The 144179-nt window shown below is 36.1% G+C and overlaps 1 protein-coding gene across 1 annotated transcript; it reads left to right on the top strand.

Moving 5' to 3' along the window:
* The first annotated feature begins 23229 nt into the window (after positions 1-23229).
* Positions 23230-99257, top strand: LOC131075639 (M phase phosphoprotein 10). Its single transcript, XM_058012478.2, has 13 exons — positions 23230-24035; positions 28181-28236; positions 28357-28471; positions 48066-48176; positions 48327-48464; positions 58440-58508; positions 58703-58744; positions 58982-59050; positions 98035-98106; positions 98219-98272; positions 98367-98508; positions 98604-98737; positions 98843-99257. Exons 1-13 carry the CDS (start codon positions 23382-23384, stop codon positions 98936-98938), a joined length of 1752 nt encoding a protein of 583 aa, XP_057868461.2. The 5' UTR covers positions 23230-23381; the 3' UTR covers positions 98939-99257.
* Positions 99258-144179: the final 44922 nt, after the last annotated feature.

Genomic DNA, 144179 nt, shown 5'->3' on the forward strand with positions numbered 1-144179 from the left:
CTAGGATGGTGAATCTGTTGTGTTGTAATCAGAACAACAGGATCAGTAAGTGGAATAGGCCTATGTCTAGGAAGCCATGCATCATACTCTGGCATAGTCCCTAGATCCGCTGCACCTCTACCCCAACCCCAGAGTAATGGCTGAAGAGCATCAAACTTAGCATAAGAAACATGTGGCTGTATGCACACCCCCCAATCAGACACCTCCTGAGATACACGAGCAAAGTAAGCAGTAACAACTGGTGTCACCTATACCTCTCCAAACTGTCTCAATACCCAACCTGGGAGATACATCTCTATGATCCGTTGCATCTTAAAAGTCCTACCGATCAGATACCTCTGTTGTCCGCAGAAAGGCAAGTGTACTACATCATCCGCCCAACCGGGGCAATCTAAGTAAGTTCTCCAAATAAAATGCTGAAGTATGTCCACCTGATGCCTCCAATACAAGGTGTTACCTGAACCCCTGTGTCTAATACCTATTGTGTACCTAAAAGCATAAGGCTCACCAGGCTGCAAATCAACATTAGTAATAGGTCTCGAAATATAAATATGCTCCCATGCCCAAGTCTGGAGCGGTGTCACACCACAATTGATAGACCGATACCCAAGATATACAATCTCATGCATCTGATAATACAACATGGCAAGAAGACATGGACCCCAAGCATATACTCATCAATGAACAATCATATCATGGAGCACTCTGCCCCATCCCACAGGAAATCTGTGACCTCATCTGTCGGGTTTCAACAAACTGCCGATGATACTGCATAGTATAATAGTAATGTCGTCATAATCTAGACGAGCCCAAGGAATGTCATATCGACCACTGATATGTAAGTCCTGAATCTCACGCTCGAAAAGGGAACACAACCCCACAATGCCATCATCATGGTCATATACAACTCTCTCACCATGAATGGGAATACACAGAATACGCCATAAATCCTCTAAGGTAATGGATGCCTCACCAGTAGGTAGATGGAATGAACAAGTCTCAGAATGCCACCGCTCTATCAAAGTTGTAATCATGGCCCTATTGGTCGTAACCTCTAGTAAGTGTAACACATAGTACAAACCAAGCTGTCGAATATGCTCAATCTCCTCATCAAGTAAATCAGCACGAAGATCAAGTCCATTGGGTCTGCTCTGTCGGTAGTATAGCACTCTAATGATCTCCTGCAAAGAGAAAAAGTTCAAAATATCAGATATCGGATTACGAGAACATAAAAAACAAAAAAAATATCAGACACGTGACAAAAAAACATTCACATACAACGAATGCATGACATTTACTACTAATGTGGTACAATTATGGCTTATGTGTGACGTTTACAACAAATGTGTAATGAAATGAGCGCATGCGTATAATTAAACACTGTTACGTAAAGAAATTAACGAATGCGGTATGATTAGAACTAATGCATAACATTATGAGCGTTTGCATAACATTAAGCACGAATGTGTAAAAACCTACAGGCTATTGCATAACAGAAAGGAAAAATTGAACACTGGAATTTTTTTTTGAAAAATAGCAAAAAATAAGCAAAGAATTAGGAAAAAATTAGAAAATTACCATGCCGCCAGTCCTAGGAGGTCTCTGATATGAACGTACTCGGTCAGACAAGTGCAATCGAGCTCTATAACCAACCATGAAGATCAAATACTCGCAAGAAAGCACAAGATTTGCAGAGAAAACAAAGAACCTACCAAATACCAAATGAGCAAATGAAAACCTAAATTCTCTATTTATAGCTCAAAATTAGGGTTTTTTGACACCTCGACGCCCACGGTCCCCGCTAGCTTCAAACAACTTGTAGCCTACTAAAACGATCTTGAAATTGCACGAAACTTCACACGATTGCTTATTATACTGATATCGAAAACATGGTCTCAATTTTTGAATTTTTCGACCACCTTTTACGAGGGGGCATATTTACACTATACAGTGGTACCAAGGCAGACTAGGACAAAAAAAAAATTTCTTTGAAACAATATCGTTTCGACATTGTCTCAAAGAGGGGCAAATGTAGACACCTAAAAATGTCTCATTGATCATGTACTAATTATTCCTCTAATTGATTAAATAATTCTTTAATTAAGTTAATTAATCTTATTCTTCTAATTTCATATTTCCTCATAATCTTACTAATCATTCTATTTCCTATTCTATCATCATTTAATCATTTTAACCATTTTCTAAATATTAACTAAATATTTATTATTTAATTAATTCTGATTAATTCCCCAGTTTAAATAATCTTTATTATTTAAATAAATTCATTTTCAATTTTTATCTCCAATCATCTAATCATTACCCCTTTTCTAAATATTAATTAAATATTTATTATTTAATTAATTATGATTTTATCCTTTAATTTAAATAATCTTTATTATTTAATTAAATTCTATTTCCAAAATAATTAAATAGTTTCTTTAAATTATTTAATTAGCTAATTAATTCTTCTAATTTCATTCTTCTACTAATTCTTCTAAATTCTTCTAATTTCAACTACATGTGCATGATTTCAAAAACCAAATTGAAAATCAAAGTCAAGTTCTAAATATATTCAAATACTAAATTCAATTATTTGAATTAAAATCTCATGCAAAGATTAAATTGAAAATCTAAGTCAAAGTGCAAACACATGCTAAATTAATTAATTAAATCATTTATCTCTCCAATCTCTATTTCCATCTTCTAGTTAGCTTTGTCATCAATTAATTTTCCTCCAATCATTATTTTTCTTTCTTCAGTCAACTTTTTCTCAATCAGTTAACTCAATTAATCTATTCAATCTATTTTGTTTCACCTCCAAGTCAGCAGTTCAACTATCAATCAGCATGTGAGCTCACCTGAGTTCCACCTCTAGAGCCTTTTTGGTGTTCTTAGAGACTAGACAGAAGATGCAGAATAGTTTGTTTCTTTTGTGTTGTTTTTTGGTGATGGGGTTTGCAACATATGACAAGAAACAACATAAAAATGAAATGTAATCAAGAGATCAACTTCTGATTTTTATATGACAACAGATTACAATCATCTAGAAGTGAAATAACATTCACATGTACAGGCAAAAAACATACCAAGGATTTAGTGCTAGGGTTTGAGGTTGGTTTGCTATCCAGAAAATGGATACAAGCTAAGAAGGATGGTGTAGGAGTAGATCAGTGGATCCAATCTACTTATTTAGCCATAAGATGAATTACCAATAACAAATTGGGCAAGAACCCAATTACCAGCTAGAAATCTAACCTTTCCCAGGCAAAATTATACAATTTTGACCTTCTTTTCCCACTGTTTTGCTCACCCTGATCACAAATCTAGTCAGTTGACTGTGATTTCTTCCACATTACCCTTTCTAATCCCAACAATGAGATCAATCACAAGAAATGGAGTTAGAACCCTCCATTTAATTTTAAATTGATGCACAACCTTCTAGAATGGTATGACATTGGCTGGAATGGTACAACTGCAATTATGAAACCCACACTTGCTACAATTTCAAGACAAACTGCTCAGAACTGATATATCATACCTAATGGTGATTGTTGGGCTGATTTTGTTGCTAAATTGACCCCCATTGGGTCTAGACAAGGCACATCCTTGTCCCACATGGGCAAATTAGTGGGTACACCTCCACTACCAATGCAGATATGAGGGTTTATGTCCTCCAAACACCTGCAATTTCTACTCTAATGCAGAGCTAAGAAAATCAGAAAATAAAATAATAACATAATGCCAATTCCCTCCTCCAAAAAGTCTAATAACCTTTTCCAACGAGTGGCATGACCCTAAATGGAATATCCAACTAAAAAAACATCTTCCTTGGCATCTTTTGGGTCTACGTAGCTGAAAGGCTTAAAGGCTTTTAAAGTAAGACAAGGGTCCCACCATGCCATGTCATTTAAGTGATTTGAGGAAAGGGGTGGTGTTGACATTAAAGGGGCCACTTTAATAAAACATAAGCCTTTATTAAAAAAAGAAACTTAGGCTTATAAAGTAACTTCATAAAAGTTACTTTTTCCCTTATTAACTTTTGACACTCATAAAATTTTAAGTGTCTTTATTCAACAAATGCAATGTGGGAATTGCATCAAAAAGATGGGGACATGACAATGTGAGCTCACCTAAGTTCCACCTCTTGATAATTTTGTTCCACCTTTCAATCAATCTTGTCCAAAAATCTATAAATTGAGTATTCAATCTCCATTTTCATTAATCATGAACTTTGAATCTTTGTGTCAATTGCAGGTTGCCAGCACAATATCTGAGAGCTATCATACCATAGAGAAGAGAAGAACAATGGAAGCCATGATGCATAGTAGGGAGTTTCATATTGTTTAATTTAATTCCATTTTGCATCTATTTCATTGGTTTTATGTTTGAACTGCTTAGATAGTTAAGGAATTCATGATTTTCCTTATTTCCTATTCAACAATGATGAATTTGAGCATAGCACAATTATATCATCACATTATTATTTGGGCCCTTAAATCTAAGTGTGCCCTTTATCTTTTTATCTTGATTTATCTTTAATCCTACGCCTATTTCAACTTCCAAAACATATTTCATATATCTATACATCATGGTTTGAACCACCAAGTTGGAATTTGCATTAGAACCCCATTATCTTGCATGCCTAAAAATTCAATAAAAAGTAATCAAGAGTAGGATGACTATAACCCCTCAGTCCTATGCTTTTTGCCCTGAATTTCAAGAGGTTAATAAGGCAGTCCTACCCTATTCAAATCTATCTTTTTACAAAAATACACTAAATCTAAGTTAGCCTAAAGGTGATTTTAATTGTGAAATCCCTATATAGCACATCCTCCTCAATTCATTTCAATATCTAGAACATCTCATCGCATGCCAACATTATCATCTAGTTCAAAAGCAATTCTTTGTCCTATATAATAGATCAAATTTAAGGAGCCAAAAAATACATCAATACATCTTCATATTATGCATCAACACATGGAGAACTTATCCTAAGAGCATTGCATCATGTACAAAAGGTATAATAATCTACATTCAAGCATTTCAATTTTAGATCCAGCCTTGCCCTCAAAAGGAAAGTTTTCCAATTCAATTCAAGTTCAATTTCTCCAAACCCAAGGTTTTACCTAGGCAAACCCCTATCCACAACACCTTTTCTTTTCTCGTGTGCAATTATAGGTAACCAATGGACCTAGGAAGCCTAGAACAACATCAGGTAGTTTTTGGACCTGATTTCTCGAGATTAGGGCAATCGGGGAGCCCCTGTCCATGACTAGGGCGGTCGAGGTACCCCTATTCTCAATGTTTTTCACCAAATTTGGCAATTAGATTCTAGGTAGTCTTAGGGTACATATTTCCAGACAATGGATTATACTCAGAAGACCAAGGTGCTCTAGGAATCCTGGTCCCATAGTTTAGCTCCAAATTACATATACAAGTCCACAATCACATTTCCTATCTATTTTTGTGTCTAATGTAGAATATCTATTTGTTAATAAGTCAATTGAAACATTCTAAGTTCTCATTTAATTCATACTTTAGTCATAGTTTCACATTGTTTCAATATATCTGCATTGTGCATTCACTTTCCAAAGTAGCAAAGGAATACAAACCATAGAAGTGTTATTTGACTCTCTTCTACAAGAGAGAGTCAAATATGATTACTCCTTTAGGTGATTTTATATTTCAATGTTTATATGAAAGTGGATCTTGGTCTTAGTCCTACCCATTTCCATTTTCATTGATTAAACTAATAATGGTTAGTTTGAAAGTTATTCTATCGACCTATACTAAATATTTCAATTTACTATCCCACCTCTTCTTATTCAAGTCTAGATTTATACTTACAAACTTTATGAGGATCTTATTGCTAGATACATCCTTTCAAGTACTTTGAGGATGATAAGAGGATGATTGTATCAAATTGATCCTAAACTTAGAACACATATTCATCATTTCCTAGGGTCTAAGAGATATGGAATTACTATAAATAACCCTTGAGGGGACACCAATTGCAGTTATTATATTGTTTATCATTAAATCTACTACCACATTAGATGTAGCATTGCATTTTGGAATGGCCTCAATTCAATTGGTGAAGTAGCTAGTGGTATATTTCTTGAATTTATCCTATAAAATATGTCCCTCATTATTAAAAAGGAGCATCAACTATGACTATTGTAAGGGAGGAGCACCTACAAACCTTAGCTTATGAAAAAACTTTGGCAAGCATCACATCTTCTTACCATATCAACCACATCCTTAAATAGGGTGGGCTATGAATATCCTTCCATGTGGATCCTATGGGTAGTGGTATTGGCTTCAAATTGTCCTTTACAAACACCTTGATGACACCCAATAAGTACTTTTTGTTTTCCCCTTGATATAGGCACTTAAGCAACACTGCATCATGACTTCTCACAATAAATCACCATATATTAAAAAATGTCTATGTGACTATACCTTTAATGTTCTTTATTTATTCTCACTCATATTTGGTGAGCAATTCACATTTCCTAAATAAAATACTATAATCTTTTACCATAAATTATCATTTAAATGACAAGAATTGGAAGCACTATTGGGCTCTATTTCATTCATCTTTGTTGCTTCTAAATTAGCATATGTCATTAATTTGGATAGGGCTTGGCCTCTAACCAATTTAGTAAAATACAATTTCATTTCATACTCTTAGATCTTATCGATCCACATACACATTTTACTTGAAGCTTCTTGTTGAATTAATATGTACTTTACTATTGAGTGTGGTACACATGCAATTATATTTTCACTAAAAAGAGAATATATGAAGTTGTTTATAGCTTTTACAAGAGCATAGACATGTACTTCTCTATAGTTTATTATTTCAACTTAGAAAATTACAATGATTTACTAGAAAATACAATGGGATTTTTGTATCCTTCTTTGTTCTTTTGAAGAGAGATAATAAAAATTATATAAAAAAATAAAAGAAATATAACTAAAATGGCTTATAATCTAGTCTAACCAATGTAGATGAGGGAAATGAGAGTTTAAATCAAGTATTCAGATTTTGTTCCAACATCAAACAATGGAGTACCTACCAAACACACACAAATGCAAAACAAAATAACTAATTAAAACACTCATGCATGCAAATGGAATTTTGACTCCATTGCCCTCCTATCAACCAAGATCTTGCTTCAAAAATGTTTTTCTTTTAGAGCATTGGGCACAAGAAGCTATAGAGAACAAAGATTAGAAGATGAATGCAAGAATAAACAAATATGTGGGAATGATCAAGGAAACAAGAATGTGAGAAAACTAGAGAGATCTCAAAGATGCTTAAGTGAACTAATTGTTTCTTGGCTTAGAAATGAGGAGGAGCAAGGTATTTTTAGATGTTCTCAAGGGTAGATCCAATATCGGGACAAATGTGGGACAAAAGATTGATGTGAAGATGTTTGTCCCACATACATTAGGTGGATGCAATTGATAGAGGTGAAAGAGGATAAATAGAGGATGAAATGGATATGAAAGAGGTTAGAAAATGGATTAGAAATTGATGTTTAATGAAATATATGAATAAATGGATTTAATAAAATAATGAATAATAATAAAATATGGAAGATTCATGAAATGACGAAGAATGAATATTATGGAATAAGAATACAAGGTATTTAATAAATAATAATGGATCCACTTGAAAATATGGGAAGAATTAAGATTAATTAAGATAAAATTTTCATGTGTCTACAACCAAAATAGGTACCTCCTTAAGAGATTTATTTTCGCCTTTGAATGCTTTAGTTGATTAATCACTTTGTATAACTACTTGTCCTTTCTTTAGCATTTTGGATATGCCTTTAGTTTTCTCAATAAGGTTAGGAACAAATATCCTCACATAATTTATTTCGCCAAAGAAGGATTGCACTCCTTTGATAGACTTAGGCTAGGGAATGGGGTTGATCACCTGTACCTCTCTAGATCTATCCTCATCCTTTCCTTTGACACAATGTGTGCTAAATTATTTTCCCTCTTTCATGCCAAAAATACACTTCTTAGGATATAAGTAAATCCCATACTCTAGACATATTTTGAATATTACATTTAGGAGTTTGTAGTGATCACCTATTTCTTTGGAATAGGTAGTGAGATCACCTCTGTACATAATTGTGATCTCATTAGTAAGACTATAAAAGGCAGTGTTCATTCCCCTTTGAAAGGTAGAACCTACACTTTTCAACTCAAACAATATCCTCATATAAATATAAGTGCTCCAAAGAGTAGTGAATGTTGTCTTGTGTTGTTCAAAATACTTGACCACCACCTCATTATACCTTAATAATCCATCCATCAAGGACATCAATTCTTAACTTGTCACCTTCCATATTAATTGATCAATTTTTGGGAGAGGGTACTTATTAAGAGATTTAACATTTAGGTTTCAAAATATACACATGATCTAATATCCCCTTTCTTTTTACTTACTACGTAAAGGGTATTCAGAATGCATGATAGGTTTTATGATACCTCCCTCATTTAGCTTCATTAATTTCTTTTAAATTTGTAGAGAAAGGGTTAGGTTAATAGGTATTTTATTTTGTATAAAAAAATGCATTTTATTATAGGGAAATAGTATGTATAAGCTTCAAGCTCATCATAATACCATGCAAAACATTTCTTTAAATTTCTCAGCAATGCTACTAGTAAGTTATTTTCAACTAGTTTAATCTAGTTACATGTGCATCATTAAAATAGATGTCTTTGTGCCTATTTTTACACCTTAAATATTATCTTCTTCATTCAACTTGCTGCTAATTTTGTAATGGTACACACTTTCAAAGATTCATCTCTAGCGTCACAAGGCCTTTAGAGATAGAATTTTTATTCAACTATGTCATCTCATTCACAAACAATGTTTCTTTTCCATCTTCGACCTCAAGTATGTTGGAATCCAAGAATAGTGAGAGGGGGGGGGGTGAATCAGTGTTCTACCGGTAAAAGAATTTATGAACTTATTGTTGATCAACCGGATGATAGAATATAAGATTAAAGTGCATAAATAAATGAACACATAAAGCAATACCATAACACCAATATTTATACGTGGAAAACCCTATAAAAGGAAAAACCACGGTGGGGCTAATACCCACAATATATATATATATATATATATATATATATATATATACTTGATCAAGGTATACAAATATTACATAGAGGGCTATGCATATGCATACAAGCTCACTGCCTAGAGTTCACTATTCAAATACACATATATGGAAGTCTCATTGACTTACGGATCATTACATAATGATTTATAACAAAGTTGAACTTAAATAATGCATCTGACCATGGTGGATAAGTTCTGGTTGTAGCTCTGAGAACCTTTACTAAACCGGTGATACTGATACTTTGTTCTGCTACCGGTTAGGATTGTGCACGTGCAACTGCACACATATGCTAACATTCACTCATCAATTCACACACAATCAATCTTTGACTCTTTCACATCCCAAATCACATTACATTAATCATGAAATCCATCACTAAGTGATCTCCCTTAAACACCCTTATAACTTGTTCATCATGTCGACCTTCATAATGAAAATAAACCTGTCGGCTTCCTCCCGGATCATAAAGTATATTATGAATTATCCCGATGATCTTATTTGATGTCGGCCTAGCATTCTACCTTTAATTCCTCAAATTACTTAACCAGGTCCCATAATATCTTAACTGGTACCAATAATAACCGGTTAACAAGTGTAAACCACAGGGTGTATATTGGTTGGCCCTATCTAGACAAAATGATAAAGCAATGAGTCCGGATGAAGAAATACCATCTCTTGAGGATGAGTTGCCATCAATGACAACCCAAAAATGCAATTTACCTTAGAAGGTGACTACAGAATGAGTGTCAATTGCCAACAATCTCCCCCTTTGGTATTGATGGCAACACTCATGTGAAAAATGATATTATCTTTGAGTGTGCTCCCCCTTTCCTGTACATCCATGCAACTATTTACATTTGTACTCTCCCCCTGTGATATACATTCATTTTCACTATACTCCTCCCCCTTTGACATCAATGACAAAGCAGGGTGTCCACCAAAATTGTTGTACACATATATATACATACCGATCCTTATACATATTTTAGAATGTCTACATACAAAGTCTTTAAGAATGAAAAATAAGTATCCAATCCTTGCTTAAGTGAATCTAGAATGGAGTTGAATTCATTCAAGAGACTAGCATAATATTCAATAGCCTGGGATTTAGTCAGATCCTCCTGCTACATATTTTTTATACACTCTATTTTATGACAAAGCAGGATATCTAACCGGGGACCTATAAAGTTCCGAAGCTCTATGGATCTCCTTATCATACTGTCCCTTTCCTTTTCTAACTTTAATATCCGATCCATGACTACCTAAATTGGACCTTCAAGATAACTAGTTAGGTTTGATGCTGGATTGTAAGAATGTGAAATCTGAAGCAATTGGCCTTTACAATCCATAATCTGCTTGTCTAGGGAGGCTGTGAGCTTGGAAAAATCTAGACAAGTTTTATATACTTTACCTCATTCCGCTAAGGCTTCATCAATAGACTATAGACATGTGTGAAGTTTAGCCTTTTCTGATGATATCATTTGCAAAAATGTTTGCTTCCTAGCCTCAACAAATTTTTCCTTGGCCTCAAGTGCAGAGATTTTAACCAAAGAATCATACTATTTAGGAATATACTCAATTATTTGTTGAAGTTTCCCAGAAGAGCTTGAGCTCTCTTCTGCATGAAATTCCTGTACAAGTCGGTTCAAAACATCAAAGGTGGTCTGAATCAATTCCTTGTCCTTGGATTCTTCTCGGGCTAATTCCTAAGTCGCCTGATCTTGGAGTGCAACTTTAGCCAATACCCTTTTTGCTGGTGACATCAAGTGGTAAGGCTTGTCAAAATTGATTGAAAATCCTGACATTTTCCCTTTAGCATATACTAATGATGTGTCAATTGCCAATGCAAAAGGGAAATCTGACTCAATCCTTTTGCCTTGGTCTATCGGTTCCTTGCTCGCTGAAGTCTGCATCTCATGTGCATCGGTGGCTTCGCCACTTGGTGCACCACTCTCTTTAGGTGCTTTTCCTGATTTCTTTTCATCTCTACCTTTCTCTTTTTCAACCTCTTCCTCAACATCCTATACATTTGATTATGGAGGATTCTGAGTATCCTCAACTTCAAAATTTGACTCATGAGCAGGTGGAGTAGTAACCAATGGATCAATTTGCACATTATGTTCATCTTTCCTTATCGGTTCCTTGTCCTTCGGTAATTGAATGTTCTGAGACTGTACAAAACTAGGACTTAACTCATATCCTTGGCTCAAAAGAATTCTGACCCATATATCAATTTTTTTTATCCGGATCTCTTCATATTTTTCCAACATTAAGTTGTTTATCCGGTGTTTGGGTTTGAATTCTATCAAACATATCTTATATATTAAATTTTCAACCTCTTACGGAGTGATGGATGGTCAAAGATTAATCAATTCTATTTCTTTCATCTGCCTATCCAGATTCTGTGCATGTATTTTCCTTATTTCTAAACTATTATACAATTCTTTTGGCAAAATTTTCTCCAATTCTATCAATGTTCTACTAAATGAATCAATAAAACAATGGCCTCTTCTAACTATTTCTTATCATTTTCATCAAATTAATCATAAAATGCATAAATGTTTTCCAGATTGCCATCATTAATAATTTGATCAATAATTTCTTGAGCATCTAACCTCTTTTACTTACCAGTTCTCCTCTTAGTTTTTGGTTTAGACTGCTCATCTCCTTTGGGCTTCCTTTTATGTACAATGGTGATCTAGGAGTCTTCTTGGGTTGCTCCTTCTCCTGTTCCTTCTTTTGATCTTCCTTTTTATCTCTAACAACTCTTGCAAAAACACCTTTCTTCTTCGGAGCTTGTTTGATTTCTTCTTCTGATTCTATCTCTTCTAAAGATACTGCTACATATTCCCTAGCTGGTTTTTGTTTTGTTTTCATTGTTTTCTTAGGCTTAGGGCTAGCAGGCTCATCCGATGGTCCTTCCAGTTGTTTTGGTGGTTCACTGGCAACTAAGACAACATTGGGTGTGGCTCGAGTTGCTTTCTTTGCCTCTCTCTCCTCTTTTCTCTTATTTTTCTGCTCTTCCTTTCTCTAGGCTTCAAGGATTTTAACCTTTTGTTCTACTTCTTCGCTTTCATGACCTTCATTGATTAGTTGCTCAGCTGCAACTCTTGTCATTTTCCTTGTGATGTTGGGTGCAACTTGTTCCTTGTGGACTTATAGTCCCTTCTCTTGTGCAGTGCCAAAATTTTCTTCCCTTTCATCAACTAGAGCTATGAGTAGGTGTTGTGCATATGCATCAAGTGTGCCTGCATCTACCTCATAGCCCATTGGCATAATCCAAACTATCCTAGGTTGGACTGCCTCCATCATGCATTCATCCTTGTTAACCACGAAACAAATTGTGTCCTTATATTTTTCCACAATTTCTTTAGGAATCCTTACCCTATTCTTCATGATCTCTTCTTAAAATGTTTTGAAAAAGGCCCACAAGTTAGCCTTTTGCTGCTTGTCACCCTGCCAGTCTAGTATTTGTGCTATTTGAGTTGCAACCGGTCTATCAAATTCCCATTGAATTCTTCCATAATGGGGTACCATATCCAGAAAGTAAAAGGTCAAGCATATAATCAAAGAACCATACTGAAATGTATTCTTCTTATCTTGCTTGATCTTCTAGAGGTTGGTCATCAATTCCTTGAGCATCACACTGCATAAGTCATAATGTGCATCTTCTTTCATCATCTGATAAGCAATGTGAATAGCGGTTCCAGAGACTGAGTTCAATCGGTTAGATTGGTAAACCTTATAGCTAATCACCATTGCAACAAATTTCACACCAATATCTCTGATATCATCAACCTGCATTGATCTGCCATCATATGTTGCACCAGTGAGTTTGCATGGATTTGTGTTTGATATCGACCGAAGCCCTGGCATACCTCCAACCTTATAGAGGCATGTGATATTCTTGATCACTTCTTCTATTATCTTGTATGGCCAGTCCAACCATAAGAATTCCCCATGAATTCGGCTGAGGATGTACCTCACCCATTCATCTTCATTGAAGGACGAAAAATCCATGAATTGGGTAAAACCCTTCCTCCTCAATTGTGCATATTCTAGTTTGAGCTGATTGTCAGTGATAAGGTGATCTGTGAATATGAAAGACATTTCATAATTCTCGATTTCTTCGATATCACAATGAATGTAGGCCCTAATGTCTTATGTGTGAAGAACACCATGACAAACATTGGAAAATGCTCCCAAAGGATCATCTAGAAGTGATTTATAAGGATGTTTCTTGAATTCTGGGCATGTGCACCAAAGGAGTATCAACATTTGATGAGGATGCCATGATAAATTTTGAGGGTTTTAGCAAATGGTAAATACCTTGATATCTTTTCGGATGATGAAATGCTCTTCAGATTTAGATGCTTGCACAAATCACCTTAGGACTCTTGATTTCCTTGAAATCACTCTTCAGAATACTCAATCGTTGTGTGAAGAAATGATGTAACTTTTTGCCTTTTATCACCATTAACCCTAATTTTCATTGTCATAAATGCTACCAGAGAATCTGACTGGATCACATAATTTGCATGTAGGTTCTGGTAAACACTTGAATCCGCTTGAGTGTCCATATGCAATCAGAATTCCCTGTCTTTAGACCTAATTGGGGGCATTTGCATGATCTTCAATGATTTGCCTACCCCTAAGGCAAAGTGGCTTAGTTGCTAGTTGAAGTTCCTGCTTTTGGTGCAAGACCTATTTGATCTACCAGTTGATCTACCAATTGTGTTGCTGATTTCCAAACCCATCTTTTCTCATGTTGTTTTATGATATCTTCAACCTTCGTCTTTCATTTCTCATCTGAATTTCCATTAGCTATCAGTGGATTCTTATTCCTGCAATACCTATCAATATGTCCAATCTTGTTGCATGCATAACAGGCAATATTGTTCTTTTGAATTTCTTTGTTATACCCTTGATTTTCTTTTGATCTGCATTGGTTAGGCATATGTCCAAATCTACTGCAAGCATGACATTTGACATTTCCAAGACCAATGAATGATGCATTGTTCTGATTATTCCTATTTCTACACTGACTTGCTATATGTCCATATTTATTGCAAACAAAACATGTACCATTGAATTTGTGAGCATTAGGTTGTCTTATCAGTGATTTCTGGTTCTAGTTATTTGGATTTTTGGCATGATTCTGCTTTTGACTACATGATTGATCTTGTTGTGCAGTTCAGGAGCTTTCTCCTACTTCATATCCAAGACCTCTCTTGTCATTAACATCTCTCTGACTTTTCAGCAATTCATCAAGTCTTGCAGAGTTGGCTTTGAACTTGTCTTTGTACTCATTTGCAATCAACAAATCATCTCTCATGATTATGATTTGTCTTTCAAGTTCCTATTCATTATTTCTGGATTGAATCAATTCAAGTTTCAACATATCATTGTCATGTATTAGTCTGTTGCATTCTTCTGACCTATCCTTCAATGCTTGAGCTATATTTTCTTCATTCTTCTTCCTGTCTTCAATCTCCTTGCACATTCTCATAGTTAGGGCTTGCATTTCATTTTTCAAGGTAGTATTCTCCTGAGTGAGTTTCTGGCATTGATCTTTCAAAGCATCTTCTTCATCACTACTTTGATTATGTAGTTGATCATAGAGTTCTTTCCTCTTATCTTGAGCAGTTGATAGCTTTCCTTGTAATAAAATGATGTATTCTCTGGCTTGCTTTAGTTCATTCTTCAATTTATTGCTTTTCTCTTTTTCATCATCAAGATCCTCAAGAGCAAGTTGAAGTTGTTGCTACAAATCGGTTTCCATTGATTCCAAGTTCCAGATCTTCCTCAAGTTGTTAAACTTCTTCCGAGGAACTAGGCTTTGATACCAATTGTTGGAATCCAAGAACACTGAGAAAGGGGGGGGGGGGGGGTGAATCAGTGTTCTACTGGTAAAAGAATTTCTGAACTTATTGTTGATCAATCGGATGACAAAATATAAGATTAAAGTGCATAAACAAATGGACACATAAAGCAATACCATAACACCAATATTTATACGTGGAAAACCCTGTAAAGGGAAAAACCACGGTGGGGTTGATACCCACAATATCTATATACTTGATCAAGGTATACAAATATTACATAGAGGGGTATGCACATGCATACAGGCTCACCGCCTAGAGTTCACTACTCAAATACATATATATGGAAGTCTCACTGACTTACAGATCATTACATAATGATTTATAACAAAGTTGAACTTAAATAATGCATCTAACCATGTTGGATAAGTTCTAGTTGTAGCTCTAAGAACCTTCACTGAACTGGTGATACTAATACTCTGCTCTGCTATCGGTTAGGATTGCGCACATGCAACTGCGCACATATGCTAACATTCGCTCATCAATACACACAATCAATCTCTGACTCTTTCACATCTCAAATCACATCACATCAATCATGAAATTCATCGCTAAGTGATCTCCCTTAAATACCCTTATAACTTGTTCATCATGTCGGCCTTCATAATGAAAATAAACCTGTCGGCTTCCTCCCGGATCATAAAGTATATTATTAATTATCCTGATGATATTATTTGATGTTGGCCTAGCACGCTACCTTTAATTCTTCAAATGACTTAACCGGGTCCCATAATATCTTAACCAGTACCAAGAATAACCGGTTAACAAGTGTAAACCATAAGGTGTATACAGGTTGGCCCTATCTAGACAAAATGATAAAGCAACAAGTCCAGATGAATAAATACCATCTCCTGAAGATGAGTTGCCATCAATGACAACCCAAAAAGGCAATTTACCTCATAAGATGACTACCGGGTCAGTGTCATTTGCCAACAAAGTATAGGTTTCCATTCGATGAGTTGACTCTTAAATTCATCCATGTAGTCGATAAAACTATATAATTTCTAACAATCATCAAATATATACAATCTACATATGTTACAAGTCATGAATGGTATGTCTTATCAAAATTTCCACATTGCAATGATATATGGGAAAATTATCCTCCAAAATATCAACCTCCACAATTTTTTACCTATCCACTCATTCAATCCCAATTAAAATCAAAAGTTCCATGTTGTCCCAAATAACATGTTTTTTATGTCTTTAGTCTTTTTTCCTTGGGTACATAGATGTTATTTACCTATTTCAAAATAGGTGTGTAAATATCCCTAAATTCTTATGCACATAGTTTCATGATTATGAAAAAATTTCATCCTTAACAATAAAGCTTCATAATTAAGCTTCATAATTAGGAATGTTTTTGTCCACTGAAATGTCAACTTAAAAGAAAATATGCACCATTTACTTTATGGTGAAACCAAGATGACAAATATTCCTGAAGCATCCCTTTAGCAAGCATCCTAAAAAAATGGTATCCATCAATCAAATTCACATTTTTCTTACTACCAGAATGAGGGATTATATTAAATTTCTTATTCTCATGTTCATCAAAAAATTAATAAAATGGTCAATATAAACATCAAATAACTTTATGGCATTGGTGATTTTGTACCTTCCCTCCATATTTTCCAATATCTTTTGCTCTCTATGTAACTTGAAATTAACATTGTGCATAGGGATGGTAACATAAGATACTGTGTATAGGGATGGTAGCATAGACAAATCCATTTTATTGCTAGCTCTAATAGACATCACCCACTTTCTAGACAACAACATACCTCATTTGGGAGGACAATCCATAGTTATGATATTTATAAAAAAATGACTTATTCAAGTATGTCACAAGTTGAACCTCAACATTGTTCATAATTCTTATGACATTCACTTTCTATAGAGTCCATGGTAAAACACTTACCATAAGAGTTGGATACTATAATTTGAATTCATTCATAACTTAATTTCACGTGACATTGTTGGAGGTCCCTGAGTCTAACATACAATTATGTCACAACCATCCGTTAATTGTTAAGTGATGTAGACATCTAAAACTTGCACATCTAATTAAATAAATTTTATTTGTTTAATTTTTCTTATTCACCTATTAGTTAAACTAAGGTTTAATTAATATCTCATTTTCTTGTATCTAGCCATTAATTAAATACAACATTTGATTAAATCCCCTTTCTTCCTTTAATTGAATAAATTCTATTTATTTAATTAATTTTTCTTTCCACATTTTAATTGAATTTACATTTAATTAAAATTCTTTCTTGCATATAAATAAATTAAATTTATTTATAAATCCCCCTCACTTGCATCTTCCTACAAATGCAAGTTGCTTTCATTTTGGTTGAAATAAATCTTTTTATTTTAATTAAAAATCCTATTTTCTCCCACTTGCATTCTCCTACATTTCCCACTTGCCTCCTAATCATTCTTCTAGAACCTCTCAAATCTTACTTAACTAGCTTAATCCTTCTATCATGTCACATCCCTAAATTTGGGGAAGTCACTTCTCCATATTTGGAAGAAAGTCTTCTAAATGCATTAAAGACTTTATTTCTTCAACAAGTTAAGTTGTTGAGTTCTCCCAAATTTGTAAGGCTCTTACAAATTAGCCTCTAAAGTCTTCTAAACCAATAAAGGCTATTACAAAAGCCTTGAAGGTTTCTCCCTTCACACAAGGTAAACCTCCAAAGTCTTCAAAGAGTCTTTAAGGCTCTTGCAAGACATCATCCCTTCAACACATCAACCCATCATGACTTGTCCCTTTCACCATATTTCAACATTGCACAAGAGTTGAACCAATGGATAATAGCCTACATCCTTGGATAAAAGCTTTATCCAACAAACTTGCCCACATGGGGTTAACCATTAAGTCTTCCCAAGCATTTAATGTTTCCTTCCTCTCCTCTCAAGCAATCTCACGATGACACTTGTCAACATGGGATTAGGTTGAAAATCTCACATGGATTGATAACAATCAATCTTGAACCTTCTTAAGATTATTCAATCTTGTCCATCCATTTGATCAATTCCTCTATAAATAGAGCCCATTTCTTCAATCCAAGGATCCCATCTTAGTTATTTTTCATCTAAGTTATAGTTGATTTTCTTTGTGCAAGATCATCAAGGAGTTCATTTTATCATCTCTTAAGCACTTAGATCATTTTAGTTGCATTATAGCTTAGTTTTTACCATGCTTAGAGTATCATGCTAGTTTCAATTTCATGCTAGTTCCATATCATCTTCATATCACTCTCATGCTAGCTTAATCTCACATCAAATCTCTCATTTTGGTAATATATCTAGTTTTACATATCGTAGCTTTTCACTAAGATCTTAGTTGCATCCATTTAAATCTTAGATCATACAATATCTCTCATTCTTTGAGTATTCATCCCAAGATCAAGTTCTCTTCCAAGCTGAGAGCCACCTTGAATCTTAAGGATCCTTGGAGATAGAGGACAATGAGACAATTTTGAGAGTTTTTGATTAACTAACTTGTTCTGTTGATTTTAATCTCTAATGCAATGTCCCATTGGTGTGTTTGTGTCTCTCATGCAAGTACCACAATTTGAGAATATAAGTGGAGTAAGCAGGATCAACACTCAATTGAATATTAAATAGAGAGGCTCCTATATAAACTTCTATAGTTTATATAGCCTCTTTATTCTTTGCTACATCATTCATAGCAAAAGGTTGACATGGAGTAATTTTAGTTGATGCATAAAAGATAATCTCTACCATCATGGGTCCAAAGCACAAGAGAAAGGGCATGATATGCAATTTTTACCATTGTATTATTTCCCCATTTGACTTGGAGAGGAACTACCATGATAATGCATGTTAAATCTAAATCAAGTAGCCAACTATGTGTTTAACATGTCACACATTTCCATATAATATCATATGAATCTTTCATTTTACTCTTGTAGTCCACCCCATATAAAAGAGTTTTGAGCCAATACATTATCACTGAAATAGCCTCCACATGTATTCTCATAGGCCTAGGCCTCTGAGAGAGCAATACATTTCAAATGAACATTGGGGCATGCAAGTATTAAAACATCATAACCATATCAATAAAACACCATTGTACGTATCAAATATTTGACATCTAAGTTACATATAGGAAACACTTGTTAATAAAGACAAGTATAAACATCATGAATCCATTCCTCACCAAGTAATGTAGCACAAACTAGTAAAGAAGTACACCTTGAATAATTTATTAATGTAATATATGAATAAGCAATGTAAAGTGATGACTACCATCATCCATACTAATAAGTAAGGTAGTATTGACCTTGATAGTTGTATGTTTATTATCTTCATAAGAAATAACATTAATTATGAATAAGTCAAAAGAGTCAAGTAGTTAAGCTAACTCATAATATTATGTAAGCATAACACATTTTGATCTTATAACCATTCATAATTTGTCTAGCCACCAATTATGATCACCACATTTATCTCAGTAGATTCAAAATTAAAGTAAATAGATACATGTATATTATAATAAATATAAATGACAAGGGCACATTGTTAGTAGATAGAAACACCATATTGTTAGGACATGGTGTTATCGCTATTATCAACCTCTACTATCCATTAATATATTTTTTAGAAATGAAATTAAGGTCAAACATTAATAGCATGACACCTTGTGTTGCATGACACAAAATATTAGCATTATAAAGCATATGTTTGGAAGGATCTTTCTTTATTATCAAATGTCTCAATATGTAATGTATAATGCATAAAATTTAGCAAAGAAAAGACCATGACCAAGAATATTTTTTTTGTAGTAGTATACTTAGAGAATTCATAATTAAGTAAAGTGCATCCAATGTATTATATGACATGAACTTCATCATTCTCACCATTTTATGCCAACAACCCACCAAAAGTAGAATTATTAGTAGAAATATAGGAATTGAGGTTTTCCATGAATATCGAGCATAAGAATTTATGGGATAATCAAATATCATTTCATAATATCAATTTTTTAGCTCCCATCATTCCATTGAAACTTGGTATCTTTTTTTATAGGTTAGTGAAAGGTAGAGTATGTTTTACTAATTATGAGATAAAAAGATGAATAATCGATATTTTACTTTGGAGATTTTGAATTTGGATAAGATTTCAAGGTGGAGGTATATTGAAAATAGCTTCAATCTTCTTATAATCAACCTCAATGCCTCACATGTAGATACAATGAAGCCTAACAAATAATCATAGTCCACACCAACTATGCATTTCTTAGAATTTAGAAAAAACTTGTTATACCTCAAACTCTCAAAAATGGTCCTCAAATCATGGATATGATCAATTGATTTATTATATTTTTCCAAAATATCATCTAAAAATTTCCAAGATAATATATATCAAATCATGAAAATTAAAATCACGACCCTTTGATAAGTTTGACTAGCATTTTTTAATCCAAAAAGGAATAACCATATATAAAAAATATGATTTGAAGAGTAGTTAGAGTATTTGTGTGTTGATCTTGTGGGTTAATATAAAATTATTATAACGTAAAAATCTATCCTTAAATGATAACATCTCATGTATATGGTGGAATCAACGATCATTTAAACACTATGTAATGGGGAATCATATATAGGAAATACCTTATCAAGATATGTTCAAGCAATACATATGTGAATATGTGCATCAAGTTTGGTCATAGGTACTATATTTGAAATCCATTAAGAGTAGTCAATAAATGTAATTAAGTTGGCTTTTAGTAGCTTTTCAATTTCACTCTATCATCAAAGAAAATTTTGGATACATTTTTCTAATTTTATGTTTAATAAGTTTAGATCTCTGTTTAAGACAAAAATTATTCATGACAACATTACTAGAGATGTTAGGAATATCCTCACAAAACCGTGCAAATAAGTCCAAACCCTAGTAAATAAATAAAGCAATAGTGAATACTTAAGGCTAGATCCAAAGCACAATAATATTTAAAATAAATATATGATAATTAAAAAAATTAGATTTGAAATCCAAAGGGGAAGAAATGAAACTTTATGGTACAAGAAAGTGAGGTGAGGTTATAACATTTTGTATATGAGAAAAAATATTTAGTAAATAATAAAGTCTAATTAAAAATAAAAAAATTATTCTAGATAAATAAGATGAGTTTAATATCAAATACTTGAAATGAATCTATAATAAGCAAGAATATTTAATTAAATTAATTGTTAGAGTACTTAGTTCTAATTTCAATGAGAATATAATTGTATAGATGTTCAAAGTCTATTCATTGTGACGTTAAGATTTTAAAACTCATTTGATGACTGTTGTTGATCATGAATATTGATTGTGATACTCTTTAGTTCACTTCCACGAGTGAAGATTTGGATTGATGTGAAAAACTAGACCCATGGTTTGTGGATTTAATCCTGTTGATTTATACTAATTAAAACTTGTTGGACTTTGTAAAAGTTTTATGAATCTAATAAGGAACATGAGATGTTTATAGTCATCTTTTGAATTTTTTTAAATTGTGAGGGTTATGTTCTCCTTGGTTATACCTCGTGATGGATTGATTTAATAATGACAAACCATAGCCAAGAACAATATGTTACAAGCATGTGTTTTGTTGTCATTGATGTCAAACAATATGGTCCAGATATGTTCTGGTTCATACATCTGTTGTATTGGATATAGTGTTGAGAAGCTATTGGAGTATGGGTTGATATGTTTTGGACTGGAGGTTGGTATGTTTGGCTTGTGTTTTGGTTACATGTAGATTGCATTGGAAATTGATTCTATTGATATCAATTTGTTCTTAACATTGAAAATAGTTGGAAGCATGTTCCAGATGGTTCGAGTTTCGTTTGTTTTGGTTTGGACTCTTTATTTTTATTATTGGTGCAAGCTTTAGGTCATTATATTAGAATTGGATGTGATATATGTTTGGTTCGGTATTTCTGTGAGAGGTATTCTTTGATTCAATGTTGCACGTTGGATGTTGTTTTAGGACTCGTCTATGCTTCATGTTTTATATTTTTGGTCTGATTGTATATCTTGGATTAGAAAAGTGTATATATATGTTCAATAAGGAGGTTTTTATGTCTCGTTATCGCGGACCTCGTTTAAAAATAATAAATCATCTCAAAACTTTACCAGGACTAAGTAAGAAAACACCCAATAGAACGAATAATGTTGGAAAGAGGATTAATATAAACAGTACGAATATTAGAATGATTTTATATAGAGACAGAGAAACAAATTATTTTTCAATTTTGTTTCTATTGTAGAGAGAAAAAAAGATATGTTTTAATCATTCATTTTGTTTCTAGTTGAAATGGATTATGACAGGACAGACCAGGTGGATCGACGATCAGAAATGGAAGAGTCTTTTCCTTATTTCATAGATTTTAGCATTGATAATGGAAGAAATGAAAAGAATAAAAATGAGCCATATATATATAAAGAATAGAGATATATATGAGGATGTAAGAGATGCGAGCAAGTCTATTGATATTGAATATGCGTGATATGTAAGGATGTCGATGTGATTGCAGTGCAAAGGTGACAATGGATGTAAGTGTTATTATTTGGAAGGTCCGATGATCTAGATATTTCAATAAGAGCAGTGTTTGAGCTTTAATAGTGAGTGTAATCAACATATGAAGATGCTTCTATCTATACAGTTCCTTTTCTGAAATCTATAATTTTGTATCTTGGCCTGAGTGCAGTTAGCTTCAGATCTGCAAGTCCTCTTTTGTATTTTGCCCCATGAGTAGTTAGCCTTGGTATGCAAGTCCGGAGGAGTGCGCTCTACCTTTTGTAATCATTTTTTATATAGTAGATTATCTTGTGAGTTAACTCCCACCGTGGTTTTTCTTTGTTTGAGTTTTCCATGTATAAATCTTTGGTGTTCCTGTTCAAATAATTAATAAGAAAAAAATACGACAATTAATAAATTAAATTTTAAAATTTCTAAATTCAAATACTAATTATAAAAATAACCTAAAATCAATTTTACAGAAAACCAAAAAAATTCTGAATCAAGATAGTTAATAATTAAATATAAAGATTGAATCTAAGGATGAAGGAAAAAAAGAGAGAAATGAAAAGACCAAGAAAAAAATATTTACATAAAATTATTTACCACTTTAAAGTACTTCATCTTCGTATACCATTTAAGGGCACGAGCATGCAGTCCCACTCTACGAACTATAATCTTCCTCCTCCTTAGTAGTCGATAAAGTTTTATTAGGGAAAATCATTTACAGTAAATATTAGTACAAAATCTGAGAGTCTTCCAGCTCCAGAACCCCTGCAAAACCAAGATTGTTGCAGGAAAAACAATAGTATGTGGACGGAAGGGGTGAAAGCCCTAGACAACATCAAAGAATCGTCTGCACCACAATGGCTGGCTCCTTCTCCCCACTTCTCCGCGGATGCAAGAAACGCTTCCAAATTCCTGTTTTCTCAAATACTTCCCCACGCTCCAAAATGCCCTCTCAGTGATCTCTTAACAGACAATTTCGACGCAGAGCAGATATGGCAACAGATCGATTTGCAGGCACAGCCCCTTCTTTCCTCTCTCAAATCCCGCCTCAAAAACCTCCTCAAAACCTCTCAAAGCCTGCAACTTGTTAGCGGTTTAGACCACCCCAAAGAGCTCTCAGAAGAGGAGGGAAAAAATGATATGAACATGGAGGACGAAGACGAGGAGGAAGAGGGAGATGAAGAGGGGGAGGAAGAGGGAGAGGAAGATGGAGAGGAAGAGGAAGAGGAGCTCTCGCTGTCTGAGGAGGAAGAAGAGGACAAAGAGGATGGCAAAACTGAAGGTGTTGAGGATAAGTTTCTTAAAATTAATGACTTGGAAAAGTTTTTGGAGGAGGCTGAACAACTGAGCTTAGACCCTCCTGAACAAAAATCCGAGGACGAGGATGACGAAGATGATGATGAAGAAGAAGAGGAAGAAGAAGAAGAAGGCGAAGATGAAATGGATGGAGAAGAGGTAAGTGCTTGTAAAAATTTTAAGCAATGAAAGCTTCTTGATTGGTAGGCCAATCTTAGTTGATCAGGTGAAAGGCAAATGATTCATTGTTTATGCGCATGTATCTCTTGGTGAAACCAGAGATTTTAGAATTTGAAGTTTTTATATTGAAACCTGACAATATTATTTAAAAAAAGATTACCATACTTGCACCTTGCCACATCTGTATGTGATGTTTTTTAATCATTTGTGGCCACATTAATGCGGGGTGTATATTCAACTAGATTTGTATCCGGGTTGCCATAACGTAATCGCTTCAGCTCAACACCTGAGCTAGATTCAGTGCTACTGAATTCAGAATAAACACTTACGATAAGCAATGTACTTATTCTTTTGTATTTCTTAACATGAAAACCTAAAAACTTGAATTCCACATTTCTTATGCAATTGACAAGTCCACTGTTCACAAAGACTATTTAGTACATTATTTCCTAATTTTATTTTAGCTTACGACACCTGCCCACTGCAACAATATCTTTTTTCTTTGTTAATAAGGGTCCCGTCTCCTGTAGAAATATAAAGGAGACCCAACCCTCAAGGAAAAACATAAAAACAAATGTAGAAGGCATATACGAACCATGTAGTTTTCAACCAAAATCGATAACTTAGATTGTGACTGAGTGTTGAATAATATTATGCTGCCTCAAACAAAACTAAAGAACAACAGATATAATTTGCTCCAAGAAACCTAAATATTTTTGGAAGAGACTGGGTAAACTCCATTGATCCAAACCTGTATATGCTGGGGGGCAGCATATGAAAAATCGAGAATTGTGTCATAGAGGCAGCAAAAGTAAACAATAAATCAGAAATGAGAGCAACTTACGTTTGTTCACCTCATAGAGTGCAGTATTTTCATGAAAAAGTGTAGTCAAGGTTGTATCAGTCTGAAAGCACGCACATGACAAATATTTGTAATTTTGTAGAATGCAAATTGCTGTCCAGGGGGTGTGGGGGCATATGATTATTAACTTATGTGGTCTAAAATAACAGTTTTATTCTCACCTCCCAAGCTGGTCTGCCAGATGGATCATCCATAGGCCATAGCAACTATCAACATGACTAAACAAGATTGCTAGACAGTATACTCATTTGGAAGAGGAAAACAGGGCAAGTATCATGTGTTTACACATATTGTATTCAATTATAGTATAAAGTTTTAAATTTCCTTTATCAAAACCACTGACATCATCCAAACCCATAGGCAAAGAAGTAGAAACTGTGAAGAGTATGTTACAGATCATCTGCAGGATATTTATCATCATTCCGGTCTTCATCTTGAATACTCTTGTCCTTCTCTTGGAAGTTAGTAATCTGTAGTTTCTGGCTTGTTTGGCCAGTTCTTCATAGTAACAGCCTGTTCTTCATCCCCTCATCTGTTTGACCATATTCTGAGCACGGCATGCTATTTTTGATATTGTTTTAAAAAAATGATATATGTGTAATGTCCTTACTTGGGATATATTTTGCCCTAAAACAACAATTTCAACTTAAGATGAGAATTGCAATATATTTATAAATTTAATTTTATCAAAATGGAAGACATTTCATTATAATATTGAACTTATAATTTTAAGAATAATTCAGAAGATAGAACTTATCTTGATTTTCTTCTTTGGATTGTCTCGTCAAAGATCAATAATGCTCAGATCAATAAATCATGGCATCGTTAATATTAGGATCAATACATCATAGTATATTCCCCATGGCAGATCATATTGTGAATTTCTTAGAAATACTTGCAAATGACAATATTAAGGTGGTCATCCTCAATATTGCTAAGAGCATCAAAGAGGGGCCATCCTTACAACTCCCAGTCCACCTTGGAGGGGGGGCATCCTCCTTGATCAAGCCCAAGAGCACGGAAGGCTGTTCATCTATTCCTCCTCTTAGCGCACGAGCATGGAAGGTTGGTTGTCCATTCCATCTTTGGGTGGTGTACTTGATAAGAGCATGAGAGGGGGGCCATCCTCTCATCTCTCGTGGACTTGGAAAGGGGGCTATCCTTCCTATTTGCAAGCCATTTCCTCAATTCCAAGACTGATTGCTCAAGGAGTTTTCTAGAGTATTGCTGATTGCTTGATTTCTCTTAATTGTCATTTCTTGAAGGATTGATGAGTGGATGCTTAAATGATGCTTGGAGAAATTGCTGCTTGAATGATTGATGTTTGTATGTTTGATTGATTGAATGAATTGATAATTTATGGTTATGATTTGCCAATTGATTGTTTGCTTGATTTGATAATTGATAATTACTATTGATGTATTGGTGAATGATGATTGATAAGTGATCCTTGAATGCTTGGATTGATTTCTCCTTTATACTTTATTGGTGAATGAGTCACCACCTTCATAAGAATTGAGTCACCACCCTCTGTTGCTGCCATTTGTTAAGTTTATGATCAGATTAGATATCAGATAATTCAATCAATAATGCACAGCATGTACCGTGGGAAAACCCTCCAACATGAGGGAGAAAAACCCAGCAATAGATCTCTTATATGAATTGAAGTAAATGAATACAATATGGCTATCGCACAGCCAGATATGAGGCCACCAACAAGGCCGATCTGCAACTATATTAATAGTGCTAATTTAATATATATGTGTTGATCTCCTTGATGAATTCGCCTAAGTCTGAATGCTGAAGATGAGTATCTGATCTGCTGAAGGTGTATGCAAACTGCTTTTGATGAATCGATCTGCTTGATATGTAATTCGATCTGCTTGTGTTGTGTAATTCGAATATGCTAGGGAGAAGTCTATCTTCCTTTATACCCGTGCAAGATGACTCTCCATGAAGAGTTGGCTCCTTTAGGGCAACATGTCCATTCATTAAGGGTGGCGGACTTTCCCAAAAGTCGGCCCCCTTAATAAATGTATATTATATTTATTTTGCATATAGTTAAGAGATCGCACAACTTAGGTGATTATCAGGCATCATAAAATATTGTTTACATTTAATAAATTGATTCATATGAATGTCCAAAGCTGATAGGCCAATTAGACATTTATATCAGCTATGTCGGTCTGAAGGAATCCGACCATAGCTACCTAACATTAACACCATTGAGAATGATAAATTATTTTTCAAATTTATCTCTCTTGCATGTCGTCAAATGAAATCTTTTTCTCTTTATATCTTCCAATGTGAGGGAGAAGTCACACCTCTTCATCATGTCCGCCCTTTTGCAAGGGTCACAACTTTTTCAGAATTACCACCCTTTGAAAGAGTACAACCTTTCTTAATTTCTGCCCTTTGAAATAGTCACTTCCTTATTTTCTTCCCATTCCTTTCCATAAATCCTTCGTTGATTCATATGCTCAATTGTTTCTTTTCATTCCCCATTTGTGATTTATTATATTCCTTGCTTCCATCATCTCCTTCCAAGGAAATGATCTTTCTTTTGTATCTTATTCTCAAGGGAGTCACAATCTTTAATTTTATGCCTTTTGACCATTCATTGAACTTAATCAAATTTTAATTATATTATATTATATATCTATTTTTTAATGTTTTAATTTATTATTATTATTTATTATTAAATCCCATTCCAAAAAGGGGGCATTACAATCTGTTACTTCAAAACAATTCTAGCATGCAAAGCCAGTTAACCAACCTTAAATATGACTAACTATATCTGCCAAATTGACAACTTTGATCGTTCAGAATTGTCTTAAACAATCCTAATGTTGCTTTTCATTGAAATATAAGTACTTTCTTTTGATAGGAGAAACTGTGGTTCTGATTTAACAGATTCTATGTGAAAAAACAGGAAATGAAAATGCATATAAATGAGATGGAATCGTACACAAATATCTATTTGCATTGTCAACCTTCTAAAGTTAGTTTTACAATAACATTTATTAAACAGCCATATAATCTGAAGTGAAAAAATCAATGTACACTAATAAAAAACATTCCACATGAAGAAATATTGTCCTTTGCATTACAGTAAAGGGACAATCTATCACTAAATAAATAATTATTGCCCTTGTTGGAGTAATATTTTTTGGGATTTGAGTTCTTATGAGTTTCTTTGAAGTATTTAAGGGCCTTAGAGTTTAACTTGAGGGTTAATGTAAAATTTTGTGATGTGTCACAGATAGATGATGATATTCGGAAGCGTGGTCAGCATGATAAAAGTTCAAAACAAATATTGTGGGTTTATGGCCTTTAGTCTAATATCAGATCCAAAAGTACTGTTCCTTGGTACTAATTGTTTATTTCATTCATTTAATATGAAACGGTTCATGACTGATACTTCATTTTGATATCAAGGTACAAAGACTTCTTTGGTGGTAAAAAGAGAACGAAATTAGCTTCTCATGGTAATTCTGATGACACAGAGTCTAGTGATGCTGAAGACAATGGTGATGAGCTGGATGCAAAACAGGTATTTTCATGTATGTTCCTACTATTATGTAAACTTTACTTTATGATTGTAATACGTAAGTATATTTGTGTTCAACAATTATGGCTACACTATATTAATCTCAGAGAGAAACAATGCAATTAGATACAGATCTAAAGTAATTTTAGCAGAATAAGGACAATAAATACAAGATATACCATGGTCATAGAGGGGAAAAACCAAACAACAAAGTACACTCAATGTATTAGTCTTCTGCAAACAATTACAATACAACTTCAATGGAGATCGACACTTCAAATCCTGGAAAAATTAGGATAGGATACCTGAAGGCATTCTATCCCTCCTGAAAAATCACTACTGATTCCAAGGTCTATATGTGCGAACAAGCGACTTTAGTGGAATAGCTTCTTGTGTAGTGTATGCTGAAAATCTCAAGGGGGACTTACGTTTAACAAGTATCTTGAACTGCTGGACTTAGATGGATTTAGCAATTTTAAGCTCTCTTTTTTTTTGGGATTTTCTAGGATTTAGACTTTCGAAAGAAAAGGAAAAAGGATAGGGTTAAGAAGACTAATCTAATCCTACGAACTCTGGAGACGGTATCAATTGGATGTTCTCGAGAAACCAAACCTTGCTTCGCCACACTAGGGACAACTAAACAAGGCCGGTGCAATCTTCAATGGGTTGTGCTTATAATCGAGATGTTGGGATGCACAGGGGGTGGGCTCAGACTAACTTTGCACGGTAAGATGGAAATCATCCATTTACCAAAAGTATGAGTGGAGATACACCATCAATTGACGCTTATCAAATCCTTCATTCAAATTAACAACAATGAAAGCAAATCTAAGTTAATTCTAACTAAGTGTTGAGGAAATTGAAACCATGCAAATCATTCAAACAATAGGGATTACAAAGCAACGCACATGCAATTTATTATCTGGAAATGACCTTAAGCAACAATACATCAAAAACCTCACACTCTCTAAATGAGAGGAGGCAACCTTATATAGTTTTTCGAAAATCAATGAATGGCCGAGATCGAACAGTGATCAAGGGCCAAGATTGAAAGCTACAAACCCTAATTAGGGTTTCCCAAAACTAACTACCCTCGACCAATGAGAAGATTACATTTGGGACACTTGTCTTTCTTGCTAAAAATGAACCCTCAATGAAAATAGAAGGTTGTTGCATTGTGAAGTGTGCCCTTCTAGAAGTTTCTGGATAAGTCAGGTTCATTGAACCTAGACATGCTGACTTGGAGCGATTTGATTGGTTGGAAAATGACGAGGCGCCACCTCAATGTGTTGGATGTTTTCCTTGAATTCTCCAATTTGTGTCAAGAAATCTTCTAAGTATGGAAATTTGATTCCTTCTTGTCGCCATTTGATTCTGCTTGGGAGCTTGTCCTCTTCAGGACATGAAATCCTTCAAGAAGTTGGAAGTTTATCTAACTTTTCCATATTTTCACCAAGTCTGAGAACTTTTCTTTCTTGATGCCTTGAGATTCTTTCAAGTGCCTCGAATTTGGAGAAGAAATCCCCTCGTGAAGTTTTTTTTCTCATACTTAAGCCAAATTTTGGCCCTCTCTATACTCGGACGAACCTTGCTCGTGGGCCCGTCTTCAATTCTGAATTTGGCTTGAAACTCCATTTGTGTTTTCTGTGATGATCTTGCCTTTAGTTGCCAATTTATGTTGCGTGGGAGGAGGGTAAAAGCTCTGGATAACCCCTTGCAAATATGAAATGATAGGATCAAGTTGTTCAGACATTTGATGTGATCGTGCCCTCCTTCTCGATACCCTAACATTTGGAGAAGAATTTCTCCATGCCTTCATCATAATTGAGGAAATTGGAATTTTCTTTGTGAAACATTTCCCATACTTAGCCAAATTTTGGCTATCTTCACACCCAGATGAACCTTGCTTGTGAACTTGTCCTCAATCTTTCGTTTGGCTTGAAACTCCAGCTGCGATCTCTATGATGATCTCGCTTCTATTTCCTCCTACGACCTGTAAAACCAAACGAAAATAAGTTAGAAATCTATCTTGGATTAAAGAAAATCCATGCTGCGAATGGTTAAGTGTTGGAAAATTTCATTTTTTATTCTCATACGTAGCCATAAAAATCGAATTTTCACCTCAAAAACCCTTCACCAAGTTGTAAAACTTCAAAAAAATTTCACACTTAACCAAAAAAAAGATTTTCTTTCCAAAAATTTTGAAAAAATATTTCTCAAGTTCTGGAAAATATTCAGAAAAAATCCATAAATCTGCATCATGAATTTGGTTTTACCTTTGAATGGGCAGAAGCAGGGCTAAGAATTCTCTCAAGAACACTCAGAAAATTCAGTAAAGGTTAAATAATCTTTTCCCGTATTGGTTGCCTTCCAAAAATCTGCGAAACTTTGGTCAAAAGTTTATCCAACTTCCAGAAATGTCAAAAACTTTCTCCAGATGATCTTCGAACTGAAATAATTTACTAAGCTTTCCTTGGTAACTTCGAACTTGTTGGTGTAGAAATGAAGTTTGAGGTGAAGTATTTGTAAATAAAATTAACTTTTCAATTGGAAACCCTTAAAATCTTCCAACCCATACTTCTAATTTCATCTTCACTCTTTTTTGGAAAGTGTTGTCATGTTTCCAAGTTTGAAGAAAATATCTTCCAAAAGTTTCTAATTTGGTTTATAAGTTGAAATGTTTATTAATTTTCCAATATTCTTCTTTCGAAAACTTTCTATTTTGGATTCAGGTTCGAAAATATCCACTAATCCTCAAATATTCCTTTTAACAACTTTCCATTTTGGTCTTAGGCTCGAAATCCTTACCAATCTTCCAATATTTTCCCTTTCGAAAACTTTCTATTTTGGTCTTCAAATTCGAAATCTCTGTGGATTTTTGTGACATCATGTTGATTTTGTTTGACCTTCCATGTGTAGGTGGACTTTTGGAAGTTTATCTTCATCTTCTTCAAGTTTTGGCGGACTTTGCCTACCTCTACAAGGTATGGCGGAGTTTAGAGGGCCTTCCCATGTGGTATGGCGGACTTTGGAGGCTCTCTCTACCTTGGGCGGATTTGGGAGACCTCTCCTCATGGCCCTCCCAACCTTAGTGGACTTTGGTGGCACCTCCTCATGGCTCTCCTAACCTTTGGCGGACTTTGGTGGCATCTCCTCATGGCTCTCTTAACCTTGGCGGACTTTGGACTTGGCTCCTCATGGCTCTCTTAACCTTGGCGGACTTTGGAGACAAGGCCTAGGGTGGACTTTGGTGGCGCCTCCCCATATTATCCTAGGGCGGAGTTTGGATGGGCCTCCAACATGGCTATGGTGGAGTTTGAGAGGGCTCTTCCTTGATGACCACACACACATGGCGGAGTTTGAAGGCTTCCCTTCATGGCCTCCCCAACTTAACCTCTACATGGTGGACTTTGGGCTCTACCCTAAGGTATGGCGGAGTTTAGAAGATGCCATGACTATCAAGTTTTGGGCGGACTTTGGTGGGTTCTCCACCTTGGGCAGACTTTGGAGGCTTCTCCACCTTGGGCGGACTTTGGAGGTTGCTCCCAAGTACCCCACACACACATGGCGGACTTTAGAAGGTGCTCCCTCATGGGCAGACTTCTAGCAAGGCTCCTCATAGCCTAGGCGGACTTTGAAGACCACCCTCGAAGCTTCTTCAAGACAATGGCGGGCTTTTGGGGTGTTGGCCATCATGGCCTCTTCATCACATGCCATCGCTTATATAGGGCTCAAGGCAGACTTTGATGGGTCCTCAACACATGGTGGACTTCTGGAGGGTCTTCTCTTCATGGCCTCTCGCATCGTGGTGGAGTTTGAATGCATGTCTAGGATGGGCGGACTTCTAGAACACATCCCCTTGATGGCATCACACACATGGCAAACTTTTGAGACATCTCCATGGGCAGAGTTTAGAGACACCTCCTAGGGCGGACTTCAAGCATCCCTCCTCTTGGATGGACTTCAGGCACCTCTACCACCTTGGGCAGACTTTGGGGGTTTTAAGAGGCTTAGACACCATCATGAGCGGACTTTTGACATCCCTCTACATGACGAACTTTAGGCACTCTCCATCATAGGGCGGAGTTTTGGAAGGACACCAAGGCGGCGGACTTATACTTTAAGTTATATTTCATATATTGTCAGGATGTTTGAGAGTGGTTTTGGACCTCCAGGAGTTATAATGCAAAATCTAGTTTTTGGAGGATTCTTCAATTTTCCAGACTTAGTCAAATTTCAGGATCAGGATGACATTCCAGACTTAGCCCAATTTCAGGACATTTTGAGGATTAGGATGATTTTTCGAGCTGATTATCCTTTGAATGTGCCATGACCCCTTAAAATATAGAAACCTAGCTTTTTGGGTCAAAACTTGAAAATTTTGGATCACGGTCGAAGCAGGTCAGTGGTGCAAGTGTTCCCTAGGTTCGCATCCCAAAAAAGCAAAAAGCCTAAAATCTAGGGATTTAGCTTTTTTAGGTCAAAACTTGGAATTTTCGAGTTCCGGTCGAAGCTAGTTAGTGGTGCAAGTGTAAACCCTAGGTTCGCATCCCGAAAAAGCAAAAAGCCTAAAATCTACGGATTTAGCTTTTTTAGGTCAAAACTTGGAATTTTTGAGTTCCGGTCGAATTTGGTCAGTGGTGCAAGTGTAAACCCTAGGTTCGCATCTCGAAAAAGCAAAAAGCCTAAAATCTAGGGATTTAGCTTTTTAGGTCAAAACTTGGAATTTTCGAGTTTCAGTCGAAGCTAGTCAGTGGTGCAAGTGTAAACCCTAGGTTCACATCCCGAAAAAAGCAAAAAGCAGGCATCCCTAAAAAATAGGAAGAATTTTCTAAAAATAGCCATACCGGGGATCGGGCTGAAAATGCCATAAACCAAATTTCCTAAAAAATAGGAAAAGCAAAAAACAAACTTTCTAAAAATAGAAAGTTGTCCAAATTCGTCCAAATCTATTGCAATCTTCGTCCTTTGGCCTTTCCGAGCACTCTGGTGGTGTCCGTATTCTAGAATCACATGGTTTGCAAAAACTGACTTTCAATCCCTAGGACTTGAACTATTCAAAATTGGACAAGGCTTGGTGAAATTGAAGCGAAAGGTCACAGGACACTTAACAAAAACCCTAGAAAGCAGGAAAAGAGAGGGTCCCCATTTGCAATGGGGCGATGTGTGAAAAAGGTCACAACAGATATCAAGGTACAAAGACTTCTTTGGTGGTAAAAGAGAGCGAAATTAGCTTCTCATGGTAATTCTGATGACACAGAGTCTAGTGATGCTGATGACAATGGTGATGAGCTGGATGCAAAATAGGTAATTTCATGTATGTTCCTACTATTATGTAAAATTTACTTTATGATTGTAATACGTAAGTATATTTGTGTTCAACAATTATGGCTACACTATATTAATCTCAGAGAGAAACAATGCAATTAGATACAGATCTAAAGTAATTTTAGCAGAATAAGGACAATAAATACAAGATATACCATGGTCATAGAGGGGAAAAACCAAACAACAAAGTACACTTAATGTATTAGTCTTCTGCAAACAATTACAATACAACTTCAATGGAGATCGGCACTTCAAATCCTGGAAAAATTATGGCAAAAAAACTCTGCACAAAACTGACAATACAATCTCCATCCTAAACCCTCAATTTATAGGCTAAGGAGACTTATGAAACTGCCAACGGATTCCCAAAACCATGGGCTTGAAACCATCAGCCAAACCTTGGTCTAACTACTCCAAGTTGGAACTATGTGCTTATCTCCAAGAGTAACTCCTCCCATCTTAGAATGTGATTTATGGTTGACAATTTGATTCATATGACCAAAGTGTTCAAGTGTAACCCATAGGCACTCCATGTAGGTGTCATTAATCATTTTATTCATCTCTCAAGACGGCTAAAATTTGCTGGTCAAAGATTCTAGTCATAGTCGAACAGGGAGTGCCAACAAAGGAATCTCAAGATTCTGTCCAGGCATCTTTTTCCATAAGGGTCCATAATTTACAACATATTACAATTAGTAAATAATTACAATAACATTAAAAATTGCAAGGTCTGCAACATCTAGGTTTAACAATCTTCCACTTGTTGTATACATTGGAAATGATTATAAGGGGGTTGCAATAAAGTGACCTAACTACTAGGGGCTAAAATGCCCATAACCATCTTGCATCGTCTATACTTCTCTAGGTTGACAGGCTTCATCAATGCATTTGCAACATTCATTGAAATATCCACTTTCTCAATTATAATTGATTATAACCATCTATCCTTACATTACAATGTACAAAGGGGGTTTCTAACAAAGTGAACTAACTACTAGGGGCTAAAAATGCCCATAGCCATCTTGCATGATTTGTACTTCTCTATGCTCATAGGATTCATCAATGCATTCACAACTTTCATTGAAAATCCACCTTCTCAATTATGGGTCTATATCCTACATCTTGTCGTGATTAAAATGGTATTGCACATCACTGTGCTTTGTCCGTACGTGGAAAGTAGGGATCTTTGCCAAGTTGATGGCATTTTGAGTGTCACATTGAATTTGTTTTGTATCTTGACTCAACTCAATATTCAAACACAATCTCCAAAGCCAAATTGCATCTTTATAGAAATGAGTAGCTATTGTGTAGTTTGCCTTTGTAGTCAAAAGAGAAACCACAACTTGTGTCTTTCTTATCCAACTCATTGCACCAGCAAACAAGTTAAACACATAACCACTACTAGACCTCTTGCTGCCACATCTTTCACCTAATCTACATCCACAAATCTTTGAATATCTACTGAAGGATTGTTGCAAGATTTTTGAGGGACCTCCTTGGCAGCACATAGAATACACTAAAGTATCACAAAGATATTTGAAGATCCTCTTCATTGTAGTCCGATGCTACTTGTTTGGATTGGACACATACCTACTTAGCACTCCCAGTGATTGCATAAGGGATATGGCTCATGTCATTGATCTTATTGGGTGTCAAAGGACACTGCTCATATGAAAATTCTATACCTATAGAAATGAGAACACTCCTTGGTTTGCAATCTGGCATCTTGAATCTTTGCAACATAGAGTCAACATATATACTTGGACCTAACCAAATTTTTTGTTAGCTCTATCCCTTTGGATCTCCATCCCTAAGATAAACTTAGCGGTCTCTAAATTCTTTGTATCAAATTGTAATGAAAGCTGAGATTTCAAAGTGCAAAATTGCAAATCATTTCCTTACTATTACCAATCGACAACAAGACATTGACATAAAGAGAAACAAAATACATTGATCACCTATTTGCTTGTAATAAACACACTGATATGAATTAGTTCTATACAAATCCCAAATTCAAATCATATGAATCAAATTTCTTATACCAAATTCTTGGGGATTATTTAGACTATAAAAGGACTTTGTCATTCCACAAACTGTGTCCTTCTTACTCATGGCTAGAAAGTGTTTCGCTTGTGAGATGTAGATCTAATGTGAGAAAATTGTTTTAACATCCATTTGGTTAACCTCAATGTTAAACACAACAGCTGCAAATAACTTATATCTAATGGATATAAGCTTTGCAACAAGAGAGAAGATCTCATCAAAATCAATTCCCTCTACTTGAGAACATCCTTAGCCACTAACCTTGCCTTGTATTTCTAGATCTTGTCCTCAAAATTGAATTTCTTCTTAAGAACCCATTTGCAGCCAACATGTTTTCTATCTTTAGGCAACTATACCAAGTCCCATTTTATTGTTCTTCTATAGTGCAACCATCTCCTCATCTATGGCTTTTATCCAAGACTTATTGACTTATTGCCCTTTCATAGTTCTAGGCTCATCATCATTAGTAGCCAAAGCAAAAATGCAACGAAAATCAGGTGGACTATATCTTTTTGGTTGCCTCTTTTTCCAAGTCAAATTCCTTAAGAGTGGGGTACAAGGCTGTTTTACTTCCTTTGATTCATTGTGTGAGTCAACCTCTTCAATAGGTCTAGTTTGAATCTCTAGGTAAGCCTTAGGTGCAATATGAGAATCCCACCGAAAACATTGAGCTGGGGGGGGAGGGGTGAATCAGTGTTTTAGAGTTTTCAATTTCAACACATTCAAATATCCAAATAATATAAAAGGCAAACAAATATGAGACAAGAACTCAGATTTATCACGTGGAAAACCCCTTTTGGGTAAAAAACCACGGCACACAAATTTCTTCAATAACTCAAACTGGGCATCAACCCAGATTACAAAATAAAATATCAGAAGAGCACCAACCCTTCACTCAGCACCGACTGAGGGTGATCTCCATACAAATTCTTTTGAGAGCACCAACTCTCTTACAAGTAGATATTTAAGAAAATAGAACTTGCTTCAGCACTTCTTACTGGGCCAGGCTTTTGAATACAGTATCTAAACTTTGGTTCATGATTCAGAAAATAATCTTCAAACAAATAGCAAGATTATCATTACACATTTGAAGAACCGATCATCTTAAATCCAGCCCTCTGCATACAGACTTCTGCACAACACATTCAACTTATTATATCAATCACTGCACCACAGATAAGTATTTGTAATGTCTGAGAATATGAATCCCAACGCACTTCTGTGTATATAAATTTCAGCACCCAGCATGATTTCACCTTCAAAGGCCACTCTAGTGCAATTGAACTTCTCAGATCAAATCAGAAATCACGAACTACACATTTTTGACTCACTCTACCTTCCATCACCACTCAGGCCATTTCTTCAAAAACAAAAACTGACATTTCTTGCATTAAGTCGTAATATTCAAAAACAAAACAAAAAAAAGAAAGTCCCAGCTTCCCCAATACATTCTTCATGCATCCCCTACTGACATCAAAAAAAAAATTAATCGCTCCAGGTTCCGTGACAGAAGCCGTAACGTCTGCTCACAGAATTAAAAACGGCAGCCAGTATCCAGATTCCACGACTTCAAACATAGAAATATCACACAAAATTTGAACAAATACGTGCCTCCTTCAGAATAAAAACATTCAATTTTCTTCATTTGACGGCACCACACAAAGAGATATACACAGCCATCATCTGGGCATACATTTAAAAAAAAAAAACGTATGGGCTAAAATCGTGTTCTTTAAGTCTACTGACAACACAGTATTGACAGCAGGCCGCCACTCCTTCATGAAGAAAATATCGGCTGGCACACATCGTGGAGAATTTGTCATTAAGGCCATGCTGTATGCAACCAGTCTCCACGACTCTGACTCAATAAATTCGATGCCACCATATAGTATTCCCAAATTAAGTGTTATTGAGAACTTTAGCTTGCCCACAATATGCAATATAACAAGAAAATTTGACTCCACTATCAATTTGACTATTTAATGCTGATTTGGCATAAAGCTGACTAAGCTGCAATTTGACTATTCAATGCTGATTTGGCATAAAGCTGACTAGGCTGCTGACAGGCATACAGCAAGCTGAAGCAAACACACACACCGCACCAGGAGTGAAGCACACAGCTCAACCATACATCCAAGCACCTCAAGCTAGCAGACAACTAGCTCAACCAGGCAGGCAACCACCTCAAGCAGCTTAAGCTCACAGGCAGGTAGCACAAATAAACTTAGACTAAACTTGACATCAATGACACAAATATCCAACACAATATCCTTGGTCTTTGGCTTTAATTGGTCCAATGTTTTCTCCTCATTTGCAAGTTGCAGCCTTAGAAGAAAATTTGGTAGCTTTAGAGATCATGTTGTGACTTCTGACTGTAGTTTGTCTTAATTGTCTTAGGATTCGAAATCTTGTACCTCTTAACTTTATTATTTTACCCAATAAAGATACACTTTTTGGCCTTAATCCAACTTGAATCTCTTCTCCTTAGGCACATGTACATATGCTTCTTAACTGAAGACCTTGATATGCTACTATGAAGGGTTCTTACCAATCCAAACCTCACACGTTTTTCCCACTAGAAGTTGAAGTAGGAGATCTGTTAATTAGATAAAAAGCTATGCTTGTAGTTTCTACTCAAATTATTTGATCCAAACTGGCTCCACTAAATGTATTCATTCCTTTCCATCAACATCTTGTTTTTATCTCATCTGCAACTCCATTTTGTTTAGGGGTGTATGGAGTTGTTGAATGCTTTGCTATGCCATTCTACAGAAGTTGTCAAACATTGCTAAATAGAATTCTTTACCATTGTCAGTCCTCAATGCCTTGATCTTCTTCTCTATGTGGTTCTTTGCAATAGTTTTGAACTCTTTGAACTTTTTTTGGACCTTAGATTTATGCTTAAGGAAAAAAACCCATGTTTTCTTGGAGAAATCATCAACTAAATAAACACAACGTGAGGCTTTTCCAAGTGAGGTACATCAATAAGACTAAATACATCGTTATTAATTTAATGTAAAATAATTAAAAAATCTAGTAGAGCTTGAGTAAAACTTCATGATTTTGGTCTCCATATATACAATTCTCACAAAAGTCAAAATCGAGGGAATGGTCAACCAGCTCCTTTACGAGTTTCTTAGATTTAAAGGCCTTAGGGCCTTTCTCACCAATGTATTCATGCCATGACATAGTCATCTTTGTAGGAAGCATTTAGTTCTAAAAAATAGGAACCTCAGAATTATTACATTTAATGGTGCAGATCACTAGAGTTGTAAGTAATGAAAATATAATAATCGACAAGTATTACAATCAAATAATTAAAACATGCTATATTTCACACAAAACTTAGAGTAAGTGCGATGTGGAAATATGCTTGTATGGATGCGGGTGTGCATTTTGCTAGCATAATGACTGCATTATTTTGATGATAAAATTGAAAAAACATTAACACATGAAAGAGTGATGAATAAGATGTTTAACTTATAGATTTTTAGGAGAAATAATGAATGATTGAGATTCAATCTTGGGTCTAAAGTCTGATCCAAGATTGGTGGAGCTGATGAGGAGAGGTGGTAGGCATGAGGGAGTTTGAAATTATTTTAATATTTAATTAAAATAATTATTATAGTCAACATCATTGATTGGGGAGCTAACAAAGTTTATCAATAAGTAAACTGTTTGCATGAAACAATTAACTAAATGCACAGAGGAAATTAAAGAGAGTTAACTATTTGCACGAAATAGCTAATTGAGTGCATGGGTGAGTAAAGTGAAAAGATTGATGAGTGGACTGAGAGCATGTGTAGTGTCCCCAAATTGAGATTAACTTGTTTGTGTCCATAATCAACAATTCCAACGATATAATTTATTCTTAACAATATCATACTAAAGTAAATTTATTTAATCATTGGTAAACTTATAAACAATCAACAAGTACATGAGTTAGTGAACCATTTCAACATATGGAATGATCAACCATTAGTACTAGCTAACTACCCCATAGCCAATCATAGTTCAGTTTGATAGGAAAACCTCCGAAAGGGTGCTGGTAAACTGCTCAACCCAACTAAGCCCAAGAGCGTGCAGCTTCCCACTAAGACAAATCGCCCCTTGGCCCACAAGCAGCAGGAATGTCCCATTAAGACAATTTTATCCCTTGGGGTGGCCTACTCAGCTTGGGAGAACCGGTAAACTGCATCTCCCTAACTTATTTCCTCTAACTTCACATCTGATTGATTATGGAATAACTATATATATGATCTATTCATTTGAAGCAATATAATTTAAATATTAATCTTATTAGAAACAATGTCTATGTCTGTGGTTTATGATCTGTTTACTAGAAAAGATATCCATACAATATACTATACTATAACTCATACCAAAATTACTTATATACTGCCCAATCAGCTGAATGGCCTGAATATTAATAACTCAGATCAGATTTACTTAATCGATGCTTCTGAATTTCTCTTTTCTTGGTCTGGTTTCCCTGGGCTACTGGATTTGCCTTTTATACCTTTCCCTTGGATGTGGAGGGTTGTGATCCCTCCAATGGACACAAACCATTTGAAGAAGAGGCGTCCCTTTGTTTGCTGAGTGATGTCTCTTCATAATTGCACCCATCCATTGCCTCTAATTAATTGTTCAAGGATTAGAAATATTTGTCAATGTAAACATAATTTCCATCCTTCTTAATCCAATCACTATCATGCTGGTTTGTATTTGGATCACTGCATCATATCAACAGATCCCATGCCTCTTTACCCTACGTGGCCTCAGTAAGGCCATTTTCTGATTGCCAACATGCAGTAATATGTTTGTATATTGCTTTCTTTAGGTGCAATGGAGATACATTATGGTCGGGGCTTGATAGTCTGCCCTTCTTGAGATTGCTTGCCCTCAAGAAATTTTAGGTTTGGATGATCGAAGATCTCAACTCCCTCCCAATTGGAATCTTTCATAGGTAGACCCTTTCATTTAATTAGGTACTCGATAGTTTTATTTATTAATCTCTTTTCTCGCATATTAAGGATGGTCTTTGGTTCCAAAATCAACTTGCCTTCATCATCTAGTGGTGGCAACCCTGGACAAGGGGTAATATGTTGTCCCAATACCTTTTGGAGGTGAGACACACGAAACACGTGAATTCTGCTATTGTTTTTGGGCCACTTCTATCTTTTTCAAAATTTTGTATGGTCCATAAAAATGGGGTTTAAGTTTTTCGGCCCCACTTACTTTGATTGATGACTATTTATATGGTTGTAATCGTAAAAAGACCAAGTCCCTGATCTTGAATGTCCGTTCGGTAGACCCTTTCATTTAATTAGGTTCTCGATAGTTTTATTTATTAATCTCTTTTCTCGCATATTAAGGATGGTCTTTGGTTCCAAAATCAACTTGCCTTCATCATCTAGTGGTGGCAACCCTGGACAAGGGGTGATATGTTGTCCCAATACCTTTTGGAGGTGAGACACACGATACACGTGAATTCTGCTATTTTTAGGCCACTTCTATCTTTCTCAAAATTTTGTATGGTCCATAAAAATGGGGTTTAAGTTTTTTGGCCCCACTTACTTTGATTGATGACTATTTATATGGTTGTAATCGTAAAAAGACCAAGTCCCTGATCTTGAATGTCCGTTCGGTTCTCTTTTGATCCGTATACATTTTCTGCTGGTTTTGTGCTTGATGTAGATTGTCCTTTTGTATTCATGATATCCATATTCTGTTGTATAAAATCTTTAGCAACCGGCACACAACTCTCTAAGCAGATCAAGTCTCCAAAAGATGTTGCTTCATATCTATATAATGCTTGAAAGGGACTCATCCATATAGGCATATGGTGGGTGGTGTAGTAGGAATACTCTCCCAAATGTGACCATTTAATCCATGCATTCTGTTGTTCGGTGACATAGTTCCTTAAATATACCTCCAACCATTTATTGACAATCTCTATTTTCCCATCTGTTTGTAGGTGATAATTGGTGTTGGGGGTTAGTTCTGTTTCGGCTAATTTGAATAGCTTTTGCTAAAATAGCTAAGAAAATGGCTGTCTCGGTCACTTACAATATTTCAAGGTAGACTATGAAGTCTGAAGACTTCCTTAAAGAAAATATCAGCTACTTGAGGAGCTCTAAAAATTTGTTGATATGGCCATAAAGTGTGCATATTTGGTTAGATGGTCTACCACCACATAGATGCAGTCTTTGCCTTGTACCTTAGGTAGTCCTGTTGTGAAGTCCATAGAAATGCTCTCCCACTTCTAATTACACCGAATGTGTTTCTTTATATGAAATGAACAACCTGCTTTTTAAAATCAATGGTTAATAACAACAGAGAGGGCTGCAAGATGATTCAACAAATCTAAGCCATTAAATCTGCTATCACATTACTGACACCATTTCAGACAGCATGTCAGATGGAGGACTGCCTTCTTTTAACCGCTGTCTTTTTACATTTATAGGTGAGGTTGAGGCGCAGGTGATCTGACATGCTCCAACACAGGAATAAGCCTTGTTCCACCGCCCCTGCACCGATGAGATCCAATTCTCTTGGCAGAAACAAAGGGATTATATTCTCTATCTCAGTGGAGAAAAGTGAAAGTCTGCACACACTCAACAATCTAATCGCCACAAGCCTCTATTCGAACCCTACTATGGCCTTCCCACCTGCCTTCGCCTGTGGAGGGGTGATTGAAACTCCTATTCTAGCGCAGGCAAGAGAGATGTTGTAAAGAGTGACTGAATTGGGCTTTAAATTTGCCCATTGCATTTTCTTGAAAGTCTCAAAAGCCTTTTCAGCAAATTCATTGGCACATATCCTGCAATCATGGTATTTTGTGAGACCACATTTCTTCTACACATCTCGTTAGATGGTTCACATTCCTGGTCTATGCTTCCACATTTTGCATACATGTCTACTAGGGCTGTGCAATGACAACATCTGACAAATTCTTTTGCCATTTATATGTGGAAGGATCTCCCATAGGGGCAGGTGGTTTTGCGCTAGAATTGAAAAAAGGGTGTATCTCATATCAGACGAAGCAAGTAAATAACATAGCTTGAGCTCCTTGGTAGAAAATGTATCCTCTAAACGTTGCCTTGTAGTAGATAAGCATGTTCTGCAATCCTGGATGGAAATATCTCCCCAACTCTAAACTAGACCATACCTTGTTCCAAATTTCCTCATGGTGAAAGAGGTAGGCTAGATGTTGGCAAAAATGGAGGAGTTTGGCCCTGCGCATGTCAATCACATTTGCTTGAAAGTTTTGAAAGCTAACACTTTTGCAACCCTCCTCACCTTGCGTGCGTTCGATCACTTTCTTTGTAATATATAATATTATAAATATGTTCATAATTTATATATGATAACATAATAATATATTATAATAACTATATTATTAGTATATAATTGTGTCATAATTTTAAATATATTGGTCATATATATATATAAATATGTATTTAAAATACTAATAATGGTTTATATAATATATAATATAATAATTTATCCGTCTTTCTCTCTCCCTCTCTATCTTCCCCCTATTTCTCCCCTCGTCTCTCTATATTTTCTTACATCTCTATCTCTTGATCACTTTATCTCACCATCTATATCTTTATCTCTCGCTCTCCCTATTCCTATATAGCTCCCTATTTCTCCCTATTCCTATATAGCTCCCTATTTCTCCCTATGTCTCCATCTTTGTATACCCCTGTAACTCTCTGTATCCATTTGTTTCCCTCTTCCTCTCTGCCCCTCTATCTCTAGACATGTCTCCCTCTCTAAAAATTTATCTCTTTCCCTCTCCCTCTTCCTAGACCTCTCTCTCTCTCTCTCTCTATATATATATATATATATATATCTTCCAAATCTACCCATCCCTCTTTTCTCTCTCTCTTTATCTCTCCCTCTCTCTGTCCCTCTCCAGATTGCAAACATAACATGAGGTTGTTGGTAATTGATTTTAATTAAGAGGTTTTGTTTTTGTCACATGTTTGGATCCCTTAAGGGGATGCATAGTTGATTTAAACCTATCATGTCTCCATTGAGACCTTTGTTGCACAAACAGTATCATTTATCAATGGCCTACCAATTAACCTTATGTATTATACAAATATATACAAAAAATATACCAAATTTTTTCCTAATCTACCTTCCACAACTCTTTGGTGTACCCATTGCAGACCAAGGTGCAATTGTTAGTTAGGTATGGACAAGGGTTGAAGAAGACATGATGGGAATGTATGTTCTTCTTTATTTCTTTGGCACACCATGCACTCCCTAGTATGTTTTAGTACATCTCCTTTGAGACCTTTCCATGAGAATCTTTCCCTGATCTGCTTGTAAGTTTTGTAGTATCCTTGATGCCTTGACAAGGGGTTGTCATGGTAGGCTTTCAAAATTTCTTTTTTCATATTTGACCTTGGGGTGACGAATATCCTATTTTTGTAAAGGATGAGGTCATGAATGACTTGGTATCTTTCATCTTGTAGGTTCCCTTCTAATATATCACTTGAGAGTGCATCCTTAGCATATTTTGTAATTATGGATGTTTTCCAATACATTGATATTGTTGTCATGGAGCCAAGGTGGGGTCTTTGTGAAAAGGCGTCAGCTACAACATTGTTCTTTCCTTTCATGTACTCGATAGTGAAATCATATGCTTGTATCTTGCTTGCCCATTTTTGTTGCCTATCATTCAAGCCCTTTCGGTTCAGGGAAAACCTCAGATTATTGTGATCGGTTTTCACTACAAATCTCCCATAGATTAAGTATTGTTTGAATTTTTCTAAAGCATGCATGATTGGTAGCATTTCTTTGTCATAGATGGTATAGGTTCTTTCTATTTCTTTGAGTTTTCTACTTTCAAAAGCTATGGGGTGTTTGTTTTGCTTTAATACCGCCCCAATGCTTTCTCTTGAAGCATCACAATACAGTTCAAAAGGTGAAGAGAAGTTTGGTATTGCCAAGATGGGGCAAGGACTCCTTGCTTCTTTAAATCTCTCAAAGGCTGCTTGTGCTTCTTCATTCTATGAAAATGCTGGTTAGTGGGGCAGTCAATTTTGAAAATCCTTTGATAAATCTTTGATAGTAGCTGTAAAGTCCTAAAAACCCTCTGAAGTGTGTTAAAGCTTCTGGTGTTGGCCAACTTCTTATGACTTCAATTTTTTCTTCATTAACATTGACTCCTTGAGCATTGATTTTGTGCCTTGGGTACAAAATTTCTTCCGACCCAAATTCACACTTGGATAATTTGGCAAATAGTGAATGTTGCTCAAGTATTCATAGCACTTCATTTGTGTCTTAAGTGCTCTTCCAAGTTTTACTATAAATTAGAATATCATCAAAGAAAACCAAGAGGAATTTCCTTAGCTGTCCCTTGAAAATGTGGTTCATACATGACAAAAAAGTGGCAGGGGCGTTTGTTAGTCCAAAGGGTAGGACAAGAAATTCAAAGTAATCGCAATGGCATCTAAAGGCCGTTTTGGGTACATCTTTCTCCCTTAGTCTAATTTGATGGTAATCCAACTGTAGGTCAATTTTTGAGTAGTAAACTGCTCCACGAAGTTTGTTGATTAGCTCATCGACCCTTGGGATGGGGTATAGGTTTTTGATTGTCTTTTTATTAAGTGCCCTGTAATCAATGCACATTTTTATGTTTCCATCTTTCTTTTTTGCAAGTACAACAAAAGAGGTAAAGGGACTAGAGCTCGGTTAGATGTGCCCCATTTCTAACAACTTTTTAATGGCTTTTTCAATTTCTTCTTTGTATATTCAAGGATGGCGGTAGGGAGTGGTAACAATAGGTTTTGCCCCTTCCTCTAATTCAATAGAATGCTTTAAACCTCTGTTGGAAGTCTCAGAGGGATGTTACTAAAGACCTTATGTTTGTTCAATAGTGGTTGAATGTCAATGTGAATTGATTTTCCTTTGGTGGAAGATTTGTCTAGGATTAGACATTGGGTGGCCCATTCTACTTGTCCATACTTAAAACTTTCCGCCATCCTTTTGGATGAGATTACCCTCGGGGACCCATCGGATAGTCCTCATCCCATTATGTTCTTAACATATTTCTAATTTTGGAAAGTCTAGGGTGCAACGGCCCTAAGAGTGTAACCATGGGGTACCTAAAATCACTTCGGTGTTCCCCAAATTTACAATGTAAACTGTCTTTGACTGGATGTTTACCCAAAGTGATGGTTAGTTGGGGAATTTTCTTTGTACATGGTGTAGTAGATCTGTAGCCAATGCTACTTTAAAGCCTTTAAAGTCTTCTTTTTCTACATCAAGCTTTAAGTTTGAGATGCTACTACTAATTGACATAACTAGGTTGCCCCACGAATTTGACAAAGAGCATAGCATAGCGATACACCAGTCTTCCTCATCCATCTTCACACCCATAGATTCCAACTGACTCACCACAGTGTTGAGGGCATTCAAGGGCTTTATCACAGAATCAACTTTGCTCATCCTCAACAAATACTTTTTTCCAAAGAAAAAGTTTGTTGACAAGGGACTATATCCAATACAAATTCCCTAACTTTGTCTAGAGGTTAATGGTGGTGGTTTCTCCTAATGCATTTAGGAGCATTGGATTAGGAAGGCAAAGCCAAATCAAGCTTTTTGCCTTCTTATCAGTTATTGCCTAGCCTTCTATAGACATGCCAAAGAACTTTAACCAAAAACAATAGGCCATAGATCTTTATCAACAAGACCCGCCATCCTTAGCTTCCAAAGCAAGATAGTGTCACTGAACTTCTCAATTCCCATTATAGAGTTACTTGCCAATCTCTATTTTTGAAAACACAAGATCATTTGAACAATGCTCTCACTTGAACAAGGTTTAATAATAATAGCATCTCCTCCCATGGATTGAACAGACTACAATATTTGAGTTCTGATACCAAATGAAAGGAAACTAATTCTAGTTCCACATTAACCTTGGAGGGAAACAATGAACTAGGTATAGATAATAGATCTAAAGTAATTTCAACATAATGATGAGAATAAACAATAGATATTCCTTGGGAAAACTTGTACAGGGGAAAGACTCAGGAACAAAGCACACTTGATATATTAATCTTTTTCAAAATGATTACAAATACAATATAATTTCAGAGTCACGGTGCTTCAATGAAAATTGATTCTCTGAATCTTGCAGGAATTCAGGCAGCATAATCTTGGATAAAATTGACTATACAATCTCCATCCCAAGTCCTCAATGTTTAGACCAAGGAGACCCATTAAAACACTAATGGATTCCCAAAACCATAAGCCGAACTTTGGTCCAGCTAGCCCAAGTTGGACCCATGTGCTCCTCTCTCAATTTGACTTTTTGATCCCTATGCTCAAGGGGGTCAAGTTTGAAATTCCAAGCACTCAATGTGAGTGTCATTATTTCTCTTACACACTTATGACAAATTGCTAAAAATAGTGGCTTAAAGATGTAGTCATAGTCTGACTTGTATCCTCTACAAAGACTTCGTACAACCACCATAAGACCAATAAAACATGGCAGAAAGTGCAAACTAAGGACTCTCAAGATTTTCTTCATGTATGGTGCGGTTTTCCAGAAGGACCCAACGTTTACAACATATTACAATTATTAAATGATTATCATTATGGCAACTTTAAGAACTTGCAAATTGTACAGTATCTAGTCTTAATGTAGGTCTTATTTTTTGCGACAAGATAGCTACCTTAAATGTAACTTACCTTAAATGTAACTTATAAATTACCAAATCAATAACTATTTATATTTCATAGTGGGTTTTATGCTCCAAATTTATGTTAAATTTGTTTATTCCAAATTTCAAAATCACTTTTTGTAGGTTTTTTTTTTCGGTGATGAGCTAGTTATTGTAAATGTAGTTTATAGATTATTACATCAATAATCAACAATGGTTCACAGTGGGTTTTGTGATCCACATTTGTGTAAATCTGATTTAACTCCAATATCACTTTTTGATATAAATAAATGTGTGTAAACCTTACCAAATACTTGGCACAACTGTATGTTAGAGGTGGGAATAACTTTTATACAGAGTACATTATAAATTGCAAGTATGCACAAAGTGGATCAGGGACCTTCGAGATTTTATGAATTTGTTATTCCTACTATGTTGCACAATATTGGGTTTAATCTTTGCACTTATTGATATTTGTTCACACTTTGAAATTGATTGTTTATGTAATGGGCATGTGTTTTGTTTGGCACCTGCCACAGCCAAAGGAGAAATCTTCTACCCATGAAAGACATATGAAAAAGATTCAAAAGAAAATAGAAGAATTGGAGAAAGCAAATCTAGATACAAAGACCTGGACGATGCAAGGAGAGGTATATATCTGCCATTGATGGATTGAATTAGAAAATGTTGTTGTCTGGGTGTGAGGACTTTCATATTGCTTAGTTCTAATTTTGTTTCATTTCGTATCAATTTGACTTTTGTCGCCTCTGAGTGTTAGCATCTGTTATTCTTTACATTAGGTTACAGCTACCAAAAGACCTAAGAACAGTGCACTTGAAGTAGAGTTAGAGTTTGATCATAATATGAGGCCTGCACCAGTTATCACAGAAGAGGTCACTGCATCCCTTGAAGACATCATCAAGCGCCGGATTGCTGAGGTAGATCTCTCCCTTTCGAATGTGATTTAAGTTGGATTATAGAGTATCATAGTTGATATTTGCAGCTGATTGTAATTTTGTTTGTGCATACTAATAAATGGTTTTAGTCACTTCTTATTGGGGTACTGTTATTGGTAATTTGCATTTATCAGGGTATTTTTATGTTTTTGCCATATCTGGAACTAACTTTTCTTTACCCTCTTTTAGTTTTGATGTTTTGGGTTTAACTTTCAGAGCCTTCTTAAGTATTTGGATTTAATAGATTATTTGAACTTTATGTATTTTTATCTTACCTACTTCAAGTTGTATTAGAGAGATGTATTTTTGTAGACACTGATTATTCCATGCTTCTCCTTGTGATTTTTTTATCAAATGAATGTAGGACATATTATTTTGTGCATAGAACGTTTTCCATTTTTGTTGATGTTTTATTCGAGTTTACAAAGACAGGATCTTTCTAGGTTAGTCTTCCGAGTTTAGGAAGTGAACCATTTTACTGATTAGTTATCCAACATTATTGTTTTATTTATCCTTTATTTGATTGCATGATCAAACTTTTCCTTCTTTGTTAATTGATGCAAGAGGAATCAGTATGTTACAGTTAAGGTTGCCTTTTGATAAGGTATTTCATTAGGTGTCTGTTTTTCCCTTTTATAGCCCAGGTTGTTTTTGCTCCTCTCCGTGGATTGTGGGGACTTTTATTTCACACGGAAGACCTTGTTTTAATGGATCACCTTTTTGTATTGGTGATGTCTAGTAAATATATTGGATTTGCTTTGTGAACATTTTTTATGTGAAAATTTTGCTAGTACAAGTGGATTTGAAGTAAGCTGGATGAATGTGAGGGATATGCTTCACTCATAAATTGCATCTAGACATAATTGTATGTGTGTAAATACAGATGTGAATTTAATTGTCTACCTCAATTGTAGATGAAATTGTAATTGAGTTTCCTCATAAGAAGTGATTAGCTGAGGTTGTGGCTTTATTGTGTTGGGGCTTAGTGGCTATTGATGGAAGTTTTGTTTAGTAGTTACCCCACAGGCTTGCTGTGTCTTGAGGTGAGGCAGGCCAAACTACATCTGCATACTCACTGGCAAGTTTATGACAGACTCGCTGGACTCCTTTGGACTTGCAAGTCTTGCCAAGCAGACTTGACTGTCCAAGATACCCCCACAAAAAAAGGAATACAAAAATCTGGATTTTACCGAGCAAATCTGGATTTCACTGGAGTAACTAAACATCAGATGAATTATGGCACACTCAAGGATATTCATTCTCAAGCAAATGTTTGTTTCTTTCTCATTTCGTTAGGGCCCACTTGCTCCTCTATGGCCTTGATTTTCATGTTTTTGGAAGGGTTCAGAGTTTGGATTCTTGGAACTTTGTTAGAAGAGATAAAAATTATGAAAAATGGCATATACCCAAAGGTCACTGTGGCCCTTAAAGCCTTAAATTGTGCTTGGCCAGGGGTGCTGACCTTGGACAGCACAAGGGGCACTGCCTTTCAACCCCACTGGGGAATGCTGCCCCTAGACCCCACTTTAGTTTTAAAAAGTGAAAAAATAAACATTGTTTTGAGCCATGCTAGATGGGAATGCAGATTTTTTCCCCTTTATTTGGCATGAAAGAAAAAAATAATGTTTTTCCGTAAATTTTATGAATTTTTCAGTGTTTTTTATCTTCTCAAATGTTCCCAAGTAATTGAATTACAATTATCCTTCTGGTATGCCAAGTCAATCTTGATCTGGAGTAATGCTAATATGGCTGCAGCAGCATTGAGGACCTATTTGAGACATGAGTGTAGGAGCAATTGTAGAGCTAGAAATGCTGAGCTGAGTGATATTGTTTCCTCTCTACTGTAATTCATGACTCCATGTTGTAATTTATTTGATGTATACTCGTGTATGTGATCAAAGTAGCTTGTAACTGATTTTTTTTTTTGTCTGAAAGTTGTTTAAGAGAAGAGTGCATAAAAAAAGCTTTATTTCCTTAAAAATTCTCTATATTTTAATCAGCTTGCCGAGTGTGAGTCTCTTAACTATGGGTAACATGTTTACAAGTCAATAAAGTTTCTCTTGAATAGTTATTATCTTGGATGAAGATGCTCTATGTTGGATTAGATGGCTAGATAAGTCATATTTCTATGACTTTCTTGTCTACAATTTTTTAGTAGGTAATTTGGCAATGATGTTCTAGAAGAGCATATTGCTATATAGTGTCTATTGGGTTCAAAATTGTATGTGTTATCATCCCATTGATGACCTTGTAAGTCACATCATGACGCGGAGACAGTCTATAGAGTTGTGATTGTGTCGAATTAAAGTTTTCCAACATGCTGAATTGTGTCGATGACATTGATTGGCTTTTATGTGTGAAACTGATGGGTCTTAAGTTGAGTCAACTTTGTAGATATCTTCGGATACCTTTGTTGACATTTCAATGTGTTGTTATTGATGGTTCACATGCTGCCCCTTGTAGCAGGTTTTTTGTTGGTAAGTAATTTATTTTCTCAAGTTTTAAACTTGATGAGAACATTTGGAGCTAGATTTATGTCTCTTATGGATGGGAATTGGAAATATTGTTTCCTTCAGTCAAACCTGCTTTTACTTGTGCATGTGATCAAAGGAAAAGGAGCTTGTAAATTTTTTTTTTTTCTTTAAAGTTGATTTAGAAGAGTGCATAGAAAATCCTTTAATTCTTTAAAGAATCTCTATATTTCATGGTTTTTTCATTTTTCCAAGTTTGTGTTGAGTTGAAATTTGAGTTTGAGTCAAAAATCAGGTTGCCATGTCCTCTAGTAACTATAGGTAACATGTTTACTAAGTCAATAAGGTGGCTTTTGAATAGCTATCGAATCTTGGACGAAGATGCTATTTGTTGGGTTAGATGGCCAGTTTGTGGTTAGGAATGGGTGCACTCAGATCATATTTGTACAGGTTTCTTTTCTACAAAGTTCTTGTAAGTAATTTGGTATTGATGTGCTAGAAGAGCATTGCTATATGGTGTATCTATTGGGTTAGACATTGTATTTGTTATCATCCCATTGATTGCCTTGTAACTACATCATGACACTAAGAAAAAACCTACAAAGTGCTGATTTTGTTGAATTGTAAGTTTTCTAACATCAATGGTGTGTTAAGTTGGGCTGTGCATGTTAGGAAAGGTGTCTCAACCTTGCATGCTAATGTTAAGAAAAAAAAATTAAAAATACAATTTTTTAGGGCTCTAAAGGTTGATTTTGGCCCTGAAAAAGGTTGAAACAGGTCTTAATTGGAGCAAATCAGTTGTGATGACATGGCCCTCTTTGGGGTTTACAATTTTAAAAAAGGGGCTCAATCAATTTCTTGGATTACACGTTACGGTCTCCAAAAGTTGGGACTTCCACATCACAAATATAACATCCATGATGCATAAGAGAGCTCTAAGAGAGAGTCACTTATTGACCAACATATGATGCATGTTATGACATGTCATAGGGCATTTTTGAATGGAAATAATGACATCAAAATGGAGTGCCCAAGTAGGTGAGTGGATTATGGCAAGCTTATGGCAAGTGGAAGGAATATGCTATTTTTAGCTTGTGGAATCATCTTGGGATTTGGGCACCACAGTTTGGGTGGTTTTAGCTCATGGTTTCCTCATTACCATGGTTTCATATATTTCTTCTATTTATTGGGTGCTTGAGATGGATTTTTCATGGTAAGTTTTGCAGGTATTGCTGTGCTATTGGAATTGCTTCAGATCATTTATTGTTGATGCTCTTGTAATGGCTTAGACTTTTCAAGTGTATTGTGACCATTGATTATTGAATAATACATTGAATTGTTTTGGATTTTGGGTTTTTTCTCCTGAAAGGGTTTTCTCTACGTAAATCACTATGTTATGGTTTATTGCTTATGTGTTTATTTCTTTTTAATTGTATGATCAATTTAATTTTTGCATATACCTCCTCTTGTAGCTTAGTGTAGAATGTGTATTGTGCACCTTTACTTTTCTTCATTTGGTATTAGAGCTTGATTGCCTTGGGTCCTAGGTGTTAGTGACAATGTTTTTCTTACTAATATTAGATGATGTGGGAGCTAGTGCAGAATGAGATCTTGTAAGAAAATGGCAAGCACTTTGAGAATAGAGATGGAGAGAGTTACAAACACTAATTTTGAGTTGTGGAAGTTTAAAATGGAGGATATGCTCATAGATAGAGATCTATAGGTTGCTTTATTTGGATGTAAACCCTTTGCAATGTTAAAAGCCAAGCATGATTGATTGGAAAAAAGCCAAGTTACTGGTCTTGGCACTGGTTTGGGTTCATAATGGAGGGTTTAGTTTGCCGGTTTGGGCAATTTTTTTTTTTTTGTGTTGGGTTCGTTTTGGGTTTGTCTATACAAAAATATATAAAAATCAGAAATATACATATTTGGATTTGTAATTAAGTTCAAAATACCACACATAGCATCTTATATTGTATAATAAACGAAACCATTATAGAAGTAAAAAATATTGCAATGTCAATTAGTCAAACTTGAATGTCATGATATATATTATAATTAGAAAATAACAATGTCAAGCATCAACAATCAGCCATCACTGATCAAGCATCATCATATTGGTCTTCAAAAATATCATCACCATCTATATTTAATGATGTAGGTATTGGTAAATTAGAAGAGCCACAGTGCTAGTGCTAGTGACACTGGTATTGGCACTAGCACTAGCACTAGCAAATACATGGATAAATGATATTATTTAAACATAATAATAGGCATTGTATGCTAACTACATCATCTGGGCTAGATAAAATTGTCATCTTCTAGACAACAAGGAAAACAAGTAAGCTTCAAGTATTAGTAGGGAAGATTGTTCAATTTGATGATGATATTGTAGATGAGGACCTATATAGGCAAACTTGGAAGCATGGTTTGCAAAATTAGACTTGTGGAGTACTCGAAAAATCAAATAAGTTCGATGAGGGTCTAGGGGCAATGCTCCTTGGAGGGGTTGAGGAATAGTGCCTCTAGGGTGGTTGAGGGGTGGAGCCCTCACCACCAAGTTGAAATTTAGACTTTCAAAACCACACAAATCTTCATCGTGCACATCATTTTTTGTGTTCACTCACAATAAGAGAAATGAATTTGTTTTTGTCTTTAAAATGCATTGAAATCTACGTCTTAGGGTTTGGTGGGCGAATTGCACTTTTTAGAGTTAAAAGGAAAAAAGGAATAAAAAAGAAATTCGTTGGTTTCACATGAAAACGCCTTAGATTTTGCTTGGGGTCCTTCGAGATGGACCCACAGGCTTTGGGTGGGACCCTTCCCTAACCCATAGGGGACCGGACCCGAACTTCAAATCTGGGTTGAGACCCATGGTCTCTAGGAGCGAATTGTTAACATAGGAAGGGCCTCATTAAGCATTGCTTGGTGGATTTCTTTTTGTTGAATGTACGTAAAGAAGCCACCTTACAAACTCTAAAGAAAAAGTTGGGGGACTTGTACCAAGTTAAATTGTTGGTTTACAAACCATTCCCGAGAAAGAATCCATACACCTTGAGTATGGATGATGTTGGTTTTGTGGCCAACCAATTGCATGCTTTCAATATGATCATTGCCTAGTTGCAATGAAAATGGAGGAAAATCATTGCATGACCCTTTTGTGTTCTTTGTCAAACTTGTGGGATCATTTGGCAATGACAATTGGGTGCATTGCCTCAAAACTCAAAATGGATGAGGTAGTGTTTGTTACTCTTAGAGGGGATGCGGTGGAAAAAAATTAAATCTATCAAAGAGGCCCTAGCTATTCATGGAAGACCAAAGGAGAAAGTAAAGAAGAAAGAAAATTCTAGATCCAAATCCCATTGGAGATCCAAACCTCTTGGAATGTCCAAGGCTAAGTGTTGGAACTATGGTAAGATTGGGTAGTTTTGCAAAGAATGCAAAGAAGAGAAAAATAAAACTAAAGATGATTTAGATGATGAGTGACAAACATCTCGTCAAGACAATGTAGATGCCTTTGTTGTGGCCTTGGCAACTCATGCATAAATTTTGTAGCTTCCCTCCATATGTCCCCAATTAGGGGTGGTTTTCAGATATGAATAATATGATGGTGGGAAGGTGTACCTTGGTTATGATTCTCATTTAAGCATAGTTGCCCGTGGTAGAGTCTGGATTTAATTCCCTGATGGATGAGTGAAGGGGATCAATGATGTGTTGCACATCACCGGTTAGCCACAAATCTCTTTATCATTTTGCAAACTTAATGATTTAGGTGTGTAGGTTGTTTTCTCTATTGGAGGTTGTAAGATGTTGTGAGGAGCTATGGTCCTTGTTAAGCTTGTTCATGTGAGCACTCTTGTTTATTTAGATTCATGCACTATCTAATGCAATAGCTCTTTTATTCTTGTAATGAAGAGATCTGTAAAATCTACAGCTTCACCATTGGAACTAGCAACAAAGAGGAGTGTTGTGTCTATTTTTGACGGTTGTGCTTTCTAGGTACTTGAGAAATCTCTTCCTTTTGAAAGAAAGTTCCTCGCTTAGAAAACAATGCTTTGGCACTAGAGAATGTGCCATATAAATGAGAATAGTCTAAGGACCCTGAAAAATAAATATTTGGTGAGAGCTTAAATGATTGTGGCTCTTGATTTTGGTTTTTGTGAACACTATATATATGGTAAGTAGAACCACATTCAATTTCATTCTAGTTCTCACAAATCTTATGGGGTGCTATGCTTGATTCATTATGATGTATTTGGTTCCATTAACGTTCCTTTGATTTCTATGTCTTTGTATTATGTATATTTTATAGAACAATTACTAGGGCAGGGTTGTATTTTCTTAGGAGTAAATTTGAAGTCTTGATCAGTTTAAGGAGTTTGTAAAATTAGACGAGTAATAGGATTAAGGTTTTGAGGACTAACAACAGCAATAAGTTTTGTTTTACAAATTTTGATAGACTTTGTAAAGGGCACATGATTGAAAGACATAAGACAATTTCATATACCCCTTTACAAAATGGAGTTGCTAAAAGAATGAATAAGATGTTAATGGAGAGGGCAAGGAGTATTGCTTAATGTACCTAGCTTGGAACATAAGTTTTGGGTAGAAGTAGTTGCTATGGCTTGTTACTTGATTAACAGGTCTCCTACATAAACATTTGTTGATAAGATTCATATGGAGTCATGGGTGGGTAAAATTCCTAGAGTTTTTTTGGGTTGAGGCATATGCACACATGCCTAGGGACAAGTGATAAAAGTTGGAATACAAAGCAGTGAGATGTATCATCATTGGCTATGATGTTATGAAAGAGTACAAGCTTTGTGACTTTGTGGCAGAGAGAATTGAATACAACAAAAGTGTTATTTTAAAGAATAAGATTTCTTCCATAGTGTTTTGTAGCCAAAAGAGGATGGGCAGAAAGATGTGATATAACTAACCCTAAAGACGAAGAAGATTGAACCATAAGCTTATGAAGGACCTAAAGAGGAGAGCTCAAATAGATCAGATATTTTAAAGAACCTCTACCTCAGCTCTTGAGGAGGGCCACAGAGACAACAACCAGATAGGTATACTCCGCTTGATTAATTTTTGCTATTAATACACAACTACCAACATTCCAACGTTTTAAATTAGGAAATCAAGATTAAGATTATATTTTTCTCATTTTCTTATCCACTTAGCTCGATTACAACAAGGACACATTTGCTTTCTCTTAATTGTGTATGCCACATTATTTCAGTCAGTTATTGAACCGCTTGAGTGATTCAATGGATCTCAGTATCAGCTAGATGTTATCACAGCTACAATGAATCTTAGAGTTATCTATATTTTCTTGGCATAGAATGGGTAAATTATATTCATAATGGTGTTAAGTTGTTAACCATGATGAATAAATTTAGGACCAAATACTTATGCTTCAGTTATGCACACAGATGGTGACAGATGAGTGAGACTGTGTCCTCCACAGTGAGATACCTTCATCCTGTGTTTCTTGTTCTATATGTGGTTGATCACATGTTCTCAAGTCTTGAGGTTTAGCCTTCCTCGTCATCTGCATTCTTAGAGATCCAACTAGATGCACATTTCCAACTTCTTTCTGCTTCTGGGCATTCACCTTGGACTCTGGGATATATTCTTAATCATCATGCTTTTGGGCTTGCTTGTCTTGGCTGTTATTTATGCTATCTTATGCTATTTCTTGTAGTTGTACTGCCAAGTACCATTCACCTATTTTGGTTGTCTGTAGCCGTTAATATTGTTTCTTTCTATCTATATGATAGGACGTGCACCCAGAGTTGCCGGAAACTCCTTTGTCCCTCCCTGGGAATGTTTTTCTATTTCAGTGACCCATTTTTTGGGTCATCTTCCAATGCAATTCTACTATTTTTGCATATTGTAAAATGTCAAATCAACTTATCATTATTTATGTTGCTGTTGAAGTAATGAAAATCTCCCCGAATAACTTAGAAAATTGTGTTAAATATGTGTATGTGTTTTTTATGAATGATGTATCCAGCCGTATCCATATTGGGGGTCTTAAAAAATAGCCGTATCCGTATCCAATACCGTATCCATATCCATGCAACTTTGTGTGCACCCCAAATGCTCTCTTACTTAGTGTTTGTGTCAAGATTTGACCATTGTCATCGGTGAGGTGTTTCTGTCTGAGTTGATACTAAGGGCCATATATCCACTCCCTGGATGATTACATAGGTGACATTATCTTATTCAGTTAGTGTGTTGTAGTTTCAATATGATTAACAAATCCCCTTTGGAGCTCTTGCTTCAATGGTTTTGGTCTGAGATGTCACATTTTTTTTGGGGAGATGTAATTGAACACGGTACACTTATAGATGTTTCTTTAAAATGTTGCACCAGGATAGTCTTATTTCAGTAGAGAAATAACAGTTTGTACAACGACTTGTTTTGCCTTTTCTCATCTATTAGTATCATCTTGATGAAGATTAGCTGTTTGAAGCTTGTAGGAATTTCATGTAGCTCATACATGTGTATTATTGCAAGTTTTTCACATACATGTGTATTATTGCAAGTTTTTCACATACATGTGTATTATTGCAAGTTTTTCACATACATGTTTTGAATCCTATAGTAATGGCATGCACAACTCCATGAGATGCTATTGGTACATATGGATGGTAGGCCAACAGAAAGGTTTAATGTATATTTGACTTGTTTTGTGAAGTCGATTGCAAAGACTTGTGATTTTGGCATGAGTTTGTCATTTCAAATGTGCTGCCTACACTGCTTACTGATCTTTCTCTTCTTGATTCTTCTTTGTTTGTGTTTTTGCTCTCTTTTTTTTTTTTTTTCATTTCTTCAGGTGTATTATGGGTTGCCTTTTATCCTTGTAGATGGCTTGGGTACTACAGTCCTGTTGTAAAAGTATGGTCCAAGTATTCAGTATAACAATGATACAGTTTATTAGATTATAGTCATGGATAAAGTGTGGTCCAACCATGCCATACTACAACGTTAGAGTTAATTAGATTGTTATCATGGATATAGTGATGAAACTGTATTGCCCTTAACTAGGAACTTATGCCTTCCTCGGTTTTTGTCTGCATGTAAAAAAGTCCTGTGAGTGGTTTAAGATGTCCTTGAATGATGTTTTGAACTATTTCTAGCAATTAAAACCATTTTCGCTTTGTGTGCGTGAAGCCTTCAGCACTTTATTTAGCAGCTACTTATGCAGCAGAGATCACCAGCTTACTTTGGGAAATTGGTATTTCACAGTGTAAGGTTTAAAGTGGTCATTTTAGCAATTTCATCAGGACTATCTTTTGTACATTATACATTCATGCATTTATCATCCATGTTCCCACTTTACATTGTTTAAAGGTGTTCTATTTTGGTGCATCTCTTGTTTGATGCCTGATAAAGTGAATGTCTAATTTGCTAGAATTAACTTAAAATGGGATAAATAAATAATTTATTGTAATTTTGCTTGCAAATTATATTCTAGGAGCAATTTGATGATGTGCAAAGGAAACCTGCTTTACCGTCAACTGCACCAAAGGAACGAGTGGAGTTGGTATGTGGTTGCTTCTTTGATATCTTCAAGTTTATATTTTATATCAGTCCTTCATATCCTTGGAAGGCTTTGATTGGTTTTGCTTCTTATGTTTTTCATCTTTTGTTTCTAACCTTTATATATGTGGATATGAATTTTGATTACAAGTTCCTTTCATATATTTTTGGGTCACTGAAATTTTTTTAAATGTGCAGGATGAAAATAAAAGTGAAAAAGGACTTGCAGAACTATATGAGGTTTGTTCATTTGATTATTTGCATGAGGGGATAGTTTATCCGGAAATTATAGTGATCTAGCTGCCATGCTGTATATTTGACAGATATTGAATTTCTTTGTGAGGATATGTGTACTGATCTTCTATTAACATATTTCTCTTATTGTGTGTTGGATATTGGTTGAGAATGGCGTTTCTAATTTGAAAATCTACATGCTATTCTCCTAATTTCATTCCTTGTTTTTTTCTGTTTCTTCAGGCTGAGTATATGCAGAGGACAGGCTTAGCAGCTGCCCCAACATCTTCATCAGATGCATTGAAAAATGAGGTGAGTCTAATTTTGAAATTCAAGAGGAATGTCATTTTTTGTTCATGAAGAAATTTAGGAGGTAATATATTACAAAGAAAGGTAGCAAATACTCACTCAATCCGCTCTTCACATATCTTGACAATTTTATTAATGATCATTATAGCTAAATATTACAATATTAATTCAATACTCACCCTTAATGGTCATTCTACTAACTAACTACCATGCATAAGACTTGTCATAATCTGCTGGTCTTTTGGCCATGATTGCATAGAAGGTTGACTTCTCCTCTTCTGAATGTTTTGGTACATGAGCCTGCTGTTGAGACCCTCCTTGGTTGGATTTTTGATCAGCCAACCACTTTTTGCAGAACTTCATATGACCAAGTTTACCACAATAGTGGCATGTGATATTCTTCTTGAAATTCTCCTCAGATTTTCCTTGTCCTTTTTGATGAGAGGACTTGCCTTTGCCGTTGTCCTTAGCAATAAAAGCTTGTTTCACACTGGCTGTCTCATTGCTGGTCCCAAATTTATAATTCCATCTGTCTCACTACAAGAGCTTATTGCACAACTCATCAAACTTCAGGTCAACGTTAGTGGATGCAATGTTGAGAGTTTCGATGAAGTGCTCATAGGATTGTGGAAAGCTTTTCAACATGATAATCACCATATCCTCTTCTTCCATTTTGCGACCAATGGCCTCCAATTGATCGCGAATGTTATTTGATCTTCATTAAATGATCTTGCAAAGACATCTTGTCGTCTCTCGTAGCCGAGAACAACATATTTATAAGGAAGAAAGATTTGCCTTTATTTGACGTCTCATGCAGATCCTTCAAGTGAGTCCAAATTTGTGCAACAATCTTGCCGGACGACACTTCTGGAAGCATCTCATCGGTGATTGATAACTTGAGCAACATAACCACTTCACAGTTATGCTCATCAAACTTGTCTTGGTCTTTGCTTGCCACTATGGGACGAGCCCAGAACAATTTGATCTAGGCACCGGTACTCAAAAATGGTGAGCATCCTCTGTTTCTAGGTATTTCTTGCCGTTGAACTCTTGAGTGCCTTTCAACATTATGTTGGGTAACGAAGCCATCCCTCCCACTATCTAAAGACACGAAAAACGATATAAAGTGTAGCAAATAAAAAAACTTAGATTTTTATTGATAAAAAATGGCAAAAAAACCAAAACCCACGGTTTATATTTTAAAAAATTGTGCCAAAATTTTGAATACCCATGATTATTTGGAAAAGCGTTCTAAACCTCCACAATTTTGAAAAAACACGATTTTGCCAAAAAACAAAATCGTCAAAAGCAGCAACACCCATAATTTTGAAAAAAAAAATCATCAAAAACTTTTGCAGAAGAACATCGTTTGGCCTAGAAACCCTAGGTACGACTAAAGACTAACTAAATGACTTAAATGACCATTATAGCTAAATATTACAATAATACTTTAATAGGTACAGTTGAGTTCTGCTGTATACATACATAGATATACATACATTATTACGTACATATACATATAATGCATACATACATACATACATACACACAGACACCCACCCACCCACATGCACATGCATGGATGCATAGACGCATGTATGCATATGCACACACACATAATTGAAGAAAGTGGGTCCCAGTTCCTTTATATTAAAACTGAAAAAAGATGTGATATCTTGTTGAGATTCAAAATTCTTGTTGCAATTAGAGAACCATTGCCATATGGGAGGAAATTATGAATATTTAATACTTAAAATTAAGCAGAGTCATCCTGAATTCCTTTATTAGTTCTTCCCATTGGTGCACAAAAGCCGTTACCTCGATATTGAAATAAAACCCAATACTTGGATTCGACAAAAATTAGCTTCGGGATTTGACTCCCTAAAGTAGTGTTGAATATATAGGATTTCAAATGAATCCAAAACCAATTAGGTTTATTGAAGAATGTTATTAATCTTCCAATTTGGGGGTGGGTGTTTTTTGATGGCATTAATTATAATCATAGAATCTGCTTTGATGCATATCTTTCTTTGGTTGCTCCAAGAAGCCATTTGAAGGCCTAGGAATCTAGGATGAATGTCTAGGCTTTAGTTTTGTTATTTGTTCCATTTGGCAGGTTCTTATATGCTGCAAGGAATCATTCAGCCAAATCATACCTTAAAACACATCCAGCCTTGGAAGGCCCTGAGTTTACTTTATGTTAATGCATAATAGCTTCGGTAAGATAAATGATTGAATGAGAGATAAATTAAGTCTCTCATTCGATCATTTATCATATCGATAACTATAATAAAACCATCAAGCAATTAATTCATCCTTGATAGTCATTCTATATTTGCATATGAACAAACTATTGAATAATCATACTATGTATCTTCCTCATGTTCATCTATCTAATGAAACTTGTATTTAGATGAATATCGATTAAACAGGAATAATGATGACACCGATTAATATATTATTGAATTGCATATTATATTAGATCAGGTTGCATATTATATCGGAATGCATATCGGGTGGTATTGTGTTAGTCACCGATAGTTATCGGTGTGTTAGTCTACACCGATAGTTATCGGTTGTCAAGGCTAACACACCGATAACTATCAACCGATAACTATCGGCTGTTAGCATTGGCAGTCACCGATATACTATCGGGTGTTAGCGTTTGGTAACCACCGATAATCTTCGGTCATACTCCACACCGATTGGCATTTACGTAACATGCTTTTTGTTAGTATAAACAAAAAGGCACGATCAAGCAATGCCTTGATCGGTCACCGATATACTATCGGGTGTTAGCGTTTGGTAACCACCGATAATCTTCGGTCATACTCCACACCGATTGGCATTTACGTAACATGCTTTTTGTTAGTATAAACAAAAAGGCACGATTAAGTAATGTCTTGATCGGTCATGACCGATCAAGGCATTGCTTGACCGTTCCTCATTTGTCATATACTTATAGTAAGTGGCATTCTTGAGATAGGACATAGAAAATTTTAAATGTTCCTCTCATCTGTCACAAGCAAGAAGATAGTTAGATATATACAATAAGAAAGTAATAATACCAAATTAGATAATAGAATATAACTTGCATATTGAATGTAAATTGAACATCATTTACATGGTATCAGAGCTATAGTTAAATCTAACCTGAGGTTGTTCAATTTTATGTAAAATTCAAACCAAGTATATATTCAACATCACAAACCTATCAATGGCCAGCGCTATCAGATTTGAAGACAGACTTGCAGGAGGTGACGATTTCTCCGCATGGAAATTTAGAATTCAAATGATACTAAAAGATAACAAAGTTGAATCATTCGTAAAGATTGAATCCAAAGGACCTGAGATTGAACCTGATCAAGCAATTTGGAGAGAAGGAAATGATAAGGCTATCAAAATAATAGTTGATGGGGTAAGGAACAATATTATGCCCATTATAAAGAAACACGAATCAGCCTTCAACATGTTCAAAGCACTTGAAGACGCTTTTGAGATATCCAATGCCAGTAGAACCTTGGCTCTAAAAAGAGAGATAAATCATATAACCATGGTGAAAGGAGAATCAGTCAACGCCTACTTCATGCTTATATCGAACTTAAAAGATGAACTAGCAACCCTTGGATATGAGATCCAAAGCAAAGAATTAACCCTCATTTAGATGGGTTGCCTAGTATCTGGGAAACGTTTGTCCAAGGCATCAGTGCAAGGGACAACTTTCCAAAATTCGATAGACTAAAGGCTGACTGTCTCCAAGAGGAATCAAACAAAAGAATATAGATGAAGATCTTCAAGTTCTAACTACGAACTCAGATAGAAAAGGCAAGAGGAAGCAATTCAGGAAGAGAAAGAGTCGTCATGGCAAGAACTCTTTCAAAAAGGACTTCTCTCAAATTCAGTGTTACAGATGTGACAAATTTGGGCACTATGTTGCAAAATGTCCAGAAAGAGCTAAACAAGCCACATTTGCCAAATCAGGAAAATCAAAAAGGGAAGAGGACACCGAGAAGTATGTGCTCTATTCAACACTCACACATCAAACATCAAACAAAGTGAACTCCTGGGTAATCGACAATGGCTCATCCAGACACATCACAGGATTCAGAGAAGTACTAGACTTTATGAGAGAGGAAAATGATGAAGAGGAAACCATCGGAGATGACTCCACACACCCTGTCAAAGGAGTTGGAATCTGCACCATCAAACTGAAGTCAGGTGTATCACTACAACTTGAAGGAGTGCTATATGTTCCAGGCATTAAGAGTAATCTTGTCTCAATATCAGCACTGGAGGACAATGGTTACAGAGTGACATTCATGGACAACAGAGTGTTAGCTTGGGCAAAGAACTCATCTATCAAGAAGGCTAGTACAATTGGTCAAAGACAAGGCTACCTATATGATCTATGCATAGAGCCCAATTTAGCCCTAATTCATGAAACTTCAGATGCCAATGAAATCTGGCATAGAAAACTAGGCCACCTAAATTTTCGAGCTTTATCATCAATGGCAGATCTTGTCACAGGTCTACCTAAGCTAAAGAAGTTTCATTCAGGGGTATGCACAGGATGTGCCCTAGGCAAAAATACTAAAGGTGCTTTTTAGAGTAGTACTAGGAAAACTAGTAAAGTCTTCTTAGAGTTAATTCATTCTGATGTATGTGGACCCATAGTTGAAAATATCGGACTTGCCTCGGACTCGGCAAACCAAAAATTTGGACTCGGACTCGGACTCGTGAAAGACTCGTGAAAGACTCGGCAAAAAAAAAAACCGTAGTTTTACAAAAAAAACATAAAGAAATTAATGCATTTAGAGAACACAAGTGCCATAATTGAAACATTACACATGTCATATGATCTACAAACACGCAATATTTGAAATTTCATCATTCATGGCAGCATATTCAAGTTTCAAGTTTCAACTCTAAAATGTATAATGGCAGCATAAGTATATAAATGTTCACAAAATTACATATAATGATATGTCCAAGTCCAACTCCAAATGTGAAAAACAACAATGTGAATGAACAAACCAAAGAGAAGACTACATCTTCCTCTTTGTATTTTTCCTAATATAGCTCAATTTTTCAGGCCTTGAGCTAGAAGTAGTAGCAATGGGTGTTGTGGTATCTAAATGGTGAGATGATTCTTCTTCAAAGTCAAAGTCCTCATCATCGTCCTCATCTTCGTCCTCCATTTCATCCAATCTTGCTCCTTCTGCATCTTGTGCTGCTCCTCTCTCTATTTCTGCAATTTCTTCTTCGGTAAGGAGGACATCGTCACCATCATTTTGTTCATTCATGGTCCAATCACCATATGGATCAATTTCATCCAAGTCAATGGCCTCATGTGAAACACCCTCCACCTGTCTAACTCAAAGGCGAAGGTTGTACCGAACAAATACTAGATCATTGAGCCGCTTTTGTGACAATCTATTTCTCTTCTTTGTGTGAATGCTCTCAAATACACTCCAATTTCGTTCACACCTAGAAGCACTGCATGGCTGAGACAAAACACGGATAGCTATCTTTTGAAGATAAGGCGTGCCAACACCATAATTCTCCCACCATAAATCTAAAAAAAACATTTAGAAATATTAGAATTGAGAAAAAAATGTAACAATCAAGTTTGTAGGTTTTTTCTTGCACTATTGAACTAAGTTACTAAATTTTTTACCTGGTTGTTGTTTTCCTCTCCTATCAATTGCTAGTTGTGATGAGAAGAGTCTCCCCTCTGCACTGCACTTTTGTAGATCTTGAACAATGAACATTTCCAAATTCAGAAATAGATAGTCAAAGTGTCAAACTCAAATTCAATAATGAACCTTTCCGAATTCATAAATAAAGATAGAGCAATTGCAAATGTCAAATCTCACCTCCAACTCATTAAGAACCTTGTCTCTCAACTCAGGATCAGGTGTCATCTTATCAATGCATGTAATAACACCTGCCATGACCTCCTCATCAGCCCTAAATGAATTGGAGAAGTAGAATTTCGGGTTCAAAAAGTAGGCGAAGGCATGTATCAGCTGGTGGAGTTGGTTTGTCCACCTACGATCAATAATGCGCCAAAGGATTTCACATTTTCTTGTATTTCCACGATAGTAATGTGAAATGGCCTCTTTGGCCCTATCCATGGCCTCATAAATGAAACCCATTGGCATGCCCTCTCCATCCACCATAAGAAGAACCCTTACCAAAGGTTCTGTCACCCAAAAAAATGAAAACAAATTTTAAATTAGTACAAAATCAACCCCTAAAAAATAAAATCAGCAAATAGACAAGATTGTATAAACTTTACTTTTGTGTTTGTTATTTACCGCAATCAACTCCTCTCCACTTTTATTGAACCCTTCATCAAAAACAATGCTCACAATCTTCTCTGCTTCAAGTCTTTTGGAGTATGTAGACCCCAACCAAGCATCTGACACAAACATCTGCTTAAGATGAGGAATGACACTAAGAATGCTTTGCAAAGTGATGAAGTGGCTAGCAAATCGTGTCACTCCAGGTCGCACAAGGTCCTTGCCATTTGTGTGTTTTCTCATCAAAGCAAGCACCCAATTATGGTTGTAGATGAATTTGGTGACACTTCTTGCATCTTCAACCACCTTCTTCACCCATCCAATCTTCCCAATGTCTTCTAGCACCAAGTCCAAGCAATGTGCAGCACAAGGACTCCATGTAATCGAAGGATGCCTCTCCATAAGCATTCTACCTGTAGATACATATGCAGCTGCGTTGTCCGTGATAATTTGGACAACATTCTCAACTCCAACTTCCTGAACGACACCATCCAACAAATTACACAAAGTTTCTGCATTTTTAATTTCATTCGAGGCATCAACAGGCTTTATGAATACCATTGCACCATTTGAAGCCACCAAGAAGTTGAGAAGAGTCCTATTCCGTCCATCTGTCCATCCATCAGATAAAATGCTGCATCCTTTTCTCTTCCAATACCTTTTCTGATCATCAACCACACTTTGTGTATTTTGCACAACTTTCTCTAGCAATGGCCCACTGAAGTCATGACCTGTTGGGGCCTTAAACCCCTTACCCACAACTGTTACTGCATTAACAAAACTTTCCCAATACACATTGTTTGTTGCATTGAAAGATAGATTATTGTAAAACCAAAAGTTTGAAGCTGCTATCCCTGCTTGTTCATGCTTCTCTCTATTCCATCCTGTACCTTCAAGTGAAGGTTGTGCACCTGGAACATTGCGTGGTACAAAAAAATTAGGGTCTGATCTAATAGGAGTGCCACTAGCCTCACCCTCATTGTCACCAAAAGATGAAAGTGACTGACGACACCGAGTGTGACCAATGGGACCCGAAGTGGACAATGTGGGATTCATTGCAGCTGCCATGGCTTCTCTTGTTTTTTGCCTTTCTTACTTATGCATATCATTCTCAGCAAGAATGGCCTTCATCTCTCTAATAATTTCAGGAGTTGATTTGGGGGATGCCTCCACACCATATCCAGGTATTTGTGCAAGGTGGTATTTTAATCTATTGATTCCACCACTCATCCATTTTGTACATTCGGTGCAAGTGACCTCCCCCTTTTTGCTTCCTGCAATCCCATATTTCCATGCTTTATCTCTTTGTCTTCCTGACCTTGGGGTTGCCCTTGGAGTTGAACTTGCCATTGCTGATTTAACATGAAAAAAAAAAATTAGCAGGGTTTTATAGAAAATCAACAAAAAAAATGACAATGAATCATTTGGGAAAAATAGCATTCAAAAACAAGAAAAAAAAAAGAGGAAATAACTTAGGAAAGAAAATAGAAAAAAATTTGGCAGCATATCCTCTTGTTTTTCAAGATTTTTTTGAGTTTCAAAACATTGAAATGATTCAAATGAAAAAAAAACAGAGAGAAAAAATCCTTACCTAGATCTCTCTTGCTGATTTTTCCTTCTTCCCTCTACTCCTCCAAACCCTTCTAACCTGCTATAACCAAAGAGAAACCAAAATGAAGTGAGAATTTAAAAAAAACTCGGTTTTTACCCTTTACGGGCGTATTTTTCTGGGCCTGCGAGTCCCTGCGAAAGACTCGCGAGTCCGAACTCGCGAGTCCGCGAGTTTTAAAACTATGTGTGGACCTATGTCTGTAAATTCATTGGGGGGATTTTTGTATTATGTGATATTTGTCGATGACTACTCTAAGAAAACCTGGATCTACTTTCTGAAATGCAAAGAATCAGAAAAGATCCTTAATAGGTTTAAAGAATTCAAATCATTAACAAAAAACTACTCAGGAAACAAAATTAAAACCCTTAGAACTGATAATGGGGGGGAATACACATCAGAATTATTTAAAGAGTTTTGTAAAAATTCAGGGATTAAGAGGGAGTTAACAATACCTTACAACCCTCAACAAAATGGGATAGCAGAAAAGAAAAATAGGACAATCGTTGAAGCTGCCAAAGCTATGATTCTTGATCAAAATCTAAATATCAATCTTTTGGCAGAAGCAACCAGCACTGCAGTATACATTCAAAACATATGTCCTCACTCCCACCTTGAAGACAAAACCCCTGAAGAAGTCTTTACAAAATCAAAACCAGATATAAGCCACCTTAGGATTTTTGGATGTCCAGTGTATATTCATGTACCTAAGGAGAAACGATTAAAATTAGAACCCTCTGGAAAGAAAGGAATCTTTGTAGGATACAGTGAAACCTCCAAAGCCTATAGAATATATATACCTGGCCAAAAGAACATTGAACTAAGTAGGGATGTGATCTTTGAGGAAAACTTAGCCTTCAAAAGAGCCCAAAGCTCTCTGGATCCTGAAATCCATATTTCTAACCCTGGCTTAGATAGAGATCCTACTCCTGAGCTTCAGAGGGAGAATCCTGAGGAAACTATGAGTGAAACTTTAAGTCCACCTAGAGAAAACCTCAAGAAAAGACCACTATGGGCCGCCAAAACCGTAGAAGAAGCTCAGAAGTTTGCTGCTCCCTTAGGAAACTTCAGAGAAAGCAAGAGGCCTAATAAATTTACTAGCTATGTTGCCCTCATGAATGACCTCTCTAAAACTGAACCAAGTAATGTATTAGATGCACTTCAACATCAAGTATGGAAGGATGCCATGTCTGAAGAGTATCAATCCATTATAAAGAACGATGTTTGGGAGATTGTTCCTAGACCAACCAAGAAATCTGTGGTTTCATCTAAATGGTTGTTCAAAGTCAAACATGCTGCAGATGGCAGTATTGAAAAATACAAGGCTAGATTTGTAGCTAGAGGCTTCTCACGAAGGGAATGAATAGATTATGAAGAAACCTTTGCACCAGTTGCCAGGTATACCTCAGTAAGAGCTATATTAGCCATTGCAGCAGCAAAGGGATGGAAGGTACACCAAATGGACGCTAAGACAACTTTTCTAAATGGCGAGATCTCAGAAGAAGTCTACCTAGAGCAACTTGAAGGCTTTGAAATTCATGGCACAGAGTCTCATGTGTGTAGACTCAAGAAAGCTCTCTATGGACTCAAACAGGCTCCCAGGGCATGGTATGAAAGAATAGACACCTATCTCTCAGGACTAGGTTTTTCCAAAAATGATGTTGACCCTAATCTCTACTACAAAAGAAATAAAGATGATATGCTAATATTGATCTTATATGTTGATGACTTATTAATCACAGGAAGTGATCAACTTATAAAACAATGCAAGAATGATCTATCTAAAGAATTTGATATGAAGGACTTAGGATTCCTTCATTACTTCCTAGGATTAGAAGTATGGCAGAATTCTGACAACATCATTCTAAACCAAGGAAAGTATACTTTGGATATTTTGAAGAGATTCAGAATGCTAAATTGTAGACCCATGATCTCTCCTATGGAAACCAACTTACGTAAACTTAAAGAAGCAACAACAAAGTCACAATCCACTGATTATACTCAATACCGACAGATGATTGGGTCCCTGATGTATCTGGTAAATACAAGACTAGATATTTGTTATGCAGTCAATGCTCTAAGTCAGTTTATGTGTGAACCAAAGGAGATACACCTGGTTGCAGTGAAGCACATTATGAGGTACCTACAAGGTACTCTAAACCTTGGTCATAAATACAAGAAGGTTGAGATAGACTTACATGGATTTACAGATTCAGATTGGGCTGGAAGTGTAACAAACAGGAAAAGCACTTCAGGGTGTTGCTTCAGTCTAGGTTCAGCTATGATATCTTGGATCAGCAGGAAGCAATCCTCTGTAGCTCAAAGTTCCACAGAGGCGGAATACATTGCAGCTTCTATGGCTGCCCGAGAGGCAGTATGGCTCAGGAAGTTGCTTGTAGGATTGTTTGGAGAACCTATGAAACCTACTATTATACATTGTGACAATCAGAGTTGCATAAACCTTTCATCAAACCTAGTGTTTCATGACAGATCCAAACATATTGAGATTCCATACCACTATGTGCGAGATATGGTAGATAAGAATGCAATCCAACTGGAATATGTTTGTACAAGAGATCGAACTGCAGACATTCTAACAAAACCCTTTCCAGAGTGAAGGTTGATCACTTCAGAAAAGGTTTAGGTATGACAGAAAGGTAAATTGCTTTGTAATCTATACTTGCATATCCATAAGATGTTTAATGTGTAAACCTCTTTGTCATGTTAGGACAAATTTTTGGATTCTATCCCCTGGGTTCACATCTAAGAGGTGACGATCTCTCAAGATAGTGAACACTTGTATAGGGACATTATAAGGTGACGATCTTATAGTGTCCAAACCAGTTATCATGTTGGATTTCTGGTATGTCATGGATGTGCCATGATTGTGTTGTGATAAAACATTTATATAAAAGTGTTAGTGCACTTATCACAACTAGGATAAGGTGAGAAATTAAGTTTTCTCATATGATTATCCTTAAGTATTGTGTGTAGGCAATACTGATATCACATGCTTAGGTGATATCCTGTCAATTGCAAAATTGATATAATAAACTCCAGTATCACGTGCTTAGGTGATACCTCATACCAAATGATTAGGTGGTATGATTCCCATGGATGACTAAAATGATCACTATCAATTAAATTATGATGCTTGAATATATTGTCTACATTCATCTTACCTAGCTAAGAGGGAGTGTTAATGCATAATAGTTTCGGTAAGATAAATGATTGAATGAGAGATAAATGAAGTCTCTCATTCAATCATTTATCATATCGATAACTATGATAAAACCATCAAGCAATTAATTCATCCTTGATAGTCATTCTATATTTGCATATGAACAAACTATTGAATAATCATACTATGTATCTTCCTCATGTTCATCTATCTAATGAAACTTGTATTTAGATGAATATCGATTAAACAGAAATAATGATGACACCGATTAATATATTATCGAATTGCATATTATATCGGAATGCATATCGGGTGGTATTGTGTTAGTCTACACCGATAGTTATCGGTTGTCAAGGCTAACACACCGATAACTATCGGCTGTTAGCATTGACAATCACCGATATACTATCGGTGTTAGCGTTTGGTAACCACCGATAATCTTCGGTCATACTCCACACCGATTGGCATTTACGTAACATGCTTTTTGTTAGTATAAACAAAAAGGCACGATCAAGTAATGTCTTGATCGGTCATGACCGATGACCGATCAAGGCATTGCTTGACCGTGCCTCATTTGTCATATACTTATAGTAAGTGGCATTCTTGAGATAGGACATAGAAAATTTTAAATGTTCCTCTCATCTGTCACAAGCAAGAAGATAGTTAGATATATACAATAAGAAAGTAATAATACCAAATTAGATAATAGAATATAACTTGCATATTGAATGTAAATTGAACATCATTTACACTTTAGACACGCCATTGGAGTTTATTTTGATAAAACATGGTGGAGGGGGTTGCCATTTGGCATTCATTCATGAAACAAGCTTATTCCTTTGATCCCACTCCCCATTAATAGGGGAAATCTTTTGACGAGGCTAGGGTTTCAGTAAAGAGAGATCCTAGGAGGATATGTTCATACCTTTGTGTGCTTTAATATTTACCTGGGTTGGAACTATTTTAGAGATATTCACTTCAATTTTGGTGATGACTTCTTCATTTGTGAATATTTTTAAATAAAGATTATTCTACTCATAGTTTGAAAACCCAGACTTAGCAAGCCAAAATTTTGAATTGAACTTGAGGCTTGGCAAAAAAGATGCAAATACACAAAATTAAGAAACTAATGCATTTAGAGAACATGTTAGTCTATTTTGATCATCAATTTTAGATAATTGAAATATTACACATCAGATGACCCTCAAATCAATAAATGATAGTTCGACAAAGTCTTGGATGAAGGAGTTCTAGGACTTGGAGTTGGGGAGAACATGGGGACAACCACATGTGTTGGGTTTGGGGGGCACCCTAGTGGGGTCAAGGGGTAGTGCCCCCCATGGGGTCTGGGGGAGCACCCTTGAATTGTTCCACCAAGACCAAATTAAGGCATTTGAGACCACACAGACCTTCCTAGCACACATCATCTTTCATAATTTTATCACTATATTATCAACTTTTCCCCAATACCAAGTCCTCACTATTTTTAACCAAATTTTTATTCTCCCAATTTCTTCTCTTCATGTGTTTTTGTCATGTGGATTTCGAAGATGTATTCTGCCAGGCAAGATAAGTCTTAAGACCATAAATTTCAAAAAATAAAGTGAAATGGTGAAAATCACATAGCTTTTGTTTTAACCCATTGCCATACAATTTTGCATCGATAACTTGTGAGTCTCACTTGATAACTTGGTCGAGTCACAAGAAAAAATTGCTGGGTTCTCAACTTGACTTGGCATCTTGAGCTGAAAAACTTGCGAGTCGCTGTGAGTCAGCCAAGTACTCACCGACTTTTACATCTATGCCTCTATTTTTCTTCTTCCAGATATGCCAAATTATTAAAGCAATATTGTAATATTTACCTTATAATGGTCATTTAAGTCATTTAAGTAGTTTAGTTAGTAACTTTCTATTCTGTATGTCAATTATTCAGTTTTAGTAACTTTTGTTTATGTCTTTCATTTCTGTTTTAGAAACTTCGCTTGTAATCTATATAAGGTGCATTCCTCTCCTTTTCAATTCAACAATCAATTATCATTTCATGGGAACAAAGCTGTAAAAATTTCTGGTGATTTTTTTTACAGATATGCCAAATCCCCGTAGGACTAGAAGATCAAATGCTGCAAAATATTGCTTTTGATTTCAATACCAGCCCAGCCCAAAGCAATTTTAACAGAGTATGTGGAAGACCACCAGACTAGTTAAGCTTTGTGCATAGTCAAGACCAGCATTTGGCAGAAAAATGACAGTGAATAAGTAAATGAGCCACATTTTCTTCTGTATATAGGCACAAAGGGCAGCAAGAAGGTCCCTCAAATCTAAATTTGTGGAGCTGATTCTTTCTCATCAGGTGCTGCCCAACCATGCTGTCCAACCAGAGGTAGGCTTTATTCCATAGTGTAGAGGGGGGCCAAGAAGACATAGAAGAATGGTTTGTCAATAAGATGTATCTCAGGTCGGCCGAGTAGGCACCCAATTTTGAACCAGTCCAACAAATTAAATCATTTTCTAGGCTAAAATGAACAGATAGTCACTTTTTTTCATTAGGGAGGTGAACAATGGAGAAGTCTTTCCATTCAATAATGGGGAGGTCCATTAGAGTGTTACAAATCCAATAGTAACAAGCTTTGCGTTCCTAAAAAGCAGCATAACTTGCCTTGCCTTATTTAGAGAAGGGGAGTTTGCTAATGGGGGCTAACCATTTCGAGAGTCCCTCCAGAAGGCTGCGAATTATCCATTTCTAATTTCCTAAGAGAAATGATTAAGTATCACGGGGCAATATGCAAGCATTTCCATATCTGGTAGCCAAGTGGGGGGATTAGCGGCTGTGAGAATCTTGCCAGACTCCAAATTAGCGGCTGTGAGAATCTAGGTTTCCTGTTTAAGAGGCTGCCACTATCTTGCTTGAGGATGGGAAGACAGACTCCAAATTAGCGTAACTACCAGACCTAAAATTTGCTTTTTAAAGGTCTGATGCTGGCTCCATCTTTGCCTTTTGGAGACTAAGCTTTATCCCAGGCAATTAGAGGAATTTTCTTCTGACCTTCTGAACCTTTCCAGATAAAAGTTAAAATTTTAATTTTTTTTTTTCCATATTCTTAATGATGGTGGCCATAGATTTTGAGGTGGACATCAGATAGATGAGAACAGAAAGACTATTTTTAATTAATTGAACTCTCCTTACCAAAGAGAGCCATTTTCCTTTCCAAGAACTGAGTCTTGCTTTGAAGGCCTCCACCAATATTTTCCAGATAAAAGTTTTTCAAGCCCCTGTGATTAGCAGAACACCAAGATATTTACTTGGAAGGAGCCCTAGATGGAAACCCAAGAATCTGACTAATTCTTCTTTGGAAAATGAGAGGCACATTGGCAAATAAAATCTCAGATTTGTCTTATTGATTGTTTGTTTGGAAGCCACTGTATATTGGTTAAGGATGGCCTTGGAACTCTTTGGCTTTCTTAATTGTTGCCTTCCTGAATAAGAAAGTATCGTCAACAAATTGCTGATTTGTGAAGGCCCCCATACGGCTTGCATTGATTCCATTAATGATCTCATTCTGTTTTGTTGGAATAAAAGATCTGCTCAAAGCTTCAGCTATAATGATGAACAAGTAGGGGGAGAGGGGTCCCCCTTGTGAAAGACTGCTGGAAGCTTTAAAAAATTGACGTGGACTGCCATTGATAAGACATAAGTATCTGGAGCCCACAATGTATTCAAACACCTAGTCTCTCCAATACAAGTAAAAACCATTTTTTTTCAGAATGAGGAATAGAAAGTGCCAGTCTACCTGGTCATAACTCTTGCTAATGCCCAATTTGATTAGCATATTTTTCAATTTACTTCTGGTGATTGACTTCAAATTTTTATGGGAATAATAATGCCTTCTATGATGGCCTTGTTAGGATCAGACCCCCTCGGTCGGGGGAATGATGGAGGGTAGAATCAAACTCAACAATCGTGCCATTGTCTTGGATATGCCTTGTAAATGGTGTTGCAAAGAGAGATTGGCCTGAAGTCCATAAACGACTTGAAAGCATCGAACTTGGGAATAAGGTTTTATTGAATTCTTTGAGGAACTTTTTTGACTTCCTGGAACCCTTGACCACCCCTCGTATCTCTTTAACCACATTTGCCAAAAGTGCTGAAAGAAAGCTTTTGGGAAACCATTGGGACCCGGAGCCTTATTCATTTTGGTTTGAAACAAAGCTAAATTTAGTTCCTCCTCCGTGAATGGAGCAATGAGCATAGCCTTTTGATCAGGTGAGTTTAAAGGTGGAATTATTTTAAGAATCTTAATCTATATTGCTAATGAGATACCTCTCAAGGACAGATAAGCTTTTTGAAGAAGGATTTATTAATATATTTATTATTAGTCTCTCTCTCTCTCTCTCTCTCTCTATATATATATATATATATATATATATTGTTATAATATTACTATATATAAAAGTATATCATAATATAAATATAATATATTAATATATTAATATATTAAAATAAATAAATAAATATTCATATCAATATTTTTTAATAAAAATATTAATATATTAAAATAAACATATAAATATTTGTATTAATATTTTTTCAATAAAAACAAGTGATCTATTAGTATAAAGAACCAAGATTATAGCATGCATGTCTCATGATAATAGTAATTATTAAATTTAATATTTTCATTCTCATTTATGTTTTACGAGATTATTCCTGATCTTGCTTAAATTTCTCCAATGTATGTTCATCTCTCTTTGGCATAACTTACCTAACTATTTATGATGGTGCAACTTTTGCTGTACTGTGGGAGTTGACTTATGACTATGCATCTTCTAAATGCTCTTTTTGACTATGCCATGAATTGTAGAGGAAGAAAACATTATTCTAAGTCACATAGAGATTTTGGTGGAATATCTACCAGTTGCTCTTGTTGCCACCAAAGCAATCAAAAGTCCTCTCTTTCCTCATCTCTGTACTTATTGTATAAGCTCATGCTGGTTGGTACAAATTGGAAAACAACTATGAAGCAGAACAATTTCTTTTGGCTAGATTTATACCAAAGTTAGCAATTGTTTCCAATTTGTAGAGGAAAACCTCTTGTCCTCATTAAGGTTCAATGACGCTGTGATGCTGGCTCTTACTTAAAGCTTCTGCTGTGTGCATAAAGCATAGGCCATAAATTCTTCTGAATTTTGAATTTTCCAAAAAATTGATTTCTTCTTTTGTAATTTTTTGTTAGCTTGTCCTGATATGTAATTTAATACGAGTGAAATTTTAAGGCAACAGGAGACAACTTAAAAACTTATAAATTGCTGTTGAAACCTCTCAAGTGAAAAATTTAGACATTAGAAGGCAATTCAAAATTATTGTTGAAAACCTAAATTGTTTCACAGCTTTAATGTTCCTAATACTCTCTAATCTCATTATTTTATTTTATTTTCCAGCTCAAAACTAAATGTTTTGCTCTGCAGCTGTTTTTCTTTGGGGATTCTTATCAGTTAAGAGTTGAGACAGGTCGCCATATTTTGCATGGTGAGAGGATATCTTTATTCTCTTTAAGGGATGGAGATTGAGGTGCACTTTTATTTCAAGTGTTATAACTTTTGTCTACTTAGAGGTTCAAGGGAGATGTCGTTGTTTGTGTAGAGATTCAGATGGTTCTTTATGCACCTTCTGCTGCTACCTTGGTCACAGATGTTTGGCTTCTCCCTTAGGGAGGTTGTCTCTTTTAGGCATAGGGCCTTAGAGGGCACCCCTAGAGTTATTAGGCAGGATACCTACTTCCAACATATGCTCATTGGTCACAGCTGTTGAAGGCATTAGGGAGAGAGAATTGGGACAATGCCCATCCTTGCATTTCACAATTAGGGCAACCCGAATTTATTAATACCATTCTAGAGGTTGCAGATCTGCTTTGTTTTGTCACTGGGTGTTTACCGCTACAATTGGTAAATTAAATACAAGAAATAATAATGTACATGACAATGCATACCAGACACGACAGTAAAATATATCTTTATTCGCACATTCAATTATTACAGAGAAGAGACCAAAGATGGTCGACCAAGGATTACAATAGATCCGACAATACCATGCCACTTCCTTGACAGTACACGACATATTTAAAGGACCCGACGGTTTTCGAGAGGTACACAACCGTCAACCAACTGACACATAACCATCCGAGACTGACAACCCACTCAATACAATTAATTAACACCTTGTCGGATAACAAATATTATCAAACATAACAATAGGCAATTTATGCCAACAACATCATACCCCCCCCAAAAGAAAAAGTCGTCTTCCAGACGACAAGCAAACATCAAGTAATATTCGGGAAGACTAACGACAGACAGTGACTTCGATTGGACAACCCCAACTTGTAGTGTACCTGCCAAATCAAATGGGAGTTTGGGGGCAGCGTCCCTTGCGGGGTCGAGGGGCAGCGCCCTTGCCGCCAACACCAAATTGCAACCTTCAAAACCACACAGAACTCCATGGCGCACATGATTTTTCGTGATTTTTTAAGACGCCAAAAACATTGATTTCTGCCTCAAATCCACACGGCGTGCGGTCTAGACTACGTACAAACCACCTCTCATCTTCGTACAAAAATTCCTCTTCTACTTGTGCGTACGAAATTACCCCCGCACCAAGCTTCCCTCTCGATTGGTCGCTATACACGCTGCCTGCATGGCCCCCTTCAACTAAGTCCATACGAATTGTGTACGATTTCCTTCCTCCAACTGATTGTGTACAGACTATGTACGAATGTTTTCCTTCATGCGAATTTGGTACTGATTGTGTATGGATTTCTGTTGCCTTGCACAGTTTCTGCCAATTCCTTCGTCTTGATTCCGTACGGTCGCACTTCTCCAACTACACCTGGCAGTTCCGTATGGTTCTTGTATGGACAGATGGTTGTGTTGCACAATCAATTTCATCCTCCTCCTCACGGGTTGCGTTGTGCCTGCCATCGTACAGACTTACCTTCCAAGCTAATTCTGTACAAATTTTTTCCAATTCCGTACGAATCTTAGCAAATTTCCTTCGCCCACCCTCACACCTTGTAGGGATTACTATACGGATTTCTCTCTCCAATTCTGCGCACTTCGTACGGATTTCTCCTTTAGTCAATTCCGTACGAATTACTCCTTACAATTCTATATTCCCCGTACAGATTTCTCTATACGGTTTTGCACACCCCGTACGGATGGTCCGATCTGGCTCGTACGGATATGTACGACCCACTTCCTTGTTGATGTACGACCATGAACTGACTACTTCCTTTGCCTTTATTGCATTCTTTGCGTCGAGTTCCTCCTGCTTCCTGGCTGCGTAATGTGCTTAGAGTGGCCAGTTCTGCTTCGTCCCCATGCAGTGTATGGGCTAGGTTCTGTGCGCATCTTTGTGGGTAGTATGGTCTCCTTGTTGTGCGATCCCTTACTCCATAGGGTGTATAGCCGGTGTCGTACAACCGAGATGGAATTCGTTGTGGCTTGTACGGTTCCTTCTGTTTGATTTTTCCTCTCAATTCCATATTCTTTGACAGTATGCTTGCATACGATCTGACTCCGTACGGGTATGATTTCCTTCCATGCAAGCTCCTTTGTTTGTACAACCCCTGTCCTTCGCCGGTGGGCTTTTTCCGTCCACTTTCCATCTCCGTTCTACCAAATGTATCATTCATAACTTTACATGCTTCCATCAATTGCTTTTCACCAGGAGTTGTAGCTTCAAGAAAATTACATGTTGGTGAAAATACCTCATAGTCCTCCATTTGCCAATGGAATAGTCCATTCAAGGAACTCATCTCATCTTTAGAGAAATCTTCCAGTTCGAGCACCCCTTCATCGTTGGGTTTCATGCCTTTCCTTCCTCCGTCCATACCTAACTCTCCACCCTCAGACTCGGAGTTCGAGGGTGCCAGTTTTTCACTCACCGCCTGGTTCCTCAAGTCAATTACGTGCTTCCTCCCGTCACTCTCGATCGAGAGTGTGTTTCGCTTCCAGTTATGATTCGCCTTGGCAGTAACCAACCATCCCCTCCCGAGGAGTGCATCATACGCCTTCTGTAACCGGATGACTACAAAGTCCAAGAATTTTTTTTGTGTCTGTTGTGACGTTTTCACACATCGCCCCATTGCAAATGGGGACCCATGTTTTTTTGCTCGTTTTGTTCGTTTTCGCTTTGCTTTTTCTAGGGTTTTGTTAGTTTGTTAGTTGTCTGGATTTAGGGTCAAGCCTTAGGGTTCTAATTACCGTCTTTTCGGACCAAAATCCAGTTGTTTTTGAGGGCTTTTGAGTTTCCTTTTCTAGAATGCAAATTTTGAATGAAATGAATTCGCCAGAATGGTCTAATTTTCAATTGGAATGTTGATGCAGAGCTTAAATTTGTCTAAGTGTTGAAGATGAAATGTGAATTTTTGTCCAATTGAATATTTTTGACCAAATTTTGACTTTTTTGAATTTTGATCCTAGGCATTTCAAATGATTTGTTTTCGCCTTGTGAAGTGATTAAATGTGTAAAATCATGTTATTTTGGCCTGTAGGAGCAAAATCGCTCCTGTCCCTCAGTGAAGGACGGGAGCTCGTTTTCAAATATCTTACTATTCTTGCAGGGTCAAGATGAATTACGAATTGGAAGTGATGGAGAAAGGCGAGATCTTTCCATTGAATATAAATTGAAGATTTTCATGAACACAGAAATGCCTCCAGGGGAAAAATCGCTCCTGTCCCTCAGTGAAGGACCGGAGCTACAAATCCAATTTTGCTTTGTCCTTGCAAGATTTTAACGTCTTGACGATGTGGAAAGGTCCAGAGAGGTGCATTTTATCAAATGAATATAACTTGAAGCGTCGCCCAGGGGATCACATAGGATAGCAAGTCCGGCCTGAGTGAGGTCCTGATCCTGAAATTTGGCTAAGTCTGGAATGCCCTGATCCTGAATTTGACTAAGTCTGGAAACTGAAAAAACCTCCAAAAACTAGATTTTGCAATATAACTCCTGGAGGTCTGAAACCACTCTCAAACATCCTGAAAGTATATATGGAATATAACTTAAAGTATAAGTGACATTTCCTTTCTTATACTTAAATGTTATATTCCATTAAAATTGTCCTGATTGAGAGTGCGAAAAGTCAAATTTCGCTCGTGTCCTTCTCCAAGGGTCCAGAGCGAAAAGCGCTCCTGTCCCTCTCCAAGGGACCAAGGCGAATCGCTCGTGTCCCTCACCAAGGGACCAGAGCGAAAATGATTAGTTGAGCCATTCCTGACCTTGTTCGGACGAATCGAGACATCAAAGGCATGGTGAAGGACGAAATGAGCATGATAGAGCATCCAGACTTGATCAAAACAAAAAATGCTTAAGTTCGCTCCTGTCCCTCAGGAAGGGACCAGAGCGATTTTTGTTATAGATGATTTTCTCGCCAAGTTACGACCGATTCCAAGGCATGGATGAATGGAAGGACGCATTATGAACCCGTTGAATATAAATCTGGAAGCTAGCAAAGTGAAGTGAAGCATACAAAGCCAAGATCGCTCCTGTCCCTCTCCAAGGGACCAGGGCGATATGATGATTATATTGCCGTCCCTCCAAGATCAGGACACTCCAAGGCGAAGAACAAGGTACCAAGGACGTTTCGAAGCATCTCCATCAAGCACAAAGTTACAAGGATCGCCACATTGAGGGATTTGCTCTAAAATATCCTAATTCGCTCCTGTCCCTCAGGAAGGGACCAGAGCGAAATTTCCATAAAGACCAAAATTTTGAAAGTTTAACAAGTATCAAGCCACCAAGAGGAATCAAGGGACGTCATTTCACGCATTGAAGGTAATGGCAAGTTGAAGAACGCAAGGACAAGCTTAAAAACTTGAAGTTCGCTCCTGTCCCTCAGGAAGGGACCAGAGCGATATTGATTATATTGGCCAAGTCTCTCAAAATTTACGTCAAGCCAAGGTTTTGCAAGATGGTAAAAGGTCTAAGGCATCTTTTGAAGGTGATATACCAAAGTGTTGAACGTTAAAATGCTACCAATTTGCACAAAGAGCCTATATCGCTCCTGTCCTTTGGACAAGGACCAAAGCGATTTTTACTAAAACACTCATGTTCCGTCAAAACCAAGACAAGGCAAAGATAGGCATGGTCAAGGACGTCCTTTGGAAGACAATGAATGAAGAACAAAGATCAAAAGTTTGCAAATTTGAGCCAGGACACTAGGATCGCTCCTGTCCCTCAGGAAGGGACCAGGGCGATATTACATCCAAAAGCACTCATTCACACATGCAAGTCAATCTAACTCAAAGGACCCAGCTAAAATGGCGATTTGGACGTAAGGATGAAGACCTTGGACGTAAAAATTGCAAGAATCATGACCAAATTGATGGATCGCTCTTGTCCCTCAGTCAGGGACCAGGGCGATGAGGTACGTATCTTCTCACTTTTTCATTTTGGCGCTTAAAACACATTTTTTAAATTTATTTAAATGCTAGAAAAAAATCGATATTTAATTAAAAGCATTTAAATAGCGCATGGTATGTATTTATTAATTATTTTTTGCCTTTGTAAAAAATCGAAATTTATTAATTAAAAATAAAGGCATTTAATAATTAATTATTAATTTAATAAAAATCAAAAGGGAGCGCTTGGGTTTATTTTGTCAAGGTCGGCCTTTATTATTTATTTAAAAATCGTTTTAATTGCTATATTTTGCAAAAAGTCGGCCTAAGGTCAATATGAAGGTGAGCGCCTATAAAGGAAGGTGTTTATTTCATTTTCACATCATTATTTATCATCTCTCATATGCAACTTGGAGAAGGCAAAAGAGGAGCGAATTTCATACAAAGGAAGGGCGAAATTATCATTCAAGAAGAGGAGCGAATTCAATCAAAGGTGGTGCGAAACTACTATCCAAAGGAGAGGCGAACTTGAAGTTTCCATTTGAGCGAAGTTGCCTAGGACGTCAAAGACATATCAAAGATGGCGAAATTGCTAACTTGAAGAGGAAATCACGTCCAAGACTTGAAGGGTGGCGAAGTTGATAAGAGGAACGTTCTTTTGAAGATCACATCAAGACTATCGAATTTCAAATTTTGCCTAGGCGAATTCCTTTATTTTGCATTTTAGAGTTAAGCTCTCAAAGAGGTATGACGATATGGATTTATTGTTTTGATTTTGAACGTTGATCGTCATTTCCTTAATTTTGGATTTTGAAATTTTGTTTTGCCTTAGCTCAGTTGTTTTTAGGAAATGATTAATAAAGGACTTATCATTAAGTTTCCTAAAATTTGCTCTCTAATTTATGTTATGTATTGCAAAATCATGTTACTAATTTTGAAATGTTGTGTAGGCGTCAAATGGAGGTCTCTTCAAGGAAAATCAAGCCGGATCAAGGACGGTCTTCGCCAGGACGATCAAGCCAAGACAAGGGCGACCTCTTCCAATCCAGCGTTCCAAGGCGAGGTACATCATCCTGCACATCAAGGACAAAAGGAGTTAGAACAAGAGTTAATTAAAGATAGCCTCTCAACGACATCAAATTGAATATCTAGCAAGCTTCAAGTGTCAGATGAGGTGGCATCCCAGTCATCACTCCTCCAGTCAGTGAAGTCCACCTCAGCATGTCCAGATTCAATGTACTTAACTCATGGAAGGTGGCACAAACTTCGATGTACCTACCCCAGCTATCCATTGGTCGATTTTTCTAGAAGGGACATGTGTCCAAGCAATACAATTTTATCATTGGTCAAGCATTAAATGTTATGTAATGGTTGTAACAAACCCTAATTAGGGTTTTCATTGTAAAATCTTGGCCATTGATCTTGAATTGATCTAAGCCATCAAATTGTATTGTGGGCACTATATAAGCCCAGGCATTTCATTTTGTAAAGGCGAATAATTTTAGATAGAATTAGAGAGAGTTGTAAATAATTGATAGAATAGCAATTAGAGTAGAATAGGAGGACAAGGCAAGAAATTGTTGCCATTGATTGTAAACAAACTCCATTTTCATTGAAGTAATGGTGAAATATGTCGTTTTTCTTGCAATTTGCATGGTTTCTTGTTGAGTCTTCAATCTTAGATGGTAGATGATTAGATGAATGGAGGAAATGTGATTGATTGATGGTGGAATTCGTACATCCATACTACTAGCAGTTTGTTGATTGCAGACTTGCCTTGCGTAGTCAACTGGAATCATTCAGCCTAAGCTCAGTTTCAATTTGTTGCCTCTTCATTGATATGCATCAACTTGGATGGTATCTATGCCTGCGGTGATAATTTGAACATCATAAAGCTCCCCTTAGAAGATTGCACTAGTCTTGTGTAGATGTTCCATTGATGTCAAAACAAGATCTAGTTAGAGTTTCATCAAAAGGTCAAGTCATTGCTCCTACATTCTTAGTATTAGGATTAGATCCTCTTTTCGCCCTTATCCTTTTTTCCTTTTTTTTTAATCTAAGTTAGTAAGAGCCTGTGTCCAGCAAAGCAGATTGGAAGTTCAATGTAAGTCCCCTTGTGATTCCAGCAAATCACATCATACCACTGGAGCTTGTCCACACGTAGAGACCCTACATAAAAGAACCTTGGAGTCTACCTAATTGATCCTTTACGCGAATCTTCAGCAGTTAGAGACTATTTTCTCAAGAGAGGATAAGATGCCTTTAGGTATTTTATTCTGTGTATGATTGTGTACAAAATACACGTCAACAGTGTCCCAATCATTACTTTTTGTGCCATCAATGTTCCCAACGGCTGGATGCCGTGCTGGTCAGCACCTACCAAGTGGAAGCTTGGCGGCCAAAGATTCGGCTTCCCCAGACATTTCCATGTGTCTTCTGGCAGTACATTTACTCCCGAGCCTCCATCGACAATGGTGTTTGTCAACTTCTTCCCCATTATTTCCATCTCGATGACCGTCGACTTCCTCCTGATGCTCACCGTCAACAAAATTGAATCACTGGACTCATTCCCTTCGGCGCCCGTCAGTTCCTCCTCATGTGGCTTACATTGTTTCTGGATGATTGTGTCGTCACTGACTGTGTTGGCAATTGCCATTCTCAGTTGCGATATAGTTTGAAGAAGGTTTGCCACCTTGATGGGTACGGTTGTTTGTAGCACCTGTCGGACTATGTTCTTCTCTGACTCCCGCAATGACATACTTGCAGTTCCATTGGAAGTTACTTGTTCCTTCGCCAACACTTGTTCTACTTCGGCTTGTTCCTTTTCCATTCCAGAGTTTGAATACATCGCCTTCTTTGTTTGTGCTCTTGTGATTGCCAAAACTACGTCCTCTTGTTCCTCCACGTCCAACATATTAATACCCTTTTGATTCAGGCATTTGGTGTCTTCATGGTCACCTGGTCCACACCATTTGCACAATAATTGTATGTTGTCTTTCTTGTTATGGCAGTCTCTCGCAAAGTGTCCCCATTCACTACATTGCCAACACTGTATGATAGGACGTCCTCTGGAGTCGTACTGTATTTGGTTTTGCCCTCATTGATTTCCATAACCACTTGGCGATACATTCTGTGATTTCGATGGGCTGGACTCTCCATGTGTGAAGAGTACTTGTGTACTTCTCATCTTCAAATTGTACGGGCACTCCTTGATTGAATGCCCCAACACTAGGCAAATTTCACAAAACATATTTCTAGGACAATTACCTTTCGTGTGCCCCTCCCTTTTGCACTCAATACACCATAGTTCATTACCTTCATTGCTGGTTCCTTTCTCAGCCTTCATTCTTTCATCATTCTCAACATATCCTGTCGAAGGGCTCATATGGTTTTGGATTCTTCGTCACTGCTACCTTCGGTGCTCTCATCATCATCGGTCTTCCTCTTCTCTCGGGAGGAGGTTTTATTTTCACTCTCGATGTCCATCGCTCGATTGTACGCATCGGCGTATGAGGACGGAGGCACTACTTTCATCTTCTTGCGCAGTGAGGGTATCAATCCCTCCGTGAACCACCTATTCTTCAACCCGTCGGCTGGCTGGTTTTCCATCTTGTTCAATAGTTCTTTGAGCCTACGGTTGTAAGCGTACACACTCATTTTTCCCTTGCTTAGTACTATAGATTTCGGCCACGATCTCATTATCATCCCTCAAGAGTTTGAATTCCTCTTGGAATTCCCTCTTCAGATCACTCCATCTCGTCTTGTGCTGGGCGTTGAGGTTTGTGTACCAACCAATGGCGATCCCTTGAAGGGTGGCGGGAAATGCCTTCAGCAAGTAGTCCCTGTCATCTTGGCCATTTGCCTCCCAAATGGTTATGCATGTTTTGCAATGCCGTACCAGGTCCTCCAACCCGTCTGAAGTTCACGCTTCTCCTGGGTGTTCAACATTGTTTTCACTCGGAAGGTACGTGTGTATTCGCCTTGTGTGCCGGACCTGGGTGGACTGTTTCGACCGCTACGTTCCGGTGCTTTCCCTGCACTCTCGACCACACAGGCGTCCTCTACACGTCCACCTTTAGTGTCCCCAACACTTCGAGTACTTCCAGGTGTGTCGGACCTGAGTGAACTGTTCCAACCGCTACGTTCCGGTGCTTTCCTTGCACTCTCAGACATGCGCGCGTCCTCTACACGTCCACCTCCAGCGTCCCAACACTTCAAGTACTTCCAGGCTTCGACTCGTCTTTGTGCTCCCTCCGACCGAGGGTCGGCAGATCACCTAATCGCTTGGTCTTGACCACCCTGTGGCCTCTTCTCACCTTTGTTGGGATCTACGGACATGAATCACTCAAGGCTGACCCGATTTCTTTTAAGGCAACGACGCCAAAATGTTTACCGCTACAACTGGTAAATTAAATACAAGAAATAATAATGTACATGACAATGCATACCAGACACGACAGTAAAATATATCTTTATTCGCACATTCAATTATTACAGAGAAGAGACCAAAGATGGTCGGCCAAGGATTACAATAGATCTGACAATACCATGCCACTTCCTTGATAGTACACGACATATTTAAAGGACCCGATGGTTGCCGAGAGGTACACAACCGTCAACCAACCGACACATAACCACCTGAGACTGACAACCCACTCAATACAATTAATTAATACCTTGTTGGATAACAAATATTATCAAACATAACAATAAGCAATTTATGCTGACAACACTGGGGTCCTTCCAACCCATTTGTCCCAGAGTCAGGGTCCCAGGGACAGGCACTCATCATCAGTCTTCTCCGCCACTGAACATTCCTTGGCTTGTAGTGTTGGGAGAGGTTGAATAGGTACTACCCTGCATCCTTCGAGGACTGTCCAGCTTGGCCCTATCAGCCATGACCATCACTAGATCTTGCATTGGCAACCACACAGTGATTGAGGATGATGTGGATTCTAGATGGTGTTTTTCATTCTTGGTCACACGTTTTGACTGTCATCTGTTCCATGCTTTATTGTTTCTATGAGTCCTTTCTCACTGGATAATTATACTTAGATATAGTGGTTTGGGGGTTTTAATTACTTTCAGCTTAGCCTCTCTTGCTATGTATCTTTGCTTTCAGTTTTCTGTTTTTGTGTTGAGTTATTTAGTGTTACATGGGGATGTGTCCCTGCCCCGCAAACCCTTGTCCCCATACCCTTAGGCATTTCAGGGATGGTCGGAGGGCAGGTGACGCCCCCTAGCCATCCCTTCCACAAATCAAATTTAGGAAACATATTGGAAATGTGTCCCCATTTTAGGAAATGGTAGGAAATGATTAGGGGATGCTTGGCTGTCTTGAGGACGACTGAGGATGTCTCAGATGTCCCTCTGCCATCCTTGGGATGACTAGACGTCCCCTATGAAAATGACTGATTGTTTAATGTTTTTAAAAAAAAACTTGGCCAAAAAATTAATGTCTTTAAAAGGGTTGTGGGGGTCCCAGAAACCCTTCCACATACATTATTCACCTTAATGCACCAAAACAAAAAAACATTTAATGTGTTAAACTTACAAAACTTTCAACAATATATTTAAACCAAGACTGTGTTTTTTATTCAATACAAAGAAGATATCAAATTTCAACTTGTTTAGTAGCAGACATTTGGCATCAAGGTATGTCATTTTTTTTTTTTAGTTTTTAATTTTTTTCTACATGAGTTATAAAATTATAACAATTCGCTTGTTAGGGAGGGTTTATAATTAGCTTTAATATGTTTTGGTTTCAGTTTGTTGTCACACAATAACACCACAAAATGAGTACTAGTAGCAGTGATGACAATGTGAGTCAGAATGAGATGGGCAGTGAAGAAGTAAATAGAATGGTTTTTATTGTAAAAATCCAAACACAGGCTCAATTGGAATGTCACAAGACCGTGTTGCTTGCCCTTAAGCTTATCTTCAAAAACTTGCAGAAGGCTCTTTCAAATCCCCAATACCCTTGTTGCAATTCACCACCAATTTAAACCTTAGTAAGGGTAATGGAGGGGTTTATGGTGGCTGCCTGTGCTCTTAATCCTAAGTGGTACATGTTGATGGGTGTTTTGTGACCACACCAACACAAAATAAGTTACCAATGGTCACTTTATCCTCTCGATGAAAATCATGTGTATTCTAAGATTGCAGGAAGATCATACAACGACTCCAAGGTTCCAACTGTGTACTAGCGACTTTACGATGGATATAGACTCGTTTGGTTGATGTTGCTGGTAATCCAAGGGGACTTACGCGCACTAAGGAAGACTTAAACAAATTTGTAACTTCAAGGAAATTTTTTGCGAATGATTTGTCAATGAATAGCTCTTTTTTGGGACTTTTCAGTTAGATAATGCAGAAAGTATAAATGAAAGGGTTGAGAAATAACTCAACAAATAACAATGACTAGGGCAAGATTGACCACACTTTGCTTCGCCACTTTCAAACAACTACACAAAGGAGGTGCAATGTTCAAAGGTTGTGTTTGTAGGATTTTAAACCATCAACAAACACCATCAAAGAACAATGTTCATCCAATAATCTAAGTTAAGAACACACACTTAAAAGCTCAGTCCAACCTTGCATTGCAGATAGAAATCATCTATTGGCAAAAAGTATGAGCATATGATCTCACCACAAAGCAATGCAATCTATCTCATTCATCTAAATAGTTGAAGCAAATCTAAACTAAGTGAGAAAGGTGAAACCATGCAAGTTTTGAAACAACACAAGTGAACACCAAAAGCCACAGTATCACTTTTATTACTTCATAAACTTATAGAAACAATTTCATACAATTCTCCCTCTATTACAAATGAAGGGGTGACTCCTTTTTATAGGCCTCCAAGAGGAAAATGGACCACCCATATTACAATCAAATCAATGACCAAGATCTAACATGCAAAATTCTAATTAGGGTTTGACCAAAGTTTCCCAAATAGGACACCAAGTAGTGGGGGGGAGCAATTAATGAAGAATCTCCACTATGTATTAATTGATTTTGCTCTAAAAATGGCATCCATAATGCAATAAATTCCCATCACTTCTCAAATTGCCCATCATGCATTAAATGAGCCACTACTTCCTTGAATATGACAGTCCCCAAGCAAGAAATTAGCCACCACTCGGTCAAAATGTCCACCAGCAATAACGAAGACACTTGGCATATCTCTAGTTTGAATTCCAACAATGAAATGTTGTCTTCACACTTGGAGAAAAATATCTCCCATCTTAATGCTGCTTTAGTCTTGTGCTTTGTGCTGGAGAATAAGGAAACATTTTCCAAATGTTCCTTTGAGAAGGATTCCACGTAGAAGAATTCGTTCAACCTGTCCTTCAGATGGTCAACTGTTAGCTCTTCCTCAGTCAACCTTCTTGCAAACAATGCTTCAATTGCATTGAAGATTTCTTCCTGAACCTTTTTGAATGATTCCGTCAATGATGTTGATTCCTTACTGAATCTTTCAAATAACTCCTTCCTAGTATAGACTACATAAAACCACCGAGGGAAATCATATATTCAATTTTCCTAGACAACCTTCCCATCAATTAAAGTCTGCCTGGGAATTCTCATTAGTGCCTTCAGGCGTGGAATTGTGAAGTCCCCATAGATATGCACATCCTCCCATGAGCTGTCTAGAGTCTCAAGCCTGTTCAAGATAGCCATAATTCTCCAGTGGGTGTGAGCCAAGTCTTCAATGAATTTGCTAGCTGAAGTGAAGACATCTTCTATCCACTCCTTAGAGCATTGAGCCCTTCTCTTTATTTCTTCAATGCCATCAATAGATTCCTTGGGAAGAGAAGAGGGAGGAACAAAGGATGGATCTTCTTCTCTGAGTGGACGCTTCAAGCGTCGCAGATATTTGTTTTCGCTCTTTAACTTCTTATTCTTCTCTTCCATTCTTTTCATCTGCTCCTTTAGTGCTAAGGAAGATTCATCAAAATCTTCCACCACCTGAGCCTTGGAGGTGCACCTTAAGTCAACCTCTGTGATCTCATATTCATCAGGTGTAATCTCATTCTTGTCTTTGTGAACTTTGGGCACAACTAAGTGTAATGTCCTGGCTCCTGACTCATTCCTTGTGATCTTGGAGAATTTCCTAGCCACCTTCTTCTCCACTGGCTTTTCTATTTTGTTTAGAAGTTCTTCCAATTCTACGCAAGATCTAGCTCTTCTTCTTCTGGCTCCTTACTCATTTTTCCTTCAACCAATCTGAAGCGGTTGCTGGCTGATCCTGAACTTCCAATTGTGCTTGTTCCTGTGAAACTTCCTCGAAAGTTCCTAGGGCTCCAAGATTTGTTTCCATGAAACAATCTTGATCCTGTTGTTTTGGATTAGGAGGAAGTTCTTGCCATTGACTCCTCTATTGAACAGATCTATGGGAAGCACCAATGCTGAGAATATCCTGTGCTTGTACAATGTCAATGTCATCCTCTTGTGGCTGCTTTCTCGAAACTCCTTCCGAGAACATTTCGACTTCGTGCACGCTGGAAGAGCTAGCAGGTGACTATGCTTCTTCTATGCTTGGCCTATTTGCTGCAGTTCTTCCTATTGAATTTCCTTTCTCTTCTTTGTTTGTGAATTCCCAAGTATGCTTTTCTCTTTCCTACTCTCTGATCTTTCCTACAAAATTTCCTCTTCCCTGGCCTGGGCTCCTAATGACCCTTCTGTTGCCTAACTATGAGAGTCCAGGTCTCCCATCAACTGGTAAGTCAGGTGAGAATTCTTCGCCTTTAACTTTGCAATGTGCCACTCAACCCAATGCCTGGTGAATTTTAGGACTGACCTACTTAGGATATTTAATTCATCAACTTTCGGCTTTGACCAATCTGGAGCTTGAATGGCTATTCTTCTCCTTTTCATATTCTGGTTGAACCATATCTTCATCTTTTTCAACTTGGTCTTGCACTTGTATAACTTCACAAATTCTTATCATATTGAGAGGCAATTTGGAAAACATTCTTTTCTCGAGTTCAAAGTCATCTCTGGTGTTGGCCTAGTAATCTTCCAATCGAATCTTGTGTTTGTGTTTTACTCCAACAATCATCTTGATTTTGTTGTATGGATCAAAGAATGTCCTTGCAGTATGAAATGTCAAGTGATAGAATAACAATTCATCGACTAATTGCTGTCGCTAGTGTTGGACACATTTCCGCGTAATCTCCTATGACAACTTCTTCTTCTAGATTTTGTCATAGGCGGTCAATTGCTTGGTAACCTCCAGCGGTACCATCTTGATCATTGGATTTCTTGGCAGCTTATATGGCTGGTCAAATGTAAGTGAATTTCAAGAATTGGATCTACCAGGCTCCGTACTTCTTTACTAACTTTCTAGCTTCTTGCAACAACCTCTTATGAAGTCCTCCTTGCAATGATCTGGTGATGTACATTGTAATGGTGTCGCTTACCATCTTGAAAGAAGTAGTTTCATACAAGTGCAACTGTGGATAGCACTCATAAAATTTCAGCTGCCTTGGTCCACATCCCATGGGTCCTTTTCTTGGCAATCCATTGAACTTAACCATTCTTGCCAGCAGATAAATAATATACGAGCTCATATAAAAAGATTGAGATTGCTTTAAATTCTTCAACTGCTAGTCCAAGCTGTGGCTGATTGTCTTTGTCCGATTTATCAATCCTTCAGCATCCATCATTTCGCCCACGAAGTAAAACATCCAAGGTTTAAACATGAAGGCTTGCAGACATCCCATGATTTTGCTCAACATCAGCACAAGGTTGGCATACTCTTGCTTAAAATCTATGCTGGTGATTTGCTTAGGTAACTTGGAAATATGTGGTTTTGGCATTTGCATCCATACTTTGTTAATTATTTCGGCACATCTCTTGAAGCCATCATCGTACATCATCGTTGTTATCTCTTTGCTCTTGTATGTCATGGATTGGTATGCTGGAATACCAAAAGTTTCTCCAATTGCTTCAGCTGAAAGGTTGGCCAGGAGTTTGCCATCTGGTGCCAAAATTGCCCTTATTTCTGCGTTGTAATGCTTCACACCAGTGTTCCACGGGCGTTGGGGACGGGCTTCAGGGATGGAGGGACAAAGGGATTAAGTTTTGGGGACGGGTTTCATGGACGGGGGGACGTGGGCCTGGGGGCGGGGGGAATGCGTCCCTGTGGAACATTGCTTCACACACTCCATAATCAGCTCAGGGCACTGGATGACTAGAGGGAAGTCGATAGTTGCAAAAATTCCACTGCTGACAAACTTTGTAGCAATGGCTAACGGAGGACATCCAACTGTTCCATAAACTCTTCTTCTGAATTCTCCCAGGTGGGTGTCACTGACCTCTTTCCACTTCAAAATAATCTGTGATTCTGGAAGAAATCCTCTTTATTCATTCTTGATTTATGCTTGCCGGGAGCTGTTCACAACCTTATTGGATTCGGCCATTCTTGCAAAATAAAATAATAAACATTAGATTCATAATAAAGAAATTCAATAAAAATCCGTCGAGGAAGGAATTCTAGGTTGCGATTCCAGACTTGAATAAAATAAAAGCTCCAAGAATGAGAACTTCTGGACAATAATAAAACTTTTGCTTTTGACTTTTCTCCATTTCTCTCTAGCTTCCAATTTCTCCAAAAATCATTGTGAGAAATGAATTCCAAAATGTCGTTTAAATAGAAGTCTCCCACTAAGCTGTTATGTTGGTGAGGGGTTAAAATTGACAGTTGCATTGATTTTCTTTAATCATGCATCACGTTTCCTTCGACAACTTGCCATGCAAGCGGACCCCACCATCATTTTGAGTTCAAAAATGGAAACTTATATAAATTTTCGAGTTGTGTTATAAATATGGAATATTCCCTTTGCATGTTGCCAATTTATTTATTAAGAAAATATTTCCATTCCGGGCGCATGAAGATACTTTGAAAGGTTTTCCTTGCAAGAATTTTAACAATTTTGTCCACCTTTGAAGGAATCCTGTATGTTTGGAATTCTAAGAGAGAGAAAATCCTTTAGAGAGATTTTTTGTCTTGAAGGAATTTTTTTTGTGTTCTTGTTCACATCTCATCCTGAAGGTAGATTTTCTGTCAACTAACCATTTTTTCCATGTATGAATAATTTTACCTTGTTCGGAGTTCTGGAGAAAGAAAATTCTCATAGTTAGCCAATTTTCTTGTTCTGGAAATTCTTCGACTTTGACCGCATTTTGCCTTTGAGAGGAAGGAAATTCCTTCATGTCATGATTTCCACACCCAACCTATGAACTTGGGTGCCTTTTGGCTATGTAGAAGGATTTTTAGATGAAGGAGAAATTTCCTCCTTGTAACTATGTTACCTCGAGTTTTCGGGACAGAGGGAACAAGGGTACGGGTTTCCGACACGTTTTTTTTTTTTCCTGAAACAGGGGACGGCTACATATATATATATATATATATATATATATATATAAACCTGACATTTATATATCATTGTAACACAGTAAACATTCATCATAGCAACATAATAACATTTATAAATTAGAATCTAGATTCTAATTCTAAAATCATTGAATCAGACACTTCATAGTCTTCTTTTTCCTTGCTCAGACCAAATTTCAAAATGAAAATAAAAAATCCCTTTCACCTTTCACACTTCACATCTTCACGAATTTTGTATTTCTTCCCTTGCTAAGTGCTGGCGTGAAAGCTCCGCCAATGTTTTTGTTTTTCTTTAAAACTGAGTATGACTTTTATCGATATCATATGATATCAATAATATGGTATTGATAGCTAAGTAAAAATAAAAAAATTTAAGCGCTCAGTTTCTTTCAATATTAATAATTATAAAAAATAAAAAATAATCACTTTCTATCAGCGATTTTCATAAAAAAAAATTTAATTGCTTTCATTAATAATTTTTATAAAAAAAATAATGATAAGTAATTTTATAAAAAAATTGTTTTTTAATTGTGCCTATTGCTGGAAACACTCATCCATCTCCGGGATGGTTAGGGGATAGCTTGGGCGTCCCTGCCGTCCCGGGGATGGTCAACGGTCCCCGAAAAAAGGTTGATTGTTTTCGAGTTTCCGAGATGGCTTCCGAAATTTTTTCAGAGATCAAGGAGGGCTTGGAAACATTTCCGGTCATCCCCAAGTCCCCAAAACGGTTTCCGTTTCCGAAACATGTGCCTTTAAGCTGGAAACGCGTTTCCGAGTAACATTGCCTTGTAATGTTTTTGGCGCCCATCCATGACCTTGGGTGTGTTTCAAGTGGGGAGGAGGAATTTGGTTGAAGGAAGAAAATCCTTCTTAACCTCATTTTAGCGACCAACTACTCCCTTTGAGTGCATTTTCACTAGGATGGAGGAATTTTGGAAAAAGTGAATTTTCCTCCTTGACTTCATTTTGACGCTCTAACTTGACTGGGAGTGCATTTCGCTAGGAAAGTAGGAATTTTGCTTGAAGGAGAAATTTCCTTCTTGTATTGACTTTGGCGCTCAACCACCTGAGTTGGGCGCAATTTCCCTATGATGAAGGATTTCTTGGTGTGGAGGAAAATTCCTCCTTAACCCCATTTTGGCACCCTCTTCTCATCTTGGGCACATTTTGCTAGGTGGGAAGGATTTTGAGGAATTTTGAAAATTCCTTGTCAACATGAATTTGGCGCCCATTCCTCATTTGGAGTGCACTTCAACTATGGTGAAGGAATTTTGCTGAGTTTGGAAATTCTTCCTTGCCTTATGCATTCTACGTTCATCAGATTGAGGAGGATTTCTCATTGAAGGAACACTTTCTTGCCTCGTGATATATTTTTCATGCTTTTACCACTTCAGGAAAGGATTCCAAACTTTGTCATTTTTCCGATCATCTGTCTGCTTTTTCAACTTTCCGGATTTGGGACTTGGATTTTCAGGAATGCTTTGCCATTAGTGTCCTGCCAATTGCCTGAGATAGGCCTGCTAAAAATAGACTTACTAACAATAATTACTTTCAAACATCGAATTAGGGCAAATCAGGATAGGGTGACACTAAAAATAGACACTGCTAAAAATAGTAAGTTTGTTTAAATGCAGAATTAGGCCAATTCGTGATGTAGTGAAACTTACTAAAAATAGTAAGTGCTTAGAATTCGCTCAAATTTCATTGGTAGCTTCCTTGAAGGGTTTTGACTTCATTGCTTTGTTCAGATTTACCAATATCCTAAGCTATTGACCTCAAATCTAAGTCTGAAGGGCAAAAACCCTAAAATAGACAAAACAAGCTCCAGACTCGGTCAAATTCACTCAAAATACTTGTAGACTTGATCAAAATTTGTCAAAACATTTGCAGACCTGGGGAGATTGAAGAAATGACCGCTAAAAGACCCAAAAGACCACAACCAAAAGACCAAGTGGACTTAAAATATAGGGGGTCCCCATTTGGAATGAGGTGATGTGTGATTAGGTCACAACAGTACACAACTAGACGTGGACAAATTTTTCCTTCTAAAGAGATGGGGTAATGGAGGGGTTTATGAAGGCCCTTTGTAAGATGTATAGTGGTGGGAGGCAACCATATTTGAAGAGCAGCGGCTTCAGTTTTTTCGGTTTTCAGCGTCCTACATTCAACAAACCAAAGGTTAGGTGGATAGGGCCATTTTTGCACAAAAAAACCCCACTGTATGGTGGAAATTTCATGGGAAGGACACACTGGATTTAAAAGAACTTCCTATTTATCTACTCTCATGGTTTGCGAGTTCCTCTATTGTAGAGAAAAATTCCACTTGAACAAGAGGTGTGGCTCACCTCCAAACAAGCAAAAAAGCTTCTTGTAGTTTATAGTTCTTTGAGAATTCAGGATTGGCAGACTACTGAGTATTGACAAACTCTAGTAACATGTTGGGATATTGATCGTGAAGATGTTAAACAGATTGATGAGGAGGCGGCACAGTTGGGATTGGTTGGGATTCCATTGGACAAAACACAACTTTAGTGTGAGTGATATAGATAGCTCTTTTATATTGATAGCTTAGATGAGGCATAGTTGCATTTTGAAGTTTGAGACTATGAGTTAAAATTTTAAATTTAACAATGAAATTCTGTTGTTATATAATATTCTACCATTCTCATGATTAAAGTTTCAATTTTTTAAACTGCTGAAATACTGGTGTCATAATCAAATTACAATTTTACTGCTGTTAATATTTATAGCTCTCTCTCTCTCTCTCTCTCTCTCTCTCTCTCCATTTGTCTCTCTCTCTATATATATATCCAACCTCAAAAAATGGCCCTCATACTGCTGTCCCAGAACACGTCCCTTGCCCTCACATCGTCCCCATCCCTGAAATGCCATGTAACATAGGATATATTTCATATCCCAATGTCTTCTTACCTAGTTCTCTAATGTAACTGGTTATACTTTTGATTCCCATTCACCTATCTGAGTCTTAGTGGACATCAATATAATTTTTTGTGACATAATTATTTAGAATGCCACAACATGTGCTGTGATGTGGGAGTCCATGTTTGCATCTTTTAGAGGCACCTCATGACTATTTCATTAAGTGTAGAGGAAACTGGAAAAATAATTTAAACAATTGCAAAGGAAAGAAGGGAGAAAGTTATTGGGTGCTCCTGGGGAAGGTGAAAATATCAATGCGTTGCAATCATTTGTTCCCTCTGCTACCTGTGAAATTGATACCTTTTTTTATCATTTACTTGTATTTTAGCAGCTCATGCAGGCCACTAGAAAATTTGAAACAAATACAAAGACAGAAGAAGCTCTAGATAGTCTCACAGCAAATCTATGGATTCTTTCAAATTCATACCTTAGAACTTGCTAAGCCCTTTAACATGGTCCAAGCTATTGATACTAGCTCATAACTATAACTTCTGTGTGCACAAAGTATAGTTACTAATTGAATTTTCAAAAAAGGTACTTATAATGTAACTTTGCTAGCACATACAATATATAATACATTAGTCATTTTTGGGCTTTGGAAGGAAACTCAAATTATAGTTGAAGAATATAATATTTTTCCCAGCTTTTATGATCACACTATTATAGTAGTCCCCGGGTTCAATATTTACCTCGCATTTAATTTTTACGAGATTTATTCATGTCTTGCATTTAATCTGCTGAAAAGAATGTCGCTGTTCTTTCTTTGGTATACATTCCTGTAATGTCCCCACTTTGAAATACAATTTAATGATAAATGATAATAATAAAATCAAAATTAAAATATAAAAGACTATAATTAAATATAAAAGTTAATGAATGGAAAAAAACATGAAACGAAAAGTTGTGACTCCCTCAAACATGAGATATAAAAGGGAGAAGAGAACCTCATTTGAGGGGATAATATGGGGAATCAGAAGTGCAGATCTGATATAAATAAGAAGTGCAGATCTGAATGTGAAAGGTTGTGTTCCTTTCAAAAGGCAGAAATAATGAAGAGTTGCACTCTTTCAAAGGGTGCTAATGGTGGAAAGGGTGCGTCTCTTGCCAAAGGGGCATACACGATGAAGAGGTGTGACCTCTCCCTCTCATTGGAGGATATAAAAAGGAGAAAGTTTCATTTGAGGAGGACATCCAAGGGAGATCAATTTGAAGAATAATTTATTATTCTCAAAGGGCAGCAATGAAGAGTGATGACTCATTTCTTATGAAGAGGTGTGACTTCCCACAAATGAAGATATAAAGAAGAGATTAATTCAATTGAGAAGGGGGAATTGGAGGAACCATCCATAAGATCAAAGAAGACGGGAAAGGCAATGGATCAATATCTAATATCAGAATTAATAAGGGTGAAAATTAGCAGACTTCGATATTTACAAGGGCAAGATTCAAGGCAATCCTGAAAGGGGACATTACAATTCCCTAACTATTTAGAATGTTGCATTTTTTTGTTTTACTTGGAGAGTCCATCTTGAAAGGAAGCGAAGTGCGGAATAAATGCTTCCAAATGCTAATCTAACATGAGAGATGATGCAAAAAAACTCTTACAAGCCCTTAACTGCTACAAATTAGATAAGCACATTCAAAGTCAGATTTAAACAAATAAACTCAACCCCAGATATACGTGGGAAAACTTTTTTGGGAAAAAACCCACACTCCGAAAGCCAAACTCAATTGTATTATCAGCAACAACCAACAGTTACAGTACAATGCCTGGAGTCAATATTCTTTAGGAGTAAATACAACAAGAAAGAATTCTAGAGAATATCTAGCACATAAAAGCTTTTTAGAAGATATCCAACCTATCATACAAAATACACGAAGAAGCCACATATTTATAGACCTCAACACAAGCGGAAAGTGCCCATGGTTTCCAAAACTAACTCCAACGTCAAGTGTCATAAGCAACTTGTTAAACCCATGACATGTTGCACACAATAACCTCCAAAGCAACAAAGCATAACTCATCCATAACAGGCACCTTGCTATATGCAACACCTACCTCACACCACTATAAATATCAATTGCCAAATAATAACTCTCCATGACTCTTCCACCAAACTAGTAATTGTCCTAGTAAAAAAAGAGAAACCATCATAGTTCCAACATAGCAACCTATAACATTAGACCCCTAATTTTTGGACTTCCAAAGTGGGTGCAATAAAATAAATGAATAAAATAAACATGTTTGGACTCTAAGATAGAGACACCCTAATCTCAACACATCTATCTATCTTCTAGGTTTATTTTTTTAATTCTATTATGAAGGGAGTTTGTCACTATTGGAGTCCATTATTCAACGAGTTGTAGGCCAAAGAACCCTGTTGTGTGTTGACAAGAATGGAGAAAATAAATTATGTTTGAATACTCCACTTGAAAAGTTGGCCACATGATTCATTGGTTGAAATCATATTTAACTATTTTAGGCATTTTTACAAATTATCGTGTGTAAAGACATTCTCACAAATCATCAGGAGTTCAAACTTTTGCATGTTTCTTAATGTTAGGATGTTTTCTCTACACTAATAATGGTTTTGCAGGCCACTAAAATAGATACCGACTTACCTCTTGTTAAGGATTTCAATCCGTGTTAAGGTTCCAACTTCCATTTGTCTGTGATGTGTGAATATGACTCAATACTAAACCTGCACTGTCAACAATTATGAGACAAGGGAGGCTTTCGAGGCACTCAATGCACCAATAATATGCCATTCTGGAAGTTTTCTATGGGCCACAACTCCCCAGATTGAATCATTAGGAATCTTTTGCTTTCTGGTACTGACAGCAAACACTGTAATATTTGAATATGTTCTACGTGGGTTCTCTTCCCATCAAATTATTGACTTTTGTTCTATTCTTAATTTCAAGCTACTATGAAAGATCACCGTATATGCCTTTTTGTGCATTCCAATTTGTAAGTAAAAAGGAAGTCATCTTTCTTGCCGTGAAGTTGAATGCTTGCGGAAACATGCTGGTTGTTTGTTTATAGCCTGGACTCATTAGTTATTTTGTGTAAGATTCTCAATGGTTTAATCTGGGTAATTGGTGCTGTAGAAGTAAGTATTTTGCATATAAGTGTTTAAAGGTGCCGTTTTGATTTTCAGGCAGCTCTTTTGTTTAAGAAGCTATGTGTGAAGTTGGATGCGCTTTCTCATTTCCACTTTACTCCAAAACCGGTATGTGCTATCCCTGTGTGTTTGCTTCTCATTAGCAACTTCATGAAACCGTTTTAAGGATACATATGTCTGCTATATGAATTAATATGCAAATTACGTTGTTCTTGTACAGGTGATCGAAGATATGTCTATACAAGCAAATGTTCCCGCACTTGCCATGGAAGAGGTTGCTGATTGATCTTTATCTCTGCTAGCTATTAGCAGCTGAAAGAAACTAATGGTCTATGATAGTGCTAACAAATTTTTATTTCTATGGATAGGTTGCTCCTTTGGCGGTATCAGAAGCATCTATGCTTGCACCTGAGGAGTTGTTTGTTGGTGAAGGGGTTGTTAAAGAAGAAGCTGAGTTGACCCAAGAGGATAGGAAACGTTTGCGAGCAAAGAAAAAGCGGAAGCTCAAAGGTATTTGATCTGTTGTGTGGCATATGATATTTGTCACATCAGTCAGATAACAAATACGGAAAACGCTTCTGACACATTTTTCTTTTGATGTATAGCTGTGAAAGCAAACAAAGAAGTTGAAAAGAAAATGAGGATACGGTATAAGGGTAATGACGAAGAGAAAGGATATCAAAAAAGTAAACAAAAAGATCAAAAAAGTGCTAAAACACACTATGGGAAGTCATCCAAGGTAATGAACTTTTTTGAGTTCTCTGTTTTTAATATAATTTCTCTTAATATTATAGAACGGTTAGATTTTGCAGGTTCTGAGTAATTACTTGCTTCTTTTGTTTAGGTCTTTGCTGAACTTGATTTGGTAAAGGACAAAGTTGGACCAAAGTCATCACAGAAAAAAGCAGATGTGCCACATCCATCCTTCTTGAAGTTATAGAGAAACGAATTTTGACTATCGGCATCTTTAGTAAACTGTCCTCGATGATATGAAACGGATTAAACTTTAGGAAATTGCCATTTATTTGTGCAACCTGAGTGTAATCTTAATTGAAATGCTTTTTGGGAGTCTGGTTTTGCTCCATTTTGGCAGCCTCACTTGGAGTATGATATTTCCACTAATCACATTCAAGATACTATGACACTGGTCTATTGTATTGCGATTTTGTGGAGTCAACAATTTTGACTTTGCAGAGTAATGTCCCCGATCAATGTTTTAATATTTAAGAAGGAAAGTTCATGACTTTGTTTTGTAAGTATATTGTGAGTTGTAATCTACAGTGACAGTAAGGGGTGGAGCGTAATGGCATGACCACATTGACAAAAATTCAAAATCATATGAAACTATTAAAAATCACATGAAAATATAATATTTACCATACTTTTTAAAACAACAATAAAACAAAGGAATTGTCAAAAATTAAGAACTATTATTTATTTTTTTATTTTCAACAAAGTGTATTAAAATTACTGTATTTGTGTGCAAGTTTGTATTCATTGAGTGTAGTAAATATGCAGTTGAAACTTGAACCTATAGATAGGTTCAATGGGTTGATGAAGATTTTTCCATGGCTACCAGGGAGCACCTCTTCCAACCCTCAAATTTTTGTATCAACAGGTGTTGTTATTTTTATTTAAATATTTATATACACATTCTCCTAGAGTTAGATTTATTAATATTGTTTTTTTGAATATTTTTTTAACAAATAAAATTAAAAATGTTTTTAATGCGTCAACCTTGTGCTTTTAGTCTAAACTAGACTGTTATTAATGGCTAGTTAGTTAAGAAGTGTGCTTCTCTATACACGTCGAATAGTGTATTCTGTGAATGTAATGATAATGTTATTTTTTTTGCTTACCAAGAACTGAGGATTTACTTTATCTTCTTTGGATTTTAAACACCGCTTCAGACTCGTGGTTATTTTCCTCATTAGAAACTAAATCAATGAATGAGCAATTTTTTTTTCCACTGGTTGATTTAGAATACACATTTTGATAGAAGGCATCTCTTATTTAAAACAATGTTTAGATTTTCAAAATGAAGAGCCCGAAAATTTTTCCCACACCCAGATCTTCAATAAATATGAACTTGTGAGTACGACCCACTATGAAGTTGAATATGAAGAGTTTAAATAAAACACACATAACCTTCTTGATCACGAGATAAGGATCAGATGCATTACCATAGCAACATTTCATGACTAAAAATAGAGATGATTTCATGCATATTCATACAAAACAAAACTACAGTTAACAACTTCATCCAAATTCTATTTTTAGAGCTCTAATATTCCAACGAAACACAATAAAATCTTCAAATTTGCAGCACATTTCTGTTCTACATTTCTGGCCCACATTTGCGGCACAATTCGGACAACCATGAAGATGCAGAAATCAACAGTTGTTTTGCGGCACAATTCGGACAACCATGAAGATGCAGAAATCTTCAACAGTTGTTTTGCGGCTCAATAAAGTGAACTGTTTTAAACTCAATGCTCTCACAAATGAGATCTCTATTTTGGCAAGGAACAGACATCGTAAATTCACACGTTCTCTGTTTTGGCGAGGAACAGACATCGTAAAATTCACACGTTATTCCATGGTCACATTTTCACAGCCTCATAACTTACCATACTAAATACAAATCAAATCGTTTTTACAACAATGTGAACGATCCACTCTGACATTTCGTATGATAACTGGTTGTGGCTTTGAGTGTCTGATGAAAACTCGTCTGGTTATAAGTTCACGTTTTATAGCTTAGAGATGACACCCACTAAAAACAATGAAATACTAGAGAACCTCCATCTCTTGAAAACTCTGTTTGAAGATGAAATACTTGTGAACTTAGAACCAGCCCATCTGAGCTCGTTGATGGAAACTCAATATGGTTCTAATGGTTCTAAATGCACAAGTTTTATTAGACTGTTTGCCCATAATCACACGACGTTTCATAGCCCCTAGGCTTCATCATAAACTTTCACTTTCACTACCCTAATTTTAGTTCTCATGGATGAACTAAAAATGGAAATCAGTTTAAGTTGTACCTAAGCTCAATACGTTGCCAATTTATTTATTTAGTTTTTTGATTGATAAAGGCAAGAGATTTATATTAATAATAAAGTTGCTTTTATAAAATTTAAACAAAAAAGGTCCTTGCTGACTCGGATGATGGCTGAACCACAAAAAAACAAAACAGTTTAGCCACCATGAGCAAGCTGACTCGGATCTCTAACATTAGACATTTTTCAGATCAACATGATCTGAAATGTTATCCAAAATATCGTCAACTATAGGAAATTATATACAATTGCTCAACCCAGAGGGTTCCAAGCAATAAACCAGAACTTAATCATATAGCTATAGATAAAATGATATAGAAAACTCAAAACCTCAAACAATTTGAAATTTCCAAAATTGGCTTTATCTAGCTTGAAAAAATGGTAGGGGCCCAGTCGACTATCTAGCCAAAGTTGAAGCCATCCCAAAAAATTGTGGGATTTGGGCTGGAAAAAGTCTCCTTTAGGACCTTCCTTTCTTTCTTTCTTCTTTGTTCCATTCTCCCTCTTGGGAGGGAGCCTCTTGTGTTGAGAAAATCCCATGCCCAACACCCTATCCTTGATGGTGTCCTCACTCCTACTTGAAGAACTCGTCCCGGTCCTAGCCTTTGGGCTTAATACTTCTTGTTGATTGGTTTCTACTACCCTTCCAGGGTTTGGAGGTGAGGAGTCTGAAAACTGTTTATCCTTTTTGTCTTTGCCAATCTCTTGGTTTTGGTTCAAGGCATTTAAATATGATTTCTCCCGTCCATCCATAGAAGATTCATTGTTTGTGATCGCTTTTTGGATGTTCCCTACATCCTTCTCCATCGAATAGTGATGAAGGGAGACATCCCTCCACCAAGAGGCCCTCCTATTGTTATTCTGCTTTTCACGTTTGGCTGCCATATGCCCAGTTTGGAAGCATTTTCGACATCTTAAAGGAATACCTTCATAATCTATTGATTGCACCTAAGTCCCATTTACAGATTTTAAAACGAGTTCTACAGGTGGGATCTTGGATGAATCCATTTCCACTAAGATGCGTGCATAAGTGGTATGAAGATAATCCAAGGAGCCCTTGTCAACCCCGAAAAATTTCCCCAAAGAATCACCTACAACTTTAAAGTAAGATTCGAGCCAAAATTGAAGTAGTAAATTAGGAAGTCTTACCCAAATCGGAATCCGATCAAAAGATTCGGTAATTGGGTTAAATGCTGGATACTAGGGCTTGAACAACAAAGTATGTTTCTCCTCCCAGCTCTAGAGTGATGTGCAAAAGATTTTATTCCTATCTTCCACCTTGTCAAAGATAACCACAAAGAAGCCTCGAGCTCCTGGATAGATATGCACATTACCCACCATAACATGGCCCTAGGTCTCTAAGATCCACTTGTGAAGATCCCCAAGACTTGGCCAAAATCCTTGAAACCTCCCTATCAAACCATTTTTAGCAAAATATTGTTCATTTTCAAAAACCTCCTTGGCTGTATCTGCATCCAAATTTACTGTTGCCCTGTAGCAACATCCTCTTCTCCACACCCACAAGCGCCCCTATTGTGGGCACCCCCAATACCAGAGGCCAATCTATTAGCCCTCTATTCTTTTTTCCCATTTCTCAAGGGCAATGCCAACGACCTTTGATCCTTCCTCCCCATCTTCGATAAGGCCTCATTTTTTTGTTTGCAAAAAACGAAGCTCCCCTTCGTAAAGCCATCGCTCGCTTTACGCTCTGCACCACTCCAACCGCCACATTCTGCTGCTGCCCAGATAGGGGCAGCAGAGCCAAAGGGCCACCGCCATCCTTGGCATGGGAAGCATAGGGCACATTCAAATTCAGCAAGGTAGGAGAGCTGTTGGGGAGAGCCATATCGCTGCTCCTCACTAGGTTCCAATTGTGTGATAGCAACAATACATTGCCAATTTTGCTTCACCTACTTTTTCCTCAATTTTTCAACCGATAAATATATTTTCCCGATGATATTTTTTTGATTGTCTGTCACTCTCATATGTCATATTCAAATTTTGTTCAGATGTGCAAAAATAGGCAGATTTGATGTCATTTTTTGAGAAATGCTTTTTTCTCATCTAGTTTTTTAAATGCTAAATTGAATTTGAAATATGCCTTACTTGGATAAATCATATTATTTCATCCTTCCTATGAAAAAAATCGTGTGTGTACAACAAACTGCAATGTCTCTATTTTTCCTCAAGTGAATGAAGCTAGCTGGCTGACCAAGATCTGAAAGCTGAGCACAGGGATAGAGCTCTTGCGCTCCAGAAATTTCCCTTGGGGTGGCTTTGGTTTGTTAATCGCGGGCACGGAGAGGGGACCCGCAGCTACTAAATTAGGGAGGATCATTGCAGAGCGGGGGCAGTCCAAGGGTTGACTGTAAGGGCGTCCCCGCTACGGCGGCATTTGTGATTTCAAACTTTTTAACATTTATATGATGAAGAAGATGAACTGTACTGCTTACACTACAATATAAAGATTGCTGCAATGGGTTGATCTTTGGCTGAAGATGGGTGTGGGAGATTGTGGCAGGAAGATGAATCAAAATTTAAATCATTGTGTGGCTAGGAGACTTAAAAATCAAGTAAAACAAGTATAATGGACAATAGTTATAACTATATATGGCCAATGAACATTTTTGTTTGAGTGTTGTGTGTTGTCCGTAGGATTTGTCCAATATTTAATGTTTTGACACATATAGTCATTTCTTTCTATACAATTTACATTCGCAGATTCTCCCGTGCATTGCAAAAGGCAATCTTGGTCATCTGCACATTTCTCTCACGCATGTAATGCCTTGTGTCTAGTAGGAGAAGCATTCTAGTAGCTGTTATAGCTAGCTTCATGCACCTACAACATTAGATTTCAACAATTTTTTGTTGTTGTCTCTGTATGCAACTTAATTTCTTATAGCTATTGTTTTGGCCTCTGGGTAGTAATGACACATGTTGTGGAACCCATTACGTGCGCAAGGGTCAAAAATAACATATTTCAGAGTGTCATCTTATATCTACTTAAAGATGCCCCAATAACTGTGCACTTAAAATTGCCAATACTTATGCACAAAGGCCAATTATGGTCCAAAAATGGTAAAATGTGGATGGCTATTGGTACGAATGAATTTTTTTGATGAGCTTTTAGTTATCATTTTTTGGGGTTCTTTAAAGTTAGGAATTTGGGGGGTTGGGTGCACGAGTGAATGGTTATTGGAACTATAATGGTTACTAGTGCTCTTCCCCTAGACATGTATGCAAGATGTGGAAGTTCAAACAATGAATGCGAAACTATTTGAAAGAATGCCTCAATAGATGTGTCCTCAATGGTAGCGAATGCAATTGACGAATGCAAAACCAAATTCCATAACTTTTGTTAGCATCCTCTTTCCATATGGTATAATGGGTGTTACATCTAAGTTCCATAACCTTGGAAAGCATCCTCCCTATATATGTTAAAATGGTATTTAAATGTGAGGGAATGTTTATCAAAGTATAATAGTAGGGAGATTTTGTTACATATTATACTTAATATTGGCATATGACATAATTAATATTTTTCTAATATGTATGTAGTACATTGCTAAGGATTTCATTACTTAATAAGCACATTTTGGTGAATAGAAGCATTTGCAACCCCCTTTTTTATGATTTTATATTGAAGAAGAGACAAGTGGTTTGTATATTTAGGTTTATAGATAAGGTTTTCTTTAATTTTTTTTTATAAATTCCCATTAGATAAATTTCTTATTTTTTTTTATACTAGATCTAATGAATAGTGACCATAAACCTATGTGGAAGGGAAATTTTTAAAAGGAAACCCCATGCCACTCAAATCTCCTTCAATAATTCTCACAAACCTTTCATTAATCCATGGAGATCTTGTAGGTAAACTTGAGCAAAACAAAACTTGAATTGTAGAATTGGTTGAAACATTGAGGGTGATATTAAACCCCTACCATGCATTACCAAAAAATGCATCAGAAGCAATGATGAATTAATTTTATATGGTGATTGGAAAATTCTTTAATGCGAAATACATAGGGAGGCATGTTACTAATTTTATGTGATGGAGTCACAAAACAAAAGATAAAACTTGTACACTTCTATGCATCCAAAAACCAATGTACCCTTACACTAAATTGCAAGAAATTACTTACTCCATTGGTGCAATCATAATTGAATAAAATAATAATTTTGAAACAAGTATTGGATAGTATTCAACCAAATTTCTTGCAAAATAAGTATGAGGCATCCCTATATTTTCTTAGAAAAAATTATCATGAATTTGAACTACATGAGTCTATTAATATTTTTTTATATTAGGAAGTCTCAAAGTAGAGGAAAGGGTTATACATAGGATGGAGAGGAAGCTTGTTGGGTAGTCATTAAGGAAATTATTAAGGTTCAACCCCTCCATTCCATTGCTAATCTCACAAACACCCTTGTACATTATGGCATGTAGATGCCTTAGCCTTCTTGTTAAGACGATTCTCATAGAATAAAACTCTCTAATTTTGGTGGTGCTAAACTACACTTCTACTGCAACTGTTATTCTATCTACCTTAGAGGAGAATGTGATCTACATGATTCATTGTAGTGTCACAAATTTCACCCTGTGCCAATTTCACACTTACGCATTATACTTGATGCATTGTTGACAATATTCTTGATAGGGATTTTCCAATATCAACTCCATGAATAACAGAGATGAAGTGTTAGCATCATGTGGTTTGAATTTTGGATAAAATCAATTGGACCCGAGTGCGGTGCGCAAATGCATGTACAACACAAACATCCCAAACTATTTTGAGATTCAAACAAGCATATTCCACAACACGCGTCCCAACGTCATGTAAACGTGTTTGTAACAACTATTCCCGCCTATTACAAAAAACAAAACCCTCATTCTAGCTCATTTTATTATTCTAGCAACTCTAGATCTCTCTCTTTGATCTCACAACAAAGCTTTGCCAAAATCTCTTCACTCTCTTGACTCTCATAGTAGCAACCAATACTCCTCTCAACTATCTATCTCATCTATCCATCTCAAGTGGGGAGCCACAGCTGTTGGTAACACTTGTTGCTTGTTTGTTGATCTCATTTATTGATCTTGTTTATCTAATTGTCTATTGTATCTTGTCTAGTCTCTTTTATCTCTAGTAATAGGGGTTTTCCTCCATAATGGGGATTGTTTCTATTACGTGTCTTCATTTCAATCATTATTTGGTTGTCTGTGAAGGTAGAAACATCGAAATAGGGGTTTGAAGGCAAACCCCTATATGAGCCCCCAAAATTTTTCTGTCTTTGTGTGTGTAGGTGACAAATAGGCTAGGAAAAAAAATGATGCATTTTGGTGTCTTTTTGGAGTTGCTCTATGTTCTATCAATACAAATGACAACACGATGCATATACATCCTCCTGATGTGCTGACATCCAAGTTTGAGACCTCCTCTGTCTGTAACTTAATCTTTATGTGTAAGCTTCTTATTTTTGTAGTTTAAAACTTTTTAGTATTCCATATTTCTAAGATATTGAGCAGTTCCAATTTAAGTTCACAGTTTAGTGTTGTTAGAATTTCCTTTCAAGCATTGTCTTTCCCAGCTCACCAGGGCGTTGGTTTATTGAGGTAGTTGAGGGTCTTTTATTCCTTGAAACTTTATCATCTTGAGTGTAGAAAATCCCCTCCTATACATTCACATGATGTCATCCTCCACAAGTACATTTATTGTCATTATAGGTGTCTTGGGGGAGTAAAGAGTGATCTAACACCATGATATGTAGGATCAATTAATGTAAACATCATTAATGAATTAGTACATTATTTATTTGTTGGTCACATGGAGTTATTTGTATATAAATTTAAATATATATATATACTGTGTATTTTGGGTTTTATATTTCAACATATAAATTGATTTTTTAATTTTAGTATTAAGAAGTACATTGCAAGGTCTAGCATTATAGGTAGTATGTCATTGGTCATTTCACTAGTGACCAATGTAGTCCTATCTATTATATGTGTAAATTTATGATAAGAGATTATAAATTTGTAATTAGTTTGTATTCATAATACTATTAAATTTACCAAAATTAATTTGTTATTAAATAAGTGGACATTATATCATCATCCAATACACATTAGTAGCGGGAATCAACTCATATGATATATTAAGGTATATTGTATGTCATTTAAAAAAATTAAATGTAAAAATTACTATTGAAATTATGTTTAATTATATTATTAGTTAATTCCTAAGATTGTTTGTTTGGTTAATAACCTTAACTGTTATACCTCTTAGTATATATAAATATTGGATGTTGGTGTTGCTACTATAATTTGATCATCTATTTATTTGACATAGGTATGAGTATGTAAATTATACATTTAGTTATGAATATCGTGTCTCAATTAGAATCGTTTAATTATTTGCACAAGATTTATATAATTATTGTGTACTAATTCTAGTTTGATGTAGATTGATTCAAGCACTATAATTTGATGAGACACCTCTCTTGATGATGCTAGGTATCAAGCTAATTCAAGTTAGAGTACCAAATTTATATAATATATGTTTATTATTCCTATGTAATTATCAAATTTTTTAGATACAAAACATGACATAGTGTTTAATTTTAGTCCTTGTTGTATACAAGGTAATTAGGTAGAGAGAGATTGAAACTTTCAGGATTAGTCCTTGCTTGCCTTCTCATTACTTTGGTACTGTGTTGAGTTGGCAGAGTGTTTTTGTGGGTGCAGTCCAAACATGCTTTGTCAAGAGTTTGATAGAATTCAGGCTTTTATTGAGATAGATTGGTGCAATGTTTTGTACTCTCGAAGTCTCTTGATCACATGTGTGCATCTTGTGATTCAATCTCACAGGTCTTTGTATACCTATATCTGATTCATGTGTTGCTATGTGTTGACAAAGATCATTCTCATTCCGATCCTCTCCATCTTGCATTGACTACTTCTTGGTCATTCTAAGCTAGTTTCAAGCGACCAAGTTCATCAAGATCTCTCTACTTCGGCTGGATATGGCTCTTCACTTTGGAGTGAATTGTATGTGTTTGAGTGAGTCTTTACAATAGCAATACGAACGCCTCTTCCAAATAGTGGATGATGATTTCTGGGAGGCCATCACTTAGATCCTTCATTACCATTTTGGGGGTGGAGACAATCACCTTCATAATGGTCAGATCTTTGATTTCTTCTTCACTCCCTTGTTGCAAACAGTTGCACTCCCAGACTGGGTATGCATGGTGGGAAGCAAGATAGTACTAGAGTAGTTTTGGCCATCAATCGCTCAAGCCGTTGTAGGAATTGATGTGAATGCAATCTCAGGCCCTCTTGGTGAAGTTTTTGACTTGTCTTGAGAGGACAAGACAGAGAAAATGCACAAGGCATGGTCCCTCTTCAAGTCATGTGTCATTTATGATGACTTAGCTCCAATGAATATGTTCCGTGCTAGCAACGACGACCTCTTTTCTGAGGATCACATGAGTAGGATTAGAGACTTCTTCTATGGCCTATCAACAATGGTGAACAAGTTCAATACTCAACCGCCATTGAAGTTCACCGAGCAGTGATCTCTCCTCTCTCCTCCTCCATCTAGTTAATCTGCTACTTCAATAATTGAGCTTAGCTCCCATATTTTGTGGCCCCCCCTCTTATTAGTATGTTTTAAGTCTTTTTGTTGCCTGGAGGTTTGAGCCTTGCTCCCATTTTGTTTGCAGCTCTTTATCTCGACATGTTATATGCTCCTCTACTATTGTTTTTCATATTTATTATATTTCACGCTTAATGCATTTTATTGAAAAAAAAAGAAGAAGATTAGTCCTTGTTGTATACAAGGTAATTTTGTGTGCTTATTTGGTGTTCTATTGTATGCTGATATGACATATTGATGACAATTTATTTCTACATATTGTTAAAATTTAAGAGGTGTTTTAGGCCTCATAACATCATGCAGAATTTTGATGATCTTATTTAGACTTTAATGGTCTTTTTGATATATATATATATAGAGTATGTGTCCATCTTTTAAATGGTCTAAAAGGTTTGGAAAATAAGGTTTAATATCTCACACACACACACACACACACACACACACACACACACACACACACACACACACACACACACACACACACACACACACATAGAGTATGTATCCATCTTTTAAATGGTCTAAAAGGTCTGGAAAATAAGGTTTAATATTATACATCTCTGCACATGTATAATGTTGAGGGAGCCTATGTGAGTTTAGAAATGCACTAGTTCGGCACGAACAATAATAAAAAGTGAAAAAATATGACACAATAAGAGTTAAATTCAAATATATCAAAATAAATATAGTGATCCACAAATGTTTATATGGCTATTAAAATAGAAGGACAATGAGAATAAGGGCAATACAAGATCTTGCAAGGTTGTTGTTAAGAGATTTGCATAAATCTATATAAAATTTTGAAATTGATGAGAAATTTGTAGAAGGGGATAGATTGTTTTTAAGCAATATTTTTTCCATCTTAGAACATATATAAGCCTTTATGTTTGGCAAGTAATGTGCATAAGTGTATGAATAGAAATACAAGAGTATATGTGTGTGGCTATAAATGGACTAGGACATGGAGTTATAAGCCTTAGAAGGTTGTTATATTACAATGAGAATTAAATATATTCAAGTATATCAAAATACCAAATAATGAACCATAAATATCTATATGGCTATTGTAGTAGATGCATAGTAAGACAAAGGTCAATAGGGATCTTATAAGGTTTATGATAATGCTGGGCAACTTTGAAATTTGTTAGCTATATGTTGACTTATATAGCCATTTGCCCATTGAGAGACTTGATTGTAAAAATGCAGGCTAGATGAATTAGGATACATGGGTAGTGAAATGGTGATTCTAGTTTTATTAACCAATACACTTGGATGTGTTGGTGCCATCAATTCAATGACATGATATTTAAAATGTAAATAGTGCTTTTAGCACCCTTAGATTAAAAAAAATAAAAATATTTTACATCAATTTGTTTTTTCCTTGACACCAAGAGTGAGAAAATTGGATTTGATTAAATTTGTGATTTGCTTGGACTCAACATCCAATTGTAGGTTTAGGAAAAATATTTTAAAGTGTTATGGTTTGCGATAGAAATCACATACAACTTTAAATCTTTTTTTAGTTTCAATGCTCTTAATAGACTTCACTAGATTAATGAAGCCCAAAAAGATCAAGATGTATGTGTGGTAAAATTATGCCTTTAATAGTATTAATTACGCTACTAGATATGTTGTTAGTTCTATTTAAATGACATGATGTGTATAATGTAATGTAGTGTTTTCAACACCCTTACACTAAACAAAAATGAAGGATTTTTGTAGAAATATGTTCCTTGCCACTACAAGAAAATGAATTAGAGTAGAAAAATAAGGATAGAGTTTTGAAGATGGACATACTATCTAGTTGTAATTTTTTATAAAACAGTCTGAAGTGTTATGGTTTTAAAGAACCAAATCATGCGAAATTTTGATACATTTTGAACTCTCAAGTCTCTTGAGAGACTTTGTTAAATAGATGTTATCTAGGAGGATGAAAATGTGGGGGTAATGAAATTATGCCTCTATGATCATTAGTCAAGCCACCCAAATCTATTAGAATTATTAGTTTGGTAACATAACATGCATAATAAAAAATAGATCCCTCAAGATGCTTACAGTGAACAAAATTAAAAGGTTTGGAAATAATACTTGTCTCACACTACATGGAAATGAATTGAAATTGAGAAAAAAATAGGATAGGTTTTTGTAGATGTATTCGTCCTCTAGTTGTAGGTTTACACAAAGCATTCATAGTTGTCATGAAAAGAATAATATTTCTAAATTTTGGCACTTTCTCAATCTCATGGATCTTGAGAGACTTCATCAAATTGGTGCAAGCTAGAAAGATTGAGATACATGAGAAATAAAATGACACCTATAATAGAGTTAGTAGGCCAAATAAATTTGTTTACACAATAATTTTAGTGGCATGATGTATGCAATACAAAATAGTTCTCTTAACACCCTTGCGCTAATAAAATTAAAGGATTTTATAACAAGGCATTCCTTGTCACCATGAAAAAATGAATTTTAAATTTAATAAAAAATTGGAGAAATTTTTGTAGATGGAACCAACCTCCAACTATAGGTTTAGAACAACTTTTTTTAGGTGGGCCACAATTTGAGGGAATAGTCTTGTATTGGATGGAAAATTAGAGTTTCACAAGTTAAACCTTGTAAAGTAGGAAATGACCTAACTTTCCAAACAAAACATTAAAGGAAGGGAGAACTCAATTGATCCAATGTAAAAGGATTGAATCCATATGAGGTTATTTTTCATTTGTTTAGTTGAAATTGATTTGAATGTATTTGAATGCTAGATCTAGGGTGAATGATAGAGAATCGACATAAAACAATGAGAACAACAAGTTATAGACATGAAATGCATACATGGAGCTAAGTCTGAGAAGAAGAAACAAAGAAGCACCCATGACAACAAGTTTGACCAAAAAATAAGAGATTGTGTGGCATTGGGTGACCCAGTATTTGATGTCAGATGTAGACAAACATGAGTTTTTCGAAATCAAGATGTCACTTAGAATATGTTCCCAGAAGATTGTTGGAAATTCTTGGGACTGTGTGGCAGTAAGTGACATGGTCCTCCAATTTTTGCCTCTGTAAAAGTCAAAATTGATTTTCATTGTCTCCTCTGCTAGAATATCCATTTGTGGATCTTGGATCTATCGCCTACACATAGAAAGAAGGAAAATAGTGTTGTTGATAGGGGTTTTGCCATGTGAAACCTTAGGTTTGGAATTAATCCTTGAATCGAATTTGAAATTGAACTTGTAATACTAAAGTAAATGCTGAATGATATACCTCAGATTTGTTGAAATTGATAATGGATTATGATCCAATGCTCTTTAGATATGATCACAAGTGCTGATTCAATAACATGAACATAAATGACCTAATCAAACACACATGCTTGTATGAAGATTGTTGTAGATTTGTTACTCCATGATGCTTGAAGGATATGGTGGGATGAAGTGCTATCTTGAATGCTTGAGAATGCTTGATGATGAATACTTGTGATAGGAATGCTTAGAGTCTTAGATAAAAATTAATTGAAAGAATGTTCTTATATAGGGTTCCCAAGGTAATTTAGTGATTAGGCTGACCTCCAATGGTCAAATTGGGCACCAAGAACTGTAATCACTGAGAGGGGAAGTACACTGAACCATTTAAATTGGGTTCTATTTAAGGAGGACTAGGATGCCCCAGGTGCCATGATCCACAAAAAAAAAGGGTAGACAAGTAAGAGATTAGGGTGCATAGCTTGAGGCATAGGTTCAGTTCTTTGTGCAAATATGACATTAGATTCAAGGTGAAAGGGTTGAAAATGGACTTGAGAGAGAGCTAAGATAAGACACACTAAAGTAGGGGCACAAAGAAGGTGTAAATTATGTAGGGTTACAATTTATGATGCTACATCTAGCCCCCCACTTTAGCAGGAGTATGGGCCTATGCACATACTCACTATAAAGTAGTAGAAAGAGAGATAGAGAGAGATAAGAAATTGGGAACAAGATCACAAAGAGATAAGACATCACTACATTCAAGGGAACAAGCCCTCAAGATTAGGATGTTAACTCATACAATCATATGCAAGGACACACATAACAAGAAAAAAGAAAAACAAATTCAAAGCGAAAGATACAAAAGGGGTTAGTACTAAAAATAAAGGCTCCAAGTCAACTAGTTAAAGGGACCTCGATAGTCAAAATGTCTCAATTGCTAATATAATTATCAAAATGATATTGCAAGAGAACATGTGGTCACATGAAAAGAGAAAGAGCATGCATCAGATGATGAACCATGAATCAACCACTAGCAAGGTATGTTATTCTTATGGCTTCATGGGGGAGAGAAAAAGGAGAGCATGGATTCCATAGGCTAGCAAGATGTGTTATGCTAGGTGATCCATGAGAGGAAAAAGAAAGAGGGAATGTGGATACTATGGGATATAAAGCTATGTTATGCTAAGTGATCCATGGAAGCACATGTTATCACAAGACAAGTTGTGTTATGTTGTGTGATCCATGTAGGAAGGAAGAGTCAAGTATCAAGCTATGTCATTTTAGTTTCACTCATCCTTAAAATTGTAGCACAATGAGGGTTGAAAGGTCTACCAAGTTGTGTTATGTTAGTCAACCTACCTTAAAGAAGTGTGAAAAGGAAGAGTTTAAAAGTCTAGCAAGTTGTGTTATGCTATTCAACTCATCTTGCTAAAAATTCATTTGGTTTTAGGATTTGAGCATCTCATCTAAGACTTTGGTTTAGTTTTGAGCATGCAACAATTTGTATAAGACATTTAATAAGGATATCCAAGAAAAGAATGTTGTACATAACTCCAAGCTAAAGAGGCATAAATCTTATGAGCAAGGAAAAGATAGTTGTAAAAGAGATATCTTGCAACAAGTGTAAAGGGATCCTTTTTAGGGATGCACAGAGGAAGATATATCTAGATAATGATATCTACCTCCAAAAGTAGGAGATCTTTAATAATGATACCATATTTGGAAGGAGAAGGAGACTAAGAATACACACCTTCCCTATTGCTAGAACAAAGTGGATTCTTAGTGAGGGATTGAACATTTTCACTAAGGAAAAATTGTTCATAAGGAGACATACCATCTCAAACAAAGAACAAGTCCAATCAAGGAACATATATGTACTCGCATGGAGGACCACTCTAAGTAAGAAAGGACCTCAAAATATGAAAAATGCATCTCAACAAAGGAAAAGGCAATGTTTGGAAGGAAAAAGTGAGAGGATTGAAATGTTAAATTCTTGCACCCCAAGCTTGGAGACAAGGAAGAAAGACTATTAAATGTTGTTGTCCAAGTATGATTGTAATTGAATTTGTACCACTACACATGACAAAGAGATCCCAAAGAAGATAAACTATCAATGTCACATAGTGCTCGAAGAAGCATACTAGGGTAAAGGGAGTGCTAATGCACTACCTGTTACAAGCTAGGGTTGCCGTTGCACCAAAAGATCGACCTGTCAATGCCTGATACAACCAATAGACATACAATCCATAGGTTGTTAAACCATGTCGAGAATCCCCATGAGGGACGCTGGCACACTACTAAGAATCCCCTTCCCAACACACTTGCCATGACCTGTGGATTCGAACTTGTGACCAAGCTCTGATACCACTTGTTACAAGCTAGGGTTGTCGTTGCACCAAAAGATAGACCTATCAATGCTTGGTACAACCACTAGACTTATATAATCTACATGAGGCTGTTAAACCATGTCCCGAATCCCCATGAGGGACGCTGGCCCACTGCTAACACTACCTTCAAATTTGGATCCAGAAAAAACATGAGATATGGGGTAATATGGATAAGAGCTCTATCACATAAATATTGAACAAATAATTTAAAAGCTTTAAAATTAGCAACATAGTGAGAATAAATATGATGAAAGAGGCAATACACACTACCATCATTGTTCTTATATTTATTGATATATCTCACAAAAGGAATGTAACATTTTTATCATATTTTAATCTCTAAAAGATTCTTGTAGCTATTTTTTCTTGATTATCAATATGGATAGGTCTTGTACCTTGAGATTTAGGGAAAGGTATACTAGTGGAGGGAGAATGATTTTTTTCTCATGGTAAAAGGATTGTCAAGGAAGGAGGAAGGTTGTTTGATGGAGGAGGATTTTTGAAAGGACGAAAAATTTCTCTTTCTTGCAAAATCCTCATTAAGCATTTGAACCTTGAGGAGACCATCCATAAATGTTTGAGATTATGAATGTGGGTATCCTAAACCTTCTCTAGTGCATTGTGTATGAGGATTTATAGGTACCTTGATTCCTTGTTCTTTTTTTCCAAGTCCTTGTCCACTATAGCCTTGTTTTGAAATAATATCATAGCCAATCTCATAAGATGCTTTTCACTATGGAGGACTTTCATTATGAATTTATTCAAAATTTGTTGTGTAAGGACAAGTTGAAGGACCAAAAGTATGAATAGATGAAGAAGGGATATGAATAGACGAAGAAAGGATATCCGTTGTAAGGAAATTATTTTTTTCATCATTATCATTCATATCCACTTTGTTAGGTTGGGAAGGAGAATCCTCATTATCTAAGGCTTAATCTTTGCTCAAAGTTATATTAGTAGATAGGTCATTAATAAAATGCATAACATTACATTGCATAAAAGTATGCTTATAATTAAGATAAGCTCCATGAGAATAAGGAGGATCTAGAGAGATTGATGTACCAACATGTTTACCTTGCCTCCCTCACACTAAAGTATCTTTATGAGAAGTGGATGGTTTAGTGTTGCCCTTAAATGTTTCCTCTCCATTAAAGAGATCATTTCTAGGAGTATTGATTATTTCCTCATTAACACGATACCCTAGGAGAGGTACAAGTGCTAGTCTTTTCAATGTCATCTCTAGGATTTTCAAGGGTATTATCCACATATTCCATTAATTTTCTTGAAAAATTTACTATATAGTAACATGAAATATGGATAAACACCTAGAAAGATGCTTTATAAGTAGGAAGTATTGTTGAAACCCTTATTATGTAATATGTGAAAGTGCTATGAAATAATGAAAGGAACATGAAATGGATGAAGCTATCATCCAACACATGATTTTGATAAAAATAGCTAACAAATAATATAATCACACTTGAAATAGAAAACTGATTAGATTTTGTGAATTCCATTTTGAATAATCATATCTAAAAATACCAAATCGGAAATGTGCAAAATGTAAGAAGTGTCAGATTCACCAAAATGTATTGGATGGAAAATTCGGGTTTCACAAGTTAAGCCTTGTAAACTAGGAAATGACCTAACTTTCCAAACAAAACATTAAAGGAAGGGAGAACTCAATTGATCCATGCAAAATGATTGAATGTAGAGCAAGTTGTTTTTCCTTTATTTAGTTGAAATTGATTTGAATGTATTTTAATGGTAGATCTAGGGCGAATGATAGAGAATTGACATAAAACAATAGGAGCAACAAGTTACATATACAAAATGTAAACAAAGAGCTAAGTCTAAGAAAAAGAAACAGAGGAGCACCCATGACAACAAGTTCAACTCAAAAGTGCAGGACCATGTTGCACTGGGCGACCTGTTCTACCTGGTCTCTAATGTCATATGCAAATAGCCAATTTTTTTTTAGAATTAGGATGTCGCTTAGAATATGTTCCCATAATCGTTAGAATTTCTCAGGACCATGTGGCACTCGATGACCTGGTCCTCTGATTTCTGCCTCTGTGAAAGTCAAAATTTGGTTGTGTCGTATCTTGATGTAGGGACTTCCAGAGGTACATCAACTTGATCAACTTTTTGGGGCCTAATTCTTTCATCTTGGGCTTAAAAACATGTTTTTTCTATTTTTAAAAAAAGTTTTTAGAAAGTTCCCTTTTCAGTTTCTTTCGAAATCGTAATTGTTATAAGTTTATAAATTTGGCATTTTGTGTTGTAGTTATGTTTTTTAGATTCTTGGTAGTTTTGGTGATTTTTTGCATAGTCTTGAAAATTACCTAAAATGACAAATTTTGGGTTTTGTAAAATTCAACCAAATTAGGAAATCTCAGTTTGTAATTAAATAGGGGATTTTTCCCTTGTACTAGCAAAATGGCTTGGAGAATAATAGTGAACAATGTTTTAATGTCTGGTGCTCTCTGGACTCTACTTTCTTAATGTTAATAGTGATTTCTTAGTTCTATTCAATTACATCATATCCTCTATCAAAATCTTCATTTGTGACTCTTGGATCTATCCCTTACACACAAAAATAAGGGAAATAGTGTTGCCGATAAGGTTTTCCTAGGTAAAAAATGATTTGAAATTGAACTTGAAATACTAAAGTAAGTGTTGATGCAATAACATGACTTGACATAACATGAACATAAGTGACCTAATCAAACACGCATGCTTGCATGAAGATTGATGTAGATTTGTTTTTGATAAAAAAAGCAGTGTTAACAAGCGCGCTGACCCTTTAAAAGGCCAAAAGGCTATAAAAAAATTAAACAACATTAACTAGGGCGCTGACCCTTTACAAATCCAGGAGGCTATGAGAAAAATAACTGCACAAAGGTGGCAAACATAACAAATAGGAGAACAAACCCCAAACAAACAGATTTAGATAGGCCAAAAAACCTGTCGAACCTACAACAACCCAACCCAAACTCAAGAGTGGGGGGAAAGGGGGGGTTGGGAAAGGGAAGTAGATCTTCCCTTCCACCTACGACACACAACCGTCTAGGCAACACTATCATTAGGAACATTCAAAGAAAAATTAGGTGGGGAGGGCCCCACAGAAACGCTGCCAGACTGTTGCTGCAACACAACAACAGACTGTTGCTGACGAACAACAACAGGAGCAGAATCGCCAACAAAATATTGCAGACGAACAACGACAAGAGAATAATCGCCAGGAGAAGAGCGAAGTTGTGGAGCAGGAGAAATAAAAGTAGGAGCCTCCACGATAGCACAAACATCAGCAAAGGCATCATCATCAGTAAGGGGCACCATGTCACGAGAGGAGAAATTGCCCTCTAAAGAGGAGTCAACAGAAGCAGATTTAGAAGCATTAATCGTCAAGTGATCTTCAGTAGCATCCTTCCACCAAGCAGCAACACCTCTACGACGGGAGAGGGAACAATCTGAAGCTAAGTGACCCGTTGAAAAGCATCTTTGGCAGCAAAAGGGGAGGACCTCAAAATCCAACGATTGGGACCAAGGCCTATCCCCAACCATGAGAACCACATCCCTAGGGAGGGGCTGAGAAATGTCAATATCAACTAACAAACAGGCAAAGGTTGAATGGCCCATAGAAGTTGTGACATCATCAACTTTTAGAAAACTGCCAATGGAGTTACCAATGGCCTCGAAGCAAGAAGGCTCCCAGAAATGAAGGGGAAGATTAGGAAGGCGGACCCAAATCAGATGAACAGTAAGAGATTTAGTAAGGGGGTTGAAAGAAGTTGTCCAGGGCTTAAGAGAAAGAGAGTGATCTCCCCAAATCCACAATTTACTCAAAATCAAATCACAATCAAGAGTAGAAGTAAAGGAGCCAATGAAAAAGCCTTTAGCACAAGGAAAAAGTTCAATGCCATGAGCAACACGAGGTTTTTAGGAATCACTCATCTAGTGATGAAGTTCCAGAAGAGAAGGCCAAAACCTAGTAAATCTATATACCAAAGCACAACGTTGGTAGAACTCAACATTTTCCGTAACCTCCAGGCCACAGACCATAATAGGGGAAGTCTTGGCACAAAGAAGAGGATGAGAACCCTTATGAGCAACAACTCTAGCCACACGGGCAAACCTATGTCCAGGAGCAAGCTTGGGGGCGTCCACAACAACAGCAACAAAACCCCCAACACCAGTCACAAAGGAGGGGGCGTCTAAAGGCCTCATCACCCATTAGGGGAGCATTGTGCTCCAACCTAGCAGGATGAGTGGAAGAGTCCACACCCAGACCTGTAGTCAAGCCATTGCAAACAACAATCAAGTTTCAAATCTCTAGAGCGAGAGAGTTCATGGCCACAGGAGTGTTCACAATAGTAGCAACAGAACCCCCAACACCAGTAAAATTGCCAGTCACAACAAGAGGGGGTGTCCAAGGGCCTTAGCACCCATCAGGGGAGCATCGTGCTCCAAACCAACAACATGAGTGACAAAGTCCACACCTAGGCCCACAGTCAAGCCGTAGCAAACAACGGTCAAGTTTGAAATCTCTAGATGGGAGAGTTCACGATCACGGGAGCCATTTTTTTTGTAGATTTGTTGCTCCATGATGCTTGAAGAATTTGGCGGGATGAAATGTTGCCTTGAATGCTTGAGAATGCTTGATGATGAATGTTTGTGATAGGAATGCTTAGAGTCTTAGATGAAAATTAATAGTAATAATGCTTTTATATAGGGTTCCCAAGGTAATTTACCAATTATGTCAATATCTAATGGTAGAATTGAGACACCGAGAACCAAAATCACCTGGGAGGGGAAGTGCACCAACACATTTAAATGAGATCTTATTTAAGGAGGACCTAGATGCCCTAGGCACATTAGTCCACCAAAAATAGGGCAAACATGTGGGAGATCATGGTGCACATCCCGAGACACAAATTCAATTCTCCGTGCAAATAGATGACATCAGATTTGAGCTGAAAAGGCTAGAAATGAACTTGGGAGAGCTAAAATAGGAAACACTAAAGTAGGGGCACAAATTTTGGTGTAAATTATGTAGGGTTATAGTTTACAACGCTACAAATCACATCAATGGTTGGTCCCACAATAGTGTGTTCTCTTTTTGGCCTAACTAAGATTCTTGTAATCAACATTTTTAAAATATTTTTTAATTTGTTTCAATATAGGGAATAAGTGGTCAAGAATCTAACAACGATGAAGAATAATGAATTGTGAAAGTTTTATGATGATTCAATCTATATTTGAAAAAAAATATGGAATCATTTTTATTATTATTTTATAGTCATTTTTTCGTTCTCTATTGAGTGATGTCAGTCCATGTCACATAAATTCACTACAAATATATTTTTTTTCATGATTTTTTAGAAGTAGTTCATTAACTTTAATGTCTAGGGCATGGGCATTATTATTTTTTAATCAAATATTTTATTTTTTATTGATTTGTGTGTGTGTATTAACAAAAAAAAATACAATTTTATTACTTCGTAACACATTACTATTAGCATATTCATCAACATTAATATTTATTAAAGGAGATATATGTTAAGTCAAAGTGGAGTACTTTTTTGAGATTTTTTTTCCAAGAATCTTTGTTATAAATTTTAGTGTCCTAAGTAGAGATAATTAATTTTTGAATGGACTTACATTCATTATAAAATAAAAAGATAATGTGAAAGAAAATGCAATAAATATTATACTTTTTGAAGAGAAAATACTAAGGGCTACATACTTACGAGACATTTTAAAATGACTTTATTTAATCCCCATAAATATGAAGAAAAATTATTATTTTTTCAACATGTTGATAATTGTGGAAGAGAATCCATCATGGGTTTGATTTAAGTCTAGGGGTTATATTAAATGGTATTTGATCTATGGGGGGTCTTACTCCTATCAATTAAATATATTTATATGGAGCTCTTCTAGACTTAAATTGTTATTTTTCTTAAAAAATGTTACTTTCAATAACAATAAGGATGCCCCATATGTGGGACATAATATTCCATAATCATCTAAACATTTGGAACTATTTCCGTCTTAAAGGTTAATGAGAGACATTACTAGAACAATGCATCCTAAAAGGATTCAAATGTATATGTAGTGATATATCATCTCTAGTAGTATTAAGCAAGCCATACAGATGTGTTGGTACCAATAATATAGTGGTACAATGTGTGAAATATAATATAAAATTTCTAAAACATTTATAATAAATGAAATTAAAGGATCTTGTAACAATGTATTCCTTGCCACTATAAAAAAGGAATTAGAGTTGAGAAAGCATGTGATTTTTTATACATGAATTCAACATCCTCCTATGAGTTCAAAAAAATACGTTTTGGTTTTACAAGTTGAGAGAACAACCTCATAAAAAATTTGACTCCTTTTTAGTCTTAGAGATGTTGAGATACTTTACTAAACTGATATTCCTTAAAAAGATTGGTATGAATGGGTTAAAAAAAAATCCTCAATCACTACTAATTAGGCTACTTGATCCTATTGGCACTATTTGTTTAGTGATGCAATATGTAGAATAATAAACAATACTTTCAACATCTGTACTACTATATAAAATAGTAAGGATTTTATAATAATATGTTTCTTGCCACTAAATAAAAATGAACTCGAGTTGAGGAGAAATAGGACAATTTTTTTTATAGACTTAAAATCTAGTTGTGGATTAAATGAAATATTTATAAGCACAACTAATTGAGATCCAACAATCATATCAGAGTATGAGACATTTTTAGTTCTAGAGCTCTTGAGAAAGTTTACTAGACTATTATAGTTTGAATGGATCAAGACACGTGCCAATGAAATGATGCTTCTAATAGTATTAACCAAGCCACTCATACATGAGGTCATTAATTTGTTGGCACAATATAAAATATTAAAAATAATACTCTGAACCACTTTATACTTAATGAAATTAAATGATTCAACAATAATGCATTCCTCACTATCATTGAAAAATGAATTGGAGTTGATACACATTCTAAATTAGTTTTTTATAGATGGACCAGTATCTATGTATAGGTTCAAATAAAACATTCCCGGGTGTCATAATTTGAGAGAAGAATCTTGCCATTGTTTGACAGTTATTTGGTGTCATATTGTTGAGTTACTTCACTAGATCAATGTAGCTCAAAAAGATTGAGATGTGTGCTTGTGTTTGATTATTCTTATAGTATCATTAACTAGTCCACCCAATGTTTTGACATTGTTGATTGATTGGAACAATATAAAATGATAAGTATCTCTCTTGACACCCTTACACTAAATAGAATTGAAGGATTTAATAATAAAAATTAAAAATTGGTCCTTAACACAATAAAAAATAAATTAGAGTTGAGAAAAAGTAGGATATAATGTTTTATATAGGCCTAACATCTCGTTATAACTTTAGATAAAATATTTCTAGGTGCCATGGTTCGAGATTATAGTAGGTCACCAAGTTTTGTCACTTTTTCTCTCATAGCTCTTGAGAGTCACATAGTGTATCCAAACTTGAAAAATATTATTTTGTGATCTAATAGCATGAATTTATATCAATTAATAATTATTATTCTTCAACACTCTCAATATTCAATTTCTTTTCTTTTCTTCATTCACATGATTTACAAAATTTCATGAATAAATTATACAACAATAAATAAAATACCATAATAACTTGAACTTCAACAATAGCTTATAAATTTTACATTACAATTTGTTTTTTTGGCAAACATCATACAAGCACACAAGTCTAAGTAAATATGTATTCAATTGTAAGAAGTGAGATGTCTTCTTGGAACTTTACATAAGTGACAAAAACTAATAGATTTAACATTTCTCTATAAAAATTGCAAACAACAATTTTTTTCCAACTAAATGTGTATAAAAAAAGATTGTTCAGCAAATTCTATGTTGAAATGTGGCGACTGATCAGCAAAGTACTGTACACTTAGCACGTATCCTCGCTGGGGTCCTGGGCCGGGCCGGGCTTCGGGCAGGGGTTCGGGGGTGGCAGCCCCCGAGAAATTTTTTTTTGCCGTTTTTGTTGATGAAAACCGACATTGTAATAAAACCCTAAAAAAGGCCGACTTTGTTTGTTGCCCTAAAAACGCATGTTATAAGCGGCTGGGATGCTTAAGGCATTGTAAGGTTGATGTACTATTTTTGCTGGATAATAAGAAAGATTGGACGGCTGTGTATGGTGGACGTAACCCATTTTGGGTGAACCACGTTAAATCTCTGTGTTATCTGTGTCCTGTTTTTATTTCTTTATCTTTTGTATTTAAATCTGCATATAATTGTTAGTTCATATTTGCTTCGGATCTACTTGAAACCCTAACAATTGGTATCAGAGCGAGGTTTTCTGTAAATTGGCAGGACTTTCAGATTTGAGTGGGAGCAATGGAGGATTCCAAATTCAAGGTCGAAAAGTTTAACGGCCAGAATTATTAGTTATGGAAAATGCAGATGGAGGATTACCTGTATCAAAAGGATTTGTGGCGGCCATTGGAAGGAAAGGCAAAGAAACCGACCACAATATCAGATGAAGAGTGGGACATTTTAGATAGAAAGACACTAGGATCCATTCGATTGTGCCTTGCGTCATCTGTAGCATTCAATATAACATAAGCAAAAACAATTGTAGATTTGATGGCAACATTGGCTAAGCTGTATGAGAAACCCTCGGCTTCAAATAAGGTATTTCTTATGAAGCGTTTGTTTAATTTGAAAATGAGTGAGGAAGGATCTGTAGCGGAGCACTTAAATGAATTTAATACAATTACCAGTCAATTGTCTTCGGTAAAAATTACCTTTGCAGAAGAGGTTAGGGCTCTCTTGATTTTATGTTCTTTGCCAGAAAGCTAGAATAGCTTGGTTATGGTTGTAAGTAACTCTGTCTCTGGTAAAAATACTTTGGTATTTGATGATATTGTTGGTGTTATCCTAAGCGAGGAAATGCGAAGGAAAAGCACAGGTGAGACTCCAACATCATCGGGTAGTGTTTTGAATGTGGAGAACAGAGGAAGATCAAAGGAAAGAGGAAAAGGCCCTGGGAATGAGAAGTCACGAGGGAAGTCAAAGAAAGGACGCTCTCAATCTAGAGGAAAGAAAAATTGCTGGTACTGCGGAAAGCCTGGTCATCTAAAGAAAGACTATTGGTCTCGGAAAAACAAAGAAGGAGACAAAAATGAAAATGACACTAAGGAAGCTAATATTGCAAGTAATACTTTACAAGATGCTTTAATCTTATGTTTGGATAATGTTAATGATTCCTGGGTAATAGATTCTGGGGCTTCATTTCATGCTACACCCCATAGAAAATATTTTCTAGATTATGTTCAAGGTGATTTTGGACAGGTATATTTGGGTGATGATGAGCCCTGTCAAATTGTTGGAAAAGGAAAGATAAAGATCAAGTTGCAGAATGGTAATGACTGGTTTCTGCAAGAGGTAAGACATGTTCCTAATTTAAGAAGAAATTTAATTTCTGCAGGGCAACTAGGTAGTGAAGGTTGCATAGTTACCTTCTCAGACAGTATGTGGAAGGTCACTAAAGGATCATTAGTAGTAGCTAAAGGTGCGAAGGTAGGCACATTATATCTGTGTACTAGTAACACTTACTCTACCTTAGCTGCTACAGATAAAGTTACTGCAGGGACAACAACAATAAATGTTGCAATATGTTCCTAAAAACTCTAAGTTTTACAAAAGAGGGAATTTAGATAATGAAGACCCATATGCATCTTTAAAAAAAGATATCTCCCTATTCAACACTTTAGGTGAAATAATGCTAATAAGTGACTTCAATGCAAGGACAACAAATAACCAATCTCTAGAGTTGAGTAATGGTGAAAAAAGTTTAAAATAACCCTTTATGGTTAGAAGAAGGTGGGGATCAATCTTGGGAAAGAACCTCACAAGATATAGTAATGGGGATGTCTCGCACTTTGGGGTAGAATTATTGGGGATGTGTAGTTTGTTTGGCATGATTATTTGCAATGGCATGAAGGGTTGGCCAAGTTCAGGGGGTATTACTTGCAAAACCTATAATGGCTAGAGTGTGGTAGATTACATTTTTTGCTCACAAAACCTTACATCCAGAGTGCTAGAGTTTGACATTGGAGAATATCCTATAGAAATGAAATAAGATCATATGCCTCTTTTTGTTAAGTTGGAATTTGTCCCAAACAACAAGAAAAAGAAACAAGTTCCTCACATGCAAAATAAAACAACTACTAAAGGCAAAATCCTCATAAATCAAGAAAACAAGGACAACTTTAGGGCTATTCTTAGGCAACGATTTCATGAAATAAATAATATTTTGGCTGATGACAGGTTCAAAAAGGAGAGTGGCCATGCTAATAGTAGTTTGCTGATCCCTATAATTCACAAGGCTTTGAGTGCATGTAAAAGGACTTGCAGTAGGAGGAAGGTCACAAATTCTTTTCTGGCAAACCCGTGGTACGATGAAGAGTGTAAGGAAGCCAAGAGATCATTAAAGGGGAAAGATCCAAGCAAAGAAAACAAGAAGTATACAAAATTGATTCAAACAAAAAAAGAAGAATATGTAAGTACAAGAAGGAAGGAATTAAGCTATCTTGGAAAACACAATCCCAAAGATTTTTGGAGGGAACTACAACAAAGGAGAAAACAATATGAGAACAATATTATAGATACTCAATGTCTAGAATATGCAAAGCTTCTTTATGAGTGGATACACGAGAAGAACCTCCCTTCCATTGTGAACACAACGGTGAAGATATTCACAATAGATGATATCAAGTAGGGTATAAATAATTTAGCAATTGGTAAAGCTAGTGATATTGATGGGCTTCAACTTGAATTTTTAAAATGGGGAGTTGAACTCCTGGCTCCTCACATAACAAAGATCTTCAATAGGGTCATTCGAGACGGCTTCCCAGTGGATTGGACAACTAGTGTGGTTATTCCTCTCTTCAAAAGTGGGGATATCAATAACCCATCTAACTATTGCATAATTATGGTCAACCCCCTTCTAGGAAAACTTTTCGAGAGCATGGTGGAACGTATAATCAACAGTTGGGTAGAAGGATAAGGAAAAAGGAAAAAATGTCAAGCTAGTTTCAGGCCTATACATTCCACCATTGATCATTGTATCACTCTTCAACATTTGATAGAGAAAATATGGGACAATCAAGGAGAAACATATTGTTGTTTTGTGGACTTAAAGAAAGCCTTTGACATGGTGCCTAGGGACAAACTATAGAATGGAATGGAAGAATTGGGTATCCCAGACATGTATAGAGTGGGAATGCATAAACTATATGAGAACGTTAGAGTTAAAATCGAAACTAGCGAAGGAATGCCTGGGTGTTTTGGTAGTGACATTGGTGTTAAGTAGGGATGCCCTCTATCCCCCACTTTGTTTGGTTTATACATTGATAAATTAGAAACATGATTAAACAAAACGGATGGAGAAGGTTTCCACCTAGCAGGCTATGTGGCAAAATTACTTTTATATGCAGATGATCTTATCCTAATTTTAAAAACAGAGCATGGATTAAGAGATCGTTCAAGGGCCATATAACACTTTTGTCAGGAGGTAGGGATTCAGGTGAACATTACGAAAACCAAAATCATGATTTTCTCTTTAAAGAGGAAAGAAAAACAAATTACCTTCCTTTTTGAAGGAAGTCCATTGAAAATTATGAAAGAGTACAAATATCTTGGGATTGACTTCCACCATAAGCTTAGTTGGGAGACTTGTAGAGAAAAAGGCTACAGGGAGGATGAAAAGCATCATATCTACTCCAAAATAGGTGCAAAAAAGATGAATTGTGGGACTGGAAAAGCGAGAAAACTCCTTTCAGTTTGTTAGTCATGCTGGTTGTCCTTTATGGTTGTGAAGTTTGGGGAGCCAACATGTCAAAATGTGGATGGAGATAGCTAGAGAGAATTCAAAAGCACCTAATCACAAGCCACCTCAAAGTTAAAACTTCAATACCATATGAAATCCTTTTAGCAGAAGCAAGTACTTTTCTGTTGGAGGGATCAATGATAACTCGATTAATCTGTTATCTAAAGAAGGTTGAAAACATGGATAACCAATGGTGGCCCAAAATTGTGATGAAAGAAGGTATTGAACGTAGAAAGAAAACATGGATGAAACACAACAAAAAGTGGTTAGACAAGTGGAACATCAAGATGCACGAATGTCTTAATACCAATGGGAAAATAAATAAGTGTCATAGAAAAGTTTCAGACTACCATGTGGACTAACCACAATGAACGTAAAAAGGCATATTGCATCAAAGAGTTTAATCCAACTTGGGAATACAAAGAGAAAACATATTTAGGGGAAACTATTAAAGGAAAAGTAAGGCTATTAGTGACATAATCGAGGACCGGTTTGCATCATCTTAGGTGTGAAACAGGTAGATGGAAAAGGCCCAAAGAGATATGGGAAGAGAGAGCTTGCTTGTTCTGCATGTTGGGTGCAGTCAAGACATAATGATACTTTCTTTGTGAATGCACAACATATGATAATATTCGTGCTGAATACAAGATCATTTTGAAGGCTGTTAGCATGCACAATTTATTTGATGAGGATAAGATCAACCAAACTACCAGCTTTCTGGTCAAGATGCATAGCAGGACGACAGATATTGAAAGGACTATGCAGATAGTTTAAGTATGTGAAGACTTGGTCCCATAGACTGATCGGTCTCGTGGATGTCAATAAAATCTTTCATTTCACCCTTGAAAACCAAGTCTACCACTCACAGTTTAGCGTTGGGCTAAGTTGTTGTTATTTAATAAGTACATCATGTAAAGATGCCTAGTCAACCTGCAATGGATTGATACTTAAAACTGAATATGGTGTGAAGATGTGCAAATTAAAACTAACTAAATTTGATGTCTTCTTTAGGAAAGTGCCTTTTTCTAATCCAACCATTTCCACTAGTTTTTTAAATGCTAACTAAAATACAAGAAGCCTTCTTCAATACAAACCAACACCACCTCTTATGTTGTCGCGACTGTCTTCTAGATAAATATTAACACTGTAGACACTTAAAATTGTCCTATGCTTGCAAATATCAATTTTACTAATTATTCTTTTATATTAATTAAATAATTTTTAATTATTTAATTAATTTAATTTCATTCCTTTAAGTCAATGTTCATCTTTTATTACAAACTAATTATTCGATTTCTTTCTAATCATTTGATCATTCCTATTTTAAAATTAATTAAATAATTTTATTATTAAATTAATTACGATTTAATTACCTTAATTAAATGATCTCCATTATTTAATTAAGTTCAAGTTTTAATTTCCCATAATTAAATAATATTTTTAATTTATTTAATTATCTAATTTATTTCCTCCAAATCAAATTAATTGCATTTCCCTCCACTTTCTAATTAATTTCAAATTTCCCAAATTCAATTTTCCTCTAATTCCAAATTAATTTCAAGTCATTTCATATTTTTCGAAAATAAAAATTCAAACTAGATTGCATTTCATGCTAATTTCCTATATAACATATCAAAATTCTAACTAGCATTGGAGTCCAGTCAACTCCTAATTAGCTTTTTCTGACTAACCAGTTCACTCTCAGTCACCTTTTTCTAATAGATCAATCAAGTCAGTTAATTGATCAATCAAATTAGTTAACAAGTCAACAATCCTCATGACTATCAATCAAATGAGTTTTACTCTCAATCAAATTAAGTAATTCTCTCAATCTCTCTTGTCTCAAGCAATATTGATCGTTGATCAAATCAGTCTTCGAATCAATCTCGATCCTCCTCCTAGAATCTATAAATTTGACATCATTTTTTCTTTTTTATAAATCACGATCTTCGAATTCTTGTTGTCATAGTGTAAGTTAGCAATGCAACATTGAGAGCCAATAGTCTGCAAGAAAAAGAAGAGCAATGGAAGCAACACACATCATATCTATAGGGAGTTGAATTGATTATTTCCTTGTCTTGTTGACTTGCATGTGCACTTTCATTGTTTTTGATTAAGATAAAACGGGTTTTACAAGGACCCCAAACCCAAATCCAAGTTCAACAAAAACAAAATAAGAGTGAGAAAGTCTAGAACCAACAACCAAACAGTAAAGGAAACATGGACAAAACCCCACAGAGCCCAACTAAAAATACAACACTAAGGCCTCAAACAAACCAACATAAAGCTAAACAAAAGCTCCTAAGAGCTCAAAATTTTTCTCAATAAAGTTCTTATTGATGTCTTCCAACTCCTCCATGATGCTCCTTGTGGTACTTTTCTCGTGGTACATGTGCACTTTCATTGTTGTTACATAGGAATTTGTTAATTAGATTGGGTTTCATGATTTCCCTTCTTATTTTAATTAGCTTAATTTGATGATTTCAAGTGTACAACAAATGGTGAACTTGACATGAACCTATGCCTCTTTTAATATCTATATTTAGAGGCTTTTGACCTTAATTGATTGTTTTATCCAAAAATTTCAAGACTAACATTTTGTAGATCAGGTTGCAGGCAAAACCGTAGGGTTTCAAAAGATTTCATCATATCTCCCAAATGACTGCGAATTTCTTCATGAGTTTTTAGTTGAAAGTTAAGGATAATATCATGACTATATAGTCCAAGAATTAGCCTTAGATCATTTTTGAGTGAGATATGGTAGTTTCAATATTTTTCATAAATTTTTATTTTTGGAGAAAATCAATGATTTTTTTTGAGTTTTTTAACAGAAGATTAAGAATCACATAGCATGTCTACAATCCACAATTCAGACTTGTAGGATCTATTTTGCTCGAGATATGATAATTTTAATATTTTTCATAGATTCTGAATTCTCAGTGCAAATTAGAGAATATTTCTAAACAATTTAGATTTTTGGAAAGCCCTTGAAATTTCATAGGGGATATCTTATTTATACTTTTGATTTTGATGTGAAATAATTGATGTAAAGTTAGATCTTTGAAAATCAAAGTTTTTTTGTAAATCTTCTCTCTAGAGTGCAAATCAAGTTCTTTTTCTAAAATTACTAAATTTTTGGAATTCTCTCAAAAATTCATTAGGGGTATCTTCTTTGAAATTTTATTTTTGGGGTTGATAGTATTACCAAAAAAAATCAAATTTTCTTTGACTAGTTACCACAGACACAACAATTGGAGACAAATCTATCTGGTAAATTATGAAGGTACAATCCTGAGTTTTGTTTTCTTTAATTCTATTTTATGTTGGATTTTTGTGTTACTAATATTTGATTTTCAACATGTGGCATTTGTGGGACCAAGACCAATGATTTGAAACTACTAAGTCATGTTCTTGCAAGATGTGTTTGTCTTTTTTTTAGCATTAATTCATATTTTGATTTGGTGTAATAAAAAGAACATCTTAGTGCATTTACAAACTCTAGCAATTCATATTTTGATTTGGTGCACTAAAAAAAACATCTTGGTGCCTTTACAAACTCTAGCAACTTACACTTCAATTGGAGCAATAAAATTAACCATTGTTAATCATGTCTCGGGCACTTGCTTGTTTTTTGTTTAACTCCATTAGAGGGCATGCCTCCTGAAGCATTTATACAAGTGAGTGGGAATGAACTAAGAAATACTTTAATCTAGTTCGCTCATGTCATTCTTCTTAATCTAAAAGGGATTTCACATCCTAAGTATGGTTACCTTGGCGCACACAGAGTGCTAGTGACCCCAGATTCTAACTAAAAATCTTTGTTCTTAGAGGCTAAAAATCCCTACATCTGGTGGTTCAGGGAGTGTGGATTATACCCCATAGATACCCCTCATGTATCCTTTCGAATGAGACATGATTCACTTGGTTACAGGATCTTTTGATCTTCGGGGTAAGAGATTTGTTGTGCCCGTGCTGTGGAGGGGAGCTAGAGTCACCAATATCTCTATCTTTCCATTTTCTTTGAGGTTTTCTATCGTAGGACCCCCATTGGATGGTTTTCTTTGCACCTTGAGTAGGCCATGTTTTTGTCTTCAAAGTGTATGTAAAAATATTTGATGTTTTAGACTAGTAGAGTTAGTCTAGATTTGAGCCAACCTAAGCCCTTTGCTACGCAACTTAGATTTTTTTTAGTTTCAAAAAATACAAGACCATACTGTCTTTATTGTTTTTTGAATGTCTGATTATCATGAATTGATCAAAATTCTCATAAACAAATCAAACATTTTCAAACTCCACAGGGAATTCAAAACTTCACATTTGTCCACATTCTCTTTCACATTTGTCCTGAGTTTATTCTACATACGTCCAATTTCAATTTGCATTCAACCAAAATAGATTTCAAACTTGTTAGTTTCCCATTTCACATTTTCCCTAGTCCAAACTTGCATCCGACTAGTAAACTAGTGCCTTATAGGGTCAATCAAAATCTGTCAACTAGAATATGAATCATTTTAAACCCTATGATCAATTAGGCTCTTAGAGTCTATAGGTGCATATAATTCCTCCTTTTAGAATCATATTAAATTTCCCCCCCCAAAAATAATCCAAAAACATAGGGGAATTTTAGTTGCATTATCATCAAAATCCCAAAAACCAAAACAATATGTCAAAACCAACTATCAAGGTCACACCAAAGTGTCATCCTACTAATCTTAAACATCCCTAATCTTAGTCCAAATCCAATCGAACAAACATCATGGAATGGCACCATGCATTTGTAGGGAAGGCGAAGCATTTATCTCTTCCATTCCTATTTCATCATCACCCATATAAATCTTGGTGCAACGGGTTTACAACTTACAACAACAAATATGAACATTCAAAGTAGTAGAGCCAAAACCTCTTCATTTTTATTACTTCAATCCCAACCACAAGACTTACAATTCACAAATCCATTATACCAACAACCCTACGTACCAATGCCCTTCTCACAAACAAACATGACAAATCAACTTCAACCAACAAACACAAACTTCAACAAAGTCCCAAGTGAAAACACATGCAATCAAGGCCATAACAAAAACCAACTTCATTACAACCGAACCCAAAATCAAAACCCAATCATGTCGAAGATTCACATGCTCCTCCAAACATTCTCACAGAGGCTTTCCATGACACACTTTCCAAGCAAGTTCAAAATCATATACTGGTGTCTAGCAATGGCTCATCCTCTCATAAAAAAATTCTTTGAAGGAGCCCTCATATCTCCCACCATTTTTCCATCCCATGATCAATCCTTACCATCTCCATAAAACAATGCATCCAATGATGAAACCTTTCAAGGGTTATCTAAATTGGAAATCTAAGCTAATCCATTTATTCATGCTAATCCTTTGTACAATTTAAAAATCTTGGATACAATGCCACCATATGCTCCATTTCCAAGCAAACCCACTTTAGAGAGTCTTATTCAAAATCCTTTCTCCTCATCCTAGTCAAAGAGGGGCAAAATATAAACACTTGAAATTGTCCCATGCCTGCAAACACCAACTTTACTAATTATTCTTCTATATTAATTAAATAACTTTTTAATTATTTAATTAATCTAATTTCATTCTTCTAAGTCAATACTCATATTTTATCAAAAACTAATTATTCAATTTATTTCTAATCATTTGATCATTCCTATTCTAAAATTAATTAAATAATTTTATTATTTAATTAATTGTAATTTAATTAATTTAATTAAATGATCTTCATTATTTAATTAAGTTTAAGTTCTAATTTCTCATAATTAAATAATTTCTTTAAATTATGTTATTATCTAATTTATTTCTTCCACATCAAATTAATTGCATTTCCCTCCACTTTCTAATTAATTCAAATTTTCCAAATTCAAATTTCCTCTAATTTCAAATTAATTTCATGTCATTTCATATTTTCAAAAATCAAAATTCAAATTAGATTGAATTTCATGCTAATTTCCTATATCGCATATCAAAATTCTAACTAGCATTGACATCCAGTCAACCCTTGATCAACTTTTTCTGACTAACCAATTCACTTTCAATCACCTTTTTCTAATAGATCAATCAATCCAGTCTTCTTCTCAATCAAGTTAGTCAGTTGAACAATGAAATTAGTTAACAAGTCAATTAGTCCTCATGACTATCAATCAAGTGAGTTTGACTCTCAATTAAATTGGGTAATTCTCTCAATCTCCCTTGTCTCAAGCAATCTCGTTTGTTGATCAAATCAATCTTCCAATTGATCTCAACCATTTGAATCCTCCTCCCACAATCTATAAATTCAACATCATTTTTCCTTTTTCATCAATCATGATCTTCAAATTCTTATTGTCATATTGTAGGTTAGTAGCACAACTCTGAGAGCCAACACTCCACATGAAAGAGAAGAGCAATGGAAGCGATGCACATCATATCAATAGGGAGTTTGAATTGATTATTTCCTTGTCTTTTTAATTTGCATGTGTACTTTCATTGTTTTTACATAGGAATTTGTTAATTAGATTTTGTTTTGTGACTTCCCTTTTTATTCTAATTAGCTTAATTTGATGATTTCAGGCGTACAAAAAAAACCACTTAAATGACAATGACAATAGAGAAATCATGAGAAAGGGATATGTAGTCATATAAATATCAACACCACTAAAATGATACTTGGAAATAGAGTAATCACGAGGAAGGGCTATGTAGTCATATAAATATCAGCACCACCAAAATGACACTGATAATAGAGCAATCACGAGGAAGGGCTATGTGGTCATATAAATATCAACACCACCAAAATGGCACTGACAATAGAGAAATCACAAGGAAGGGCTATGTAGTCATATAAATATCAACACCACCAAAATGACACTGACAATAGAGCAATCACAAAGAAGGGCTATGTAGCCATATAAATATCAACACCACCAAAATGACACTGACAATAGAGCAAACACGAGGAAGGGATATGTAGCCATATAAATGTACCTGACTATTGAAGACTACAACTACCACTTGCTATTATAATTGTTGGAATCCATTAAAACTGAGAGGGGGGGTGAATCAGTGTTATACTGGGAAGTCCAATTTTAACCTTATTAAAACATGCATACACCAACCGATATACCGGTACATACAGAATAGAAAGAAGTAAAGCAACCAATAAGAAAATCACAAAAATGAGAACCATAACACATAGAATTATACGTGGAAAACCTCAAAAAGGAAAAACCATAGTGGGATTTGTGACCCACAATATCAATCCACTGGCCATATGAAGAAATATTACCAAATATAAGGGGCCTGCACTTGCAGGAAGGCTTACATCCTAGAGCACACTGCTCAATCACAAAAGGAGCCTCATTGACTACATATAAATCCAAACTACAATCTAGAGAAGTGTTGAACTACAAAAGATAGCATCTTCTATGCCAGAATATAGTTCCGGTTAAGCTCTGTCTGTTTCGCTTTGAAACCATAAACCCTTTACTGGAACAACCCTTACATAAATATCCTCACATACATAATCTCTCTGATATATTTTGTATCATATCACATCCACATCTCCATTGCACTTCCATTACCATATCGATCTGCATTTTTAAAATGATCTAACCTAACTGACCTAAATACCCTATACAACTTATCATACCTTATGTCAGCTTACAAAGATAATTACAATATCAATATACATGTCAGATAGATAACATGAATATAAAAAATAATTGCCGATGTCGAATCCAAGATATGTCGGCCTCCAATACTGATAACCATATTCTAAACCATGTCAGCTTGTATTGCCGGTAATCAAAGAAATCCTTCTATTCTGCCGGTGCCAGTGCCGATGCCGGTGCCAGTGTAGTGTCCGTGAAGTGTCTGTCGGTACACAACTGAACCAAAAAATGAAGCCGGAACAAGATACCATGTTTCCATCAATGAAAACATAGTGAAAACAACCAATTGAGTGTCAATTTCCAACAATCTCCCCCTTTGGCATTGATGGCAACACTCATGTGAAAAATGGTCAAGGTTTCATCTACCGGTTTCATCCTGCCTACTCCCCCTGAGCTGAATATTCATCAAGCAAAATACTTCATACTCCATGTCTCCCCCTAATGTATACAACTCCCCTTTTCTTATTTTTCACATCTATATCACTCTCCCTTTGACATCAATGCCATCAAAAATTCTAAAAAGAATGTCAAAGATCTAAAAAACTATACAATGAATATCCCAAAAATATCTTATTGGAGCTTAACAAATTTGAAAATTTCTGGATATGCCTTCTCCAATAGCTCAAGATAAGTATCCCAACCATATTTGAAAGTGTCAGAAATAGATACATGTCCATTTAGTATATGAGCAAATGATTCTTTCTCACTTATCTCTGCCTGTGTGGGCTTTCCAACCATATCCATACATTCCTTCTTATGTACATTGAGTGAATCCAACCAGGGACTCACCAAGCCTCTTAGACTTCTGGCTCTTCTTATGATTTTGTCTTTTTCCTTCTCAAGAACAAAAATTTGGGCTTCAAAAATCAAGATTTGACCATCAATGGATGTAGTCAATGAAGTCAATCCTTCAAAAGAATTATCTATACTTGCAATTTTCTCTTGAAATTCCTTTATCTTCTTATCCACATTAACTGTAAGTATATCTGTGTTACAATATACCATATGAATATTTGTACACTGCTTCAAAGAATTATCTATCAGTTTCAACTTTTCATCAATCTTCTTCTTCTCAGATTCAATCACCTAATCAAATGCAACTCTTTTAGATTGTGTGAACCTCTCTAGTTCTTTCCTGTTTGAAATTTTCTGCAAGGATTGAAAATCCTTTGAAATATGCTCAGTATTGTCTTAAGCTTTCCAGATGGGCTCGCTTCCCTATCAATCTTGCACTTCAAGACTAGTCTATGTAAAACAGTGATAGACTAATCAATAATCCCTTTATCTGTAGATCCCTCCTTCATCAATTTCTATGCAACCATCATCATGAGTTCAATAGGACTCATATCGGTTATGTTTTTCTTTACAACTTGCGAGGTGTCAATTGACAACAATGATGAACCTTCTATTGGTTCCCTGCCGGATTCCCCTTTCTCCTCCTTTGATGATTTATCCTTTATAGCTTCCTTACTTGCACTGGTGGCTTCACCACTTGGTGCAGTCTATGCAATTGTCGATTCCCCTGTAGGAACTATAATCTCAACCTGTACATTTGTATCTGGAGGACTATTATCCTCAACATTAGTATCCTATACAATATCAACCTTTTCATTCTCTGTATTAGCTGGTATCTCATTATTTGTTTGTACACTTGTATCTACTGAGGGCTTAATTTCCACTATCTTAATGTTTTTCAAAATTGAGGGTGAAGTGCCCATAATACCCTTTCCTTTTCCTTCAACTGGGGTGTCTGCCTTTGATTCCGGTGAAGTAAAGAAACCTTGGTTCTCTCCTAAGAACTTAACCCATGCCTTGTGGGTCTCCTTTATTATCTCATTTACCCTTCCTAGCATTAGACTGGTTATTCTATGTTTGTTGTTAAAGACTTTTCTATTTGTCACCTCAAGTGTCCTTTCCATTTCCTCTGGAGTAATAGAAACACAAATAGATAACAATTCTTGAATTTTTATGTGTTTGTCTTCTTGCATTACTGATAGTCTCCTAGCATCTAACATATCATACAATTTTGCCGGTATTTGATCTTCAATTTCTATTAAGGCTTTCTTATAAATATCCAAATATCACAATATTGTTTCCTCTACCTCTCTTTGTTCATCATCCTCTAAATGTTCATAATAAAACTATACATTCTTTAACATGCCATCCTTAGTTATTTCATCAACCAATTCTGCACAAGTTTTTGGTGGAATGATAGTTACATTACCAGATTGAATAGCCACATCAATGTCATTCTTCTTCTTCCTTTTTGCAGTACCAGATGGAGCTAAAGGTGTTTCTTTTTGTGCTTGTTTTTGTTCCGGTAACTTGAATGTAACTTTCCTAACCGGTTGCTTTTTAGCCTCTACTTTTGTTTCCTATTTTTTTCCTTACAACCCTTTTGAATGCCAGGGGTGTGTCATCCTCAGATTCAGACTTAGCTGTGACAGTCTCAATGAATACTTCAGGTTCTTTCCTCTTCTCGCCTTTCTCCCGGACAACATCAATCAATGCTTTGATGTCCTACGAAACCTTCTCAACAAACTTGCTTGCCTTTCCTTCCCACTTCTCTCTCTTCTTCTAGTTGAACTCTATTTCAATCTCTTGTGTTTTTCTGTTTTGCAGTACCACAGGGCTTCTCAGCCTCATCAACAGGTGCATCAATCAACATTTTTGCATAAGCCTCAAGGATCTGTGCATCAACTTCATAGCCCATTTCCTCAATCCAAATATTCTAGGGTGTAACCGCTTCCATAAGTGTTTCATCCTTCTTCAGCATGAAGCATATGTCAGTTGAGTATTTCTCAACAATATGCTTAGGAACCCTTTCCCTAGATTTCATAGACTTCTGGAATCCCTTAAAATATCCCCATACTTTATCATCCCTTTGACTGCCTAAATTAGGAATTGACTATTTCAATTGTCTCCCTACTAGGATATCAAATGCCCATTATCTCTTTCCAAAACCGGGAGTGTCATTCATGAAAAATAACATTAAGCAGACAATTAAGTTTCCATACCAGAAATTCCCTTTCTTTTCACCTTTAATCTTTCCTAGGTTTATTAATAACTCATCTAACATCCAACCACATAGATCCAATTTCTCATTTTCTCTCATCATTTTGTAAGCTGGAAAAATGCAGGAGCTAGAAACATAATTTTGTCGGTTTGACTGAGTTACCTTATAACCGATGATCATGCTACCAAATCTGATGTTTGTGTCGGTAATAGTGTTGATTCTCATAGATCTCCTATTAGATGTTGCGCCAATGATTTTTTTGACATAATCATTTGAAACTTTTTTGTCTGGATGTTGCCCAACCTATGGTAAACTAGTGATTTCCGTGATGGCTTCCTTGGTAATCTTGTAAGGTCTATCTAACCAGATAAAGTCTCCATGTACTTTGTTCAAAACATACCTAATGATTTCATCTTCAAATTCCAGAATGTCTAGAATGCCGGTAAACCCTAAGTCTTCAATGTGCTTGTATGCTGGTTTGATCTTTCCAGAATCTCCCATAAGCTCACTCATGTACATGCTCTTTATATCAGATGTCCCCAAATCCTCAATATGGCAATGTATGCATGCCCTAACATCTTCGACATAAACAACTCCCTCTGAAACACGGGAAAGTGCTCGAACTGAATCTTCCAGGGTAGCCACATGTGGATACCACTTGAAAATTGGCCTGGGATGGTCCTTGACTTCTACTACAGTTGGATTGGCAACAAAGATAAGAATAGATGATGATCTCACTTCCATTATTAAAGAAAAATACCTGTTAATCGCTTCTGGTGAAACCCTTAACAAATTCTTCCAGTCGTTAGTGAAATCGCTCAAGAAGATATTTGATCGTACTGAATAGCCTTTGATCACTCTGAATCACTCTTAATCACATTGAATCGATTTGAATGCAAGGTGATAAAAAATGAAGTGAATTCAACCTTTTATCCTCCAAGAAAAACCCTAATCTTTCATTGACATCAATGACTGCTGGTGAAAGATACCAGATCTCGAACAAAACATATCCATGCCAGATAAGCATCTCCAATGTTTGAAACATCTTCCAGAATCTCTTCTCGGGGCATATGTAGTATCTTCATGAATTTTGCCTACCCCTAAGGCATCTGCCTTAGTTACCGGATGAGCTACCTGCCGGTGTAGGAGCAACCCCCTCTGCTGGATAAGTATCCGGTGCATTTCCATCTGTTGATTGTTCTTCAGTCTTCCCAACCCATCTATGGATATGATCTTGCTGGATTTCACTAACCTTTTCTTTCCCTTTCTCATTTGATCCTCCATTATCAACTGGTGGATTTATGCTTCTACAGAATCTAGCAATATGTCCAACCTCATTACATGCATAACATGTAACATTGTTCCTTTGAATTGCTTTGCTAAAACTGATATAATTGCTTAACCGACATTGATTAGCCATATGTCCAAACTTTCCACATGCATAGCATTTAACATTCATTCTGCAATATTCTGTCTTATGACCATACTTGTTGCATTTAGAACATTGACCGGGAGCAGAATCAGGGTTCTAATTTTCTCTGTTTCTACATTGCCTAGCCATGTGACCAAATTTATTGCAAACAAAACATCTACTATTAAATTTATAAGCATTAAATTGCCTTATCGGTGCCTTATGGTTTTGATCTTCGTTAGCAGTACCAAAACTTTGTCCTTGCTCAAATCCAAGTCCATTGGAATCTCCAATCTGCCTTTATCTCTTCAATAACTCATCTAGTTGTGTTGAACTAATCTTGAATTTCTCTTTGTACTCACTTGCAGCAGTTAGATCATCTCTTATAATTATCATTTGTCTCTCAATCTCTTGTTCATCACTCTGGGATTGTACTAAATCAATTCTCAACATATCATTCTCATGAACCAGCCGACCACATTCTTCAAATTTGTTCTTCAGGGATACATCAAGATTTTCTTCCTTTTTCTTCCTGTCCTTAATCTCCTTAGACATTCTCATAGTTATAGCTTGCATTTAATTTCTCATAACCATGTTCTCCTGACTCAATTTCTGACATTGTTCCTTAAGTGCATCTTTCTCTTCATCATCCTGATTTTGCAAAAGTTCCTTCCTCCTAGCTTGAACAAATGATAGCCTCTCCTGTAGGAAAAGAATGAATTCCTTAACAGAATTCAATTCATCTTGTAGCTTTAAGTTCTTCAATCTTTCAGATCATAATTTTTAGGTGTCATCTCAAGTTGCTTCTCCAAACCCATGTCCATGGATTACAGATTCAGGATCTTCCTCAGTCTGTTAAACTTCTTCCAAGGTACAAGGCTCTGATACTAATTGTTGGAATCTAATAACACTAAGAGGCGGGGGTGAATCAGTGTTATATTGGGAAGTCCAATTTTAACCATATTAAAACATGCATATACCAACCGGTATACCAGTACATACAAAATTGAAAGAAGTAAAGCAACCAATAAGCCAATCACAAAAATGAGAAGCATAACACACATAATTATATGTGGAAAACCTCAAAGAGGAAAAACCATGGTGGGATTTGTGACCCACAATATCAATCCATTGGCCATATGAAGAGATATTATAAAATATAAAGGGCCTGCACTTGCAAGAAGGCCTATAGCCTAGAGCACACTTCTCAATCACAAAAGGAGCCTCACTGACTACATATAAATCTAGACTACAATCCGGAGAAGTGTTACACTGCAAAAGATAACATCTTCTATGCCAAAATATAGTTCCGGTTAAGCTCTGTCTATTCCGGCTTGAAACCCTAAACCCTTTACCAAAATAAACCTTACATAAATATCCTCACATACATAATCTCTCTGATATATTTCACATCATATCACATCCACATCTCCATTACATTTCTATTACCATATCGATCTGCATTTTTAAAATGATCTAATCCAAATGACCTATATACCCTTTACACCTTATCATGCCTTATGTCGGCTTACAAAGATAATTACAATATCAATATACATGTCGACTAGATGACATGAATATCAAAAACAATTGCCGATGTCGGATCCAAGAGATGTCGGCCTCAAATACCGATAACCATATTCTAAACCATGTCGGCCTGTATTGCTGGTAACCAAATAAATCCTTCTATCTTGTTGGTGCCGGTGTAGTGTCTGTGAAGTGCCTGTCGGTACACAAATAAACCAAAACATGAAGCCAGATCAAGATACCATGTTGCCATCAATGACAAAATAGTGAAACCAACCAATTGAGTGTCAATTGGCAACAATAATTAAATCACATTGATATTTAGACAAAACATTCCATATGAAGTGTTTGACAATATCATTGATAGGCCTTGGTGAATAGAAACTACCTCAAACCACCCTAACCACCAAGCACTATTTTTTTGTAACACCTTAGATTTCTATAACTACAATGCAAATAAATTCTTTATTTGATTTTTCACTTTTGATATAATAAAGAACTAAATGGCATAAAAATAATCAAAGAATACAATAATGTAGAGAGGGAAACATATAAATGGATGGTGAATGTTACATATTTGCACACGTTTGCACTACATCACTATTGATCAAAATATAAGAAATATAGATGGGAAAAATAATGACTAATGCATGTTCAATGTATAGTCATTGCATGAACTGCTTTGATGAAGAAAATCGAATGGAAAGTAAATAGAGGTCTAAGTAACTTACTCTAATACCATATTGAAAATATGACACAAAGGAGAGGCAATGGTTCAAACACACAAATTGGTTATTTCTCATCTTTGACTCTCTATCATTATTATATTCCATCAACTTTCTGAAGACTTTTCGTCCTAAATGTGATATTCAATAGTCCTTTGAAACATGGGAACATCTTCAAGCTTGTGGGTCGCTCATAGTGAAGATGATCCTCTAGAATGTGGGTTGGTTCCCCTTTTAGATCTCCTAGAAACTATTGATTTTGACTGAGAAAAGGGATAGAATGAAGTCTGCAAACTAAAACACTAAACTAGGAGGTGGTACACCAATGATAGAAAAGACTTGACTTGCTATTGAACTCACAATTTTCTCAACTATGAAACTAAAAATTCACAACTTAGATTGACATGGTTTGCAAAAATGATTCATGTGAAAGGTTTCAATATTTGATGTTTGTTTTAAAGAAAAAAATGTTGTTCTCATAACTTGCATTCATCAGAATGACAACACATTCAAAAACCTGCACTATAACATGTTGTTCTTGAACCAAACATTGAAGGAATGAGGAAAAAATGAAGGATTTTGAGACAAAATTATAAGATTCTTATCAAACTATTCACATACAACAATTAGACAAGAATATATATGCAAAAGAACTAAGCTTCTTTAATGGAAAATAGAAGTCACTTGCATTACAAATATACAAAATGCTTACAAAATCACTGATATTGCTCATAAGAAAATGAGCTACAAAGTACATATCTTGCTGCTACAACAAAAAGATAAGACACAAAACTAGAGAAGAAAAAGAGGTAGAAGCTTGACTTATACTATGAAAAGGCTCCAAAATTTGAATTTGAAATCTTGGCTTCCTTTGACTCCATGCTCTAGCTATTTGACTTGACTGAACTAAAGGCATGGGCATGCTGCCTACTTATTCTCCTCCATATCAAGTATCAAATTGAAACAAGTTCTTTAAATCAGGATCAAGTCACTTTTGAATTCAAAAGTTGGTTACTTGGGCGAATAAACTTGAAAATTTCATAAAAATAGGGCTAGAATTGAAGATTTGATGCTGATATTCATCTCTAAACTACCCTTGGTTGATGACTAACCCATGTGGGCCTTCAAATCAAGTGTTAACTACTGAATAGTCTTACAAAATAGGACCAAGTGTTGTTTCTCAATTGATTGCCTTTCATAATCTACTGTTCCTCTAAGACAAGGTTGGAAGATGAAAAACTGCTACAAAATCAAAAAGCTTGTTTATGTCTCATGACTGCTGCCACTTGGTGCCACTGTCCTTGTCATTACACCCTAATTGGAAAGGAAATTTTATGATTTGGAACACCTCTATGACTTTGGGACTACAAAGCTTATTCTATTATGTCATTGAGTTGTGATCTTCATGATATGGACTGCATCTGCATTGTCATAACAATCTCTTGACTGTCTTTTGGCCTCAATGGTGAAAATGGATAACAATAATAACAATATTGAAAGACTAAATGGATTCAACCACTAAACCCTAGCCTAACAATCAACAAAGATCCACCATAACATATGAAGATTACCTAAGACAATGCAAAATAAAACAAAATCACAAAGATTATACCATCACATGTCCAATAGGGTTTTGATCTCCATTCTTCCTATCTCCATTGATCTTGCTTGATATATTTGCTCTCAGATTTTTGTATGCACAAGAGCTCAACAAAGAACGGAATGTGGTTGCAAGTAGGATCGTAGTATAGCAAGTTGCATGAAAGACCATTAGCCTGAGTGATTAGGGTTTGACAATGAAGAAAGCATCTTCTTAAATAGAAGACACAATATGAAATGGAGGGTTAAGATTGAGAGGTGTAAAAAGAGAGGTTGGCTAGGATTAGAGGGTAGGTAGAAGAAATAGCAAAATAATGAAAGAGGTAGGTAGTGTATGAATTAAGAGATGAATGACATGTGTCATGTGTAGGAAAAGCTAATGAATTAATTAAATAAATAAAGATTTATTTAATTAATAGTAGAAGTGGGATAATTAAATAAATAAAATATTTATTTAATTTAGAAAAATGATAATTTAAATAAATAAATGTATTTATTTAAATGAGAAATAAGGCTAGAAGAGGATAAATGAATTAATTAAATAAATAAAGATTTATTTAATTAATAGAAGAATTAGGCTTAGATAATTAAATAAATAAAATATTTATTTAATTAGACTGGACAATTTTAGGTGTCTACATTTTGCCCCTCTTTGAGACAATGCGGCTTGTCGCGTTGTTTCAAAGAAGATAAGATGAACTGATATAGAGTTGCCCCAGAATGGGAATGATATGCCCCCTCGAGAGATTGGATGAAAAAGTCTGGAAAGATTGCAGACAATCTCTCGATAAGAAAGAAAGGCTAGAATTTACTGACCGAATAAAGTGACAAAGTCATAGGATGAAGAATACTGACTCGGGAAATGAAGGCAAGGGCTAGGGTAGGCTATAAGATAGACCACGGGCAAAATACATCCTCATTGTCATCGACACTCTCACAAGATCACAGTGCAGAGCGAGAAAAAGAGCACCAGCAGTCAGCAGTGATGGCTTTCATACACAGATTCGATCGCGTTCGCCGATTTCAGAGGCCAGCAGAGGCAGGAGAGCCGGTAAGTACCACCAAACCTCCTTGTACTTTGACGCATTTCAATTTTGTCATTAATGCATGGTAGTTTAGCAATAAATGCGCTTAGGAATAGGGCACAAAAAAGTGCAAAAACGTGCAACTGCGTCTGTGTCGGTGCCAGGCGTGTCTGTGTCCGGCAGGCGTGTCTGTGTCGGTGCCAGGCGCGTCTGCATCTGGAACCGCGTTTGTGCTTGATGCGGGCGCGTTTATGTCCTGTAGGGGCATTTATGTTCCAAAGTCACGTCTGTGAGTAATTCAGGCACGTTTATGTCAAACAGGCGCGTCTGTGTTGTACAGGCGCATCTATGCAGTCTTCAGGCACGTTTGTGAGTTTAAAGCGCGTTTATGTCAGAAAATGCAAGTTTTTAGTCTTCTAGGTCAAATCGGCAGTTCTGTGATGAACATACGCTGTCGATTGGATAAGCTGCTGAGAGGATACACTCAAGCAGGTCCTCTAGGAAGACTAGGATAGATCAAGGCACTTTGTGATGAATAGGGAGCACCAAGATAGAGTACTTTGTGATGAATAGGGAGTACCCAAAGTATGAGTAGCACTTTGTGATGAACAGGGAGTGCAAAATGTGAGTAACACTTTGTGATGAATAGGGAATGTCACACACGTAGTACTTTGTGATGAACAGGGAGCACTACTAGGATAGATAGCAACACTTTGTGATGAACAGTGAGTGTCACTAGAATAGATAACCATATGCATTTAGATAGCAAGTAGCATTTTGTGATGAACAGTGAATGCCACGATAACTGACATGATTGATTGTTTGACTGCAGGAGTATCTGCCTATGCTAGAGTCACGGGAGAGATTCCCGTCCACACAGAGGTTGCGACCAGAGTTGTCGTTTGAGGACAGAGCTGCCATTGAGGAGATGGGATTGAGACAC

The sequence above is a fragment of the Cryptomeria japonica genome, chromosome 8 (assembly GCF_030272615.1).
Source record: "Cryptomeria japonica chromosome 8, Sugi_1.0, whole genome shotgun sequence".
Lineage (NCBI taxonomy): Eukaryota > Viridiplantae > Streptophyta > Pinopsida > Cupressales > Cupressaceae > Cryptomeria > Cryptomeria japonica.

Excerpts from the sequence above, each read along its gene's own strand:
- LOC131075639 (XM_058012478.2), top strand. The coding sequence starts at position 23,382 with ATGTGGACGGAAGGGGTGAAAGCCCTAGACAACATCAAAGAATCGTCT. Across the intron at positions 48,177-48,326 it reads CCTGGACGATGCAAGGAGAG|GTTACAGCTACCAAAAGACC; the intron begins GTATATATCTGC and ends TCTTTACATTAG. Across the intron at positions 58,745-58,981 it reads GACTTGCAGAACTATATGAG|GCTGAGTATATGCAGAGGAC; the intron begins GTTTGTTCATTT and ends CTGTTTCTTCAG.